This window comes from Lemur catta, chromosome 19, assembly GCF_020740605.2.
Source record: "Lemur catta isolate mLemCat1 chromosome 19, mLemCat1.pri, whole genome shotgun sequence".
Taxonomy (NCBI): domain Eukaryota; kingdom Metazoa; phylum Chordata; class Mammalia; order Primates; family Lemuridae; genus Lemur; species Lemur catta.
Window position 1 is genome coordinate 25,432,451 of NC_059146.1, and position 136,852 is coordinate 25,569,302.

Genomic DNA, 136,852 nt, shown 5'->3' on the forward strand with positions numbered 1-136,852 from the left:
CATCTCCCCAAAAGGCCAGTTTCAATTTTCAATCCACAGGATGTTGAAGTTCCCTCTGCTTTAATCTTTACACAAAGAGTTAATCTGAAGTAGCCTGATGTTAGTTCAGGTTCCTGTCCATCTATAATACCAACTCCCTCTGCTCAACTCATTGGAACACTTATTCTATTTTATGGAATGAAGTGCCACTCGATTCTAGAATTGCAAATAAAGCAAATTAAGATCTTAAAAATTTTGTCTTTTGACAGCACCTAGCAGGGAATGAATTCTACAATCCTAATACAATAACTGCGTGTAATTGAAAAATGTCAGGCTCTGACCTGGAAACATTTATTTTGGAAATTATAAATATCATTAAATAAATAACTCCATCTCATTTGAGGGATGACCTTTTATCATCTACATTTTACATTGGAGAAGCTGAAGTTTTGAGAGGCGACAAAAGACAGAACTCAGGGCTGAGGAGTGCGAAGCTGAAGTTGATTTGCAAATGAACCACCTGAGGATCACCTGCGCTTTCTGGCTACCCTAAGGCCAGGGAACCGCTGTGGCCTAACGGATCCAACCCAAAGCCCAATTCCTTTGCGGGGGGGAGAAAGGACGCTCTCAACGCCCCGCCCCATTCCCTGGGGCCCCGCCCCTGAGTCCACGCAGTGGAATTCGGCCTTCTATGGGTGGCCCCGCCCCGCTCGGTCTCAGCCCCGCCCCTCGCTCGCAGGCCTCCCAACGCACCGCAGCCAATCGGCGTCCGCGGATCGGTCCCCGCCTTCTCAAGCTCCGCCCTCCGTCTTTAATCCTGGCGCCTTCTGCCAAGCAGGCTCACAGCCTCGCGGCGCGCCCCAGGGAGGTCCTATTTCAGGTAGTAACTGCTACCTCTCGGCATCCAGTCCCACCGCCTTCCGTACCCAGGGGACTGGATTCCTGTCCCACCCCTCCATTCCCAGGGCCTGGACACCCCGAGTCACGCCTCCCGGATCCAGGCGTCCTGGACCTGCACCACCAGGACCTCCCGCAAACCTCCGCCACCTGGGCACACTCGACCCCCCCGGAGCCCAGCCTCGCGTCCCAGCTGAGAAACACCTGTATTCCTAACTCCTGGGGCCCCCGGCTCCTAGCTTTCAGGCATCTGGCATAACCGGGAAGAGCAGAGCAGCCGCCGCGCTCCGCCTGGGGAAATTAGACACTCCGGCTTCCAAGAGCCAAGGATCCTCGCGCTGTGAACTCAAAACTCGAAGGGGCCCTTCAAAGTTCCAGCTTCCGGGCGCTGTTACTGGACTCTCGGTCCTAAGGAACGCGGGCGTCCAGCTAAGGAGCCCAAGCGCTCCCAGCTTCCAGGGGCTAAAGAACCCCAGTGCGTCCCAGTATGGTGGCCGATCCTCCTCGTGGGGACTCTAAGGGGTTCGCCGCGATGGAGGCCACCGCGAACGATGGCCAGATGCCGATCCCTATGGGGGACCAAGGCGCGGCAGCCGGCGGCTGCTGCCGTTCTCGGGACAAGGTGCTCGGCTGCCTTCGAGCCAACCTGCTGGTGCTGCTGACGGTGGTGGCGGTGGTGGCCGGCGTGGTGCTGGGGCTGGCGGTGTCGGGGACCGGCGGCGCGCAAGCCCTGGGCCAGGAGCGCCTGAACGCCTTCGCCTTCCCGGGCGAGCTGCTGCTGCGCCTGCTGAAGATGATCATCTTGCCGCTCGTGGTGTGCAGCCTGATCGGCGGCGCCGCCAGCCTGGACCCCAGCGCGCTCGGCCGCCTGGGCGCCTGGGCGCTGCTCTTCTTCCTGGTCACCACTCTGCTGGCCTCGGCGCTCGGGGTAGGCTTGGCGCTGGTTCTGAAGCCCGGCGCCGCCTTCTCCGCCATCAACGCCTCGGTGGGGGCCGCGGGCGCTGCCGAACAGCCCCCCAGCAAGGAAGTGCTCGATTCGTTCTTGGATCTTGTGAGGTGAGAGCCCGCCCGCCCTGGAGGTGGGGAAGGGGGTGCGGGTTAGGGATGGCGGGAGTGGCCACGTGGACAGGACGGGGCTTTGGGTCCCCTAGAGCCCAGACATCGCCTCTAGAGGCTTGGGAAAACATAGCGGGATAGTGGGAACTCCAGCCTCTTGGGAATGTGAGGACGGACTTCTGGGGAAGGGGGTCTCTAAATTTGGGGGCCTGGGTACCTAAGCGTGACCCACGGGCAATAGACAAAGAGGTCTTTTAAAGGGAGAGGGAAGTGTAATGCTTGGGGTTTGGGGATACATGAGGGGTCTGCCCAGGGGAGGAGGACCCTGTGAGGGGAGGGGACCCCAAGGGGAACTTTTTGGGGAGGGAATCTTTGGGTGGCCCAGGGTCCCAAGATGGGGCTTCTGGATATAGCTTTGGGGCTAGGGTCAGAGGGTTTGGGGTCCCAGGGTAAGGAGCCCCTGGGGGACCTGCGGAGATCTGAGTAACCCCTACCAGGCTCTCTTCCTGCCCCTGGGTCCCCACACCACGTGTCACCTGGACATAGCCAGGTTCCTTTCTTGGCCTCCCTTCCCCGCACAGTTCAGCTGGGGCCTGGCCACTTCCCCTTATCACTTCCAAGTCAGCCCCCGCCTTTCCATGTCATCTCCCGCTCTGTCCGGGCTGCCCAGAAGGAGGCCAGTTAGAAAGGGAAGCACATTCTTTTTCTTCTGGCCTCTGCTCCTTGCCCCCCCCCCCCCCCACCAAACCCCACTACCCTCACGCCCCTGTTGAGAAGGGCAGACTGCTGGGTCCACGTGGCCTTGCCTTTAGGGCCTGCTGATTCAGTGTCTCCAGGTTGGGGACTTTCAGGAAGTGGGGAGAAGGAAACGATGCGTCAGGGAACAGGGTTTCCCCAGCCTCAGAGGCATCCGTTCCGGGCTGAGATGAGAGACTGGGGGTGGCTTGGTGTCAGAACTGCAGCGGGTGGGCACCTCCTGGCTGGGAAAGATTAGCTGGGTCCTGGCCCAGCCCTGGCCTGGGTGCGTACGGGCTGCCCTGCAGGCACACGCACGCTAAGGCTGTTTATGAGCACGGCCTTCCCCTGTGTGCCAAAACAGCTGTAACTCACACTTGGCCAGCCACGCAGCCTTATAATCAAGGGACACAGCTGGACACAGGCACACAGAAATACTTCAGCCACAGCCGTAACATCTCACACAAACACGTGGCCATACACCCACTGTCATACACACATACCCACTGTGTCAGTACAGCCACTCCAGAGATGCCACCAGCCACAGCAACACACACATACTTTTCTTTCTATTTTTCTTTTCTTTTTTGTTCACATATAATTATACTCCACCATGAAGTGTGCCGTCCATCCGCTGACACTGTCCCATTCATCTGAACACTAACCCGCACCCCTAGTGGGATACCAACATTTGACAAACTGTACCCAGACCCACAGCAACAGCTGTTCACCCACATCATTGTGAGAGGAAAGATGCAGAGTGGTTGGGACAGAGCCAGCTGCCGGGCTTCAAATCCCAGCTCTGCCACTTCCTAGCTGGGCACATTTCTTCACCCTTCTGGGCCTCAGTTTCCTTTTCTGTAAAATGGGGTAATAGTGCTTCTCCCCAGGGTTGTTGTGAGGATTAAATGAGTTGATTTGTGCAAAGCACTTATTGCAGTGCCTGGCACACAGTAGGTGCTGTAGTTGGGTGAGCTGAATGGACACAGTCACACAAGAGTGGCTCTGTAAACACAGACGGACGGGTATTCATGAGACACACAGCCAACCCTTGTCACCCTCTCTTGGCCTCTTACCACCACCTCCCAACACACCCTCAGACCCACTGGCCAGCCCCCTAGGGGACCAGCCCTTTTCTCAGCCCTTCATGAGGAAGTGGCTGATGCAAGCCGTCCAAGGTATTAAGTTTGCTGCATGGGGTGGAGCTGAGGCCTGGGACGACCTGCCTTGGCCTGATTTGGGAGGCCAGCATTCCTCACTCCCAAGCCACACGTCCCTTGGGTCTAGCACACCAGTCTCCTGGGGCTGGACGAGGCCCGCTCAGACTCCCCACACCCCAGAAAGGTATGCAAGCTGGCTGAGGCATGGGTGGGGGCTGCATTTGGGTACAAATCAGGCTTTGAAGCTTCCTCCTATCCCCCCTAAAGAGGCCAACCCAGTCCCCCAGACAACCTTGCCCTCCCTCTACGGTGTCTAATAACCCCTTGTATGTCTATCTCTGCAGAAATATCTTCCCTTCCAACCTGGTGTCTGCAGCCTTCCGCTCAGTGAGTCCTCAGGGGTGTCCCGAGGGGTGGAGGGTGTACAGGGAGGGAGACAGCCAGTCACAGCCCTTGTCACCTGATTTTGGAACATGTGCCCACGTGTTCCAGGCATTATTGGGGGATTGTAGGGTAGCCTTTGAAACCCATCCTTGCCACCCTCCCTTCAAGAAATAAGAATACAGGTTCCAAGCCTCCTGTGGGTTTTAACTCTAGCTGTGTGACCTTGAGCAAGTGCATTTACCTCTCTGAGCCCCGGTTTTCACCTCTGGAAAATGGGGATATTAATTGTTCTGCCCCTGTAGGGATACCAGCAGGTGAAATGAGATCAGGTTTAAGGGATGCTTAGGGTAGGCTTTCAGTGTTTTTAGCGCCAGGATGTGGAGGAGGGGATTGATGACACTTGACACTGACTCTTCCTGACCCCCTTTGCAGTATGCCACCTCCTACAGAACGTCGCAGACAAATGGAACCACGGTGAAGGTGAGAGCAGGGAAAGGGGGGCTGTACCCCTTGGCCCATTGCTGTCGTTTTCCAGTTTTGTTCCTGCTCCTGTCTTTATCTGGTGTGGAATTTGATTTAAACTCTCTGCAGAGCTCCCCCAGTTTCTGTCTCTTCTGCCTTCTAGATACATCTTCACTTTGTCCCCTCTCTGTTCCTACCCACAGCCCCACCCTGCTCCAGGCTCCTCCCTCCCCCCAGCCCCTCCCATGCTGCCTCCCTCCTGCCCCCTCTCTCAACCAGAGGGGTCTTTCCATAGCACAGATCTGACCCTACCTCTACACTGCCCAGAGCCCTGCCGCGTCCCCCAGTGCCCTCAGGAGGAAGTCCAGGCTCCTTGCCCCCATCCGTGACCAAGGGGTCTCTCTGAGGTCAGACCCCTGCCTGTCTGCCGAGCCTCATCTTGGGACTTTTCTCTGCCCAGTTCATTCGACTCTAGCCACAGTGACTTCCTTCTGCTTCTTGAATGCCCAAGTTTCACTTGCTTCCAGGCTATTCCACATTCTGCTTCCTCTCTCTAAAACCTCCTACTGCCCCTCATTACCTGATTCACCTCTCCTGTTCTCCCAGTCTCAGCTCAGATGCCCCTTCCTCCAGGAAGCTCTCCCTGACTCCCCCCCCCCCGCAAGCTGTCACCTCCTGTTGGTGTCCACACTCTCCTGGGCTCTCCCAATCTGGCCCTGCCCACTCTGGGTCATCCCTGGGGACAGGTGTATTTCCACTGGACTTGGACTGTGTGCCGTGGGAGGAAGGGCCCTGAGGGCTGTCTTGTCTCTGTCTTGTCCCAGTGAGTGTGCAGGTTGACTGAGTGTCCCTCCCACCCCTATGTGTCCCTTGCCCAAAGGTGCCCATCGGGGCTGAGGTGGAAGGCATGAACATCCTGGGCTTGGTGGTGTTTGCCATCATCTTTGGTGTGGCCCTGCGGAAGCTGGGGCCCGACGGGGAGCTGCTCATCCGCTTCTTCAACTCCTTCAATGACGCCACCATGGTGCTGGTCTCCTGGATCATGTGGTAGGTGGTGGGAGAGGGCTGGGGAGGTGCGGTCGGAGGGTCAGCCAGAGACAGCCTGGGTATGTCTGTGTGGGGTGGCGGGAACCCTCCATCCATTCTCTGGAGCCAGATGGCCTCCATTTAAATCCAGCATTGACCATTCCCTGGCTGTGTGACTCTGGGCAAGTGACTTACCATCTCTGTGCCTCAGTTTCCTCATCTATAAAATGGGGACACTGCTGTATTCTGTGAGTGCTAAGACTGATGCGGGCACCTTCTTGATCTTACTGGAAGGTGACAAGACAATCAAGCTGTGGTCACTGCCTGGCTAATGTGCTTCAATTTCAGAGATTTAAATGTAACCAAATGTTCACCTTTAATTGATCTAAAACAGTGCCTGCTTCATAGGGTTATGATGAAGATTAAATGAGCGACTAAGGGACAGTTAAGGCACTTAGAAAGTGCTTAAGTGCCTGGTGCCTAGTGAGCATTCACATAATGTTAACTATGATTATTAGCATTGTGAGTTTTGTTTAATGACTCTAGTTAATGAGAAAACATTGTACAGAGGCTTCTGGCTTCCCCTCCTCCAGCCTCATCTCCATGGTCTCGCCCTGACTCTCAGGACCTACCCTGGATCTAGAGGGTCAGAAGAGTCAGGAGAGGGGCCGGGGTTGCTGTTGTTTAACAAACGGCCCAGGTTCCAGTGCAACTAACATCTAGGAATCTGCTCTGCCTGGTGAGTGCTCACAGAGTGAAAGCACTTTGCAGGAGAGGCCCTCTTGTGCCTCAGTTTCCCCCACCTGGAAAACGGGGTTAACAACACCAACCTCGAAGAGTGATAGTTAGGCACAAATGAGTTTAATATGTGTAGAGGTCTTGGGGACAGTGCTTGGCTTATAGCATGTCTACAGTAGTAAATAATAGTTGCTAGGCCGGGCGCGGTGGCTCACGCCTGTAATCCTAGCTCTGGGAGGCCGAGGCGGGTGGATCGCTCGAGGTCAGGAGTTCGAGACCAGCCTGAGCAAGAGTGAGACCCCGTCTCTACCAAAAATAGAAAGAAATTATCTGGCCAACTAAAAATATATATACAAAAAAATTAGCCGGGCATGGTGGCTCATGCCTGTAGTCCCAGCTACTCGGGAGGCTGAGGCAGTAGGATCGCTTAAGCCCAGGAGTCTGAGGTTGCTGTGAGCTAGGCTGATGCCACGGCACTCACTCTAGCCCGGGCAACAAAGTGAGACTCTGTCTCAAAAGAAAAAAAAAAATAATAGTTGCTAACATTTGTTGAGTGCTTTGCTTGTGTAACTTCTGGGCACATCCTGCTTGCCTGAACTTGGGCATCTGGCCACACCTGGCAGCACAGGTGGCTGAGAAATGGTGCCTTTCTTTTGTGACTAATGAAAAGGGTTTGGGAGACAACAGCAATCAGGCAGTCAGGGAGGCCTCCTGACAGGGAGGCACGGGCACCCCTGGGCTCGTCACTGCAGGAGAGGGTGATAATCCACCTGGAGTTTATAGATCACTTATTGTGTACAAAAAGCTTTCAGCTCATTTCAGCTGGCATGACATCTCATCCTCCAAACATTCCTGTGAGGTTAGCAGCGTTATTGTCCCTGCTTTATAGACCAAGTAGATGATGTTTAATCTGAATGACTCAGGAGCTCCCTCGTGGGGTTGCTGGGAGGATTCGGTCACAATCAAGGGCTTAGCACGTGGAAAATGCTTCCCACCTGGGAGTTGTTATTAAGACCTGAGCCACCGCCTTTTCACTTTTCATGATGTGCTGAGAGTGTTAGTTCCAATTGAATTAGCTGCTGTAACAAACAAACCCAGAAAATGTAAATGACTCATATGTGATGGATGCTTCTTTTTCACTCATGTGTAAAGTCCCAATCTGGTGACTGTGTTCCGCATCCTGGCGGAAGTACTGAGGGTTCCTGTATCTCCTGCCTTCAAGGGGAAACAGCCTAGGGCCGGCCCGGGGGCTTCACAGGCTGGGACTGGGAGAGGTGCCCACACTGAAGCACTCATCGCTGGGGCTCCTTCTGACCGCAGGGAGGCTGGCAGATGTGGTCAGGGTTGGGGGACACCGTGCCTGGCCTCTGAGCATGTGGTCAGAGGCAGCAGACTGTCTTCTGTGTGATTAGGTATGCCCCCGTGGGCATCATGTTCCTGGTGGCCGGCAAGATCGTGGAGATGGATGACGTGGGGTTGCTCTTCGCCAGCCTGGGCAAGTACATCCTGTGCTGCCTGCTGGGCCACGCCATCCACGGGCTCCTGGTGCTGCCCCTCATCTACTTCATCTTCACCCGCAAAAACCCCTACCGCTTCCTGTGGGGCATCGTGACACCACTGGCCACCGCCTTTGGGACCTCCTCCAGGTGCGGCCTTGGGACAGACCAGGGCAGGATTTTTAAGCTAAGGGGCATGGAGTGGGCATCAGGTGTCTGAAGACCCCTGAAATTTTGTGTCTGGGGACATTAGATCTGGGTACAAGGGTCATACTTTCATGAGTGTCTCATAAGGTCCTGGATTCCAAACCCCCCCCTAAAAAAAAAATTAGGAAACCACTGCCTTAGAGATTTCTTCCCTCTTTACAATGCTCTCCCAGTACCCCCCATCACCTCCTTCCCGCCAAGGCCTGGCCCTGCGGGGATCCAACCTCAGAGCCCCTTCCACCGGCTCTCCGGGGTGTTTCATCCCTCGCCACCGGCCCTGCCCCCTGAGAACCGGACCCTCCACGAGCACAGTAATTCTTAGCCTATCATTAGTGGATATGGCGAAGGGGTGTGGGGGCCAGTGAGCACTCGGACACGGTAGAATTTAGGTGTGAATTTTTGTGGGTATTTTGAGGGGTAGCAGTCTGCACTCTGCAGGGGTTCTGGGATTCATAGATTTTGGAATCCTGGCACTTTGCGAGAGATCCCTCGCGCTGCCTGGCTGTGGGACCAGAAAGGGCATAGAGGGGCCAGAGCTGTGGACGGAGCCAGGACCCCGTGGGAGGGGGGGGGGGTGGGGGGATGAGGGGGGAGGGGCGGGGTCTGGCTGGAGGGGCGGGGCTAGACCAGGATGCCCTGGGGTGGGCGGGGCCTCGGCTGGGCGGGTTCTGAGCACGTGGGCGGGGCCCAGGCCGGGACCTGCGGGAAGAGCTGGCTGAGATCCGGGTCCTTGCAGCTCCGCCACGCTGCCGCTGATGATGAAGTGCGTGGAGGAGAATAACGGCGTGGCCAAGCACATCAGCCGCTTCATCCTGCCCATCGGCGCCACCGTAAACATGGACGGCGCGGCGCTGTTCCAGTGTGTGGCCGCGGTGTTCATTGCCCAGCTCAACCGGCAGCCCCTGGACTTCGTGAAGATTATCACCATCCTGTGAGTGCCAGGTGGCTGTGGGCGGGACGCCCGGGCCCCGCCGGCCCCCGTCTGTTCTCACTTCGGTGTTGTGGATCTGACCTCCCCCCTCCTCCTCCTCCTCCAGGGTCACTGCCACGGCATCCAGCGTGGGGGCAGCGGGCATCCCCGCCGGAGGTGTCCTCACCCTGGCCATCATCCTTGAAGCAGTCAGCCTCCCTGTGGTGGATATCTCCCTGATCTTGGCAGTGGACTGGCTAGTGTGAGTGTGGGCGTGGGGCTTCGGGGGGCCCCGGGGTTCCCCTGGGAAAGGGGTTAATTGACAGTCGCTGAGAGCCTCTGGGCAGGAGAGGAAGGAAGGAGTTCTAGGGGAAAGGCGGTGGGACCTTGGGTGTTCCAGAGGTCAAAGGATGGCATCTTTGGGGTTCTAACAGGAACCCCAGGAAGGTAGTAGATCTGAGTGGTTAATAGAGCCAACTCTTAGGCCAGTCTGCTTGGGTTCAAATCCCAGCACCACCACTTGTTAGCTGTTATGACCTTGGGAAGTACTCAATCTCCCTGCATCTCAGTTTCTCCATCTGTAAAGTGGGAGAATAGTCTCCATTTAAGGATTATGGCCGGGCGCGGTAGTTTATGTCTGTAATCCCAGCACTTTGGGAGGCCGAGACAGGAGGATCTCTTGAGGCCAGGAGTTTGATATCAACCTGGGTAACATAGCGAGACAACGTCTCCACAAAAAATTTTAAACAATTAGCTGGGTGTGGTGGCACTTGCCTGTAGTCCCAGCTACTTGGGAGGATGAGGCAGAAAGATCACTTGAGCTCAGGAGTTTGAGGCTGCAGTGAGCTATAATGATGCCACTGCACTCTAGCCTGGGCAACAGAGGCTAGAGTGCAAAAAAGGAATAGATGACTAATACAATATACACAACTCCCTTAGAACAGCCCCATAAGTAGTAAATGCTACATAATAGCAAACAATTATGTAAGCTATTAAGAGTATAAAGATAAGGAAGGAGTTTGGCTTCAAAAGTTAAATATAAGTTACCATATGTTTCCACAATACCACTCCTAGGTTCACCCAAGAGAATTGAAAACATAGGTTCACCCAAAAACTTGTACATGAATGCTCATAGCAGCATTATTCACAATAGCAAATGGGTAGAACAACCCAAAAGCCTATCAACTGATGAGTGATAAAATGTCATATTGCCATACAGTGGAGTATTATCCAGCAATAAAAGCAAATGAAGCACTGATGTGAACATACACGCTACGACATGGATACCCCTTGAAAACGTTCTGCTAAGTGAGGGAAGCCAGTCACCAAGGACCACATATCCTATGACTCCATTTACATGAAATGTCCAGAATAGGCAAATCCATCAAGATAGAAAATAGGCCAGGCATGGTGGCTCACGCCTGTAATCCTAGCACTCTGGGAGGCCAAGGTGGGAGGATTGCTTGAGCTCAGGAGTTCGAGACCAGCCTGAGCAAGAGCGAGACCCCGTCTCTACTATAAATAGAAAGAAATTAGCTAGACAATTAAAAATAGAAAAAATTAGCCGGGCATGGTGGCGCGTGCCTGTAGTCCCAGCTACCCAGGAGGCTGAGGCAGAAGAATCGCTTGAGCCCAGGAGTTTGAGGTTGCTGTGAGCTAGGCTGACACCACAGCACTCTAGCCTGGGCAACAGAGTGAGACTGTCTCAAAAAAAAAAAAAAAAAAAGAACTGTGGGTAGGGAGGAATTGGGGATGACTGCTTAATGGGTACAGGGGTTTCTTTTGGGGGTGATGAAAATATTCTGAAATTAAATAGTGGTGATGGTTACACAACTCTAAATACATTAAAAACCACTCAATTGTATACTTCAAGGGTGAATTTTATGGTATGTGAATTATACCTTCATTTTTTTTTTTCAATTAATTTTTTTCTGAGATAGGGTCTCTGCCCTCCACTGCTGGAGGGCAGTGGCATCATCATAGCTCACTGCGGCCTCCAACTCCTGGGCTCCAGTGATCCTCCCGTCTCAGCCTCCCAAAGTGCTGGGACTATAGGCATAAGCCACTGCACCCAGACTCTGTCTTAATTTTGTAAATGGCACATACACACAAAGAAATATAAAGAGGAAGGAAAAGGAGATCTTTAGCATTTTAGGGAGGAGAAAGGGCGGAGGGAGAACTTCAATATTGTATGAGGGAAGGGGGTGGGGAGGGGGTCTTTGGGGGCCCTAGTTGAAGGGAGGGTGAAGGAAGAATCTAGTGTATTGTATTTGGGGTCCAGAGAGGATGGAGGGGGGAAATCTTTGGGGTTGGAGGCAGAGAAAATGTGAAGGGACACATGGGGATTCCTGGGGAAAAGGGAGGTGGGGCCTTCTGCGGTTGTAGATGAGAGGCCTGTGAGGTTCTACAAAGGGATATTTGGGATCCTGGGAGGAGGAAGGGATGAGCTTTTGGGTCTGGGAGGAGTAGGATAGGGTTCCATGAAAGAGCATGGCATGAGGGAGCTTTAAGATTGCAGGGGGGAGAAGCACGGGCTTAGACCTTGGCCCTTTCCTCCTCTCCCCTCCCATTCACTTCCCTGTCATTTCTACCCCTTTAGGGACCGGTCCTGCACTGTCCTCAATGTGGAAGGTGACGCTTTGGGAGCAGGACTCCTCCAAAGTTATGTGGATCGTACGGAGTCTAGGAGCCCGGTGCCCGAGTTGGTCCCGGTGAAGAGTGAGTTGCCCCTGAGTCCGCTGCCGGTCCCCACTGAGGAAGGGAACCCCCTCCTCACACACTATCAGCCTATTGGGGATGCTGCTGCCTCCGAAAAGGAATCAGTCATGTGAACCCCGGGAGGGACCTTCCCTGCCCTGATGGAGCGACATCATGAGGAATGGCTAACTGGACAGACTAGGGCTCTGGGGGCTGCTACACACTCCGGACAGCCAGAGGCCCCAGTCCCCTCCCGGCCTCGATGCCGGGGGGTACATGTGTTTGTATGTGTGTGTCTCCCCAAACCGCTCCAGTTCTTAGCTTGTGTCCTTGACTCAAGGCTAGGAAACAGCAAGATGAAGAAATAACATCCACCACCCCCCAGCCCCAGGACTGCCTGGTCTTCCCTGTCCCAGGGCACAGTTCATGGCCTGCCATGTGCATTTCTACCCCTGTTGAGCAGATGGATGCTCCAGCGTGATGCTGGGTATTTTGGTGGCTGTAGCTGTGATGGGGGTGTGTGTGTGTTTTCTGTGACCACCTGGTCTCTCCATGGTACGGCCTACCCTGTCCCCAGGCCCTCTCTTCCCTGACAGTAACAAATACTCCAAGAATTCTCCGAGGAGGCCGAGGACAACGCTGCAGTCACTCCAGGGGAATTTTTCTAGCAATAAAATTAAGTGTCAAGTATTTCATCAGGTATTTTTAAGAATTTAACTAAAAGCACTAACCGTGAGAATGATAGTATCTGTTCATCAAGAACCACCACTGGAAACCACACTGAGACACCACCATACACTATTAGAGTGACTAATAACAAACAGAAACAATACCAAGCATTGGTGAGGACGAGGAGCCACCGGACTCTCTACAGTGCAGGTGGGAACGCAAAATGGTCCCATTGCTTTAGAAAACAACCGGACAGTTTCGTTTTTTCTTTTTTTCCTTTTTTTTTTTTTTAATTTCAGCTTATTATGGGGGTATAAAAGTTCAGGTTATATATATTGCCCATGCCCCCTCATCCCCCCCCACCCCGGACAGTTTCTTATAAAGTTAAAATATACACTTACTATGCCCTTTAGGAGTCAGACTCCTGGAATTTACCCAAGAGAAATGAAAACTTTTGTTCAGGTAAAAACCTGCACACACGTTTATAAGTGCTGTATTCATTGTTGCCAAACTTTAGGAACAAATCAATGGGATAAATTGGTAACTTCATACCATGGAAGATGATTCAGCACTAAATAGAAACAGTACTGATTTATCCTACAACGTGGATGGATCTCTCAGATAATTTGTTGAAAGAAACCAGAAACAGTACATGATATATGGGTACATTTGTAGGAAGATCTAGAACATGCTAAACTGGTCTGTGGTGAGAGAAATCAGAGCAATGGTGACATGAGAATGCACATTGACTGGGCACAAGCAGTCTTCTGTGATAAAGCAAATATCTTTGTGTGGGCGATGGTTACATTTGGAATTTTTTTTTTTTTGAGACATGGTCTCGTACCATTGTGCGGGCTGGAGTGCAGTGGTGTCATAGCTCACAGCAACCGCAAACTCCTGGGTTCAAGTGATCCTCCTGCCTCAGCCTCCCAGTAGCTGTGATTATAGGTACACCACCACAACCAGCTAATTTTTCTATTTTTGTAGAGATGGGGTCTCACTCTTGCTCAGGCTGGTCTCAAACTCCTGTCCTCAAGGGATCTTGGCTTCCCAGAGTGCTAGGATTACAGGTGTGACATTTTTTTTTCAGACATTAAAAATAATTTTTAAAATTTATTAAATTATGTTCACACATAGTCTAAAAAAAGCATTTCAAAATCCACTGTGCCTTATTTTAACATGCAATTGGTAAAACAATTCTAAAATTCAACATGTTTCTGTTACTAATATAAGGCAGAATAACATTCCTCTGAACACCTACCTCATGCATCACAACAATGTTAAAAGTCAACCACAAAGAGACTCTACACTTAAGATTTTCCTGTGTCTTACATTTCAGTCTCTTTCGTATTCCATTAGAAAGTATGCAAATTATGTCTGCATTTGGAAAGATTAATGAACTTGTGCACTTAATATTTTTAGGCAGATGTGGGCAAATGCAGAATTGTGTGTATTTTTGCCTATGTATATTCCAGTTAAGATTTTTGTACAACTCTTGGTATTCTAGAAATTTATTCTCCATTGTAATCACCTGGATAAGATTGCAGGTGTCCCTTTATATCTGAACCCTCACTATCCACATTGTCCCAATAATGACTTATTCTTTTTTTGAGACCCCAGATTTGCTATTTGAATAAAAAAACGTGCTGTGCAAGTGTTTTAAGTCCTGTGTGCGTACAGAGTATGGACTATGCTGCCATTATATCTCAGCTGTCCTAACAGGATCTTGTGTGTTACTGAAGTGTGTTAGACATTGTTGAAATTTTCTTCTCCTTCTGAAGAGGTCCCCATGTTAATTTCTGCCAGGTGCCTGGAGGCACCACCAGCCTGGGTCCAATTGCAGATGGTAGCTTGAGTATCTCCAGTATCTTTTTTTGGTCTAGTTACATCCCAAGGCTCATTGCAGTGTGAAAGGGAAATATAATTCATATCTGATTCTATGCAGAATAGTTGGGTATTGCACACAAACATGGTCACTAATTAGTTTAAGTGTTGAATAATTAGGTAATTGGTGTTTTAAGTGCTTGCTATTATGTCATATTCCTTCGTGGGTTGTTTATATGGGTGTTTAAGAATGTTTAATGATATTTTGGGAAATTGGTTGGGATTTTTGGATGGAGCTGGAAGTGCATTATTTTCCCTATTTTAAATAGTGGCTTATCAAAACAAATTTTTTTCCATTTAACACTTTTAAAAAATGGATTAGGTGTAGATTCTGAGGGATGCCTCTTTATAGAGATATATACACATTGCATATATGATCTATGTGTACAATATGTTTACATACAAAAATATGTAACTGAAACAAGCTTTGCCAAATGGTACTTACTCTTTTCTATTCCATTTTTGTTATATATATATATATATTTTTTTTTTTTTTTTTTTTTTTTGAGACAGAGTCTTGCTCTGTCCCCCAGGCTAGAGTGCAGTGGCCGGATCATAGCTCACAGCAACCTCAAACTCCTGAGCTCAAGCGATCCTCTTGACTTAGCCTCCCAAGTAGCTGGGACTACAGGTGTGTGCCACCACGCCCAGCTAATTTAAAATACTTTTTGGAGAGACAAGTTCTCACTATGTTGCCCAGGCTGGTCTCAAACTCCTGGGTTCAAGTGATCCTCCCACCTTGGCCTCCCAAAGTGCTAGGATTACAGATGCGAACAGCTGGCTCTCTAGTCCTTTTTTTTTTGAGACACAGTCTCGCTCTGTTGCCCAGGCTAGAGTGCCGTGGCGTCAGCCTAGCTCACAGCAACCTCAAACCCCTGGGCTCAAGCGATCCATGTGCCACCATGCCCGGCTAATTTTTTCTATATATATTTTTAGTTTTCCATATAATTTCTTTCTATTTTTAGTAGAGATGGGGTCTCGCTCTTGCTGAGGCTGGTCTTGAACTCCTGAGCTCAAATGATCCACCCACGTTGGCCTCCCAGAGTGCTAGGATTACAAGTGTGAGCCACTGCGCCTGGCCTTCTCTAGTCCATTTTTAAAATTTGTTAGGCACACATCACTATTTTTGCTTAAAATGCTGATTTAGGCCATGTAGAAAAACTAGAATCATCTAGAACCTTCTCAGTTTGGAAAGAAGCTTAAGTAGCCTCCAGATCTGTCCCTTAAGCTCTGTTAATATTCGGTCAATACTTACTGAATGATTATTCTTATTGTTATGAAGATTTTGCACATATATATTTATTTTTCTAAACAGCCCTCTGAGGTGGTTCCAATTATATTGTTCTCCATTTGAAAGAGGAGGAAAGAAGGCACAGAGAAGGAGGTTCCTATCCTAGGGTCACCCAGCCAGGAAGTAGCAGAGCTGGGATTTAGATTCCTCCAGCCCACACCTAAACACCATGTTACCCTGCTTCTCGAGAAATAATTATAAATAAAACACCTGCCCTTTATAGAGCAATGTCTATGTGCCTGAGTCTGTGCTAGTAGCTTTCCATGCAGGATCCCTCTGAATTGTTACAGCAACTCTGTGAAGTGGGCACTATAATTGTTCCCATTTTACAGTCTGGGAAACTGAGGCTTGCTGAAAAGCTTTTCCAAGGCCACAGCAGAGCAGAGATGCAGACTCAGTGCAGGGACTGTCTAGCCCATGTTCTTACCTGCCACCATGCCCACCTGTGCCCTTCATCGCACCTTGGGAGTTACAGAATATTCCAATGTTAGGGCTGGAAGACAATTTTAAATCAATGTCAAACTTTTAAAACCAGTGAACAGTCTTGGAATGAGGTCTGTGCAAGTCCCAGGTGAAAGATGAAAATGGCAGCTTTGATTGAAAGGGGTGGGGTGTGCCTCCCCCAGCCCCCCGCTTCTCCAAATACTGGGACTCAGAATCAGGAGCCCATCGATGTGGTCCCCTGCACTTTGCAGGCAGGGAAAGCCACACAGCCTGGCCTGTGGTGACACACACTGAGGGGAGAACCACGGTCTCTGGAGAGCCTGGGGACTTCTGGCTCCCCCAGGGTTGGCTGCGGCCTGGTGTTGGGGGGCCCAGGGGCTGCCGAGGGGTGCAGGAGCTAGGGCTGGTACAAGGGGCCGGCCCCAGGCAGGTATAGCACAGGCCAATTCCCTCCCCTCCCCTGCTATGCCCTCCTTTTGCTCTTTACGCTCCCCATTCAAGCTATTGGCAATCTTATTTTCTCTGTCCTCAAAAGAAACCCCAAATCTTGCCCCTTCCACTACTCCCACGCTGGGTACCACCCTGGTCTGGTTGCCAGCACCTCCCACCCGAGCTTCCAGCTTCCCACCGACTCCCTCTCTCAGCCCTCGCCTCTTCCGTCTGTTCCTCACATGGCCGCTAGAGGGCAGCGCTCCCCACTGACGGCAGCTCAAGTCCCTCTGTTCCTGCCTCACGCAAGGAAAAAGCTGAAGTGCTCACCATGCCCCACAAGGCCCCTGCAGGATCCCTCTCGCTCACTGACGTCGCCTCTTCCCACTCTCCCCCTCGCCCACTCACTCCAGCCACACTGGCCTCTTGGCTATTCCTTGAACATACCAGGCCTGCCCCTGCCTCAGGGCCTTTGCACTGGCTCTTCCTCTGCCTGGACACGCTTCCCGGGATCTCCATCTTCCATACCTCCTCGTCTTTGCTCACATGTCCCCCCAGTGAGGCCTTTTCTGACCACCTTATTTAATCCTACAACCCCCTTCCCCTGTTCCCCACTCGCACCCACTCACTCAATCCTTACCCTATCCTACATTTTTTTTTTTTTTTAAAGAGATAGTGGCTTGCTCTGTCACCCAGGCTGGAGTGCAGTAGCACAATCATAGCTCACTGCAGCCTCCAACACCTGGGCTCAAGTGATCCTCCCACCTCAGCCACCCGAGTATGTGGGACTATAAATAGGCAGGCACTACCATACCTGGCAATTGACAAAAAAATTTTTTTTTTTTTGGAGATAGGGTTTTGCTATGGTGCCCAGGCTGGTCTCCAATTCCTGGCCTCAAGTGATCCTCCTGCCTCAGCCTCCCAAAGTGCTGGGATTACAGGTGTGAGCCACCTCGCCCAGCCTGTTCTACTTTAATAGCCATTATCAACTCCTAACATACTTCCATACACATATAACGCCGCTTGTTTATTACGTTTGTTGTTTACTGCCTGTCCTCACTGGGAAGTGCACCCCTGGGGGAGCTCTCTCTGTCTTGTCTACTGCTTTATGCTCCGAGCCCAGCACAGGGCCTGCCACACATGCAGAGCAGGGTTCAGTGACTACTCACGGGATGGATGAATGGGTTGGGCTCCAGCCACAGAGCTGCCTGGCTGTGAGAGGCTGGTTCAGTCCTGCTATGTGACCTTGGATGAGCACTGCGGGGCCTCACCGACTGGTGACAATGGCTCTGTTATGCCTTGCCCAAAGCCTGCTGATGAAGGTTACATAAGAGCAGAAGAAACACACCTGGATGGCCACTCCCTGGGGGGACCCAGCTCCTGGCTCCCTCTCTCTGTCTCTATTCCCCCATCCACCCCTCTTGCCTCTTCTTGGGAGCCTGGCTTGGGAGGGAGGGCCCTGGCTGATCCTGCATTGGGCTTGGACCCGGGTTCTAGGCTTGGAGTGGCAGTATCGGGGCGGGGGAGGCAGGGGACAGGCAGAGGGTGAAGGTTTGGCTTTGTCTCTCCCAGCGACAGGCCAATGTTTCTAGGCCTGTTGGACTCCCTCCCCATCTCCTTTTTTTGAGGTCAGCCTATTGACGTTATTACACACAATAAATTGCAGCCATTAAAGTCGCCAATTGGATGAATTTTGACAGATGCGTACGCCGTAAATAAACACCCCCACAATCAAGAGACGTGATATTCCCATCACCCCCAAATTTCCTTGTGCCTCTTTGCAGTCTGCCCCTGCCTCTACCCCCAGGCCTAGGCAACCACTGATCTGTTTCTGGTCACCATGAATTAGTTTGTTCTCTTCTAGAATATTACATCGGTGGAATCACAGACCAAGTAACTTTTTGCATCCGGCTGCTTTTACGTAACATAATACCTTGGGGATTTATTCACATTTTTGCACGTATCAGTGGTTTACTCCTTTTTTTCCTTTAACCACTGAGGAGTGTTCCATTGTGTGGATGTACCAGTTTGTTTATCTACTCAGTTGTTGACGGGGTGGTTTCCAGGTTGGAGCTATTGTGCATAAAGGTGCATTTGTGGACAGGTCTTAATGCACCACTCGCTTTTCAGGGCAAATATTTTGTAACATCCAGGGGTGACACGCAAAATATTTACTGCTTGGCAAAGGCAGTGGCCCATCAGACAACATCCGGGACAGGGATGTCCCTTCCCTCCCACTGTGCCAAGTGTTAACCCCTTGGCTGCTGGGTCAGAGGGAGGCCCAGGGGCTCCCCGGGAGTAGACTAGGGGTCTGGGGGCTCATGGAATGACCACTTACCAAATGGTAAATAATCCATAATATGTTTTTGTGTTTTAACCACCAGCACGGCCATCCCAGGGCATGTGCTGGCTTGAATGTCAGCTCTGGGAAAGTTTTCTCTGCTCTCCTGACATTTATAGATAATATTAATATAATTCACTTGCATATGATTTTAAAAACAATCCTTTATTGCCCTAAGTATAATGAAAAGGAGGAATAAGAGGACAGTAATCGATGAATGCATTTTAATATGCAAATGTGTGGGGCCACCTCCCTAGAATCCAAGGAGGCAGCCTGACTGTTTACACCTCCCAATTCACCGGGAACACAAAGGATTGGTGTCTATTTCCCAAGAGCCAGGAGCAATGTGATTTTCTGACACGGTGGGTGATCGCTGGCCAAGTTTCTAACAAAACACAATACAAACTTCTCTCATTTTACATGGTAGTTGCACTTCCTGGAAGATTCAGAGGCTATTACAAATAAAAAGGACTTTGTGTCTACAAGAGAGTGTTGGCTCTGGGCTCAGATAATTACTACCAGGGCTTTCACCTCCAACTAAGGCTAAATTTTAGTGGGTCTGCACCAGCATGGATATACTAGTTAAAATACTGAAATATTTCTATTCTGGGTGGTTAATAGTACAAGAGTAGTTCAGAAAGCAGTAAAATTCAATACATATTCTAATATGAACTTGTTAGTTCAAGTTAATTATTGTGACAGGTTTCTTGTCATATAACTTAGTTGATAACAAAGATATTGACTATATAAAACCATCAGACAGTATTATAGGAGCTAGAAAAGTTTTTTTGTTTTTTTTTTTCTGAGACAGAGTTTTACTCTGTTGCCTTGGGTAGAGTGCTGTGGTGTTAGCCTAGCTCACAGCAACCTCAAACTCCTGGGTTCAAGTGATCCTCCTGCCTCAACCTCCCGAGTAGCTGGGAGTACAGGTACACACTACCACTCCGAGCTAATTTTTCTATTTTTAGTAGAGATGGGGTCTTGCTCTTGCTCAGGCTGGTCTCGAACTCCTGACCTCAAGCGATCCTCCCACCTTGGCCTCCCAGAGTGCTAGGATTATAGGCGTGAGCCACTGTGCCCAGCCAGTAGAAAAGTTTTTAATGTGTTTGCTGTTAACTCAGAACAGTGAGGAGAGGAGAAAACCCCAAAACTCTATGGTTAAACCTAAGAGAATTTCTCCCATCCAAGTAACTAACCAGGCCCAACCCTGCTTAGCTTCACACGATCAGGTGGGTGCAGGGTGGTATGGCTGTAGAGGAGAATTTCATAATCTAGTGAGACTTCAAGTCACCTGATTCTCAATTTAGTGGGAAGCTGCTGGAACCATTTGACATGATTCCCTGTATCAAAACATAGCGAAGGCAGGATCATTGTTACTATAGACAGCGACCATCCATCAAGAAATCACATCAGGCAGAGCCTGGAAGGGAGGTGAAGAATAAAAATTTACCTATTGGGTACGCTGAACACTGGCCTGGTGGCCAGCACACTGAAAGCCCTGACTTCAGCATCATACAGTGTATCCAGATAACAAAAACATTTGTACCCCCTTAATATTTTGAAATAATTATCAAAAAAAAGAAAGAAATCACATCAACAATTTCTAAACAATGGCCAGGTGCAGTGGTTCACACCTGTAATCCCAAGCACTTTGGGAGGCCGAGGCAAGAAGATTCCTTGAGGCCCACTGGGCCTCAAAACCAGCCTGGGCAACATAGTGAGACTCTGCTTCTGCAAAAAATAAAAGAATTAGCTGGGCATGGTGGCCCCCGCCTGTAGTCCCAGCTACTCAGGAGGCTGAGGCAGGAGGACCTCTTGCCCAGGTGTTTGAGGCTGCAGGCATCTATGAGCACACCACTGCTGCACTCTAGTCGGGATGACTGAACAAGACCTTGTCTAAAAAAACAAAACAATTTCTAAATAAAACAAAATCATTACAATTTGAGGATGAATTGAGTTCCAACTTATATTCTTGGCAAACAATCTAAAGAAATATGTATGTAAAGGTAAGATCGCTTGGATTAGAGAAAAAGAATATTTTAAAATTTGATACATATATTGACAGATATTAGTTTATATTATCATACCGGTTGGAAAATATTTTGAATATCATCTTTCCTCCATGAATGTCTAATAGGACATTTGGAAACAGTATGGGACAAGGGAGTGACTTTATTGTGTGGGGGCGCATGCCTGCATGTTAGGCATCCACATCCCTGGGCCACGGCTTCCAAGAGCCAAGAGCACAGTCCTCTCATGCTGATAACCCAAAGTGTCCCCATACACTTCCAGAATGTTCCCTGGGGACCCGACAGTCTCTTTGTGAACCATTTGCAGGCTCAGTGGTTAAAAGCAGAGGTTGGGTTATAAGAAATCAGTCTTTGGACGCCTGAGCCTCAGCAGATAAGTTTGTCTTGCTGGCCTATGAAGCCTCCTCCTCCAAGAAGTGTACAATTCTGCAATATTGCCAATCCCCCAGTTTAGGGGTTCAGAGAGGCAGCAACTTGCCTAAGACCGCAAAGAAAATAAAGGGCTAAGCCAGGATTCACACCCAGCCTGACTCTCAACTCCTTTGCCCCAAACCCACTCCTGTGGGGTAAACGATCTCACTGCCCCCATTTCCCAGATGCAAAGCAGAGATGCAGAGACACTGTTACTGGAGGCCCAAGTTCAGACTGGGAGGAAGTGGCAGTGCTGCAGTTTGAACCCCGTCCTCTCTCACCCCAGAGCCTGTGCTTTTTTTTTAACCCGTGGTCTCTAAAAACAGATGCACGAGTGTGCAAAAAGTCACTGGGATGAGGTGAGAAAACATAAAAACTTCTATTCATATTTGCTATTTAAAATGGAATAATTTAAGTGTTATTACTGACATACAGACGGATAGTAGTACCCGTGCACAATTTATAAATAAATATATACATATTGGGAGCACATACCCAAATACTCTTTACTCAGGTGCATGACCAAGAAAGGCAGCCTGCCAATGCTTCTACCCGCTAAGTGGCACGGCCTCCCCGGACCCCTCCTGGGTACCATCATTAGAGGGGGCACAGTGGGTAAGTCCAGTGCGGGCTCCGGAGCCTGACCACCTGGGTTCAAGTCCCCAGTTTGCCACTCCCTAAGCTGTCTGACCTTGGGCAAGTGATTTTACCATTCTGGCTCCAGTTTCCTCATCTGTAAAATGGAAATGATAGCAGCTGTCACTTCGGAGGGTTGAGGTGAGGGATAAATCAGTTAACCCACGTGAACTGCGGAGACGGACGCCTGGTACCCAGTAAGCGCTCAGTAAACATGAACTATGGTTACCGTTTACCCTGCCGTGCAAGCCGGGAAACAGGTGCGGAGCTGAAATAATGAGGTAATAACAAGGGGTGGAGCCCAGATCCACGACCCGTTTGTGACCACATCGCACGTCAGAGTTGAGCCGGTTTTCCCCTCTGCAAGATGAGTTAAGAGCAGCACGCACCTCACAGAGCCCTCCCAGGAGAGAAGGAGGTCGCCTTCCGGAAGAAGAGGAGATAGTCATCGCTGTCCCGCCCCCCACGGGGGCTTGGAGAGAAGTCCAAAGGCTCAAGAGATGGGATGGCACTGGGCTTACCGTCACCCTGGCATAAACAGCACGCCATCAGGAGCGGGGCAGACGCGCCCTCTAGTGGCGTAAGCGACCCCAGCAGCCAAAGGTCCTGGGGGCTCATTCGGTGCTAGACGCCAAGGGCACTCGCAGAATCCTGGAGGCAACCAAGCAAGGTGCACAGAACTGCGACACCGCCCCAGGCCCACCTAACCCGTAAGGGGTAGAGCCGGGATTTCAAGCTCGCCAGTCTGGCCCCAGAGCCTACACTCCTCTTGCTTTCCAAAACTCTGTCCTAGCTCCGGAGCGCAGGGCTCTTGGAATCTTGGGCAGGGCCCTTCTTTGTGGCCTGGGACTATGCTGGGCCTTGCAGGACGGCCTGGCACCTCTGGCTCCGTCCGCCAAACGCTAGCGGGTCCTTCAATTACCAGGACGCGCGCACACATCCAACCCTCACGGCGGGCAGGGCTGGAGAACCTCGGTGCTGCTTCCCACCGTCTTTGGCCAGGTTCTCCCCTGCCAAAGCCAGGCTTCCGTCGTGCGCCCCCTCTAATTTCTTTCTTTCTCCATGAGTTTCCCCATCCCTCTACACCACACCCCCCTCACCCCCAATCGACCACACAAAGCTGCTCCACATCCAGACTCCCCCCAAACACAGGAATGTCCCCTGGACCCCAGGACTTCAGCCGCTTCCCGTCAAACTCAGGAGTGCTGGGTTGGGGTACTCGGGGTTCTCGATGACCCCAGGGCCGAACTTGAGCTCCAGGAAGCGACGGTAGTTGTTAGGCGCCTGCGCCACGAAGCCAGCGAAGGGCAGAGGCACCAGGGGCTGCAGGAAGTGCTCCGGGAACTCGACGTCTTGCCGGTGGTCTAGCCACGTGTCCTTGGTCATGACCCCGTTGCGGGGGTAGAAGGGCCACAGGTCCACGTGTAGGTGGTTGCTCTCGCTGTACTGCACGCGGAAAAAGTCCCCCTCCACGGCCTTCTCCCACACGAAGCCGCGCTCATCCACCACCGAGCCGGCCTCTGCTCCCCGCAGCTGCTCGCAGTTGCCCACGTCCTCCAAGTAGATGCCCAGGTCCACGTCGTAGTCCCATGGGATGATGTCCCCGTGGCGGGCCGCCCCCAGCAGCGAACCGCCCTCCAGCCAGTAGCGCACGCCAGCCGCTTCCAGCACCCCCACCACGTAGCGGGCGGTCTCCCGCAGCGCCCGCAGGCAGCAGGGGGGCGTCCAGCGCTCTTCGTAGAGGTAGGCCGGTGTGTCGCCCACCACCGTCCCGAAGCAGCGCGTGGTCTCCTTGCTGCAGCCGAACCACTCGAGCCGCCCGCCCTCCCAGCTCACCAGGCGGATGCCCAGCGCGTGGAGCAGCGCCGCCCGCCGCGTGCGCCCCTCGCGCTCCGCCTTCCAGCGCGCGTGGGCCGTGGCCAGCGGGGACTGGCGCGCCGCGGCGAAGGGCAAGTCCAGCAGCTGCACCGCCCAGCCTCGAAGGGCGGTCTGCAGGAACAGGCTAGTGCCCACCGGCCGGGCCAGCGGCGCCGAGAGGTTGAAGAGGTCGCGTGCGCGCAGGAGCACCACCGCGTCCCCGTCCAGGGCGTCGCAGCGGGACACAGTGGGTGCCTGACCATAGCGGGCGGTCCACTCTCGCACGCTGACGTTCAGGGCCAGGCACCTAGCAGGGTTGGCTGTGGCCACGGGGGCGGCCACCAGGCGTGCGCTTCCCGCTCGCAGCGCCTCCACCATGCGCTCCAGCTGGCCGGGTGCCTCGGCCCGCGCCCCATCAGGCACCAGGGCCACGAACTCGGTGGCCACGTAGGTCTCCGGGCGCGAGGCTGCAGCGGGCCGGTCCAGTGCGGGCTGGAGCAGCGCCAGGCGAACATTGGGGATGCGGGGCAGGGCCAGGGGCGGGTAGGGGAGTGTGTCGGCCACCACCACCACAGGCTGGGCTGGGTCCTGCTGCAGGAAGGAGTCCACTAGTTCAGGCACCGCGTTGTCAAATGCCTCGAACTCCCGCACTAGGATGGTGACACGGGGCCCAGCGGCAGATGAACGGCGAGGGGCCCGGGCCCGGGAGTGCCGGGGCTGGTGCTGCAGCCACGAGACATAGAAGAGGACCAGCAGGTTGAGTGTGATGGCGGCTGCCAGGGCAGCCTGGCAGCGGGTGAGCCGCATGGGGCCCGGGTCAGGCCCTAGCTGGGCCTCAGAGGCATCCTGGGGAAGAGGGATGAGAGCAGAGCTGGAGCTGGTTGTCAGAACCGCCTCCCTCCACCCACCCAGCCTTGCCCTGCTCCCCCACTTCCTTCTCAGCTCCCCTTCTTTTCCCTATTTGGTGTCAGCTCCAATTTCCCCTCCTCCAGGAAGCCTTCCCTGACCTCCCAGGCTGGGTCATTCATCCCATCTGGGCTTCCTCAGCTCCCTGGTTCCCCCGACAGCAGCCTGACCACTCTAAGTCATCACTGAGTGTGAGACCCATGAGGGCAGGACCTGAGCCAGTCTCGGTCCCTTGCTGACTCCTCAATGCCCACGAAGCACAGAGCCAGATATGCATTAGGTGCTCAGTAAGGTTTTTTCAATTGAATCACCTTCCCTTCCACGTTGTCGCACCCTTCTCTGTCAACTTGCCATTCAGATGCCAGCTCAGTTATAAATACCCTAACCCCATGCCCAAGCCCAACTTGCAACTTCCTGTCTACCCTTCTCTCCTCCAGGAAGCCCCCCTTAACTCTGTCTCCCTCCCTTCGCTCCCTTGCCCTGGCCCTGGCTCTAGGGTGAGGTTGATGCTACAGCCCCCAAGCATTACCCCCAAGCCTCTCCCCTGCTGCCTCCTTCCGACTTCCTCAAGCCCTGTGTCATCTCATCATCTCCCTGACCCGGGCTGGAGTGTAGTGGCATCATCATAGCTCACTGCAGCCTCCAACTCCTGGGCTCAAGTGATCCTCCTGCCTCAGCCTCCCAAGTAGCTGGGACTACGGGGGCACACCACCATGCCTGGCTCATTTTTAAATTTTTTTGTAGAGATGGGGTCTTACTATTGCCCAGGCTGACCAATTTTTAAATGTTGGCCACTAATTCAATTTTTTTTAAAAAATGGAGTGGGTCAAACTCATAGCAACAGCAAGCAGAGTGGTGGGTGCCAGGGGCTGTGGGGAGGGGGTGTGTTTGATGGGTACAGAAGATCAGTTTTGCAAGATGAAAAACTTCTGGAGTTTTGTTTGCACAACAATGTGAATGCACCTAATACTACTGAACTGTGTACTTAAAAATAGTTAAGATGGTACATTTTATGTAATATGTATTTTGTTACAATCAAAAAAAAATTTTTTTTAAGTGGAATGGGTCGCTTCTAGATACTATCAGCTTTAGGGCACCCCGCTCCCTGTCCATTCATTGGCTACACTCCCAAGCAAGCCCCAGATGGCGCTGTCTCCCTGTCCCCATCACGGGCTTTGAAGACTTGGCTGGTATCCAGAACAGGTGGTTCCCAGCACGTACTCAAACTTTCCCCATTAAGGATTTTCTAGGTCTCTGCCCTTCTCAAAGAGGACATGCAGCTAATCTTTCTCCCTCCTAAGTACTTCTGACCCCCCCTCCCCATTTCCAAAGCTCCCCCTTGAACCCAGGTCCACCCCGGTTCCTGCCCAACCTCCCCCTTGCCTCCAGCCTGAGTACCCTCATCATGGTAGCCAGAGGGGACTTCCTAAAGCACAAATATGACCTCTCCCTTCCTTGCTCAGATCTTGCCATGGCTCCCCAGTGCCTGGGGAAAAGTTTAAGTTTCTTACAACATTCCACTTGCCTGCCCACTGTTCGAGCCCATCTTTTGTCACGCCTGCCTCAAACTCTATGCCTAAGTCACTCTGAACTTTCTCTCAGACAGGTCACTTATTTCTAAGTGATTGCACATTCTGTTCCTTCTGTCTAGGAGAGTCTCCTCTTAAGGACGCCCTTTCCCCATACCTCTTCTGCTGGAGAACACCTACTTATGCGTGAGGCCTCAGCTCAGACACCCCCTCCAGGAAGCCCTCCCTGAACCCCCCTGGGCTCCACCAGCCCTGCCCATTTTGGTTCATCAGATGGGGATGGATGTGTCCACCCACTAGGCTGTGAGCCCTGGGAAGGCAGACCCAGGGCTGTCTCGATCACCGCTATGCCCCCAGCACTGAGAATACATTTGGCCAAAAAAAAAAAAAAAAAAAAAGGGCAGATGGATCAGAGTTTGTCAGAGTTTAAAGCCCCCTCAGGTCCTTGGAGCCAAACTTTGCTGCTCTTTCCTGCTGTAGCGTGCGTGGGGCCCTGTGCTGGTCTTCCTGGTGCACACTTGCATTCTTTCTCTCTCTCCTACCAGGAAAGAGGAATGCCCTCCCACCCCTATACCCACCGCAGTCCTGCGTGCTGTGTCTTGACCCAACTTGAATAGCACTTGAGAATCTGAGTTCACTCAAGATTTAGAAACTTGTCACTGCCTTCTGCACCTCAGGTGGACCCTTCCCTCTTCAATCCTTCGACGTCTGTTCGTTAAACTCCTACAACACACCAGGCACTGTTCTAGGACTGGGGACATGGCAGCGGACACACAGAGCCAGGGCAACATGCCTGCCTTCATGGAGCTCACATAATTGCAGGGGCAGGAACCTTTGGAACCAGAGAATCTCCAGGGTCTTAAAAATCTTAGGGTCTTACAGTTTAGGTACATAGGAGCTCAGAGGCGACCCTTGGATAGTTTTACAATCTTCACATCCTTGGAGGTCAGAGCAAGAGACCATCTTCCTGCCTCAGTCTTGTCCCCTCTGGGACTGTTCCCTACTCAATGCCTAGAGGGATCCTGTTAAAATGAATTCAGTCCTGTTCTGCCTCTACTCAAACCCTTTCGTGGCTTGAACCTTGCTCACAGAACAGCCAGTCTCCTCACCCACAAGGCCTCTGGCGGTCTCCGGTCCTTTCCCACTCGCCCCCTCAGTTCCAGCCTCACCGGCACCAACCCCATTCTTGAAACACACATCGAATGTTCTAGCTGTCAAAGGTTCCAGCCGCAGAACTGCCTGTTTCCTGTCTGGATGCTGTTCCCCCAGCTATCCATCCGACTGGGTCCTCCCCCATGTCCTGCAGGTCTTTGCTCAAATGTCACCTTCCAGTGAGCCCTTCCTTTGGCCATCCTATTTAAAACTGCATCTCCCTGTCACCCCCATACTTCCTGTTCCCCCCATCCCTGCGTTATTTTTCTCCCCTAGTAGTTATCATGTGGGTTTTACTTGTCTTGCTTATTATCAGAGTCCCCATGGAAGGTGGGGATCTGTTTTGTCTGTTCTGTTTCCTGCTGTATTGGCAGAGCACAGCCCAGCACCTGGCACATAGCAGGTGCTTAATAAACACGTGTTGAATGAATGAGGGACTTGGACTGTTAATATGAGGAACCTGGGCTCAGAGATGGGAAGGACGCAGGGACCAGAACCCAGGTCTCCACTTCCAAGGCCCTGGCTCTCGCCATACTGTATGGGTGATTCTGGGCCAGAGGGTGCCCACAAAGGCAGAGGACAGAAACCAGGCCCTCAGATGCCAGGGCTTTAATGGCCAGACAAAGAGATGCCGCCTGCTGATGAGGGTGTGAGGGAAACTTAGAAGGAGAAAGGAATTATCTAGTACCCTGACAAGGTTAGTCCTGGCTTCACCAACCATAAGCTAGGAACTGGAAGGACTGCAAACTCCTTCACTGGGGCAAGGTGGACGAAATAATGATTTTGAAGGTCTGAATGTGGTACACTTTTCTGAATCGGGAGGAAAATAATACCAACAATTCTATTGGCTCCCCACGGGCCAGGTCCTGTTCTAAGCACTTTGTACACATTCACTCATTTAATCCTCATGTTATGATCACAATTAAAGATGAGGAAATGGAGGCACAGAGAAGTGAAGTCACTTGCTCAAGGTCACATGCTGGGAAGTGGTGGACCCAGGATTTGATCTAAGAAGCTGGCTCCGGAGTTGTGCTTTAAACCAATACACTCTGCTGTCTCTCTTGGGTCCACGCACAAGGCCCAACTCTCAGACCGTCTTTGGGGACCCTTCCCCAGCCTGAACCTGGCAGGTGCTTTCAAAGCTAAACACAGCACGTTAGTTAATTAATTCAACAGACATATTTACGGAGTGTTCTCTGTGGCAGACCCCGTGTTCTGAGGACACAGGATGAACAAGGCAGTCATCAGGTTGGCCATCCAGAAGACAAAATCCAAACACACAACCTACAGATATGGCAGGAAGCCAGCACGGGCATGAGAGAAAAACAGGGAACTCAGCTAAGCTGAGACCTTATTGTCTCGTTCCCCACAAAACAATGTAAGTGACCACACTCTCTTCAGGCCTGAGCCTTGGCCCCTGCGTCTGGAGAATGGGAATGTGACTGGTAGAAAAAAATGGGAGATTTGTGGGAAAGTCTTTGGGAATAAGGAAAGGGCGGTTTCTGTGTGAGTGTTGGTGACACCAAGGGACTTCTTACCTCCTAGGTTGCAGGCTGAGGGAGTTCCAGGAGGGCAGTTCCAGCCCAGCTCAGCTGCACTGCTGAGGAAAGAACCAGAAGGCCCCGAATCAGCCAATTCTGCATAATAGAGCACAATTTCATCTTACCCACAAAAGTGGCTACCAGAAGGTCAGGGAATCCTTCATTTGAAGTCTCATAAGCTTGAGCACCACCTTCGGCATCTCAGGAGTGGGGCGGGGTGGGGGGATGTCAGTTATCATAGCAACCTATAACCATCCCTCTCTCATGAATATGTTCAGAAAAGGTAGAGCTAGAAGTGACAGAAGCTGTTACTATGACAACCCCTCCCTAGATACGCTCCACCCTGAGAGACAACCTTAAAATGTCCCGTACTTTGGTGGGCCTGGTTCCTAGGGTCACTGGAAAAGGGGGGTGGGTGGGTGGCTGCCTTGTTACCATAGTAACCAGAGCTTGGCCTTGCCTGTTTCTCACTTCCCTGGGGATGGTCCAGGCCCTGTAACCATAGTAACTGTGCCTCAGCAGAGCAACTCCTCCTCTAAATAAAAACACCTGGTGGATTTGGTCCATAGAAGATGGTTACCATGGTAATGTCAGCTGGGTGGCTACAAGGGAGGGGTTGGGGAAGAGGTATTCTCTTGGAGATCAGTGTCCTTGGGGCTGGGGTCCTTTCTACCTGAGTGCAAGGTGGGGAAGGGTTGCCATAGTACTGATGAGGGCAGGAGCAGAAGGACCACCAGGGACTTAGGTTACCTTAGCAACCTTCTCCTGGTGTGGAGTCCAGAGAGGTTTGGGGCTCCATAACCACAAAGGTGGAAGGGCGGGGAAACGGGGGGGAGGGAGGGGGGGGGTCCAGGCTGGGGAAGGGTTACCATGACAATCGACCTGGCCAGGAATCAGAGAGGATGGGGCCACTGTTGAGACTACCCCTGGTGGTCGCCGTTTATCTCAAACAGGGAGTGTCCAGGAGAGTGGTATTTGGGTCTGGAAGGGGTAAGACTCTTTCTTTGGGACGAAGTGGGAGGAGGGGGGCTGAAAGCAGCCCCTTCCTAAGTCTCGCTTTTGCCAGGGTGACCGTCGCCCGGGGCCTGGGTCTCTTTTGTCCACTTCGGGGCGTGCGGCCCCGCCCCCGCCTCTGTTCCCCGCTCCCCCCGCAGGCACGCTTGTATTCGGGGTCGACCCGGGTGGGCAAGGCTCGCGCCCGGCCTCGTGCTCGCCGCCGCCACCCCCCTCCCAGTCCCCAGCCGGGCGCGCGCGCGGAGGGGGGGGGGCGGTGGCGCGGCCGCGCAGGCGCGCGAGGCACAGTGGGCGCGCGGGCCGGCCCGGGGCCTCCATGATGGAGGAGCGAGCGGCCGCCGCGGTCGCCGCCGCCGCCTCCTCCTGCCGCCCGCTCGGCTCCGGCGCTGGCCCCGGCCCGACTGCGGCCGCCCCAGTCTCTGCCCCCGCCTCCGGGCCCGGCCCGGCGGGTAAGGGAGGCGGCGGCGGAGGCAGCCCCGGGCCCACGGCGGGCCCGGAGCCCCTGAGCCTGCCGGGGATCCTGCACTTTATCCAGCACGAGTGGGCGCGCTTTGAAGCCGAGAAGGCCCGCTGGGAGGCCGAGCGCGCTGAGTTGCAGGTGAGCGCCGCCCCGGGACCCCCGACCCCCACCCGGCCCGGCCCGGCCTCACCCGCCGCCGCCGCCGCCGCCATCTTGGAGCAATGGCCGCCGGGACGGCCGGGGGGGCGGGAGGGGACCGCGACGGTCCCCGAGAGCGAGTGAGGGGTCGTCCGAGGGGGCTCCTGAGGGGCCCCGGGGGCGGGAGGGGACCCGGACGGCTCGAGGAGGGAGTGTAGGGACCCGGGAGTGGGAGGGATCGACCGGGACCGGCCGAGAGAAAGGTTCAGAGGGGTCAGAACCGGCTGGGAGGGGGAGTGGGACTGAGCGCGCCGGCAGAGAGGCTCCTGAGAGAGGCGACTCGGGACCCGGAGGGAAGCCTAGGAGAACCCGGGAAAGGGTGTGGAGAGGAGTTGGAGGGATCTGGGAAGGACCTGAGTGGTCTCGCATGGGAATGAGCAAAAGCTCGCAGGGTGCAGAGGGTCTCCCACCCCCGCCCCTGCCGCCGGGTGCGTGTTGGAGGTGGGATAGGGGGAGCGTCTCGGGGGCACTTGGGGTCTGGGCGAGAGCGGGTCCTGGCGGGGAGCCGGGAGGAGTAGGGAGAGGAAGTCGGGAGCCTGGAATGGGGTGTGTTTCGGGGCGTTTGAATGGGGGGGGGTGCTGAAAGATGGCTGTGTAAGGAGTCTGGGGATGAGAGGAGGGTTTCGAAGGGTCCCAGGATGAAAGTGTGTGCCCTCCCCTCTGAGGAAGAAACTTTGGGGAGCTCGGACATGTGTGGCTGGCTACGAAGTGCAGAGAGGGGGTCCTTCGGGTGGAAGCGTGGGCCGGGCAGAGGACATACCCTGGGTGCGTCTGGCTGGGAGAGCTTAAGAGTGGAAGCGCCAATCTGGGAGTGCGGAGGAGTAGCTGCGATGGCTCTGAGATGGAGGTGTGTGTAGGATGTCGGATATAGAGCCCTGAATTGGAGGAGGGGGGTGGGTCCAGCACGTCCAATGTGGAGATGAAGGGTCCTGGGATGGGGCCCATGAGGAGGGATGGGGTACCCTGGGGCGATGCATTAGGGGGTGCATTTTGTAGAGCAGGAAGGCAGCGCGAGGAGACATCTCAGAGGGACCCCGGGAGAAGATGTGTTTGTGGAAGTTTCTAGGAAGGGACCCTATGGTTTGCGAAGTAGCTTAGGAGCAGGATGTGCCCTGGGATGATGTACAGAAGAGGAGTGGGCTGGGCTTTCTGACTTCTAGGAGTGTCGGGTCCATTTGCAGTGAGTGTCTCGTGGAGCCTGGGAATCAGAGATGTGAGGATTTGAAAGGATCCAGGGATGGCTACCAGGAATCTGAGGGTTCCTGGGCTGGGGTGTCATTAGCAGGATTTGTCAGTACTTGCTCTAGGAGCCCATCTTTCCCCTTCTGATTTGCTGTTTCCTGTCTAGTTGAAGCAGGTACCCAAATACATCACTGATTAGCATTTTGTCAGTGAGATGAATAAAGAAAGCCTCCAGCGTTCTCCCGCCCCCACGGGGACCTTAGCTTGCTGTAGCTCAGGCTGGGGCTGAGGTGGGAGCGGGGTCTTTATGTCCGTGCTTCTCGCTTTCTTGTCCTGATCTTGGGGCTCTTCCCCAGCATACATCTCATTAGATCTTCTCAAGGCCCCATTATATAGGCAGAGCCAATGTCGTAGCTCACTCAGCAATAATGACAGCAGCTATTTATTGAGCACGTACTGTGTCTGGGGCACTGTATTAAGCACTTTAGATATATGCATGCTATCATTTAATTCTTGCAACATTGTGGGAGGGGGAATGATATTTTCTCCCCCTCCTCCCTTTATAAAAACTATTCAGAAGAGGAAATGGAGGCGTTGAGAGGGTGAATGATTTATCTGGGATCCCAGCAGGTGAGTGGCAGGGCTGGTCTGTGGCCTTTAAAGCCCATGCTCTGTACCTCTCTGCCACCCAGTACAAATGAAAACCCTGGTTCAGGGAAGCGAAGTGGCCTCCCCAGGGTCACCCAAGCAATCACAGCAGAGCTGTGGGCCTGTGAGATTTCACACCATGTGCCCTACACCACCCACCATACCACCTTTCATCTTGGAGATGCGAGAGGAAAGATGTGTTTATGCCCTCACTTAATAACCCTTCTTGGAGTTTGTGGGGAACTCCCAGTTAATCTCTCTCTCATCTAGGCTTTAGCATCATCACTTACATCTTTTGTTCTTCTATGTTAGTAAAAATTCAAACATCTCAGAGGAGGGTGTGTGTATGTACACATACATGTGGGTGAATAAGGAAAGTCCCCCCCCTTGTCCCTTTCCTGCTCCTCTCCAGCTCTCCTCCCCAACTGTTACTGTTATAAAAGTAGTTTGGTTGTGTGTGTATGATATATGAGATCATCCTGTATGTGTCATTTGGTGTCTTTTTTTCACATAATGTGTTTTGGTGTTCCTTTCACTCAGTACAGAGAGCTCTCGCTCTCTTTTTTTTTTTTTTTTTTTGAGGTGGGGTCCTGCTCTTGCTCAGGCTGGTCTCGAACTCCTGGCCTCAAGCAATCCTCCTGCCTCAGCCTCCCAAAGTGCTGGGATTACAGGTGTGAGCCACTGCGCCTGGCGTATTTCTCATTATTTTTGATAACTACATAGCATTCCATTGGATGTTGGTTCCATAGCTTGCTTATTTTGGCCCGTCTTGATGGACTTTTAGACTCTTTCTAGTTTCTCTCCATCAGGTCTGGCTGCAGTGAATGTCCTTTATGCCCAGGTGAGGATAAAGCAGAGCAGATGGGTGGGATAGCAGAGTAGGTGTGTTTATCAAATGGTGATTGGCTCTGCCACATTGGCCCACCAGTTTACACCCCATCTGGGGCACTTCTTTGTACACACCTTTACTTGAGCACTCACTGCTTACAGAAAGTGTGACCTCCGCTGTGAGATCCTTTAAGATCCAGACCATGTCAGATTGTTTTGATGAACTCTGAATAACTTTTCTCCGAAGAGCTGACTACAGCTGCTCCTAGCGGAAGACCTGCCGGAGATATTAATAAGTGCTCGGTACCTGTGTGTACATGGCAGAGAAGGCAGCCCCTTATAAGGTCCTGCCAAGAGGCACCCAAAGTGTGGAGCAGGAAGGTGGCATAGCTGCAGTCTGGTCATGAGCAGGAATTTGCTAGGTGGGGGGATTCCCAGAAGTAGGTGATGTGGTTTCTGCCCTTCTGAAACTTCCAGGCTGGCAGAGGAAGCTGGCTTGTGCAGGAAGCTGCAGAGAGCTATCCACATTCATGCAGTTGAGTTCTCGATTGTGTGGCTCTGCACATGTTCTGGGGAACCTCTGAAAAGGGAAGCTCTTTGAGGACAGGAAGAACCTTTTGGGAAGGGATCTGAACTTGACGTTTATGTAGGAGCAGCGACAGGGAGCCATGATAAGTGCGGTGCTAGTGGAGAAGGTATGGAGTTATCCCCTCCCCTCTTCCAGCATCCTAGGGGATTCTGAGTGATCCACCGGGAACTCATCTCTCCAGGAGCCACTGAAGCTTGGGAAGGAGGCATTTAGGAGATGCAGAGCTAGGTGGCTAGATGGCACTGAACGAGAAACCCCTCTCAGGGGGCTGGGACATAAAGCTGCCAATTCAGAGAGGCCTCAGCTCCTGCGAAAACTGAGATTCAGGGACTCCTTGGGAAGCCTTTAGATGTTACCTTGCTGGAGAGAGGGAACAGCAGAGAGGAGGAGAGGCAGCGCAAGAGCCAGGTATCAGAAAGATTTGGGGGCATCTGCTCTGCTAGTCTGGACAGAGGGAGCGGCAGTGGGTGGATGTGGAGAGCAGGGGACTTCTAGATCCCAGACCTGCCTGCCCACTGTGGCCCTTGCAGATCAGGCGGGGGTGTGTCGGGGAGTGTCCTGGCGTTTGCAGCAGGGGAGAGACTGACTGGCCACTGACACTTCCCTTTTCTGGTGGGATTCCACCAACCTCAGACGCTTCAACCACATCTTTCTGGTTTTCTTTCCTCCCTCCTCTGCCAGAGGTACTGGGAAGAGGACAACAAAGTCTGAGATCCTGGCGTTGTAACTGGGGAAGGGAGATCGGGGCTGGAGGAGGTGGTGGGGGGTGCGAAGGGTGGCTGAGCAAGTGGGAGGCAGGTGGGGTACTGGACTCCCCCATCCTCCCCCACAGACATAGTCACCGTATCCATTGCTGCGTCCTAGTGCAGGCCACTGTCATTTCTCCCTGGATTTCTGTGGCTGCCCCCTTCTTTGATATCTGCCTTTAGCTTTGCTGCCCTTTTCCTACCCTCCCCCCTTCCCATCAGTTCTCCATGTTCCAGCTGGGATTACTTTGTAACATGCAAATCTGGGTACTTCTCTTCTGTGCTCACAACCCTTCCATAGCTTCCCTGTGCTCTTGGGATAAATTTCACACTTGTTAGTGTGGTCCTCCGTCTTTCGTCTTCCGTGGGGCCTCCATACTTCTCGAACTTTCCTCACTAAGCCTTTACACATTCTCAAGCAGCCACACCGGCCTCTTTGGAGTTCCTTAAGCTCACCATGCAACTCTTGTCTCTGCCCTCTGCCAGCAGCCCCTTTCTCTACCCTGGCTAACTTCTAGTCAGCCTCAGGTCTTAGCTGAACTGTCACTTCTTTGTCCCTCTTCCCATAGCATGCCTTGCTCCCTCATCATGGGCTGAGTCATGTGCTGTATATGAGTTGTTGCTGCTCTTGCCTGTCACTCGTTCCTGGCAGGACCCACATGGCTTCTCTGATACTCCCCAGTGCCTTGCATAGCACCTGATGCGTGGTGGGCAGTCACCAAGTAGTGGTGGGCTTGGACAAGTGTAGGCTCTCAACAGGCTGTCCTGGCACCAGGAAGGAGAAGGATCCATAGTGGAAGCCCAGAAGGGCAGGGAGGACCGCGATGAAGAAACTCGGGGCTTGTGTTTGATAATCAACTTTTTCTTCTCCACCTCTGTTCCCACCTTCTAAAATGATTTATAGAGTAGATTTGGAGGACAGAGAAGATACACAAAGGAGGCCAGGTGCAGTGGCTCATGCTTGTAATCCTAGCACTTTGGGAAGCCGAGGCAGGAGGATCACTTGAAGTCAGGAGTTTGAGACCAGCCTGAGCAAGAGCGAGACCCCATCTCTACTAAAAATAGAAAAATTAGCCAGCGTGTTGGTGCCTTTCTGTAGTCCCAGCTACTCAGGAGGCTGAGGCAGGAGGATTGTTTAAGCCCAGAGTTTGAGGTTGCAATGAGCTATGATGATGCCACTATACTGTAGCCCGGGTGACAGAATGAGACCTTATCTCAGAAAAAGAAAAAAAAAAAGATACAGAAAGGACAGAAACTCACACTTCAGCAATGTTGATCACATGTGGGTAGTCTGCCCACCTGGCCTCAGATATTTGTGTACATATGTGTTGATAAAAGTGTTAAGGGAAAAAAAGATCCCATTGTTTTAGTGGACAGATGAGGTTTCTTTTCTGTTACATACTTGATGACATATATTTATGTGTTGATTGTCCTACACTCCCCCCACTAGAATATAAGCCCCCATCCTGTTCAGTGATGTATTTTCAGTATTTACAACAGTACCTGATATATATTGTTAGGACTTAATAAATATTTGTGGAAAAAATGAATGAATCAATGATCCTTTGTCATACATTAATGCATGTATATCTCTTTTTATTTATTACCAAAGAAGCCTACCATTGCAAATATGCCTGCAGGATAAATTCCTGGAAGTAGAACCAAAAGGAATGTACATTTAACATTTTTGTAGATGCTGCTAGATTGCCCTCCAGGAAGGGTACGTCAGCTCCTGAACCCACCAGTGGTGTATGAGGATGCATGTGCGTGTGCTCGTTGCCCCGGGCTCTGGCCAGCGCTAGGTGTTACTTAGCGTGTCCTCAGTTCTCTGCTAACCTGAGAGTGGCACCTCGTCTCTGGGGCAGGACGGAGGTGCCAGCAGGCCTGAGGGTACTGTGCATGGGGCAGCAGGTCAGGGCCCAGTGAGCCCCAAGGGGAGGGAGAGCAGCGGGCGGCAGCATCTGGGAGGCTACCCAGAGCAGACAGCCGGGGGTGGGGCTTTGAGACCGAGAACGGCCTGGAGGAGGTGTCAGGGGTCAGGCTGGAGCCTTCTGGTGGCATCTCTGAAGCTCTTCAACAGGCACACGACATGCAGGGAGCTGGGCACCAAGAAGGTGCGGCTGGCGGCGAGGGCAGGAGGCCTGCAAGCCCCAGACGTTCCTATCTGGTTGGTCTCCAGTCTCAGAGGGATCGGAGCTCCCCTGAAGAACTGGGCCCATTTGGGAGTTGTGGAAGAATGGACAGGGAGAATGAAAATGCCAAGAGAGGTAGAAGCTGGCATTTATTAGTCTGTATTCTGTGCTAGAGTGTGGACTGAGAAGAACTTGACACGTGCGGGGAGGGCACTCTCATGAGCCCCATTTTCTAGAGGGGCACCTGGAGGCTTAGAGAAGGTTGGTGACCTGGCTCAGATCGTGCAGCGAATACACGTCTGAGCTGGGCTGGCGCTCAGCCTGTCTGGGGCTGGAACGGTGGAGCACTTGGGGAGAAGCCAGGGAAGAGCCCTGGTCTCCAGGCTTTGGCAGAAGGGCTTCTGGAACATGGTCAGGGGCCAGGATCCTGCCTCGAAGGCCGTTGGCCCAGTGTCTCCAAACGACCTGTTGACAGACTGGGCAGCCCAACCCAGCATACGGTGTGAAGAGCTTGGCAGGAGCCCCGGGTCATGTCTGGGTCGCATCTCCTGCACCCGGGGCAGAATTCAGTGGGACAGCGGGGGTCGGGTAGTAAAGCTTCTGTATTCTGTATTGGAGCGGGAGCGGGAGCCGAGCCACCCACTCTTGTCCCTAAGCTCCAGAAGTAGCTTCCTACGCCTCCCCGAGACAGATGCTCTGGTAAGAATAGTGGGACACCACCTCCACCAGCATCCTCAGGGATGGCACCTGCCAGGGGGTGTGGGGGAGTCCAGGCTGTTAATGCCTACCCCCCTCTCTGCTTTCATCCCTGACCTCACTTCTCCCCAAAAAGCAGCCACCAAGTTTGGCCCGAGCTGGCTCTGTTTTAATTTCAGGGGCTAAGGACTCGAGCTCTTTCACTGCGAGTGACATGGCAGCGTTCGTCCTCTCTGTGTTCCATCGAACCCTGGCTCAGAGTCTTTCGCATGTCACTGCGGGGGCAGGGGCTGGGGCTGCACCTGAGTGAGTGAGGGACCCACCACCAGTGGGCCTGAGCCCTGCCGTCTTCCTTTGCTCTCCGTCTCCCCCCCACCCCAGGCTCAGGTGGCCTTCCTCCAGGGAGAGAGGAAAGGGCAAGAGAACCTAAAGACAGACCTGGTGCGGCGGATCAAGATGTTAGAGTATGCGCTGAAGCAGGAAAGGTGAGCCCTCCTGCCCTTCCCTGGTCCTGCCTCTGAGAGTCGGTCTCCAGCACCCGGTCCAGAGGCCACTGGCTGTGCTCACACCCAGCTAAGGGAGATCTGGGGTCAGGAGTTCTATTCCTGCCATGCTAGGACCATAGGGTTCTTGGGGGGGGCGTGGGTGAAATAAGACCTAGTAGGTAAGATTCAAGATAGAGCCAGTGACAAGAGTCTTGACTGAGGTACAGTCATGACGGTGGTGGCCCACTGTGTGCCAAATACCGTGTATTCCTCATCCTGTTTATCCCTTCCAGTAGCCTAATGAGTATCAGTAGCCCTGTTTCTGGTAAGGAACTGAGGTTTCAAGAGGGTAAGTGACTAACTGAAGAGCTCCCAGGGCTGGGATAGCAAGCTAGTCTAGCTGGCTCCAAGGAAGGGCTGCTTTGCCACCATGCGATCTATGGCGCCGCCTCTGTTAGGCCGTGGGGGGTGGGGGGCAGTTCAGCTTCAGAGGTAGGAGAGTGGATTAGGGGGAGGCCCTGGGATTTGAGGTTCCTGAGGTGACTGCTGACCCTGTCTGCTCTCTTGCATCTCTTACTCGTTAATCATTTGCTCTTTTAGGGCCAAATATCATAAACTGAAGTTTGGGACAGACCTGAACCAGGGGGAGAAGAAACCAGATGTGTCAGAACAAGGTACCCACCCTCTGACCCTCCCCTGCAGTTGAGTGAGATGGAGAAGCCTGAAGAAGCAGAGCTGGCCCCAGGGGCTGGGGAGTGGTGGAGTCTCACTCCCAGGGCCCCTCCCCTGTAGGCTGCTCTGTGCCAGGTACCATGCTGGGCCCTGGGGGCCAGTCCTGCCTGCATCCCTCTGTGAAATAGAGACAGACTCACAACCACCGAGGGATCCCTCTGCGAGGGGTCAGCGCTGGGGAAAGTGTAGGAAAGCTGGTGAAGCCCTCACCAAAGAGGTGGCGTTTGAACAGGGTTCCCATTCAGTCATTCAGCCAAAAAAAAAGAAAAGAGAAGAAAATTTGTTTATTTCTGGGGTGCTGGCTTTGTGTCACAAATCAGGGACATAGCAGAGAGCAAGATAAACATGGTCCCTGCCCTCTGGTCCCTTAAAGTCTATGCTCCTTGAAAGAAGACTCAGTTCCCCGGGAGGGGAGTGAGGGAAGAGTGTGCACAGACGCACAGAGATGCACAATGCATAGCGCAGTGCATTAGTGGACCGGGAGTCATTGTGACTGGGCAAACAGGGAGGGAGGACATGGCAGGGTGGGCCAGGTAACGGCGGGAGCTTGGCCAAGGTGAACTGCAAAGACCTTACCTGCGGCTGACGGTGACTATCACTATCTGATGTCAGCCTCCTCCAAATAGAATGTGAGTTCCACAAGGCCGGGGGTCTTTGTTTCCTGATGGAGCCAGGGCCCCTGGGTAGGCACAATGTAGATGCCCAATGACTATTTGACGAATAAAGTACTAAACAAATTATCTAACTTAATCCTCACAACAGTCCCAAGAGGCAGATACTGTTATTATCAGCCTCATTTCTCAGTGGAGAAAACTGAGACCCAGGTGACACTGACCTGCCTAAGGTCACAGCTGGGGGGCGGCAGAGCGGACTTGCACCCAGTCCACCCACTCTCTTAGAACCAGGCCAGCTTTCTGTGTAGGAAAATAACAACATGCCCGGAGCTTTAAGATAAACCTTTCTTGTGGGGACTAGTCTGGGGAACAAGCAGCCAGGAAACGAGAGCTGAGCAGTGCCACAAGGAGGAGGAATCTCTGGGAGCAGAGGGGTTTCAAACACTCAGGAAGTGATGCCACAGGCCCCGTGACAGTGACCGATTTGGGTTTGAGGAGTGAGGAAGATGGAGGAGGTGACGGGTAGGAGGCAGTGCCCGACTAAGACAGCCTCCTCCTTTCTCTCCAGTCTCCAATGGCCCCGCGGAGTCGGTCACCCTGGAGAACAGCCCACTGGTGTGGAAGGAGGGGCGGCAGCTTCTCCGACAGTGAGTGTACAGGGGCGGGGGGCTGGGGACAGAAGGCATGTTTGGCTTGAGAGATAATCCTGGGACTCCACAGTCCTTCCTGTCCCCACCGGGACACTTGAAATAATCAGGATCCCAGCCGGCCACAGTTGGAATGGCCTGTCACCCTGTGGTGGAGCCTTGCCTGGGGAGAGGGAGGGAAGACTTGCTACAGTAGGTCTGTGTGGGGACCCCCACTCTTGGAATGTGACCCTGAATGCCTCTGTGGCATTTCTTAAAAGGGTAATGGTAAATTATTATTTTTTTATTCCTGAAGAGATCTGTGCATTTTGGAAAACTTAGAAAAAAGAGGGGAGCACAAAGAAACACATCACTCATAATTCTACCACCCAGGGAATTTCATACCCTGTAAACATTTTAGCATATATACTGTCAGTCTCTTCCGTGGCTGTGTATTTGTGTGTGTGCATGTGTATTTTGTAAAAACTGAGGTTTCCCATTTCCTATATGATTGTTTTCTTATGCATTATTTTTGCTAAGAGCCGTGAACATCTTTCCATATAAATTAGTTATGTTGTTTTTTTTTTCTTTCTTTGAGCTAGTGTCTTGCTCTGTCACCTAGCATGGAGTACAGTGGCGTGATCATAACTCACTGTAACCTCTAACTCCTGGGCTCAAGCAATCTCCTGTCTCAGCCTCCTGAGTAGCAGGGACTACAGGTGCGAACCACCATGCCCAGCTAATTTTTCATTTTTTGTAGAGACAGGGTTTCACTATGTTGCCCAGGCTGGTCTTGAACTCCTCCTGGCCTCAAGCAATCCTCCCGCCTCAGCCTCCTAAAGTGCTGGAATTACAGAACTGTATAATTGTCTGTCATATGGATAACCATAAGTATATGTATTTTGTTGAGGCTGTTTTTAATTTTTTAGTACTATAGACAGTGTGACAAACATCAAGAAGATATTTGTGCACGTCCTCAATTTTTGTCAGGCTAACTATCTGGAAGTGCAATTGCTGCCTTAAAGTGTGCACAAACAACAACCCCAAAATGATAATAGTAATACTAACAGGGCCACACTTACCAAGTACCTACTCTGTGCCTGGCACTTGGCTAAACATTTTGCTCACGTTGATTCCTCACATAAGTCCCTGTGTGGTGTAGCTACCCGTGTTCCCCTCATTTTCACAGATGGGAAGACTGAGATGCAGAGAGGTGATCTGTTTGCACACGGTCGTGTGGTTGTTGGGGTGGGGTCTCAGGCAGTCCGCCCCCAGAGCCCAACTGCTAACCCGCCTTGCCCCTGCCTCTGCTGGTGGGGACACACGAGCCTCCGAGACAACGGGCACTTAAGAAATGACATACATGAAGAACAGGGTCAAGGCTTCAAAGGGACAGGGGAACAGAAAAGGCTTCCTGGCCAAGCAGCCTCTTGAGGACTAGCAAGGGACCTTATCTCCTATCTTTTGAAGCCACAGACCCCCATAATTGACTTTTGTTCTTTTTGTCTTCCTTTTTAAATTGTGGAAGTAATAAATGCTCATGTGTAGAAGTAGAGTAAGTTGCAAATGTTCCTCTTACATTCCTCATCCCATTCTCTGGAGGTCACTGCTGTGAAGTTTCATGTGTATCTTTCTAGGCCTCTGGTGGGGTGTAATACAAACATGTGTTTCTGTGTGATGTAAACTCACACACATATTAATGCTTTTTTTTCTTTATACAAACACTGGCCTCGTAAGGAACATGTGACTTACTGTTTTCACTGTGCTGTTTATCGTGGCCAGTTTTCCTCGACACCCTGCTGTGTTTATTTTCTGCCTAGCATTCCTATCAGTAATCTGCTGACACATTCCTTGTAGTGGATGCTGAGGTTGGTCCCTGCACTTCCGACTCCCCCATATGATATTGCAGGGACCATCCATCCTTGTGCGATCACATTGTGCATGGGTGTAAGGGCTTCCATCGGAAGGAGTCTCGACAGTGAAACTGCTGCATCGGGGGTGTGCTTATATGAAATTTTGGTGTATACTCTTGAGTATACCCTTAAAGTTGCCCTGCGCCAGGGTGTCACGGTTTGCGTTGGCCCCTGAAGTATATGAAGAAGCCCAGGGGACATCTGACCCGCATTGGCTCTGTACTCCTGCAGGTACCTGGAAGAGGTAGGCTACACAGACACCATCCTTGACATGCGGTCCAAGCGCGTCCGTTCCCTGTTGGGCCGCTCACTGGAGCTCAATGGGGCTGCAGAGCCTAGCGAAGGGGGCCCCAGGGCCACACCGAGCCCTGGGGGGCTCAGTGGCGGTGAGTCACTGCTGGTGAAGCAGATCGAGGAGCAGATAAAGAGGTGAGCCCTTGGGCCTGGCAGTTGTATCCCTCCGTTCCTCCCTCCTGATGCGGGCCAGTGTCAGAACGACAGCCGGTGCTCCTGCGTGCTCCGGCTGCCCCTTCTCCTTCTGGAATATATCGTGAGCTCGATTGTTCCAGAACCCTCTGCCCCTTCGTTGCTGGGATCCCCTGGATTCTGTTCCCCTCTACACACTCTCCACAGCCTCGTCTCTAGGCTGCGCCGCCCGTGAGTCTCATGCCTGCGCACTCCTTAGCAACATCCAGCACCCTGCGTGACGGGCTAGCGGGAAGCAGAACACGTGGTTGCTGCCCTAGGGAGCACTTATTTGTTCATTCTCTAATCTCATTAATCATGAATTCATCGGAATCAATAAGGTCATGTAGGTGTTGCTAAGTGCTATGGAGAATGTGAAAGGTAATAAGATCGAAGGGAGAAATCACGCTACTTTGGATGGGCGGGCAGGGAGGACCTCTGGACATTTGGGTATCTCTGTCCTGTTACATTTGGGCAGAAAATTGCATGAAATAGAGGGTAAGACACACGAGGGGCTGGGAGGAAAATGTTCTAGGCAGAGGGAAGGGCAAATGCAAAGGGCCCCGAGGCGGGAAGGTTCCAGCCCTCATGGCTACGGGGAGTGAGCTCAGGGCTGTGGCTGTGGAGAGGCTGCAGTCCCAGGAGGCGCAGCACATAGGCCGGCTGGGGACTGAGGGAGTGAGTGTAGACTGTGCAGGGATGAGATCCAAGGCCCTAGCCCTGGGGGCTCGCCTAGCTCAGAGGCTGGAGAGAAGAGCCGGAGAGGAAGCCAGGAGGAGGCTGAGCTGGCAGCCAGTCTGGACGAAGGCCTTGGGGACAATGAGAGTGGTGTCCTGGCTGAAGTGAGTTCTAGGCGTGGCTGCCTGGAGGCAAGTGAGGGGAAATCTGCAGTGATCTCTCTACCAAGTGGTAGCTGTATACCTGGGCAGTTACCAGGAACTCTCTAGAGCGTCAACCTGAAGGCAAAAAGGAAGGTGTTTGCATTTATCCGAACTTTGAATTCCACCCTGCCTTTACGGTGGAGTCAGGTTTGGTAAACACCTCCCCTGCTAAAACTTGTTATCATGTTGGAGGCCAGGAGGTAGAAGTAGGAGTGCCATCTGTCGCTGGGCATGGTTCAGGCTCCTCGGGAGCAGGGAGCGCTGGTGCCCCTGCCGTCCATGGCCGAGCTGGCTGTGGGTGTTGGAGCATTTGCAGAATGGCTGGTTCCTCTTTCCTGCTGGGCGCGTCTGCCCCTTGCCTGACCTGCCCTTATGGTCTGCTGGGCATGGGAACGGGGGCTGCCAAGTGAGCGCCACTCTCTGCAGCGTCCCTCTGACTCAGCACACGCGGGAGCTGTTTGGTCAGGGTTGGGGGGTCGGTGCTCAGCGAGGAGTTGGGGTGGGTCTGGGTGGAATGAGGTTCAGGTTGGCATGAGCATGCGTGGGGCAGAGGCTGGAGTCGGGGCCCTGTGTGTGATTACAGTCAAGGCTGCTCGGGGCTTAGGGGCTTAGCTGGGTCCAGGCTCTGGCCACCACACCTGGGCAGGCGCCTTCCCTTCTGAGCCTTGACACCTGGCAGGACTGAAAGCCCCTCTGCCCCCTTGTCGTGGGCAGGAACGCAGCAGGCAAAGACGGCAAAGAGCGCCTGGGTGGCTCGGTGCTGGAGCAGATCCCCTTCCTGCAAAACTGCGAGGACGAAGACAGCGACGAGGACGACGAGCTGGACAGCATGCAGCACAAGAAGCAGCGCGTGAAGGTGAGTGCCTCCCTGCCACGCCCTGCGTCCTGGTCTGGGTACGGCCCCATCGCAGCCCTTCCCCGAGTCCCAGCTCCTTTTCCGGCAGGGCTGTGCCTCAGTGCCCTGCACGGGTGCCTTGGTGTTTGTCATCAGGGCCTTCGCCCGCGCTCCCGTTTTCCGCTTGCACCGCCATAACTCCCTGTCCTCTGCTGCTTCATCCCAGATGTCCCTCAGAGGCCTGCCTGAGCCCCTCGGGCCAGGTCAGCGCTCTTGGCGCTCCCCCTCGGGCGGCCCCACCAGTTCCAATCCCACGTGTTCGGTGTGACCGTTGCCCTCTGTGTCCTGCAGTAGACTGTGAGCTCCACCAGGCAGGGATTTTGTGGGTCTTTTTGCTGCTCCATCCCTGGGCCCTGAAAAGGGTCTAGAACACAGGCTCTCAGTAAATATTTGAGAATCGGACGAGTGTGGCTGGGCCCGGGGTTCTGCCTGGGTGGAGGCTCCTCTCTGCTTCTCCCATCAGAAATTATCCCTGACTTTTTATACTCCTGTGGCCTTCACATCTGTCACCACAGTTGTTCCACCACTGGGCTGGCGTGTTGTGCAGGGCTCTCTGTCTCCACACAGCAGACCTTCAGGGAGGCTTAGCTGGAAGCCTCGCTATGACCCAGAAGCCCTGCTGTGACTCCCAGATTGACCACTGGCCTGGCTGTGTGACCTTGGGCATGTGCTTCTCTTTGTCTTAGCTTCAGTTTCCAAACCCATAAAATAGGGCTAAGAGTCCCGGTCTCTGGTTGTTGAGGATTTAATTCAAATGCGCTGACGCACAGAAAGCCCTCAGCTCCACGGTGGCCGGCTGCACTGCGTGCTCAGTGGCTGTAGTTAATGGCTGGTAGTATTGGTGGGACTGAGCGGTGGTGTCGCTCTCATGGGCCTGGGCACCATTGGAAGAGTGTGGTTGACAGGGCCCCTTTCTCGTGCATCCTTCAGAGTGCTTGCGAGGGTTCCAGGCTTCTGTATAGAGTCCAGACCCCGGCTGCTGCCTCTGCTGCCTCTCTGGGCCTGCTGTCCAAACCTCGACCCTAGGTCTCCGCGTTCCATCCCTCTGCTTCCCCCACGAAGGCCAGAGTCTGGCTCCTCGTGCGTGCCCGACCCAGCGCCATAGAGGGCCAGCCGCACCCTGGCAGAGTTCACAGTTGGCTGAGGCTGCCCAGGGCATGGCCAGAGGTTGGACTTGGTGACCTGGGGCAAGCAGCTTCGCTCTGCTCAGCCTCAGTTTCCTTGCCCGTGATATGGGAAGAATAATTACAACAATCACGGTTCACAAGGTTGGGGGGTTAGTTGAAGCCATGCTTCAGAGCTTATTCAGTGCCTGTTCAGGGCGTGTGACTCGTTCTCGTGTGCGCTTAGCAGCCGGGGCGATGTTTGGTGAGTGTTTACTTATCATTCCTGCTGTACTCGTGGTTAAAGCGCTGGGGCCATTCGTCCTTCCCGTAACCGTGCACCTCGTTCACTCGCATGCAGACACGGGTACGTGCCGCTCACCCGGCAAGCCTGTTGTCCTGTTCCTGGCTTCTCTTCCCGAGAGGCGCTGCGCTGTGCGACAGGGCTGCCCCAGCATAGGCCAGGAGGAGGGGCCGTGTGAGTGTGAGGGGCCGGGACAGGTAGCGGCTGAAGGCCTGGGCAGGAGGAGCACACAGCTCCCAGCGCAGGCAGCAGCTGGCGGCTGAGCCGGTCCCTTCTGAAGGGACAGGCAGAAGGCTGGGAACCCTGGCTCATCTGTTCTTGGTCACCGGGGGAGGTTAGTCTCTGGACAAGAGCGCACTGACCGGTCTGCTTCTCCATGCCCCAGCTCCCCTCCAAGGCCCTGGTGCCCGAAATGGAAGATGAGGATGAGGAAGATGACTCCGAGGATGCCATCAATGAGTTTGATTTCCTGGGCTCAGGAGAGGACGGGGAGGGGTCTCCAGACCCTCGGCGTTGTACTGCAGACGGGAGTCCCCACGAGCTGGGTGAGTCGGGGATCCTCTGGCCATGACGATGGTGGGGCCAGACCCTGGTTCCTGCCCCTTCCACACACAGCCGCCTGCAGCTGCTTCCTGCCCCAGGGTCGCCACCGGACGGATACGCTTCCTGAGAGGAGAGTGGCCAAGGAGAGCAGGCAGAGGCCCGAGCCATGGCAGCCAGGCCCCCCACCCCTTCCCTGGAAAATCCCCATGGGGACACAGACAGGCCCGCATCCAATTCTGGCTGACCTCAAGGAGGGAACAGGATGAGGACCCGGTGGGGGAGAGGCAGGTGGGGCAGGGCTGCGTCTTCCTCCCTGTCCTGTGACTCCTGGCTAGGAGGGCCTGGCGGAGGGGTGTCACTCGGGGTGCATGGCTGCGGACAGAGGCCCAGGCAAAGGCAGTGACCTGCCCACCGCCCCACAGAGGGTCCTGGTCAGCCTTGGTCTCCTCTGCCAGTCTGCCACCTGGGCCCCGAGCATCATAGCCGCCCCAGTCGTAGGAAGGCCCCCAGCGGTAGGGAAGGCATCCCCTGCCCGAGGCTGGGTTGGGACTGGTGGGCGACTCCTGCCCGTGCCTCGTCCCTGCAGAAAGCCGGCGGGTCAAGCTCCAGGGCATCTTGGCCGACCTTCGGGATGTGGACGGGCTGCCCCCCAAAGTGACCGGCCCGCCTCCTGGAACCCCCCAGCCCCGGCCACACGAAGGTAAGAGACCCACTGCGCCCCCAGCCCGGTCCTGTGGGCCCACAGCAGAGGGAGGCTGCAGAGCTGAGCCAAGGGCTTCTGTGTCCTCAGGGCCGAGGCCCAGCCTCCAGCCTGCAGCCTCCCTGTCCCAAAAGTTTGTCTGTCTGTCTCTGTCTCCCTCTCTTTTTGTCTGTCCTGCCCTGTCTGCCTGTCTCTCTCTGTCCCCTCCTTTTCAGCTGTGATTCTTGGTCTCGTCCTCTGCCTGTCTCTCCTGTTCCTTATCTCTCTCTGCCTCTCTCTCTCATCCTCTCTTTCCCCTGCCCTCTCTGCCCCTCCTTCCCCTCCCCCTACCAGGTTCCTTTGGCTTCTCCTCAGACGTTTTCATCATGGACACTATCGGGGGCGGGGAGGTGAGCCTGGGGGACTTGGCAGATCTCACCGTCACCAACGACAACGACCTCAGCTGTGATGTAAGTTTTCCAGGTGCCCCCGCCCAGCCCACAGCGGCCGTCATGCCCAGGGCCAGCCTCTGCCGAGCCCTGACCGGGCACCGTGCTCAGGCCCTTCCATGGGAGGACCACGTGAGGTCATCCACAGCCCTAGGAGGTGGCTTCTCCTTCTCACCCTGCTTCACAGACGGATGTGGGTGCAGGCAGGTGGGGGGACTTGACTGTGGTCGCTGAGGAACAGGGCCTGGAAGACCCTGGAACGTGGATCTTGACCACGGTGCCAGGCTCCTTCACTCAGTGCTCCCTCCTGCCCCTGGCGTTTTGGGATACAGGAAGATGGCCTCAGCAAAGCCCCCCCAAAATAAGACCAATCTGGTGTGAATGGGGCCAGTGGGCTGGAGCGAAATGTTCCCAGCCTGAGACCCAGACGGGCCTCTGGCCATCTGGGCACCTCTGGCCTGGATGCGTGCGTTTCCTGTGGCAGGGCAGGACTTGGGGATTGGTGATCCCAGTGAGGTGGGGGCACTGCTGTGGGACGCGGAAGGGAGCCTTGGAGTGTGCCTCGGGGCTCTTCAGCTTGCCGCAGGATGTCGCCCAGGCTAGGGAAGGGACAGTGTTCTGAACTCTGCCAGGGGAGGGGGCAGAGGAACTACATGACAGCAGATACTCTGGCTCTAAAGAACGGTGGCAGGCCGGGCATGGTGGCTCACGGCTGTAATCCTAGCACTCTGGGAGGCCGAGGCGGGTGGAGCACTCGAGGTCAGGAGTTCGAGACCAGCCTGAACAAGAGTGAGACCCCGACTCTACTAAAAATAGAAAGAAATTATCTGGCCAACTAAAATATATATATAAAAAAAAATTAGCCAGACTTGGTGACGCATGCCTGTAATCCCAGCTACTTGGGAGGCTGAGGCAGTAGGATCGCTTAAGCCCAGGAGTTTGAGGTTGCTGTGAGCTAGGCTGATGCCACGGCACTCATCCTAGCCCAGGCAACAAAGCGAGACTCTGTCTCAAAAAAAAAAAAAAAAAAAGGAACGGTGGCAGAAGTGACGGCTGGGGTGGGGACCTTGGGGATGGACTGAGCCCAGGCAGAGGGCTCTTCAGATGTGAAACCCATCTTGGAGCAGGGTCCAGAGGCTCTCCCGGCAATCTCCTTGTCAGCTTTCCCAAGCCCGGCCTTCCCGAGTCCCCCACTGGGCAGGTCTTTCTATCAGGGCATGTGCAGCGTCCCTAACAGGCCTGTTGATTCTGCTCTCAACGCCTCCCTATTCACGTTCTTGCCTCCGCCTCCACGGTCAAGTGTCAAGAGAGATGAGTGCCCTCAACTCTCCCTGGGACTCCATGACCTATTAACCTCTCTCTCTTCAGCTGCTCTTACCTGTCCCTAACCCAAGCCTCCCATGGGGTGGCCAGAGGAAGCCATGTCATTCCCCTGCTCTACATCCTTCCCTGGCTCCCCAGTTCTCTCTGGCTTTTTCCAAGAATGAAATGCAGATTCTGATGGGGTTCCTCACTCTGGCTCCTGCCGCCCTCCTGGCCTCATCTACCGCTTTCCTTGCCTTCTGCACTCTAGCTGCGCAGGCCTCTCAGGCCTGGGCCCTGCCTCAGGGCCTTTGCACATGCAGTTTCCCCTCTCCGTCCCACTTCCCTTGTCTGGTCAAGTCCCGCTCACTTGCCTCTTCCTCAGGAAGGCCTTACCAACCCCACAGAGGAGGCCAGGCTGTCTGGTATCCCTTCCTCGTGCATTGTTTTTTTTTTTTTTTTTTTTTTTGAGACAGAGTCTCACTCTGTTGCCCAGGCTAGAGTGCTGTGGCATCAGCCTAGCTCACAGCAACCTCCAGCTCCTGGGCTCAAGCAATACTTCTGCCTCAGCCTCCTGAGTAGCTGGGACTACAGGCATGTGCCACCATGCCCGGCTAATTTTTTCTATATATATTTTTAGTTTTCCAGATAATTTACTTCTATTTTTAGTAGAGACGGGGTCTCGCTCTTGCTCCGGCTGGTCTCGAACTCCTGACCTCGAGCGATCCTCCTGCCTCGGCCTCCCAGAGTACTAGGATTACAGGCGTGAGCCACCGCGCCCGGCCCTGGTGCATTTTTAATTCATTGCACTGGCCGTAGCTCATAGTTCTGTGCACTTGTGGGATGGTCTGATTGTCTGCCTCGGTCCCCATCCTTCTGAGCTGGAAGGCTCCAAGGGCCTGTCACACTGCAGGAACTTGCTGAGTGAGGGGACTGTGCCTGGCAGAGAGGAAGGGGCGAGCACCGTGGGCTGCTAGGGCATTGGGACTCAGTTAGGAGAGAAGGCTCAGCCTCCTGCCGCGGCTGGCAGGCCCTCACTCGCTCCTCCTGCTGGGGGATCTGCGTGGGGAAGGGAGGGGTCCTGAAGTTCTGTTAGAGGTGGCAGTGTCTGCATGACTGCTGGGATGGATGAGGGGACACTGAGGCAGCTCCCCACCCCCTCAGCTGTCTGACAGCAAAGATGCCTTCAAGAAGACCTGGAACCCTAAGTTCACCCTGCGCTCACACTACGACGGCATCCGCTCCCTGGCCTTCCACCGCAGCCAGGCGGCGCTGCTCACCGCCTCCGAGGACGGCACGCTCAAGCTCTGGAACCTGCAGAAGGCGGTCACGGCCAAGAAGTGAGGGCAGCAACCCCAGAGTGGGGGCGTGGGGGCACCCGGGCCCAGGGCATAGGATGACAGGGGTCTCGGTGACATTGGGCTCCTCTGTCTCCCCACAGGAATGCTGCACTAGATGTGGAACCTATCCACGCCTTCCGGGCGCACAGGTAGGGGGGTGGCCCTGAGCCTGCTAGAACCCTAGCTGTCTGATCCCTGACCTGCACACTGTCACCGCGGCAGGACAATGGCAGGAGGCAGGGCGGTAGGAAGGCTGAGTCCCGACGCCTCTCCTGTCCTGCACAGTGCAACCCTCAGCCCATACATGCCCTGGCTCGGGCTCTGTGCCAACTTTCATGTGCCCCTCATGGCTGGTCCTCAGAGGAGGACACGGGGGTGGGGGCTGGGAGAATGTTGGGCGCAGGCAACTTGCTTAGGTGGCACGGCCAGAGCCCCAGTGGCTGAATTCTTTCTGGCCATGCTTGAAAGATGCTAGCAGGGAACTTGAAGGTCCTGTGGCCAAGGAAGGTTTTGAGCTTCTTGTTTCATCTGCCTTCACCCATCTTTGTACCCTCCAGGGGCCCTGTGTTGGCGGTTGCCATGGGCAGCAACAGCGAATACTGTTACAGTGGTGGGGCGGATGCCTGCATCCACAGCTGGAAGATTCCAGACCTCAACATGGACCCCTATGATGGCTACGGTGAGGGTAGCTCCCTGCCTTCCTTTCCTCACCCGCCGCCCACTGGGGCCTGGTCATTCCTTGCGCACACGCTCAGCGTCCCCTCTTGCCAGGGTCCCTTGCGTGGCCGAGCGGAGGGAGTGTGTGAGGAGAGAGTGGAAAAGGTGGAATTAGCTGGGCCAGGTTGTAGGGAGCTGGGACTTTATCCTGAGGCACTTACAAGTTAAGTGGAGACGTGACCAGACTGTCAACTTCTGTTCAGTGTCTGTCCCCCTGCTCTCTGACACCTTTTTTGATCTTTCACACAACTCTGTGCTAGTCCTGTCATGACAGAGTTCAGAGGTCTGTGTCTCTCCTCAAGGAACGTACACCATTTTCCAGAGAGCAGTCTCACCTACGAGAGGTCAAGGGCCAGCCCGGCCATTTTAGCTGCCACACTTTGGGTGTCAGTAGGGCTTAGGCCAGAGTCACCTGTGTGGATTCCAGTGACCAGGAGGCTATGGTGGGAGCTTTGAACGACAGAGGGCTTTGGAGAGACTGGGCAAAGGGGGCACAGGCAGAAAAGACTCAGGCCTAGGATGGGCCCCTCGAGGTGGGCAGAGGCTGTGTGCCAACCCTCGGGGCCTGCAGAACCTCCACTGTTCCTTCTTTCCTCAACTGAGTCCTAAAAATTACGTATTGAGCACTGGTTTCTGGGCCCTGGGGAGACAGCCATGAACAGAGGGAAATCCCTGCCCTCTGGAGCCCTGGAATCTTCCCCAGAGTTAGCAGTCACTGTGCAGTCGCTGGTCTGTCCCAGTGCTGGGCAGCTCCAAGGGAGCCAGGGCTCTGGGGATGAAGCCGGATGAACGGACGGCTCCAGCCCAGCTGCCCAGGGCCTGGCGGAGCTGGAGCTCTGGACTGTCTGGGCTGGAGCTGGCAGGCCTGATGCGGCCCATTTCCTCCCAGACCCAAGCGTGCTGAGCCACGTCCTGGAGGGCCACGGGGACGCAGTGTGGGGCCTGGCCTTCAGCCCCACCTCCCAGCGCCTGGCCTCCTGCTCCGCTGATGGCACTGTCCGCATCTGGGACCCCAGCAGCAGCAGCCCGACCTGCCTCTGTACCTTTTCCACAACCAGTGGTGAGTGGGGGACCCTGGTGCCTCACACGGGAGCTGTGCGGAGCTGGAGGCCATCAGGGTGGCTCCTGACGAGGGCTCAGGCCTCCCGCCCCGCAGCCCCCGACCCCAGGGCGGGACCGGGCATCAGGCAGCCTTCTGTCCCCTGTGCCCTCAGAACACGGGATCCCCACCTCAGTGGCCTTCACCAGCACCGAGCCTGCCCACATCGTGGCCTCCTTCCGCTCTGGCGACACTGTCCTGTACGACCTGGAGGCTGGCAGTGCCCTCCTCACACTGGAGTCCCGGGGGAGCAGCGGTAAGGGAGGCCCAGGGCCCGGGGCTGGGCCAGGCTGGGGGACTGGGGTCTGCATGCCTCCCAGGCCCCAGTTCCTCTTGCGGCTTTGGTGACCTGCTTGCTAGTCAGCTTGAGATGACTGCCCTGCGCCCTCAGGGGCCCTGAGCAGGAAGGAAATAAGGTCCGGTGGAGGGTGCAGCCCTGCCACACTCACAGCCAGGGGCTCCCGGGGATGGGCGGGGGGGAGTTCGTCATGGACACCCCGCTGGCCCTCTTGGTAGAGCAGATGCAGGTTTTCACGGCCCTTATGCCTCCTCCCCGACCCCCAAAACAGGGCCCGGGGCTCATTTTGCAGAAGCAACATTGAGGCCAGCAGAGGAGTGGCCTGTGGGTCCCCAACTTTGACACTTGGGCAGGATTTGGGGTCAGCGGGGCTCCTGTCTTGCCTCTGTCCTGGCTCCCTGATTGTTCCCTTGATGTCCTTCCCTCTCCCTTTCTTCCTTCCAGGCCCGACCCAGATCAACCAAGTAGTGAGTCATCCAAACCAGCCCCTCACCATCACCGCCCACGACGACAGGGGCATCCGCTTCCTGGACAATCGGACAGGTGAGGCCCAGCCTGTAGCTGGCCCCACTCCTGCAGATGTGGTGTGGGGTGGCCCAGACACAGACGGCAGAAGTCCTCATGTCCCCATCGGAGGCTCTCAGGGCATCCCCTCCAGCCCCCTCACCTCCAGGGGAGGCCCAGAGTGGGAGAGGAACCTACCACCCACCCGTCTCCCTTCAGGTAAATCCGTGCACTCCATGGTTGCTCACCTGGACGCAGTCACCTGCCTAGCCGTGGACCCCAATGGCGTATTCCTGATGTCAGGAAGTAAGTTGGGACCCTCTTATGTCTCCCTTCCGCAGCAGGGGTACAGCTTGCTGGAGCCCCCAGGGTTGGGGATAAGAAGAGGAGAGACCTGGGCACTGGCCTCAGGCGAGTGCGCAGGGACTCCTGGGGCTGGGGGCTGGGGGGAAGTTGGTCTGGGCAGGAGTGACCGTGGTCATGGTGACATAATAGGACGTGGCAGTGAAGCACAGGGTCAGAGCCCACTGGCAGCACTGGTGCCGGCAGCATCTCATTTAATCCTCTAAGCAACCCTGTGTGCTAGGTACTTTAGCCCCATTTTACAGATGTGGGCTCTGACACTCAGAGCTGTCTTGCGACTTGGTCACAGCCCAGTGGGCTGTGGGAATGGAAGGCCAGGTCTATCTAACGGAACCCCCACGGGGACTCTGAGCATTTGGTCCCACCCTGCTCTCTCTGCATGAGGGCACTGAGGCCGTGACCGTGGGGCTGTGCCCAGAGGGGATGGGCTGGACCGTGGGTGGATGAAGGCCTGCCTGCATCAGACCCCCGAGAGACCCCACGCCAGCAGCCGTGAGCACGGGCGTGTGGAGCGCACAGGGGCGTGAGCAGTGGTGGTAGAGGGCGTGGATGGGCACGGAGTGGTCATGGCTGGGCTCTGCCTTCATGGCAGTGTGGGTGGGCGGCTCGGCCCCAGGCCTCGTTCTCCACCTGCCCCTTGACGGCCGCAGCTGTCGGGTGAGGGGTCAGTGAGATCCTGCCAGGTACAGATTTAGTACAGAGCCCGCGTCCCCTCAGAAAGGGCTCCATCCTGGGAACTGTCAAGGCTGTGGGGAGTAGGGAGCCTTCACAAGGCCTGATCCTCCCTGCCACCCTCCTCCCCTCCCTTCCTCCCTCCTGTCCCCACCCCTGCTCAAGCTCTTGCAGCCACAGGGGCCTGCTCTCATTCCTCAGACCAGCAGGTGTTCCTGCCTCAGGACCCTCTGGCTGTCCCCCTGCCTGGAAGCCTCCTCCCCCACTTCCTCCCCAGGCCATTCTGCCCTCACTCTGGCCACAGGCTGCCTTCTAGCGCCAGAGGGCAGGGGGAGCTGCCTGTGTGCTCCCTGCACCCCCAGCTCCTGTACACAGAGGGTGCTCAGGAACTAGGTGACTAGATGAATGGTTGACAGGGTGGAACAAAAGGGTTCTCCTTTGGGCTGGTGTCAGGGGTGACTGTGCACAGGGATGGCAGGGAAGAGGGTTGAGTCGCACTTGACCCCGAGGCCTTTGGACAAGGCCAGGTATCTGTGTGAGGAGCTTGGTGACAGCCCTGTCTCCCCACATCTGTGCAGGCCACGACTGCTCCCTGCGTCTGTGGAGCCTGGACAACAAAACCTGCGTGCAGGAGATCACGGCCCACCGCAAGAAGCACGAGGAGGCCATCCACGCCGTCGCCTGCCACCCCAGCAAGGCGCTCATCGCCAGCGCTGGTGCCGATGCCCTGGCCAAGGTCTTCGTATGATGCCCACCTGGCCCCGCCCTGGCCGCACGCGGGCTGGAGAGCGGGGCCGGGCGGGTGGGGCTGAGGTGAGGGCCTGGGCCCGTTGGTATTCTGGGCAGGAGGGCGGGAACCGCCTGTGTCCTCAGCCCTACTGGGCCCTTACACACCCCCTTGCCTGGCACTTCAGGGTGGGACAAGTCCCACAGTCCAGTCGGGGCCACCCTGTGAGAATGGCTGAAGCAGCCCCTGGGTATGGAGGGGAGGGTGTTGAAGGAGCTGTGCCCCAGAGGCCATGGTCTAGTCTCCCCTCCCTCCTGTCTCCCGCAGGTGACACTCAGCTTCACCCCAGAGGCACAGAGGCCTGGCCTCTTCCCAGCTGCAGTGGAGCCCGGTGGTGCTAGCGGCCCTTTCCCCAGGAATCCCTCCCCCACGGCTCCTTTCCCCGGGCATCTGGCTTGGGGACACACCCCTTTCAGGAATCACCCCTCGAGGACGGTCTCTGGGGGTTTCTCCCTGGGCCCTGACACCCGCTCCTGGTATCAGAGCTGCCTTCTGGAGGCAGCACCGCCAGGGCTGGGTGTTTTTGAGGATGTTCTTCCAAGATGCCAGAAGGTGCCAGGTTCTCCCCTTGAGCTCCTGCCCCCTTCCTCTCCATCTCCCAGACCTGGTGGGGGCTGCGCTGGGAGGAATCCCCATCGGATGCCCCTCCTGGGTGGGCCGAGCTGCAGAGTTGAGCCCTGGGCCCGGCCCCTCCCTCGTCCCCTCTCCACTGCTTTCCAGACACTAACCAAGGCCTCCAGGCCAGACACTGCCCACCACTCCTCCCAGGGCAGCCGTCCCAGCCAGCTCGGGGTCGCCCATAGGGAGCGATGGCCTTCTCGTGCCCCTCCCCGGGGCGTGGAGGGTGGAGTAGGGTGCCCTGGGCCCCCTTAACTCCCTGTATATCTGTATAAATAACAGGATTTTAATGGCGCCCCCCCTGCCCCGCGTTATCACTGTGTGATAGTCTTGGTCAGTCTCCATCCTGGCCCTCCACTCTTTCCCTCTATTTATTTCAGTCTCTTTGGTTCCACCCTGTGCCCTCGGTCCCCCTCCCGGGTTCCTGTTTATAAGCCCCATCCCCTCTGCCCCTATCTTGTATGTGAAAACTTGTCTCAATAAACCCTTTGGAGTAAGATGGGTGACAGTGCCATCTGTGGAGGGGCCTGGGGACTTTGGGGGAGGAGTGGCTGGCTCTGCCTGGGTTGGGTGGAGTTAGGAGGGAGGGGATGTGATGGTTGGGGTTTGTGGTAGGGCAGGGGGGGCTGGGGAGGGGCCCGGAGCTTGGGCGGGTGTGGGTAGAGGGCGGAAATGGGGGCACTGGACCGGATCTCCTTGTGCCCCTTCTTTCTGTGCCTAAGCACTCCCTCCCCAGGGGCAGAGCCCGACAAGCAGAGGCTGTGAGGTGGCAGTTCAGCTGAAGACTGCCCCCACACCTATTTGTGTGATGGGTGGTGAGGGAAGGGCTGGTGCCCAGAGGATTCAGACTTCCCTGCCCTCCCTGCCCTGTGCCTGGGCCCACATGCAGCAGGCAGGGAAGTCGGGGCCTGCCAGTGTCGCCGCCTGCAGGCTCTGCCATGCTGGGGACCCCCTTGATGGTCCCTCCTTTCCCTTCTCAGTGGCCTGATGTTTGCTGTGCTGAGCCCTCTGCATGTCATTTCACTGGGTCCTCACAGCCTTGACAGGAGGGACCATTACCGGCCACATGGTACAGAACATGGGACAGGGGTTGCTCTAGGTCTCTGGCAGGTCGTCTCCAGCAGGTCGTCAAGATTTTTCATCCAATCCCACCTCCCTTTGCTATGAGGCCTTCACCGCCTACCGGCTGGTGTCCTCGGGCAAGTCCCAGCACCTCCAGAACAGGACACTCGACACTCGTGCCCACCTCCTGGGTTGAGGCCTGTGAAGCGCAGGCTCGGGACATTTAGCATTTCACTGTGATAGTCATCTGCCCCTCTGGAAAACGGGTGCAGAGGTCTGCTCCACGTGGCCTTGTTCCCCTGTCATCCTGGGCTCTGTGCAGTTCCCCAGGTGGTTTGGTTTTCCTTCCAGCCTCAGACTTCCTTCCCCAGCCCTAGCCCCCGGATGTGGTGACAGAGCCATACTGTATGGACCTCAGCCACCCTCCTTGGCCCTGTACCAGGAAGGGGGGGCTCTGCCGGCAGCTCCCACCCCCAGCCAGTCCTGGTGGCCCATCTCGAGGATGTCTTTGGGGCTCAAACCTAGGCTGTGACCTGTCGGTGAAGGAGGTGGGTGGGGCAACTTCACTTGGTGATCTTGGACAAGTCACTTTGCTCCTCTGAGGCTTCAGCGTCCTATGTGTGTACTAAACGGTGGCCACCATTTGATTATTAGCCAGGGAGGAGAAATCAAGTCTGATTGCCCCCAAAGGGGCAACAGTGGGTTTCGACAGATATTTTCTGGGTGACTGACTGAATGGACATGCCCACCCATGAATGCCCGAGTGCTTGAGGTCCCCCCACCTTTATCTCTGCAAGTTGTTAGCGACAGCCACCATTGACTGAATTTTTGCTGTGCCCGAGGCACCTGCATACCACCTCCATCCCACAGTCCCCTCTGGACTCAGTCCTATTACAGTCCCATCTAACAGATGGAGAGACTGAGGCTCACAGAGGGGAAGTCACTCACCTGAAGTCGCACAGAAAGACACACGCACATGTCCCCAGGAGCTTATCAGTTCATCAGTTGTGAAGTGGTGTGGGTGTGTTGTCCTCCCTCCCAGGCACCATCCTGAGGGCAGGGGGCACTGACCCTTCGCACCTGCCCTCCAGTTAGCCCCACGCACCTTGCCCCAGGTCCCTGGAGACAGACCTGATGCGAGGCGCCCCTGCCCATCTGGAGCCCTGGTCTTCCCACCTGTCGACTGAGCTGCGGGTGAGCGTGCGGGGGTGAGTGTGCGGGCGCGTTTGGGGTTACAGGCGACGCTTTGAGAAGAGAGAGGCCGAGCTCAGAGAGCGGTACCTGGCCGAGACCCGACACCCTATTTCCCATCCTTTCCCCGCGGGGGGCGCCGGATGCCGGCCAGCCTAGAAGGCTCCCCTCCTTAAAGGGCCAGTCGCCTCCTAGCCGGGTCCCCGCGACCTGGGGTGGGGGGGTGAGGGTGGCTCGCCCCTCCCGGCTCAGCTCAGAGCAAAGTTAACTTCCCAGACTCGCGTGTGTTGAGGGGGGGGAACCAGTCCTGCCCGCCAGCCCTCCAACTCCCACCCCATTCCGGGCCCCGGCGTCGGGCAGAGGGGCTCCAGCCCCCAACTGGAGGCGCCGGGCCCGCCCTCCCCTTCCGCCCCCCCCTTCCGCCCCCGGCCCCCAGGCAGGCCCCGCCCCTCTCTGACGTCACCGAGGCCCGCGCCGATTGGCCGACTGCGCCGTCGCTCCGGACACTTCCTCCTGCGCTGCCGCCGCGGACTTAAACTTTGGAGGGGGAAAAAGGGCCACCGGCGCCCGGCGACCCTCCCTTGCCCCCATCCCCTACCCCGCCGCCGGTAACGCCGTCTTCCCCGCGGCTCCCGACCGAACTTTTCTCCAACTTCCGCGACCCGTGAGATTCCCTCCTTCCCACCCCGGCCCTCCGGACCCCTCTGCCCATCCCCGCGCCGGTCGGATCCCTGGGGTCCGCTCGCCCCCTGACCCCGAGACTCCTGGTTTCCACTCCCCAGGTCTGGGACTCCCTCGGGCCGCCTTCTTAGTGGAACCCTCTTCTTAGAGCCACGGATCCGCGGATCCCCCCTGCTCCCTTCTCAACCCCCCTCTCTGCAAAGGTCCTTTTGGATCGCAGGCTCTCCTGATCCCTGGACCCCGACCTACTAGATTTTCCTCTCTGGTTTCTTAGAATCTCTTAATCGCTGGGTCCCCCGAACCACTCCTTTGTTCCTTTTTTATCTTCTGTGATCCCTGGATTCCAGGCGTCCTTTTCTCTAATTTCCCGGGACCCTGCCATCCTCAGGTCCCCTCAACCTAACAGATTTCCCGTCTCTGGGCCCCGCGCTCTTAGCACCAGCTCACAAGATCCCTCGGATCTAGGACCCGGGTTCCCCCAGCCGGATCCCGGGTGGGCGCCGGGCGGCCGGTCCGGGGCCTCCCCCCATGGCCGCCGCCCCCTCCTATCCCGCGGGGCTCCCCGGATCTCCCGGGCTGGGGTCTCCTCCGCCCCCCGGCGGCTTGGAGCTGCAGTCGCCACCACCGCTGCTGCCCCAGATCCCGGCCCCGGGCACCGGGGTCTCCTTCCACATCCAGATCGGGCTTACCCGAGAGTTCGTGCTGTTGCCCGCCGCCTCGGAGCTGGCCCATGTGAAGCAGCTGGCGTGTTCCATCGTGGACCAGAAGGTGAGGGCGCGAGGCTCCCCCATCCAGCTCGTGCAGCGGTCTGAGGAGGAGGTCGCTGGCAGAGGCCTGGCGTGGGGGAAAGGGAGGGAGGGGATATGAGCATTAGGTGACTGACAGATGGGGGCACTGGCCCCCAATTGCCGCCTCACCCCACGACCCATTTAAAGAAGACTGGGCAGGGGTGGGGTGCCCCAGAGGCCTCCCCAAATTGCCTGTCCCTGCATGTTGTTTTCTGCAGCTGGCAGGGAGGAAGGGAGGGGCGGGCCAGGTGTAGAGCAGGGAGGAAGGGGCAGGTGGGGGCAGATGTGGGGGCATCTCCTCATTCATGCCCATCGGGGCCTCCCATTTGGTGGAAACAGTAGAAACTGAACCCAGGCTGGCCATGGCGATCTGGTGACACGTGTCGGTATAGGTACCAGGGGCAAGTGAGGTTTCAGAGTGCTGCCCTCCCTCCGGCCTGAGAGGTGTGTGGAGGGGTGGGCAGGTACCCTTTCTGCACCTCCAGAGGCCCTGGGGACTCTGTTCCCTCTCCTAATCACAGTGCCCCCACCCTAGCCTTAGTTTTGGACACCAGGGTCCCCTGGGTGGAGTCTGCGAGTCATGACAAGAGGGAACAGGTAGAACTTGATGCCTGAATCCCAGAATGCTAAAAGTTAGAATAGTGGGGCTTCCATGTTGTTGGGGTACCAGACTGTAAAACTGTTAGAATACCAGAATCATAAATAGTTGGAATATACATCTCAGGTCACTGAATTCCCCTGATATTAAAGTGTTCAAATATTAGATTCCTAGGTTGTCGAAATACTAAAACGTTAAAATGTTGGAATATTAGATACCTAGGTTGTTGGAATCCTAGAATGTTAAAATGTTTGAATTTTGGAATGCTGGGTTGTTGAAATCCTTTAATGCTAAGACATTCAAATATCAGAATCGTAGTTTGTCAGACTCCTATAACATTAAAATATTAGATTATTGCTAATCTAGGTTATCAAAATCCTAAAATATAAAATGGTAATATGTGGGAACCTGGAATGTATAATTCTATAATGCGAGCATGTTGGAATCGAAAAATAGCCAAATTCCAGTATCTTCTCAGAATGCTGGAAATGAATCCTTTGGGCTTCAGAGAAACATGGGGCCAACTCCCCGATTTTACAGACAAGGAAACTGAAGCTTAGAGAAAGATGTCCCAGGTGGTCAGGGCCAAGGCAGTCCTGGTCTCCTGTGGACCCTGTGTCAGCCGCGGAAACAGAGCTTTGCCCATGAACGCCCAAATCTAGCAGGCCGAGCTCCCACCCCCATCTCAGTCTGCTCCATGGGAGGCTGGGGGTGGGGTTGCAGATAGTCCACTGGGTGAAATTTTTTGTCCAATGCTCAAATCTCTAGCTTGGCCCCCTCAGGCCTCACCCGTTTTATTTTTCTGTCCTCCTGGTCCAGGTGTGTTAGGGCCCCTTTCCTTCCTTCCGAGGCCCCACCTGGGCAGTTTCACTTTCTGTTCTACCAGGTTTCATTTCCTGCCCCCCCATCCCAAGCTGGCGACCTGGACACCTGGGTTCTTTGAGCTTTGGGTGGGGGGCACCCTCCCTATTTCCAGCCATCTTGCTCTAGCTCCCCCCACCCCCGTTCCCAGGAGTCCCCAAATCCCCTCCTTTCAGCTCGCCCCGCCCCAGTGCTGGGCCTCCTGCCAGGTAACTGTGACAACAATAGATCCAGGAAGGAAGCTGGGGCAGAAGCAGGGTGGTGGCTGATAGGGGAGGGGGTGTTCACTCAGCATCCTCCCACCCCCAGACTCCGGAAAAATAGAGGGGTCCACGTTCCCGGAGCCGCACTCCCTCCCACCCCAGCTCGCCAGTCCAGCCACCAAACTCGCGCTGGCGCTCCCTCCCTGCACACCTGGGGCCCTGGCATCCTGTCCAGCTCGAGCTGGGGTCGGGAGGGGTCAGACAGGAAGCGAGGGGCTGCGGGGTCTCTGCGTTTCCGGGGGAAACAGCCGGCCCTGTCCTGGGAGGGTGCCAGTCCGCTGCTGAAGGCAGCTCTGAGCTTTTCCGTCGCCACCTCCCTCTCCCACCCCCTAGTTCCCTGAGTGTGGCTTCTACGGCCTTTACGACAAGATCCTCCTCTTCAAACATGACCCCACATCGGCCAACCTCCTGCAGCTGGTGCGCTCGGCCGGAGATATCCAGGAGGGCGACCTGGTGGAGGTGGTGCTGTCGGGTGAGAGATGGCGGCTGGCTTAGGGGCGGAGCCTTGGACGGGGGCTGGGCATCTGGAGGAGGGGAGTGGAGGGGAAATTGGGCTCAGAACTGTCCTTTGTTTTTCTTTTTTTTCTTTTTTGAGACCAGGTCTCAGTCTGTTGCCCAGGCTGGAGTACAGTGGTGTCATAGCTCGCTGCAGCCTCCAACTCCCAGGCTTGAGCGATCTTCCCGCCTCAGCCTCCTGAGTAGCTGTGACTACAGGCGCTCACCACGCCGCCCCGCTAATTTTTTAAATTTTTTGTAGACAGGGTCTCACTAGTGCCCAGGTTGGTCTCCAACTCCTGGCCTCCAGCGATCCTCCCGCCTGGTCTCCCAAAGTGCTAGGATTACCGGCGTGAACCACCATGCCCGGCCAGAACCCTCTTTCTTAAAGCCCAAGGCCGGTGGTTCTTGTCCTGAGCTGCAAATTAGAATCGGGAGCTTCTGCCACCTACCGCTCCAGAATGGATAAATGTATTGTGCTGCCTTCACGTTGTGGAATTCACACAACACTGAGCATGAACCACACGCAGCAATATGGGTGCGTCTCACAGACGTAACACTGAGAGAGAAGCTAGACACCACCAGACCACATGCTGTCTGTTTCCACTTATAAAGCACAAAGATAGATCAATTACCCTAAGGCGTTACAGGTCAGGAGAGTGGGTGCCTTCGGGGAAGATGGAGGCTGAGTGAGGCCACAGGGGCCTTTTTTGGTACTGGTTTAACTTTCACGCTAGTGACAGTTTGCACACTTTGAAAATTCACTGAGCTGTGCACTCTTATGCCCTTTTCTGGACACATGTTATACTTTAATATAAAGTCAAAAATGTTCTGATGCCTCCTCCCACTGAAATGCCAAATAAAATCAGAATCTCAAAAGGTGAGATGAGACCTGGGCATCAGTATTTTTACAAGTGATTATCCTACGTACAGCCAGAATCTAGCCCACCCACTTGCCCTTCCCATTTTAGAAATAGGTAAGCTGTGAGCACCTGGGTTCCTCCTGAGGGTGGGGCATTTGCCCTGTTCATGGTGTTCATGGCCGTACCCCTGCCTCTCTTGCATACGCTGCAGTGCTCAGTAAAATTTGTTGAATGACTGAATGACAGCTAGAGGCTTGGTTTTACACCTTTGGTGACCTCATTCAGGCTTTAAATATGCTCTTACAAGCTGCCCCTCTTGAATTTTTGTCTTCATTCCCATCTCTCCCCTAAACCTGAGTCTTGTTTATGTCACTGTCTTCCAGACAGTTTTATTTGACATCTAACAGGCATCTCAGATATGGCCTGTCCAAAACAGAACTCTTGATTTCCTGCTTGTAAACCTGCTCTTCCTGCAGTCTTCATGTTGGTGAAGGGGCATCCTCGACTCTTTTTTCTCTCGCCCACTCACTTGATCCATCAGCAAACCAACTGGCCCTATGTTTAACATACGTCTTGAATCTACTTCTTTTTTTTTTTTTTTGAGACAGAGTCTCGCTTTGTTGCCCGGGCTAGAGTGAGTGCCGTGGTATCAGCTTAGCTCACAGCAACCTGGGCTTAAGTGATCCTTCTGCCTCAGCCTCCTGAGTAGCTGGAATTACAGGCATGCACCACCATGCCCAGCTAATTTTTTCTATATATATTTTTAGTTGGCCAGATAATTTCTTTCTATTTTTAGTAGAGACGGGGTCTCACTCTTGCTCAGGCTGGCCTCGAACTCCTGACCTTGAGCAATCCACCTGCCTCGGCATCCCAGAGTGCTAGGATTACAGGTGTGAGCCACCGCACCCAGCCTTGAATCTACTTCTTATCACCCACACTGATCCAAGGCCCCACCACATCCTGCCTTGACTATTTCAGTAGCATATAAGTCAGATCATGACACTCTACTGCTCAGAATCCTCCCATGGCTCCCCAGTACACTTGAAATGAACTGCAAACTCCTCAGCCTGGCCTCAAGGCCATCTGTGACCCGGCCTCTCGTAGTTCCATGAATTTATCTCAGTACCTGATTCCACCCATGCATGCCTGCCCTCTGGCCCTTGAACACACCAAGCTCCTTCCCACTTGGGCTCAAGGTCATGTGTGATTTGGCCTCTGCTGGTTCCTGGAATTTATCTCAACAGTGTCCTTACTTTCTGTGCCAGCCATGCATATCTGCCCTCTGTCCCTTGAACACACCAAGCGCCTTCCCACTTCAAGGCCTTTGCACTACTGTTCAAACTCCTGGGCTTAAGCAATCCTTCTGCTTCAGCCTCCCAAGTAGCTGGGACTACAGGCATGTGCCACCATGCCCAGCTAATTTTTTCTATATATATTTTTAGTTGTCCATATAATTTCTTTCTATTTTTAGTAGAGACGGGGTCTTGCTCTTGCTCAGGCTGGTCTCGAACTCCTGACCTCGAGCGATCCTCCTGACTCGGCCTCCCAGGGTGCTGGGATTACAGGCGTGAGCCACCGAGTCCGGCCTGCACTACTGTTCTCTCTGCCTGGAAAGCTAACCCGCCCACACCCCTATTTATTGTCTTCAGAGCATTTAACATTGTCTGAAATTTCCTTAGTTATTGACATGTTTATCTTTCTTGTCTCCCCAAAAGAATGTCAGCTCCCTGAGAGCAGAGTGTAAATCTTTCTTGTTCACAGCTTCATCCTGAGTGCATAAATAGTGCCTGGCACATAGAACAGTGTCCCCTTTCTGTTGCATAATATTAAGAAAAATAGCTTAATGTTAGACTGAAAATTTGGGGGGAAGAATTAATGAGACTTAGTCCAAACATGAAACTGTTTTAAAATAATAGCTGACATTTATTGAGCACTTTCTATGTGCTGGGCACCGTTGTAAGAGGTTTCCATAAATTCATTCATTTAACACTTAAAAGAGAATCTATAAGGGCTGGGCATGGTGGCTCAACACCTGTAATCCCAGTACTTTGGGAGATTGAGGTGGGAGGATCGCTTGAGGCCAGGAGTTTGAGACCAGCCTGGGCAACACAGTGAGACCCAATTTCTACAAAAAATTTTTAAGACTTCCTGGGTGGTGCATGCCTGTAGTCCCAGCTACTCAAGAGGCTGAGGCAGGAGGATCGCTTGAGCCCAGGAGTTTGAGGTTGCTGTGAGCTAGGCTGACGCCACGGCACTCACTCTAGCCCGGGCAACAGAGTGAGACTCTGTCTCAAAAAAAAAAACCCTGAAGCATTAAACACTCCCTATTTTCCACTCCACGCCACCCCCCTGGCACAAGCATATAGGTGTTTTGTCCAGAGGCGGACCTGGGTTTTGAACCCAGGCAAAGTAGTATGTCAGTGAATGAATGAAGAAAGGAAAGATCAAACCTTGCTGCTGGGAGGACTATGAGAAACCTGGGAACATAGGGGGCTGGAAGGGCTTCGACCCACCCCTGCTCAAGCGTCTGCTTTTCCCTGCTGCCTGCAGCCTCGGCCACATTCGAGGACTTCCAGATCCGCCCGCACTCCCTCACGGTGCACTCCTATCGAGCGCCTGCTTTCTGCGACCACTGCGGGGAGATGCTCTTTGGCCTCGTGCGCCAAGGGCTCAAATGCGATGGTGAGAGCCAATGGGGCTGGGGGCGGGGCCTGGGCCGGGCTCAGCTCTGGGGCGGAGCCTAGGGTGGAGGGACGGAGTTTGGGGAGACGGGGCGGGGCTCAGAGTTGGGGGCGAGGCCTAGGAAGTAATGCCGGGAGGGAGGGGTAAGGGTCCAGAGGCTGAGGTGGGGAGAGAAGGGGTGGGGCTGAGATCTGGGGGCGGAGCCTAGGTGGTGGGCTGGGAGGGAGAAGTAGGGGCCCAGGGACAGAGCTTGGGGGATAGGACACGTGGCTGGAGAAGAGGGCGGGGCCGGTATCAGTCAGAGATCAAGCAGAGAAAACAGTAGGAGGCATACATTAAGATACTTCTAGGCCGGGCGCGGTGGCTCACGCCTGTAATCCTAGCACTCTGGGAGGCCGAGGCGGGAGGATCACTTGAGCTCAGGAGTTTGAGACCAGCCTGAGCAAGAGTGAGACCCTGTCTCTACTAAAGATAGAAACAATTAGCTGGGCGGCTAAAAATAGAAAAAGTTAGCCTGGCGTGGTAGTGTGTGCCTATAGTCCCAGCTACTCGGGAGGCTGAGGCAGGAGGATTGCTGGAGCCCAGGAGTTGGAGGTTGCTGTGAGCTAAGCTGATGCCACGGCACTCTAGCCTGGGCAACAGAGAGAGACTTTGTCTCAATAAAAAAAAAAAAGAGAGAGAGAGAGAGAGAGAGATTTCTTGCAAGGAATTGGCCTACAGGATTGTGGGGCTTGGCTAGACAACTCCAGAATCCTCAGGGCTCGAACTCTCAGGCACAAGCTGGAGCGGCTATCCACGGGTGAAATTTCTTCATCTGCAAAGTTCCCGTTCTGCTCTTTAAACCTTTCAACTGATTGAACTAGGCCCATCCAGATAAACCAGGATAATCTCCCTCACTTATAGTCAGTTGATTGTGTCCTTTAAGCACATCTAAGATACCTTCACAGCGACACCTTGATTCGTGTTTGCATAACTGTGGACGCTAGCCTAGCCGAGTGGACACATAACCTAGCACCTGTCTTAGTTTGTCAGGGTTGCCATAACGGAATACCACAGGCTGGGTGGCTTAAACCAAAGTTTAAATCAAAGTTCCAGCTGGGTTTGGAACTTTCTGATGAGGCCTGTCTTCTTGGCTTGCAGAGGGCCACCATCTCAGTGTTTGCTCACATGGCACACGGAGAGACAGTGATCTCTGCTGTCCCTTCCTTTTATAGAAGGAATGAGTGATACTCACTCTCCTTTGATATCCTGTAACTTAAATACCACCATTATATAAAGTTAACTATTATTAATATATCTTGTGTTAGATGATTAGAGGATAAAAGAAGGAAGAAAAACATATTTTGTATAACGCACATATTCATAACAAAATAAGAAAGAAATACAGCTATTACAGCCCTCATTTCTGCAACTGGTGGGGTGACCTAGTCTTTCATTCCCAAAGGGTTGGGCCATTAGCAGTTCTGCCTGAACTGGGTTTTTGCAGTTTTCCACTGACTTTAATCACACTACTGAGAGGCGCCCTAAGGGATCTCCTACATTCCAGATCTACAGAAAAGAGAAAGGGGGGCCGGATGGGGGAGTGAACAGACCTGGAGGAGGTGATGGTGAATTTTGGGGGGGTTGCTGGGGAGAGGGGGGCTTCTCTCCGGAAGTTGGGGCTATGGGGGGAGGGGTTACTGAGGGGGCCTCAGAAAAGGGAGGGGCAGGGCTAGAAGCAGACAGTAGTCTGGGAGAAGATTCTAGGGAGGTGCTGACCTTAGAGGCGTGGGGCTGGAGTGGAGCCTTGGGGGTGCCCTTTGAGGTGTCCCTTGTTGGAGTGGGCCGACCTGGGGTGGAGGCGGGGCTACAAGCTGGAACTAGGGGTGGAGCTCTAGGCAGGGGCGGAGCCTGGGGTTGGTGCTTTTAAGGGGAGTAGTGCCTTTTGGAGGGGATTGGGTTAGGGGGCTAAGGGGACAGGGCTGAGTGGGAGGTTAGGTGGAGAGGTTAGAGATTCTCAAGAAGGGGTGACAAGCCAAGAAGGGGTGACAAGCCTAGTAGGGGCGGAGGCTTTGTCTCTGACTCTCTGGTGCCCCCCGCAGGCTGCGGGCTGAACTACCACAAGCGCTGCGCCTTCAGCATCCCCAACAACTGCAGTGGGGCCCGAAAGCGGCGCCTGTCATCCACGTCTCTGGCCAGCGGCCATTCGGTGCGCCTTGGCACCTCCGAGTCCCTGCCCTGTACGGCTGACGAGCTGGTGAGGGGCTGGCGAGTGGGGCGGGTTGGTGGCTGGGGGGTGACAGGGCCCAGGCATGGGGACAACGTACTGATGTTTCCCTCCCGCTGTCGCTTTCAGAGCCGTAGCACCACCGAACTCCTGCCTCGCCGCCCCCCGTCGTCCTCCTCCTCCTCTTCTGTCTCATCCTACACAGGCCGCCCCATAGAGCTGGACAAGATGCTGCTCTCCAAGGTCAAGGTGCCCCACACCTTCCTCATCCACAGCTACACACGGCCCACCGTTTGCCAGGCTTGCAAGAAACTCCTCAAGGGCCTCTTCCGGCAGGGCCTGCAGTGCAAAGGTTCGTGGGGCCCCGACTGGGAGGACACACGGGGTCAGAACCTCTCCCTCCCCCTAATCTGGCCTTGTGGTGGGACACAGGAATCTCAGCACAGGTGTTCTGATCCTTAGGAGCACAGGGCCACAGAAGGGGAGTTTCCTGAATCCTGGCACTCTGGAAACTTTGGAATTCTGAAATCTTAGAACTTCAGTCTTTAGAACCTTGGAATCCTACTACCTTAGAAATCTAGGTTCATAAGGCACTTAACATTGAGTTCTAAAACTGTAGAGCCTGAGAATTCTAGAATCAGAGAACCATAGAAACAGGATTCAAGAATTCTGGAATCGATGGGGAGATGGGGTGGAAAAAAGAAGTTTGAAAAAAAAAAAGAATTCTGGAATCATATTAACCTGAAGCAGCCGGTGGGGGGGGGGGGGATTCTGGAATCATAGAGTTCAGCTAAAATAACCAAGGAACTTTAGGTCATAATCTTAATAATCTTAGAACTACCAAACATTTGAATTTTGGAACCATAGGATTTGAGAATACCAGAAGTCTAAAAGCATCAAATTTGAGAGTCTTAGTAGTCTAGAATGATGTAATCTTAGAACTATCGAGTCCTAGAATCTTGTAAATCTAGACTCTCAGAACTTTGAACAATCAAATTCTAGAATTTTAGAATCTAGAGCTAAAGAACCATAGAGATATCAAATCCTATGATCTTAGATATATAGGATCGTAGAACCTTGGAAGGTCATCAGATTCCAGAGGCATAGAAGTCTAGAATTGTCAATTTTTTGAGTTTAGACATATGAAATCCTAAAACCTTGGACATTAAAGAGTCTTAGAAGTCTAGAATCATAGACCTGTAGAATCACTGATGTATAGAGTTCTAGAAATTTGAACATCAAACTCTGGAGCCTTAGAAATCTAGAATCATGGAATCTTGAAAAAATAGATTTTCAGCAAACTCTAGAATTTTTGATATCTAGTGTCCTAGAACCTTGAAGTCATCAAACTCTAGAGCAACGGTTCTCAACCAGGGGCAGTTTTGCCCCATGGGATGTTTGACAATGGTTGGAGACACTTTTTTTTTTATTTGTCACATTGGATGGGTGCTACTGGCATCTAGTGGGTGGAGGTCAGGGATGCTGCTAAACATCCTACAATGCACAGAACAGTCCCCTACAACAAGGAATTATCCAGCCCAAAATGTTAATAGTGCCAAAGGCTAAGGACTCCAGCCCTAGAGTCTAGAGTCTAGAGTCACAGAATGCTAGAACCCATTACATTCTAGATTTTGGAGTCTACGTTAATGGAAACTTACAGTGTTAGAACCTTAAAGTCATAGGTATCTTGAATGTAGCCCAAAGTATTCCTATTTAATCTCGTGTCCCCATAGATGAGGAAACCATGGCTCAAAGGGGAAAAATGACCAGGGAAGGGGCAGCCTAATTTTCTGACCCAGACAGCAAAAGCAGACTCTTTTGAGCCTGAGGGTTAGGGGTCAAGGTTCAACCCTTACAGGTAACCTCCTTTCCCCCTCGTTCCCTGTCCTCCTACCAGACTGCAAGTTTAACTGTCACAAACGCTGCGCCACCCGAGTCCCTAACGACTGCCTGGGGGAGGCTCTCATCAATGGAGGTAAGGGGGGGGACCTCAGAGGAAAGGGGCAGGGCAGGACTGCGTAGAGGCCCCTCTGATGCCCCTGTCCCTGCAGATGTGCCAATGGAGGAGGCCACCGATTTCAGCGAGGCTGACAAGAGTGCCCTCATGGATGAGTCAGATGACTCCGGTGTCATCCCAGGCTCCCACTCAGAGAATGTCCTCCATGCCAGTGAGGAGGAGGAAGGTGAAGGAGGCAAGGCCCAAAGGTACCCATGAGATACTCCCAGAGGGCCCAGAGAAGCCCCTTTCCCTGCAGCAAACCTCAACTTCCTCATCTCTACAATGGGCTGACAGCACCTTATATTTGCAAATTTTCCCAGTTCCTGAGGCAAACCTTTTAAAGCGCCAAAACTTGAACTTTTTTCCTGATGTATTTTTTTTAAGTTTTAATAGAAGTATATTTTAACTTGTATTTCTGGGGGGCTGGTAATACAGTGATTCAAAAGATGCTTAGTGAAATGAAACCCTTCCTGTTTCCCAGCTGCCCCACTCTTCCCCCTGGAGGAAGCCACTGGGATCAGTTTCTTATGGGTCCTTCCAGAAAGTCTCTGTTGCAGCCTGTCAGTATAAGGAGTAAGAGCATGGACTCTGGAACCAGGGTGCTGCCTTAGTCAAGAGACTAACCTCTCTGGGACTCAGTTTCCACATCAGTAAAATGGGGATAAAGTAGCGCCTGCTTTATAGGGTTGTTGTGAAGATTATATGAATTAATACAGTACCTAAAACACTGCCAGGTACACAAGTGTTAAATAAGTGTTATATTTTATCACTACTTATCAAAAATAATAATAATAATAATAAAAATTAGCCAGGCATGGTGGTGTACGCCTGTAGTCCCAGCTATTCAGGAGGCTGAGTGGGGAGGATCACTGGAGCCCAGGAGTTGGAGGTTACAGTGAGCTATGATCTCACCCCTGCACTCCAGCCTGGGTAACAGAGTAAGACCCTGTCTCCAAGAAAAAAAAAAAAAAAAAAAAAGAGTCCCTTGTCCCCTTCCTCACTGTGGGAAGTCGGGGGGAGGTGGGGGGGAAGTGGCAAAAAAACTCAACAAAACAACCCAACTCCCTGGCTGCCCAGAGATGCCCCCTGCGGCCCCAGGCAGTACGGTCATTTTCTGCTTGTGACTTCTTACCCCTTCCTCTAACCCCCCCTCCCCGTCCCCCGCAGCTCCCTGGGGTACATCCCCCTAATGAGGGTGGTGCAGTCAGTGCGTCACACGACACGGAAATCCAGCACTACCCTGCGCGAGGGTTGGGTGGTTCATTACAGCAATAAGGACACGCTGGTGAGTGGGCCAGGGCGAGGGCCGGGGCGGGGCCGGGGGCAGCGCAGCTAGAGCTAGTTAGAAGAGGGAGGGGGATATTTTGAGTAGGAGGGGACTGGGGGGGCGGGGCTGGAGTTGGGGTGGGCGGGGCCATGCTGGAGGCAGAGGTCAAATTAGAGGTGTTGGGTTATAAGGGTGGGAGGAGGGGCGGGGCAGGAGTTAGAGAAGAGGCGGGGCTAAGAGCAAGGTCAGGGGCGGGGTGGGGTCACGCGGGGGCGGTGCTAGAATTAGGTTGGGGGCGGGGCTGGTGTTAGAAAAGAGGCGGGGCTAAAGGCAAGGTCAGGGGCGGGGTGGGGCCACGCAGGGGCGGTGCTAGAGTTAGGTTGGGGGCGGAGCTTGGCTGGGAGAAACGGGCCCTGAACAGGGCGCTCCAGGCACCAGGAGCCCCGTGGAGCGCCAGGACAGCATAGCCCGGGGGTCAGCCTCACCCTCTCAAACATCTCTCCAGAGGAAGCGGCACTATTGGCGCCTGGACTGCAAGTGCATCACACTCTTCCAGAACAACACGACCAACAGATATTACAAGGTGGGCCTTCCCCCTCCAGCGCCCCCGGCCTTCTCTCTTTGCCCACATCCTTACCCACTCGTCCTCCTACCCCCACTTACTCCAGCCAAATCCTGCAATTCACACTCTCTCCCCACCCGCAGTTTCTCTGCTTCCAACCCGTGGATAAATGCCACGCATTTGATTTCTGGCCCCCACCGCTTTCCAGCTGGGGGACCCAGGGTCAGTTCCTGCCCCTCTCTGTGCCTTGCCTCTCTTACCTGCAAAATGCCTTGGATAATAGTGCTCGCCTCAGGGCTGTTGTGAGAATTCAGAGCTAATCCACTAAAGCAGTTAGCTTGAGGCATGGCACGTGTTAAGCTCCCAGTAATTATAAGCCTGTTATCACTATTCCTTTATAATTAATTTGTTGAATTATGTGTGTATATTCATCACCCACCCCCTATCCTGGCACTGTGTTCCAGCCACTGTCCCCTACCTAGATGGTTGCAGCAATCTCATTGCTGGGTCCCTGCCTCTGCCCTTGCAACCACAGTTTTTTTTCCCACATAGCAGCCAGGGAAGTCTTTATTAAAACCATCAAAACCCTCCAATGGCTCCCATGGCTCTTAGGATAAAATCCAGACTCCCTCCTGTCACCTGCCCTGGAGTGTCTTCCTTGGATTTTCCCGTGGCTGAGTCCTTCTCAACTTTTTGCCTTGCCCAGGCCATGCTGTCTAAAATGCCATCCCTACCTCCTGTGTCTGTCTCATCGCCTGGTTTTAGTGGCTACCTAAGTCAGTCTTTCTTTCCTCCCTCCTTCCCATCCTTCGTCTTTTTTTTTGGGACAGAGTTTCGCTCTGTTGCTCAGGCTAGAGTGCTGTGGCATTAGCCTAGCCCACAGCAACCTCAAATTCCTGGGCTCAAGCGATCCTACTGCCTCAGCCTCCCGAGTAGCTGGGACTACAGGCATGCACCACCATGCCCGGCTAATTTTTCTATTTTTAGTAGAGACAAGGTCTTGCTCTTGCTCAGGCTGGTCTCAAACTCCTGAGCTTAAGCAATCCTCCTGCCTCAGCCTCCCAGAGTGCTAGGATGACAGGCGTGAGCCACTGCGCCCAGCCACTTCCTCTGTCTTTCAGCACATTTCCCACCCCATGTTCCCTGTGCCTTCTCTCCTGCCCGGGTCCCCTCAGCCTCCTTCCTGGTCCCCATCTCGATCTCATCCTATTCTATCTGCCCTCTGTGCACAGCCAGAGAACACTCCCTCCAGCCTTGCCCAGCTCAGAACTCTTCAGTGGCTCCCTAGGGCCCTTGGACAAAGCCCAGGCTCCTCCTTGTGGCCTGTGAGGCCCTGTGTGGACTCATTTCCTTCATTTACTCATCAGACATTTATTAGGCACCTACTGTGTGCCAGGCACCATCCCATGTGATGGGGATGTGGCATGTCCTTAGAGCACAAGCCTTTCCTCAGGGCCTTCGTGCATGCCGTTCCCTGCACTCCCAGCCTCTTCTGACCTTTCCATCTCTGCTTCAACATCACTTCTGCCAGGAGGCCTTCCCTGCCCACTCCATGCAAACCAGGCCCGTCCCCATTGGCACTGGATCCTGTATGCCCCTCTGAGTAAGCCGGGGAGCCCCAGGGTCTGCCTGGCGTCCCCACCCTCACTGGTTCCCTATTCTGCCAGGAAATTCCGCTGTCAGAAATCCTCACTGTGGAGTCCGCCCAGAACTTCAGCCTTGTGCCGCCAGGCACCAACCCACACTGCTTTGAGATTGTCACTGCCAATGCCACCTACTTCGTAGGAGAGACACCTGGTGGGGCCCCAGGTGGGCCGAGTGGGCAGGGGGCTGAGGCCGCCCGGGGCTGGGAGACAGCCATCCGCCAGGCCCTGATGCCCGTCATCCTCCAGGATGCACCCAGCGCCCCAGGCCATGCGCCACACAGTAAGTCCCCTACCGCCGGTCCATAAGAGGGTGGCTCTAGAAGGGCCTGGGCAGGATCTGGGGAAAGGGAGGAGCCAGGAGGAAGGTAGGCAATGGTGGAGTTGAGAATGTGGCTTCTGAACTCATCAGACACGGGTTCAAATTTCTGTTAAGCCCCTGGCCTGCTGTGTGGCCTTGGGCATGGCATATCCCCTCTCTGAGCCTTGTCCCAGGTGGCTCCTCATCCATTTACTGAGTGCCTCCTCTGTGCCTGGCCTGTGCTGGACAGTGCTAGGGATGCAGTAGTGACCAACACAGCCCGGGACCTGCCCTCATGGGGCCCACAGTGCAGTGGGGCACAATACCCATCCCTGGACAGTGACAACCCAGGGTGGGCAGGGTTGGGACAGGGCAGCCAGGGAGCTAGAGGAGCCCAGGGGGGGTGCCTGACCCAATCTGAGTGTCCAGGAGGGCTTTCTGTAGGAGGTGACATCTGAACTGAGACCTGGAGGCTGGGGAGGGGTAAGATGAGGAAACCAAATGAGAAATCATTTCAAGCAGATGGAATGGCAGGTCCCCGTGCTCTGGAGCTCATAATCCAGGGTAGGTGACAGAAATGTCAACCTGCACAAACATGTGCTGCAGTGACATGACATAGTGCCAGGAGTGACGTTTGAGCTGAGACTGAAGCATGAGGATTTAGCTAAAACTAGAATGAGCGAGAGGGTATTCCTGGCAGAGGGAACAGCATGTGCAAAAGGTGGGGAGATAGGAGACAGCTGGCTGTATTGAGGGCCCTGCAAGGAGGCCAGTGTCGGGAATAGCATGGTAGGGGTCGAAGTCAGAGGTAGATGAGGGTCCAGATCGTGCCTTTTAGGCCATTTAAGGGGCTTAGGCGTCCTCTTCAGGGAACTGGGGAGCCATGGCAGGGTTGTGAGCAGGAGAGGGACAGGGTCAGGTTTGTGCTTCGGAAAGATCCCTGTGGCTTCCCTATGGAGGGTGAATATGAGGGGGCAGGATTGGGGCAAGGAGACCTGGGAGAGGCTGGGGAGTGAGAACCCAGAGGGGAAGGGCACGCAGGGGCCTAGATGGGGCTGTGGGGAGGTGGAGGAGAGATGAACATTCAAATGGCAGAAGGATCAGGACTTCAGAAAGGTCTGGCTCTGGTTGGGGGACAAGATTGGGGAAGATGCAGGAGACGGTTTGGACTTCCGCTCCAAGACTCCGTTTCCTTCTCTCTAAAATGGGATCAGCGTTGCCTCCCTTGGTGCTGAGATTGTGGGGTAAAATACTCAGCAAAATTCATTTGTGACGTCACTCTTTGAGCCCCCCCAAGGCATCTCATTTTCTCCTCCCAGCGGCCCTATGAGGGAGGTCCTTTTATTCCCATTTTCTGGGTAAGAAAACCAAGGTTCATGGTGGACAAATCACTACCCTGAAGTTACACATTGTATCAAATAATGGATTTGAGCCTGGGTTGCCTGGCGCCCGAGGCCACCTTTGGAGGCGTGGGCAGAGATGATCCGGAGCCTGGGGACCCCTCACCTCTGTCTCTCCCTTCTCCCCAGGACAAGCTTCTCTGAGCATCTCTGTGTCCAACAGTCAGATCCAGGAGAATGTGGTGAGCCTCCTACCCACACCTGCTGCCCCCCACACACAACGGCCCCAGCCCTCTTGCCTCCTGGCCCCTCACCTCTGCTTGCACCCCTGACCCTTCCTCCCTCCACCCTGCAGGACATCGCCACTGTCTACCAGATCTTTCCAGATGAAGTGCTGGGGTCGGGGCAGTTTGGAGTGGTCTATGGAGGTAAGGAGGTGTCAGAGCTAGGCCGGAGAGGGCCCTGGGGCTGGGTGAAGCCCCTCTGGCTCCAAGCCTTCCTTTCTGATTGGCTGCATGCTTACTTCCTGTTTTGATTGGCTTAAAAAGCTAGATCTTGGGTGCAGGTGGTTGCAGATTTTCCTTTTCTCACTGGGAAAAACCAATGGACTCCTCTTGTTATTAATAGGGAGGATAAATTCTGCACTCCGATTGGCTGCAGGGCTAGATCCTAGGTTCTGATTGGATAGAGAGGGTAAATTCTGCACTCTGGCCACAGTACTAGATCCTAGATTCTGATTGGTTATAAATCTATTAGTTTCCCATGTTATTGATTCCCCTCATTTGAAATCTTGTTAAACCAGGGTGTTCCTCTTACCCCACCCCACCGCTTCTCACATATCTCCTGGGAACCCCTCAGAGCCACCTTGGTGGCCTTCCATCACCTTTGTCCAATTCTGACTGTGTCTCATGGTAGAAGTGGGGCAGCAGAGGTGGGGCCCCTCTTGCCAGGACCAGGAGGTCTCACCCATGACCTCTCCAACCCCCTGCCCAGGAAAGCACCGGAAGACAGGCCGAGACGTGGCAGTAAAGGTCATTGACAAACTGCGCTTTCCCACCAAGCAGGAGAGCCAGCTCCGGAACGAAGTGGCCATTCTGCAGGTGACCACCAGAGTCTGTGGCCCAGCTCTGCCACGGCCCAGGAAGGGCCTTCCCTGCCTGCTTCTTCTTTTCAGGGGACAGCTGACCCAGTCTGGGGGTGGTCAGGGAAGGCTTCCTGGAGGAGGGCACATGCTTGTTGACACAGAAAGAGGGGAGAAGGTGTTCTGAGCAGAGGAAGCAACTTGTGCAAAGACCTGGAAATGAGAGAGGGAGCATGGGGTCTTCTAGGAAGAGGCAGTAGGCGGGGAGACCAGGGGGAGGATGGAGCCAGACTCTGTGTACTTTCTCCTGGGGGAACTGGGGGGTCTTAGAAGGATCTTGAGCAAGGGAGGGATGAGATCAGGTGTGGAGCTATTCCTATTTCTCCAAGCTTCCTTCCCTCCCTCATCCAACCCTGGGCCTTCACCTGAATTTCATGATGTCATGCTCTTTCTGGGCACCTGTGGGTGGGGTGGGGGTGGGGTTGTTGGTTGTTCTGTCTTGGCCTGTGGGGCTCTCCCTTCCCTGCCCCAGTGTCACCCCAGGGACATAATCACCTGCTCCCATGGCTGACACTCTGGGATCTGAGTTTGTGGGTGACCTGGGCCCTGACCCATCTTCCCCACCACCCCCAGAGTCTGCAGCACCCCGGGATCGTGAACCTGGAGTGCATGTTCGAGACCCCTGAGAAGGTGTTCGTGGTGATGGAGAAGCTGCACGGGGACATGTTGGAGATGATCCTCTCCAGTGAGAAGGGCCGGCTGCCCGAGCGCCTCACCAAGTTCCTCATCACCCAGGTGCGCCCGTGTCCCTCCCTCCCCGGCCTCCCTCCGGCATCTGCACGGGGCCCTGCGTGCCTGCGAGGCCAGGCGCATGCTGGCGGGAGCCGTGACAGCAGATGACAGAAAACACAGAGAAGTCATACTAACTGTGATGTTAATAGAAAAAAGCAAGAGTGACAATAATTACAAAAATAATAAGAATAGTAATAATAATGATAAAAAAGATAATAATGATAATAGAAAAATAATAGAGTAGTAGTAATAATGATAGCCATTATTGCTGTAGAAAAATAGTAATGATGAGTCAGGCTTCCTGGGCCAGACTTTACTCATCTAGAAGAAAGGCGGAAGTGGCTCTCTCTCTCTCTTTCTGTTTCATTCATTCATCTGTTCATTAAAATTGTTCAACAGACACTCCCTGAGCCCCTGCTCTGTGCTCAGTCCCATGCCAGGCAGTGTTGGGGACACAGTGGTGAGCAAGATAGCCCCAGCCCTAGCCAGTGATCACCCAGGTGGGCAGGGCTGGGACAGGGGAAACCAATAAGGATAAATAACGTGGTCACTACCATTTATTGAGGAATTCTTTTAACTCATTTAAACTTCATAGTAACCTTTGCGATAGGTGCTGTCATCATTCCACTTTTATAGTTAAAGAAACTGACGCTCAGAGATGTCAAGTCACTTGTCCAGGGTCACACAGCTCGTGGGATTTGAACGTAAAATGTGTGCTTTTAACTAGTGATGTCAAACGACTAATCATTTGTGTTATAGTCAGATTTTTGGTGTGTGTGTGTGTGCATGCGTGCACGTTTGAATTGGTTTCACATCACATATATGCTGCATGTTCTGCCCCTGAAACATTTTCATGGTAACAGTAGTTGAATTGTGTCACATGATGCATATCACCAAATTCCCCAGTCACTGAACATGTAGGCGGTTTTAACTTTTCCACCATGATAAACACCATCCTGTGATCACCTGTCTGTAAACATACTTGGGCTCTGCTGGGAGAATCTCAGTAGAACATGTTTCAAATAGCAGACTCCCACGTCCAGGGAAATGTGCTTTAAATTTTTAAAAAGATGCTGTCCAGTTATTTTCTAAAATCCCTTTCAATCTTTACTCTCGCCAACAGAGTATGAGGGTTCCTATTTTCTCTCTCCTTATCAACACTGGACAAAAACACTTGCCCATCTTATAGGTAGAAAAATTATACCTACTGTGGCTTTGTCAGTTTAAAAATTATGGGTGAGGGTGAGCACATTTCCACATTTATTGGACTGTGCTTTATGTATCTTTTGCCCATTTTTTGGTTGGATTATTCAGTCTTTTTCTTATTGAATAGTAAGAACTCTTTGCATATGAAGGGCATAAGATCCTCCACCATTACGTTGTTCATTTCTTTCACCCCAGTATTTGTTTGCCTCTTCATTTTGTTTTTGGCTTTTATTTGCCACAGAGTTTTAACTTTTACAATGTTAAATGTTCTTTTTTGTGGTTTCCGGGTTTCACATCCTTCCTAGAAAGGACTGATTCGAGGACATCTCTGTTGGTTGCAAAGTCCCCTGTGCTGTGTTTCCTTTATCCCAGGCCAGCGCTGTCTGTCTCTCAAGCCATGTGCCTGTGTTTGGCAGGCTGGCTTGTGGGGTGGGGACAGAAACCCACTGAGGCAGCCTCCTCCAGACTTTAGACAGGGAAGGGAACTGACTGCTTTCAGCAACCAAGGCAGTTTCTCTTTCTGATCTTCCATCTCTTCCTTTCTTTTCACCTGCTCTGTCTTCTTTCTGTCTCTCTCTCCCCCTGCAGATTTCTGCTTTCTGGGCTCTTGCCTGCCCCACCCCAAGTCCTGTGCTAAGCCCTTTCCCTCATGAACTTATTTAGGCCTCACCACCACCCTTTAAGGTAGGTATCATTATAACGCCCCAGTGTATAGATGAGGAAACCGAGGGTCACGGAGGTACAGTGTTTCACCCAAGGTCACATGGCTGAGTAGCTGTCTGGCCAAGATTGGAACCTGGATTGATCTAGCGTCCAATCTCCCCTCTTTGTTCACCCCATGAACTGGGAGAAAAACAAACCAATTAACAGGAAATCTGGAGATGACATATACAAATGCATCTTTCTATCTCGGCGCCCCAGTCTGTAGAAAGAGGAGGTTGCACTGTAGCAGCGGCTTTTCAATAGTATTTCCTCACTAGGGAGTCACCCACCTGGTGAAAACAGGTATTTAAACAGATATTTAAATTCTGAGACATAGATTATGATTACAGTCTGACATTAATGACTCTGTTTCCTGTGTGTTTGCTACTTTGGGTCACACAGAATCAAGTTTCTTTTTAAAGGATGGTAAAAAACATTGTTTTCATTGAATCACACAGTAGAACCCTATTTTTTTTTTTTTTTTGAGACAGAGTCTTACTTTGTTGCCCAGGCTAGAATGAGTGCCGTGGCGTCAGCCTAGCTCACAGCAACCTCCAACTCCTAGACTCAAGCAATCCTCCTGCCTCAGCCTCCCGAGTAGCTGGGACTACAGGCATGCACCACCATGCCCAGCTAATTTTTTCTGTATATATTTTTAGTTGGCCAGATAATTTCTATTTTTTTTAGTAGAGACGGGGGTCTCACTCTTGCTCAGGCTGGTCTCGAACTCCTGACTTCGAGCGATCCTCCCGCCTCGGCCTCCCAGAGTGCTAGGATTACAGGCGTGAGCCACCGCGCCCAGTCAGTAGAAACTTCTGGAAAGCACCTGTTCTATTTATAGCATTCAGGAGTTCACCATGTGCAGCCGGTCTTAGGATCTTCCTGATCCCTCTGGTCTAGCCCAGCCTTTCTAGAATTCTTCATCCAGCTCTTATCTGTCAGGTGTAAACGGATCTGGGGTACTGGCATACCTCCCCTGACCCTGAGGGGGCACCTTGAGGGGTGCAGAGAAAGAAGTGGGTGGGTTTCGGGGGTGGCTGCTGAGCGTGGAGTCTGGGCAATGCCTGTCTGCCTTTCTCACGGGCCCCCTCTCCTTCCCTCAGATCCTGGTGGCTTTGAGGCACCTTCACTTCAAGAACATCGTCCACTGTGACCTGAAACCAGAAAACGTGTTGCTGGCATCGGCCGACCCGTTTCCTCAGGTCAATTATGTCCCCTTTTGATTTTGGGAAGTCCGATGGTTCAAATAAGTAGGGGCCCAGCAACACCCCAGAGGGACAGCAGGAAACTTGGTCCCCAACACCTCTGAGCTGCTTTTGCAGTTAAACCATTGTCATCTTGGCTGTCAGCAGCTGAGCCTATATGTTTTTCGTTTTCTTTTCCGAGACAGAGTCTCACTCTGTTGCCCGGGCTAGAGTGCCGCGGCGTCAGCCTAGCTCACAGCAACCTCAAACTCCTGGGCTCAAGCAATCCTCCTGCCTCAGCCTCCCGAGTAGCTGGGACTACAGGTGTGCACCTCCACACCTGGGTAATTTTTCTGTTTTTGGTAGAAACGGGGTCTCGCTCTTGCTCAGGCTGGCCTCAAACTCCTGAGCTCAAGCGATCCTCCAGCCTCAGCCTCCCAGAGTGCTAGGATTACAGGTGTGAGCCACCGCGCCCGGCCGACCTTAGACGTTATTAATATTAACAAGGAGGGAGAGGGAGGTGCATACGTTATTGTCTGCCGGATGCCGTGGGCAGCACTTCACCCCCAGGCCCATTTAATCCCCAGAAAAGCTTGAGAGGAGGCTCCTGTTAACATCCCGGTATAGATGACAAAACCGAGGCCAGGAGAAGTTAGGTCCCTGGCCTGAGACCACCGAGGCCCATTCTGTGCTGGACGCTGCTCTTAACCCACTTTGAGATAGGTGCTATTACGCTCCTCCTCCTCGTATAGATGAGGAAACTGAGGCACAGAGAAGGGAAGTCTCTGAGCTAATGAGCCCAGGAACCTGGATTGGAAACAACATTCAGTTTTCTCTGGAGCACCAGGGGCGGGCAGTAGGGAGATGGGGTGCGAGGGGCGGCTTCATCAGGCGCTGAGACCCTCCGCCCTCCCCACCCCCACTGCAGGTGAAGCTGTGTGACTTCGGCTTCGCGCGCATCATCGGCGAGAAGTCGTTCCGCCGCTCGGTGGTGGGCACGCCGGCCTACCTGGCGCCCGAGGTGCTGCTCAACCAGGGCTACAACCGCTCGCTGGACATGTGGTCCGTGGGCGTGATCATGTATGTCAGCCTCAGCGGCACGTTCCCCTTCAACGAGGACGAGGACATCAACGACCAGATCCAGAACGCTGCCTTCATGTACCCTGCCAGTCCCTGGAGCCAAATCTCCACTGGAGGTGCGTGGGGCTCGCTGACCTGTAGGTGGGTGGCCAGGGGCGGGGCCGAAAAGGGGTGGGCCCTGAGCCTGGCACCTGGGGCAGAGGCCAGCGATTGGGCAGGGCTGCAGGAGGGGCGGTCCTATAAACAGTGGACTGGGACTCAGGGACTCAGGGCTGGAAACAAAGCGCCAAGACAGACACTTGGAGCCTCAGGGGCTGAGTGAGACCCGGAAAGGGACTGGACCTGAGGACGCCAAAGGGCTGGGGTGGCCAGGAGAAGAGGCACATCCTCTCAAGGCGTTGGTTGAGATCTAGGGCTTTTGGGGTTATGTCCCTGAAAGGGTTAACCCTGCAAAAGTGGAGGTGCCAGGGGGCAGGGCTCAGGAACAGGGGCTTGGTTACTCTGCTGGGTGTGACTAAGGTGGAGATGGGCCTGGAGCCTGGGAGCGGGTCCAGTGGCGGAGGGGACCAGTCTAGGAGGGGACCAGTCTAGGGACATTGCTGTTAAGGGTTTCTGAAGAGGTCCAGGAAAAGGGCAGACCCTGAGGCCTGGAAACAGAGCAGATGGCGGGTAGGAGAAGGGGAAGGGAGGAGTCAGGACTGAAGCAGAGGTTGGGATGTCTGAAGCCAGGGGCTGCGGCCTCGTGGCTTGGGAGTGGCACTGGGCCTGGTGACTTGAACCTGCGGCCTTGGGGATTGGCCTGCGAAAGTTAAGTCCAGAGGCCTGCAGCTTTGAGGCCGGGGGAGGGGGACGTTTAGAGGGCAAAGGCCAGAGGCAGGTGCTGGAGCCAGCGAGCTCAGGAAGACAGGGTGTGGGAGGGAGGTTAAGGAGGTAATCATTGATTTCTAACCGCTTATTCAGCACGTGCGTGTTGGGTGCCAGCTGTGTGCCTGGCACTGACCGTCCTAGGCTGTGGGAACACGGTGATGAGTTGGGCAGGGATTGTGTGGGGAGGAGCCCCTTGAGTTGTCTGTGCAGAATCGGGGAGGGTGCTCTCTGGGGGGTGTGGCCTCACGGAGTTGGCATTGTGGAGAGTGACGCCAAAAAGGTCTTGGTGCTGGGCCTGAGAGAGAGGAGCACTAAGTGGCGAGGATGTGGGGTGACTTGAGTCCTGCAGTCATATCTCGGATCCCCAGGATTGCCTTTGGGGACCCACTGAGAAGTCCCTCGGTACAGGTGCACTGAGTGTGCAAGAGTGAATTTTGAGTGTGGCGGGACCTGTGTGAGGAGCCTGTGAGTGTTGACTGGGGCAGGGTGTCTGTGTGCACATGGCCTGTCCTTGTCCTCGGGGGGTGCTGGCTTGCCTTAAAGCTTGGCGCTTGCTCCTGTCGTCTTAGCAAAGAAGGGTTCTGCCGGCAGCAGTGACTGGCTACCATCTGATAACATTGTTTTACAGACGCTCCTTGACCTTGATTTAATGGTGGGGTTAGGTCCTGATAAATCGTCATAAGTTAAAAATATTGTAGGTTGAAGGCCAGGCGTGGTGGCTCACGCCTGTAATCCTAGCACTCTGGGAGGTCGAGGCGGGTGGATTGCTCGAGGTCAGGAGTTCAAGACCAGCCTGAGCGAGACCCCGTCTCTACTAAAAATAGAAAGAAATTATATGGCCAACTAAAAATCTATATAGAAAAAAAATTAACCGGGCATAGTGGCACATGCCTGTAGTCCCAGCTACTCGGGAGGCTGAGGCAGGAGGATCGCTTAAGCTGAGGAGTCTGAGGTTGCTGTGAGCTAGGCTGACGCCACGGCACTCATTCTAGCCTGGGCAAAAAAGTGAGACTCTGTCTCAAAAAAAAAAAAAAAAAAAAAAATTGTAGGTTGAAAATGCATGTAATGCACCTAACCTGCCCGACATCCTAGTTTAGCCCAGCCTACCTGAAACATGCTCAGAACACTTCTGTTAGTCTACAGTTGATAAAAATCACCTAACACAAACCTTATTTTATAATAAAGTCTTGAATATCTCATTTAACTTATTGAATACTGTTCTGAAAGTGTAAACCAGAATGGTTGTGTGGGTACCTGAAATATGGTCTCTACTGAATGTGTGCTGCTTTTACACCCTCATGAAGCTGAAAAATCATTAAGTCAAACCCTCATAAGTCAGAGGTCATCTGTATTTTCATTTTCCTTTTGCGGATACTCCAAGTGATCGTAGGATTTCCATCGGCCAGAGTGATGTAAAGTTTCCATTTTAAATGCATGTATTTTCCCTTTAAAAAATAAGAATCAATAGATACATGTATTTTCACCTTAAAAAATGAATTGATAAATGAAATTTTATCTTTTTTTCCACATAAGTTAAATACTCACATGGTTCACATTTTTAAATATACAGAAGGGTCTACAAGTGAAAATTGTCTCATTCCTTGGCCCGCTGTTCTTCCCAAAGGTGATGACTAGTAATTACAAGTCTCCCTTCACCCTCAAGAGAGATTTTATACATATGCAAGAAATATGTGAACATATATTCTTTTATTTACCCTTTTGACACAGATAGCAGTATACTAGTCACGCTGTTCTTCGACTTGCGTTGTTCACTTAACAGATCTTGGATAAATGAATTGGTTTAAATAAAAATATTAAATGAAGAGGCTGGGCGTGGTGGCTCACGCCTGTAATCCTAGCACTCTGGGAGGCTGAGGCGGGTGGGTCGCTCGAGGTCAGGAGTTCGAGACCTGCCTGAGCAAGAGTGAGACCCCGTCTCTACTAAAAATAGAAAGAAATTATCTGGCCAACTAAAATATATATAGAAAAAAAAATTAGCCGAGCATGGTGGCACATACCCGTAGTCCCAGCTACTCGGGAGGCTGAGGCAGGAGGGTCGCTTGAGCCCAGGAGTTTGAGGTTGCTGTGAGCTAGGCTGATGCCACGGCACTCACTCTAGCCCGGGCAACAAAGTGAGACTCTGTCTCAAAATAAATAAATGAATATATATATATATATATATATATAAAATGAAGAATAGCACAAGTGTATCTTTATGTACCTGTGTATGGCAAAAATTATGAAGGTGACATAAGAACAGGGAAACTGGGGTCCAGAACTGGTGAGGAGGAGGAGCGAGTGTGCAAGCATGCAGGCAGGAGACAAATTTGTAATTTAATGAGGAAATGGGTGGGTGAGTGATTGGCGCAGGTGAAGCTTCTGACCCACCAGGGCTAGTGTAGATGGCAGGCAGGTGGGCTGAGGGGGCCTGTTGGAGGAGGAGCGACCCCTCATGCCCAGAGCTTGAACTGTCTTTTTCCTTCCTGCGCAGCCATCGACCTCATTAACAACCTGCTGCAGGTGAAGATGCGCAAACGCTACAGCGTGGACAAGTCTCTCAGCCACTCCTGGTTACAGGTGATGCAGGGGGCGGGGCTGACCCATTGGCTGGGGTGGAGGAAGGGGTGGAACTAGATCACTTATTGGCCAGGAAGATAATGAAGGATGTAGGTACCTACGTTTTCCTTGGATCTGGAATGCGGCTGGGCCTCCTATTGGCTGGGCAGGTGTGGCTTCACTGTCTTCGGTACCCGCCTCCCACTGGCAGGGCAGAGAGCATCCAAGCGCTGCTCTGTGCTAAAGCTAACCCCGGTTCTCCCGGCCCAGGAGTACCAAACCTGGCTGGACCTCCGAGAGCTGGAGGGGAAGATGGGCGAGCGGTACATCACGCACGAGAGTGACGACGCGCGCTGGGACCAGTTCGTGGCAGAGCAACCGCTACCCGGGTCCGCGCTGCCCGCAGACAGGGAGATCGGTGCGGCGTTCCCCACGCAGGACCACGACATGCAGGGGCTGGCCGAGCGCATCAGTGTCCTCTGAGGCCCTGTGTCCTCATCCGGCTGCCACCCTCGACTGCGGCTCTTCACACCATCCCGGCAATGAACTGTTAGGGGAAGCGGCTTCCTGCCCGAACTGGATGGGACACACACAGGGGGTAGGGGAACGGAGAGTTATTTCCAAAGGCCCCTCCCTATCTCCCCAACAATTAAAACAGACTCATCTCTGGCCTCGTGGCCTCGGTCTCTGACCACACCGCACTCTTGAATCATTATTCTGTGGTTCACCAAGGTGGAGTTCATCTGGAGGAGGACTGCCTGAAACGAAGGGAGGACGGAAGAGGTGGGACGAGGGGACTGAAGGGAGTGGAACTTTGGAAGGATGACTAGCTGGGGTAGAAAATAGAAAGGAGGACTGCCAGGAGAGAAGACCAGAAGGGGGAAAGGTATGGAGGTATCCTAGGGAGGAGAGAGAAGCGTAATGGAGGAAGAGTTGGAAACGGGGGAGAGACAGAAGGAACATGACTGGAGAGTGGAGGACTTGGAGAAAAGCATGTGATCTCATGGTTTGTGATGATGAATTCCTTATTTGGTGGTGTTACTAGTAATCACAACTGCTAATAATGCAGTTGGCATAAGCCTGGTCTACAGCAGAAAACTGATACATAATATTTAATTTTTTTTTAATATTGATGCGATCACTTCTCTATACACTGTGCTCATTCACTCATTCGTCTCACTGTGCTGGGTGATGCTGGGGACACAGTGGTGACCAAGAAAGCCCAGGATCCAGCCTCATGGGGTTCACCATCCAGTGGAGAGACACACCTGTTCCCGGATAGTGATGACCTAATGTGGCTGAGATCCGGGAGCCCAGGAGACAGGGGCAGCCTAGGGTGAGCTTGGGGGTCAGGGAGGGTGGGTGGTCTGGGCTGTTCTTTTAAGCTTCATCTTGGCCCATGAGAGATTGTAGGCAGGGGGAACAGACTGGAGGGAACAAGTATCCACAAAGGCTTACCTGAGTCCCATATAAACGGGGAAGAATTTAGCAGCCCATTTATGCTAGTACTGGGAGCTAATTCTCTGGGACATTCCTATTGCTATCAACTTGTCCATCTGCTGGTCGGTTCTGGAGCTGCAGCTCTTTGATTTGAAAAAGTTCAGTGCCTCAATAAATGAGCATTTCCAAATGAGCCAGGACACCTCTGAGGCGTAGAGCTAATACTATTGGGGAAAGTCTCTTAGACTCCACCCCCAATGCCTGTCCCTCCAGTTAGTCTAAGATCCAAGAGTGTAGACAGCAGAGGAATGAATCCGTCTCCAGTGACAGACCTAGGCTAGAAAATGTATAGAAAGAGACTAACTATTCAGACCTAATCTGTTTCCGCCTTGGCCACTAGTTGTTTTGTTAACATCCTGAGACCAGAGATCAGAGACATGATTCAAAAACAAGGTTCACTGGTGAAATGGCTCGATTCCAGAATTCCGGGAGGTAATCCAACATCTTGAGGATGCCATGAAAGATAAAATCAAATCCACCCAGTGCAAACAGGGTCCTACAACTTAAGCCATTCACAACAAGAAGTCCATCCTGTCAGGGCCACTGGAATCACAGAACCTAACCCTGACAGAGACATTTGTAGGTACCGTAAAGAAAAGGGACATTGGACTTGAGAGTGTCCAGCTTGAAAATGCAAAAAAGGAATTTGAGTCTAAGATTTAGTCACCCCAGTGACTCACTCCCAGCAAACTTTCTCCCCGGTGTCCACAAATACCCCTCAACTTGCAGGGGGACATAAACAACAACCCCTTCAAAGGCATCCTGCCAGGGTTTTTGTGGACCCAGGGGCATGCCCTGTGCTGTAAATATCTCACAGTCCCCCCAGCCCCCAGCTTCAGTACACAAGCATGGCAATGGGACCACAAGTTGCTGCATGGTTTATGCTTGTCTGAGCCACTCTTGGGTTCGCAGGACCGCCCTCCTACCCAGCAGTTTCTTACTCAAGCTAGTCCAATAAATAAATCTTTTAGAAAGGGCTAGCCTATCAGTCTGCAACAGGCACATTCCATGTTCACCAGTGGGCTCTCCCAGCCCTAGCCCAGCCGCATGCTTCTCAGTCCACTAAACTTCCTCACCACCCCAACCACCCCCTCTGGAAGCATCCACCTCTCCCTCGCACCCACAGATTCAAGATCTGCTGACTTGCATTCCTGATTCTCTTTGGGCTTCCAACTCAACAAACATACGGAGCATCTGGGAGGCCGAACCGTTTAAGGTAGAAAGAGATGCTTTCGTGGCCCTCCTGAAACTGCTTTAATAGACTCTGACACCAGAGGCCCCCCAGGGCCTCCAACCATCATTCAGAGCCTCCTAATATCCACTTCCAGCCCTTACAATACTCCCATCCCATCCTCAAGAACCTCAATGATAAAGGCTAGGGGTGGTCCCAGACCTCCAGACTGTAAATAAATTGTCACAGCCGGGTTCCCGCTAGTTCCCAGTCCAAACACCATCCTGGCCTCCACCCTAGACTGTCCAACAATACCTGCCTTCTGTATTAGCGTCTCCACGCTTGCTCTCACATACCGCTACTTCCTGACAATCCACAGCCCCTTTGCGCTTTCCCCAGGAAAGTCAGCAATAAACATGGACGGCTGTGCCTCAGTGGTTCACTGAAACCCTTACTTTTCTCAGACTCTGAATGCTGTTTTAGGAGCTTTGCAACTTGAGAAGTGGCAGCCCTTAAGATTGAGGCATGTGCCAGTAGCCAGATCCCGGAAGCTACAGGGAATTATTCCCTAGCTGCCCGACACACGAACATGCTACCTGCCACAGTCCCATCCTCTCACCCTACTTTACTTCCTCATTCCGCTCCATCTCCCACCTGACACTCTGCTCAAAGAACTCCAAGTCTCACGATTTAAGACAGCTGCGGGGTTTCCCTGCAGTCAATCACCTGAAATTCAGTTTATGGCCTTAACAAAGTCATGCATTGTTGAAGGCAAAAATTAAGGACCTCCTTCCTGAACCACAGTGGGGAGACTTCAACCCTTATCTTGAACAAGTGTTCTTGGGTGTCCCACCGACCCAAACCATGACCTTGTAACAGTGGGTTGAGGGAGGCAACAGGCCCTTTCTACACTGGCAACAATTACTTCATTCAGCTTCCAAAACCCCATGGGTAGGATTATGTCCTGACAATAATATGAATGTTTTCTAGACGATTAGAAGTTTCCCCATGGAAACAGTTTATGGCCAATGTTTTATTAGAATCTTCCCTACTTGGGCCATTCTCTGACCCTCTCTAGTGATAGAGGCTCTCATGTCACAGGCAGGGGAATTTAGGACAGCCAGCGGGCACTCTATTTCACAGAAATCACTTTGTTCTTGTCGCCCGTGATCATTAGGGAAAACAGAACAGGCCGATTCAGACTCATCAAACTCAAACTTGCCAAACTAATTGAACCATCAGACTTACCTTGGCCCAAGATTCTCCTCCTGGTTCCTGCATGACCACAAGTGTTACTTTTATATTGCTGCTTGTGAGGGGCTGCCTTGTGTGCCCTTCCAAAATTTATATGTTGAGGTGAACCCCAGTCTCTCAGAATGTGAGTGTATTTGGAGACAGAGGCTTGACAGAGGTAATTAAGTTAAAATGAGGCCACTGGAGTGGGTCTGAACCCAATCTGACTAGTGTCCTTAGAAGAAGAGGCAGTAAAGATAAAGACACAGGAAATGCACACACAAGATGAGAACCCATGCGGGGAGACAGAAGGTGGCCATCTGCACACCAAGGAGACCACAGAGGAAACCCAACCTGTACACACCTTGATCTCGGACTTCTGGCTTCCAGAACTGTGAGGAAATGAATTTCTGTTGTTTAAGCCATGCATTTTATTGTGACTGCCCTAGCAAACTAATACACTGCTGTGACAGATGATCACAAATGCAGTGGCTTAAAACAATACCAATGTATTACCTTAGAATTCTGGAGGTCAGAAGTCTGCAATGGGTCTTAATGAGCTAATACCGGTGTGGCCACGGCTGCATTGCTTTAGGAGCCTCCAGAAGAGAATCTCTTCCTTCTTCAAGCTTCTGAAGGCCACCTGTGTTCCTGGTTCGTGGCCCCCCTCCTCCATCTTCAAAACCCATCATGGGCCGGGCGCGGTGGCTCACGCCTGTAATCCTAGCACTCTGGGAGGCCAAGGCGGGTGGATCGCTCAAGGTCAGGAGTTCGAGACCAGCCTGAGCAAGAGTGAGACCCCGTCTCTACTAAAAAATAGAAAGAAATTATCTGGCCAACTAAAATATATATAGAAAAAATTAGCCGGGCATGGTGGCGCATGCCTGTAGTCCCAGCTACTCGGGAGGCTGAGGCAGTAGGATCGCTTAAGCCCAGGAGTTTGAGGTTGCTGTGAGCTAGGCTGACGCCACGGCACTCACTCTAGCCCGGGCAACAGAGCGAGACTCTGTCTCAAAACAAAACAAAACAAAACAAAAAAAACATCCTGACGACGCCTGCTTCCATCCTCACATCTCTTTCTCTAACACTCCTGCCTCCCTCTTATAAAGAGCCTTGTGATTGTATTGGATCCACTAGGACCATACAGGATGATCTCCCTCTCTCAAGATTCTTAATCACAAAAGGTCCTTTTTGCCATGTAGGGTACCACAGTCACAGGTTCCAGGGATTCCGATGTAGGCATCTTTGGGAGGCCCTTATTCTGCCTACCAGAGCACACATCAATAATCTCCTTATGAAATAATCGCTTGAAGGCCACGGGGATTCCATATTCCTATTAGGCCCTTGAGGATTCTACTCTTATTACAATTGGACATTCTCAGATCCTTTCAAGGACTAAGTATACTCAGGCTTGTCACCAGCAGCTGCAAGAGGCCTTCCTTCCAGACATTCCACCACAGCCTCTCTGTGATCTCCAAATAGGGAATTTAGTCCTCTGGAAAAGACATTATAGGAAGACTAACCTTGAACCCAGATGGAATGGACCCTACGCTGTCCTCTCTGCACTAACACTGCTGCAAACTGCAGGGTGTCCTGCCTTGAGTTCACATCTCACGGCTGTAGCGACAGAAGACCTGTGCTGAATGGAATCCACTTCCACCGGAGACCTCAAACGAAGGCTCTTTCAAGGGCCCTAGAAGCAGAGGAAGCCGAAAAGTAGACAGCTATCCCAGGAGCTTTGGGGCAAGTAGATAACATCACGAGGTAGTCAGCTTCCTTCTGGAATTAAGAACTGCCAGGATTTCCCCTTTTAATTAATTAATTAATTAATTTAGGGACAGAGTCTCACTCATCCGCCTGGCTAAAGTGCCTTGGTATCATCACAGCTCACTGCAACCTCAAACTCCTGGGCTCAAGCAATTCTTATGCATCAGCCTCCCGAGTAGCTGGGACTACAGGCATATGCCATCATGCCCGGCTAATTTTTTCTATTTTTGGTAGCAATAGGGTCTCAATCTTGCTCAGGCTGGTCTCCAACTCAACTAATCCTCCCTCCTTGGCCTCCCAGAGTGAGTGCTAGGATTACAGGCATGAGCCACCTCGCCCACCCTGATTTCCGTTTTTAATATCCACCCTGGCTGTCCTGTGCATGCTTCTCATCATGGGACTTAGGCTTTTCTGTCACATTCCTGGCAAGTGACCTCACAATTCTCCTGCTTTAACCTCTACTTCTTCCCAAATGACACATCTCCCCTCCCTAGTCTACCTTCCAGCCTGCAAACTAAACCTCTGGCTTACTTTTGCAGAGTGTTCACTGAGTCTTACAATTTCAATCATGATCGTTGGTTTCTTTCCCCCTTGCCGACACAAGTCACTTCCCTCAGTCCCCATCCCCTCCACCCACATCACCAAAGCCTCTGTGTATCGCTGGACCGCCTCCAAGACCCCTCCCAACTCACCGTTTGATTTTCCCAGGAAACTCTTCCCATCCCTATCATTAACAAATCAGAATTTCTGTGCTTTTTCTGCAACTTCATAACGGCCCCTTGAAGGGGACTCAGTCTCTGTAATCACAACTTTTATGTCGCAGATGACACTATAACAAACCCTAATGGGGAGAATCTCCTCCTCACTGAACTCACTTAGTTTCTCCAGCTGCCGAAATCTTTCCAATCCCGGGCCAACCGGTGCCGCTGAGCATTTCTTTCGGTATCAATGGTGTTGCTCCCCATGTGACCCCTCTCATTGTCACAGTCCTGTTCCTGCATCTTCTTCTCCTTGGTTTTCCATGTTTGAACATTTGTTTTCTGACCACTCAGAACAATTAGACAATTTTTTCCGTAAGTCTTAGATTGTCCCCAGTGATGTATGCTTTATTGGTGGAGATCTAGCCTGCTGGCACCTACTTACCAACCGGACGGGCTCCTGTGAACGTCCCAGGCACACTGGCACTTACCAGATTTCCAATTCCGCATCACTCTATCAATACTAAACTTCACTCTTCCTCCTTCCTTTTTTTTTTTTTTTTTTTGGAGACAGAGTCTTGTTCTGTTGCCCGGGCTAGAGTGCTGTGGCGTCCTCACTCACAGCAGCCTCAAACTCCTGGGCTCAAGCAATCCTCCCGCCTCAAGCTCCTGAGTAACTGGGACTATAGGCGCGCCCCACCACGCCTAACTAATTTTTTCTATTTTTAGTAGAGAAAGGGGTCTCGCTTTTGTTCAGGCTGGTTTTGAAGTCCTGACCTCAAGGGATCCCTGCCTCGGCCTCCCAGAGTGCTAGGATCACAGGTGTGAGCCACTGCGCCCAACCCACTCTTTCTCCTTTCAAACCCCCACCTCCTCACAGATGTAAGAGATCTGCCAAACCCTGTGTAGGTTACAACCATGGCACAGATATAAGATCCAGGATGACTCCACTCTTTCTTTTTCCTTAGCATACAGAGCAGCAGGCCTGAGAGTAAACTCTGATGAGCTAAGTATGGCCTCAGGCCATGTCTGGGTAACATTTGTATACAGGACACTGCTCTCTGGGCTACCCAAGGAATCTGCAGCAACATCCGCATCTTTCATGCTTCACTTCTCCAAGAGGTGACCAACACAGTCGACAGCCTCTCATAGGCCAGGGAACTTGGGGACACAACAAGCAATCTTTACAATCAGCTGGCATTGGGCCTGCAGCTTCCAGGTGAGGAAACCGAGTGCCATATTTGGAAGCAACTGTTGCGTGTCCATTCTCAGGAACTCTTTCAACATCATCGTCATCATCAAGAAGCCAAAAAGGAAGGAAATCTTCAGAATTGCCAAGGCTCTTCTGATTCCACCAATCAAGGATGTCTCTTTCCCTCCTTCTTGAAATCCTCCCATGTGGTCTCAAATCTTGGTTTTACTTCCTTACTCTTTTTATTTATCTTCCTCAGAATATCCATCTTCAAATGCCTGGTGACCAGAATTCTAAATCAACCCCAGATGCAACATTCTACTCAGCAAATGGCTCCACTGGTCGTGTGCAAACAGCAGGGATGAAAAACTAATCCTGGCCGGGCGCGGTGGCTCACGCCTGTAATCCTAGCACTCTGGGAGGCCGAGGGCAGGCGGATCATTTGAGCTCAGGAGTTCGAGACCAGCCTGAGCAAGAGCGAGACCCTGTCTCTACTAAAAAACAGAAAGAAATTAGATGGACAACTAAAAATATGTATAAAAAAATTAGCCGGGCATGGTGGCGCATGCCTGTAGTCCCAGCTACTCGGGAGGCTGAGGCAGTAGGATGGCTTGAGCCCAGGAATTTGAGGTTGCTGTGAGCTAGGCTGACACCACAGCACTCTAGCCCGGGCTACAGAGTGGGACTCAATCAATCAATCAATCAACCAATCCTGACTTCACCCCAGACACTGACTACTTAGAAAGCCTTGTAAGCTCTCCAGACCCTATCCTGAACCCATGATTCGCTCTCTGCTGTTAGAAACTCAAGGCCTATTGTGAATAAGACGAAAACTGAATAAGGTTTGTCTCTGCTGAAGTCCAACTCATTCTTCTCCTTGGGACTCACTAGATTACTTATTTTCTTATTTATCAAACCTCTCTGAGGCTTTTTATCCCTGGAAGACGCTGCTCCAAGTACTTGGCAAATTTCATTTAATCCTCAGAACAACTCTATGAGGTAGACAGTATTATGACCCCATTATACAGATGGAAAAACCGTAGCACAGAGAGGTTAAGTCGGTTTCCGAAGGTTACGCAGCTGGAAAGTGGCAAGAGTTGTTACTCACCCCTTAAGAAGTCTGGCTTCAGAAACTTTGCTCTCTACTACTGCCACTGCCTTTCCATCTCACCACCAGAAGGTCACTTAGTGCACAGGGAGTCATAAAAGAGGGACGTTCTAACATGATCTTCTGGGGCCTGGCTTTTAGACAGTCCAGGTCTGTCTGAGAAATGGGTATGAATGAGTATCAGAGCTAGCTCTTGAAGGTTGTAGGGAGGCACTCTCCACGTAGTGACACAGGCTGGCCGCCGGAGGGTGCGCCAGCCCTGCTCGCGGAGCCAGGGGAGAAAAGAGGAACCCTTGGAAACGAATGTCAGGCTCAGACTCCCAGGACCACAGAACGTTGAGAACAGAGCATCATAGAAGGCTGAGAACAAAGCCTCTTAGAACGTAGAACAAAGGCCCCTGGACTCGAAGAATGACGAGAACACAGCCTCACAGAACCTGGGAGACAAAGCCACTTCGAGTCTGTTCTGTTCAAATCACAGAATCTTCCACCCAGGCTTTTAAAGTTCCAGAATTTGGGATACAACCGATCTTAAACCCTTACAAGCAAGACCAGCTACATAATTTGACCGGCCCAGTGCGAAATGAAAAGGCGGCGTCCCTTGCTCAAAAAATAAGAATGTCAGGACAGCAGTAGCGGAACATTAAAGCAGGCATGAGGGCCTTTCTCAGCGGGTCCCAAGGCCGTGAAGCCAGCTCGGCTTGGGAGCATAATTTATCGGAGGATGTCGGTCTCATCCACAGCTTGCCGTCTGGGAAGGCTTCCCGAAGCGGAGGCTAAATCAGGGCTCGACCCTCTAACCCTTTTCTCCCCCTGCGCAGCCTCAGAAGCTAAAGGTTGGAGGGAGTTAGGAGGAAGTAGGAGCAGCTGCTAAACTGTCACGTGGATCCCTTCTCTATTTATAGATCACCCGCCCCCCTCCCGCCGGACAGTCCAATGGTAGCCAGAGCTCGCCCGCAAGGGGGCGGAACCCGCTGCAGGACCGGGGAGGTACAGACCAATAGCATTGAAGCAAGGGCGGACTTGTTTCATTGTGACGCGAAGGGGGCGTGGCCCGGGCCCAGAAGCACTTGCACGGGGGGCGGGGGGAGCGTGGCGAGCAGAGCGAGTAGGCAGCTGCGAGCATGCGTCGTGTTGGGCGGTGCTAGTGCACGGCCTAGCATCGTCGTAAGGGAGGATACCCGCCAATAGGCGGTGGTTGCTCTGTCGCCGGGGGCGTGGCCATGCAGATAAGGCGCGGGTGGGCGGCCCAATGGGCGGGCGCCTATGCAGATGAGACGGTGACAGCCCGGCCAGCGGGCGGGCGGGCAGGCAGGCTGGCTGCTGGGGCGGGGAGGTGGGACTGGGAGAGGGGTGGCCGCGGAGCCCGGCCGGGCTGGGGCGGGGGGCCGCAGCCATGATCCGGGCCTTCTCGTTCCCGGTAAGCCCCGAGCGGGGCCGGCTGCGGGGCTGGCTGGAGGGTAGCCTGGCCGGGCTCTGCGAGTTGCACTGGCTCCGGGAGAGGCAGGAGTACCGCGTGCAGCAGGCGCTGCGGCTGGCCCAGCCCGGAATGGGGGGCGCCGAGGCCGAGGACGAGGAGGACGCCGACGAGGATGAAGATGCGGCGGCGGCGCGCCGGGCCGCAGCGGCCCTGGAGGAGCAGCTGGTAAGGGGCCGCCTGTCCGTCCGTCCCTCCAACCCCCGCCTGTGTCTGTCTGTCTGTCTCGGTTGGATGCTCAGACACCCGTGGGGGGTGGGGCGGGTAGGCAGGGAGTGGGAAAGGACAGGGGGTGGGGCTGGAGACCCCGGAGTTCGGGCGGCGGGCGGGACCTGTCCTCCCCGCCCCCAAATCGGGGGAGTGGGGGACAGCATCGCTTCTGCTGGGGCCCAGTGAAAAGGATAGACCCCATCCCCTATACCTCTTCTCCAAATAAAATCCATCTGGGCGCCAAGTATGCGTCAAGCCCGGGTCCGGGTACTTTGCATGCGTTGCCTTCTTGCAGCTTGGGAGGTAGGGGGTGATAGTCCCCATTTTACAGAGAAAGAAATCGAGGCTCAGAGAGAGCAAGCGACTCACCCAAGGTCACACAGCCAGGATCCAAGCATGCCCTTCTCTGGGCCCCGCTAGCAGGGCTCCATCTTCCCTAAGTCCTGGTGTGCTTGGAGATCTCCGGAGGGGGCGGGGTGGGAAATGGGGATCTTAGGGCCTCCTGAGGGAGGGACCACTGCTGAGAGGAAGCTCACAGTCCCTTAAGACCCCCCGGGGATCTTGACCCTTCGATGACACTTCCCCTCTTTCCTACCTGGTCCCAGCCCTCCATAACCCAAGAGGAGGCAATTTGGGGCAGCACCGAGGTCTGGACTTCTGCACTCTGGGTTCTCGCTAATTGTGGAAGATGAGCAGAGGTCTCCAGAATGACTCAAAGAGACACTATCCCTCTTCCCCTTTCTGTGTCATTCCTTGAGTCTCCCAACCAGTCCTGGGTTTCCCTCACTCTCTCCCTACTGCCAGATCTCGGTGACTTTCTGTGTCTGCTTCTCTTTCTTAATCCTGTCTCTCTGTCGCCGTCTCTCTGTGTCCCTCTAGGTCCGTCTCCCTGGTCTTCCTTTCTTGCATTTCTGCCCCCACGTCCCAGTCTCTCTTCCCCTCCCCCCCAGCCCGCAGACCCCAGCTCCACTTGCAGTTCCCATCCCCAAGCCTGTGTGTGGTCAGAGCTTCCCGTTTGGGGAAACCTGAGCCGAGGTTGCGGTGGAGGGGGCTCTCCCGGCTGCTGACCTCGACTGCCCCTCCCTAGATGGGGAGTGGGGAGAGGACTGAAGCCAGACTCCGGGGCTGCACGCCCAGCCCCTCCCCCTCTCAGGAGTGGGACCCTGCACATTCTTCTCTGGAAACAGAAACAGCTGTGGGAGGCCCCACCCGCTCCCAAAGTTAGAGGCGGATTGTGGGGGCCCTCACCGGCTCCCCCCACCTCAAGCTGCTTGGGCTTTGACGGTGCCTCCCCTCCCGACGAGGAGAAGAAGGCGCGAGGACAGGCTAGCTGTGTCCTTCCCACTGGCCCTCGGTCTCCCCGCTCTCTGCCCTTCACCTTCCCCATCTCTGCCCCTCGGTCTCCCTCTTCTCTGCCCCTCTGTGCCCCCTCCCGCCAGCCCTCGGTCCTGCCGGCTCGAGGTGGTAGTGGAGAGGCCTCCTCCCACCCCCCAGTCTCTAGGCAAAGCTCGTCCCAGCACCAGGGAGGAGGCGGTGGCAGGCGGGGGGAGGGAGACAGCGGCACTCGGCACTGAGGGAGGAGTGGAGAAGCGCTAAATATAAACTCCTCTAGCGCTGGGGGTTCCTGGGTCCCTCTGAAGAGGGGGTGGGAGCCTCCTCTGATCCCTGTGCCCTAGCCTTATGACACTGACCCCCCCACCCCCACCCCCCACTCAAGAATATACTCCCTTTGAAGCAAGAAAGACTAAAGCTAGACTTGATTACTTTCTAATAGAGATGATGGAGCGGCCAGGTAAAGACTACGGGTGTCACAGAGAAGAGAGGCAAGAATCCTGGGTGGGGACAGGGGCTCCCTGGGTCCTGTTTGCTCCCAAGAAGGAATAAGGTTCCTTCCAGCAAGAAAGATTTAGGTTAGACTTGCAGAAGGACTTCCTAACAGAGATAAAAGGGCATTGGACACTCACTAGGGGCATACGAGGCAAAGAATAAGGTCGTAGAAGTTTGGGCAAAGGGGTCTCCAGGGGTCCTAACCACACTCTTGCTAAGTCTGCCTGAGCTGGCTGGCCCACTTGTGGAAGGGCTTGCAGAAAAAGGATGAGGGGCATTGCAAGGAGGCAGGGAGCCCGATTCAGGCCAAAGACCTTCTGATCTTTTAAAGATTCATCCTTTTGCAGCTGGAAGGAATGAGGTCAGATTCATATAGAGGTGTGTGGACTGGGAGGGATATCTGGGGAGGGGCTGGGCACTGGGGAGAAGGAGGCCTCTCCTGCCTGGCCCCCTCACTCCTGCTGCTCTTCTCAGTGGAAGAACTGAAATTAGATAGACCTGGAGAACTTACCAAAAAAATCCATCCTTTTATATTTATTTATTTATTACTTTTTTTTAGAGACAGGGTCTAGCTCTGTCACCCAGGCTGGTGTGCTGAGGTATGATCATAGCTCACTGTGACCTCAAATTCCTGGGCCCAAGCAATCCTGCTGCCTCAGCCTCCTCAGTAGGTGGGACTACAGGCACATGCCACCACACCTAATATTTTCATTCTTTGTAGAGACGGGCTCTTGCTATTGCCCAGGCTGGTCTCGAACTCCTGGCCTCAAGTGATCCTCCTGCCTCGGCCTCCCAGAGTGCTAGGATTACAGGCGTGAGCCACCGCACCCATCCCTTTTACATTTATTTTAAATTACGCAACTAAAACATGATTTTCTATTTTCCTTGTAAGAAATGCATAGCTTTCATGTGATAATACAAGCTAGCATTTATTAAGTGTTAAAATGAACTGCTGTTTTAGCTCATTTACTCCTCACAACAATCCCATAAGAGATGGAATCATAGGATGCCCATGTTACAAATGAGGAAACTGAGACCCGGAAAGGTGAAGTCACCCACCCAAGGTCACCCAGCTGGGAAGTGGCAGAGCTGAATTTGATGCCTGGGAATTTGGTCGCAAGTCTTGCCTTCATAAATACTTCACTCTACCATCCAGTCCTCCCATCCCTCCCTTGATCCCCTAAATCCAGCCTCTTCTCTGAAGTCACCATCATTGTCACCTTGGTGTGAGTCCTTCCAGACCTCTTCCATTGTATCTACTGCCAGAAACAGTTTACATACAAAAAAAAAAAAAAGTAGAGTTTTTGTTGTAAGAGCTGTGCTTTTTTACAAATTCTGGTTTCTTGAGTGAAGTCCCGAGACTGTGCCAGTGGTTCTCAAAGTGTGACCCCTGGAGCAGCAGCAGCATGTCACATGGAACTTGTTAAACATTCAAATTCTTTTTTTTTTTTTTTGAGACAGAGTCTCACTCTGTTGCCCAAGCTAGAATGCCGTGGTGTCAGCCTCGCTCACAGCAACCTCAAACTCCTGGGCTCAAGCGATCCTCCTGCCTCAGCCTCCCGAGTAGCTGGGACTACAGGCATGCGCCACCATGCCTGGCTAATTTTTTCTGTATATATTTTTAGTTGTCCATATAATTTCTTTCTATTTTTAGTAGAGACGGGGTCTCCTCTTGCTCAGGCTGGTCTCAAACTCCTGAGCTCAAATGATCCACCCGCCTTGGCCTCCCAGAGTGCTAGGATTACAGGCGTGAGCCACCGCGCCTGGCCTAAACATGCAAATTCTTGAGCTCAACTCCATACTGAAATCGAAAGCTCTGGAAGTGAGACTCAGTAGTTTGGTTTATAACAAGCCCTCCAGGTAATTCAGACTCATTCTTGCTCATGCCATGTACGTTGCACACTTTTCTCTTTCCGTTCAATGCTATACCTTGGTGATGGTTCTATATAGAAATTTACCTTGTTCCATTTTCACAGCCATGCAGTATTCCATTGTGTATATTCATTCCATCATCAAATATTTCCTGAGCACCTATTTTGTGCCAGGCATTGTCCTAGGTACTGTGGGGTATAGCTATGAACAAAAGAGACAGAAATCTCTGCCCTCCTAGGGCTGACGCTCTAGTGAAAGATTCAACAAACAAAGTGACACGTCGCACCAACATATAATTTTATTTATTTTTTTAAGAGAGTTTATTTAATTTTCAGTTTCCTTTTTTTTTTTCGTGGAGGTAAGAGTCTTGCTCTGTCACCCTGGGTAGAGTGCAGTGACATCATCGTAGCTCACTGCAACATCAAACTCCTGGGCTCAAGGAATCCTCCTGCCTCAGCCTCCCAAGTAGCTGGGACTACAGGTGTGTGCAACCATGGCTGGCTAATTTTTCTATTTTTAGTAGAAACAGGGTCTCGCTCTTGCTCGGCTGGTCTCAAACTCCTGAGCTCAAGTGATCCTCCCGCCTCGGCTTCCCAGAGTGCTAGGATTATAGGCGGTGAGCCACCCCACCCATCCTGATATATAATTTTAAATCAAGAGATTATTACTGATATATATAAAAAAAAAACCCAAAAGCAGGGCAACGGGGTGCAAAATGACAGGGGAACTATTTTGGAAAGGTGTCAGAGAAGAGATCACTTAACCAAAGACCTGAACGAAGCAAGGGAGTGAGGCAGTAGGACGTGAGAGGGAAACATTCTCCTAAGGCAGGACCATGCGTGGCATGTTTGAGGGACAGTGACAAGGCCAGCGTGGCTAGAGCTGAGTGAGCAAGCCAGAGATTTGTGGGGGACGTGACATGGAGCCTATGGGCGGTCTGTGATTTTTTTAGCCACTCCCTGATGCTGCACAATTCAGCTGCTTTGTAGAGTTCTGAGTCCACCATGAGCAAGTCTAAGTACCCAGGGCAGAAGCCCAAAACTGGAGTGATTTGTTGACCTTCCTCACATAAACATGCCCAGATGGGGGCTTCTGTTCTCGGGGAAGGGGGGTGGACAGCGGCAGGAGTCAGAAGCTGGGGGGGCAGGGGGATTGTGGCTGCAGGAGGGGGAGCCGGCCAGTCTTTCTGCCCTAAATAGGCAGGGCTGGGTGCCTGTCCTCCCAGCCCCTCCTCCCTCCTTCCCTTCCTCCTGCCAGCCAGACAAGCCGCTTTTGTCTGAGGGTCAACCGTCACCTCAGCCACTCAGACGCATTGGAGACTTTTCTTTTCTCTGGCTTTGGGCCTCAGTTTTCCAAAGTGGGGTGAAGTCCTAGTGTCTTGGAGACCCCATGTGTGCTGTTTCAGCCCCTACTCCACCCACTGTCATGGTCACTCCCCTAAGAGGTTTTCACCTTCATTTATTCACCTCTGATAAGAAACAATTTTTTTCTTGCAGCAAGAAGGATTCAAGGTAGACTCCGAAATCTCTTCTGGGGATGAGGAGTGGCAGAGAGACAGAGGGGCTTTTTGGTGGGAATGGAACAAGAGCAGGAGGAGAATGTAGTCCCTGGGGCAAAGGAACATGCTGGGGATGACTGCTGCAGTGCCAGTAAGGCTAGACTCACAGAAGGACTTTCCAGGAGGCACAGGGGTTCTTTCCGAGGGGAGGAGGAAAGAGACATATGCGTGGTGGTCAGCCTGTTATCCGTATGAGGGAAAGAGTCAGTGTGCAGCATGGGGGACTTAAGAACACTTGCAAAAGGACTTTCTGTTGTGATAAGGGGCAATGGTGGAAGACAGGGGCATCTGAAAAAGAAGAAAGACTGGGAGGAGGCACACCCAGGGCTCAGGGATCGGCTAGGTCCTGCACACCACCTTGTAGCAGTGAATTGTCCTTCCAGAAAGAAGACCTGAAGTTAGACTCAAAGTGGGACATTTTAATAGGGGTTAGGTGAGCACAGATGAGGGGACAGCGGATGGGGAGGGGGCAAGAGATGAGGCCTTCTGAGGCCTCATCACACATAAGGGAGATGAGAGTGCAGCATGCAGGACCAGAGTTAGACAGCCAGAAGGACTTTCTAATGGGGATGAAGAGACAGAGATCTTGAGGGCATGCTGGGACTCAGGTATTGCTTTTCTCCTTTTGAAGTCAGAACCTCATTGTCAAAGCAAAACTCTGCCCGTGAGTGAGCTCATGGACTAGAGGACCAGTCAGCAGGAGACTGGGGGCCTCTGACCATGCTGCTCTCCCCATGCCCTTAGGAGGCCCTGCCCGGGCTCATCTGGGACCTGGGCCAGCAGCTGGGAGACCTGAGCCTGGAGTCTGGGGGCCTGGAACAGGAGAGCGGGCGCAGCTCGGGTGAGCATGGGTGGAGGGGTAGGGTCTGCCTGGGACATCTCGCTGTTTCACACTGTCCCTCTCTCTTAGGCTCCCCTGTCTCTCCCCTCCTCCTTCTTTCCCCACCCCTGGTTTTCCCACCCAACCCCCCTGATTGTCTCTCTGCTTCTCCCGGGAATCCAGGCTTCTATGAAGACCCCAGCTCCACGGGAGGTCCAGATTCACCACCCTCGACCTTCTGTGGGGACAGTGGCTTCTCCGGATCTGGCTCCTATGGACGCCTGGGTCCCTCTGAGCCCCGGGGCATCTATGCCAGCGAGAGGCCCAAGTCCCTAGGTAAGGTGGATGGGGGTGGGGCCCCAAGGCCAGGGAAGGACAGTGACAGGATGGTTTTCAGCATAAACTCCTGAGTCAGACCTGGATTCCAATTCTGGCTGTGACATTCCCTTTTCCTGTGATTCTGAGCATGTCTCTTCTTTCTGGGCCTCTGTTTCTCTATCTGTTAAAATGGGATGATAACAGTGCCTGCTTCTTAGGGATGTTTTGAGTATTCAGTGAGTCTCTGCCCTAAGGCATTGGACTTGGCACATGGTAGTCACTCAGTAACCGGGAACTGCAGTTATTCACTTACACAAGTAAGTTTTGGGGCCCCTACTATGTGCTATCCTAGGACCATCCTAGGAATGAGGGATATAGCAATGAACAAAACAGACAAATCCCTGTCCTCATCCAAATGACATTCTAGTTGGAGGAATAGATAATATACAAGATAAATAAGTAAAATACCTCGGGAACTGGATACTGACATGTGCTCTGACAAGAAATAAACCCGGGAAAGGTACTAGGGAGTGTTCCTTTGAGTTTGGGGAGGGCCTCACTGAGACTGTGACATGTGAGTGGTGCCCTGAAGTGAAGGAGTGGGCCTAGCACATATCCGGGGAAAGAGGGTTTCCAGGAAGTGGGAGTGGCAAGCACAAAGGTCCCCAGGCCAGAGTGTGACTGGCCTGTGCTTCCAGGAGGCCACTGTGGCAGAGCCCTGAGGATATAGAGAGGGGTGAGAGATGAGAGTTGGAGAGAAAGAGGGGGGACAAGTCATGCAGGTCTCACAGGCCCCTGTGCAGATTTTGTTATGAACCTTACATGAGGGAAGGGGGGAAAACAGGGTTTTTGATAGGGAGGGGTGGGGAGGGAGGGGGGCAACCTGCCCCTTCTGGGCTAGAGGAGAAAGGACTTTGAGAGCTCCTCCACTGTCTCCCCCCACCCCGCTTTTTTTTTTTTTTTGCCTCCCTTCCTTAGGAGACGCCAGTCCCAGCGCTCCGGAGATGGTGGGCGCTCGGGCCGCGGTGCCGCGGTCCTTCTCAGCGCCCTACCCGACGGCAGCGGGCTCCGCGGGCCCGGAGGCCTGCTCCTCAGCGGAGCGGCGGGCCCGTGCCGGGCCGTTCCTGACGCCCAGCCCCCTGCACGCGGTGGCGCTGCGCAGCCCGCGGCCCTGCGGCCGTCCCCAGCCCGACTCGCCGGACGCCGGGGGCGCGGGGCGGCCCCTGGACGGCTACATCTCGGCGCTCCTGCGCAGGCGCCGCCGCCGGGGGGCGGGCCAGCCCCGGACCAGCCCCGGGGGCGCGGACGGCGGCCCTCGGCGCCAGAACAGCGTGCGCCAGCGGCCGCCCGACGCGTCCCCGTCCCCCGGAGGCGCGCGTCCCGCGCCGGAGCCGTCGGTGGAGCGCGTCGGGGGCCTTCCCACCAGCCCCGCCGCCCTGAGCCGCGCCTGGGCCTCGCCGTGGGAGTCGGAGGTGGCTCCCGAGCCGGCCGCGCCGCCCGCTGTCCCCTCGCCTCCCGACAGCCCGGCCGAGGGCCGCCTGGTGAAGGCGCAGTACATCCCAGGCGCGCAGGCCGCCACCCGCGGGCTCCCCGGCCGCGCGGCGCGCCGCAAACCGCCGCCACTGACCCGTGGCCGCAGCGTGGAGCAGTCACCACCCCGGGAGCGTCCCCGGGCCGCCGGCCGCCGCGGACGCATGACCGAGGCCTCTGGCCGCCGGGGCTCGCCCAGGGCTCGCAAGGCCGCGCGCTCCCAGTCGGAGACCAGCCTGCTGGGCCGCGCTGCCGCGGCTCCTCCCGGCCCCCCGAAGTACCCCACGGCCGAGCGGGAAGAGCCGCGGCCGCCACGGCCCCGCCGCGGTCCCGCGCCCACACTCGCGGCTCAGGCCGCGGGGTCCTGCCGCCGGTGGCGCTCCACGGCCGAGATCGACGCTGCCGATGGGCGCCGCGGTCGCCCCCGCGCCCCAGCTGCCCGAGGCCCAGGGCCTGGCCCGTCCCCATCAGCTCCCCAGCGCCGTCTGCTCTACGGCTGCGCCGGCAGCGACTCGGAGTGCTCGGCCGGGCGCCTGGGGCCCCTCGGACGCCGGGGGCCAACAGGCGGCGTTGGCGGGGGGTATGGAGAGAGTGAATCGAGCGCCAGCGAGGGCGAGTCACCGGCCTTCAGCTCTGCATCCAGCGACTCAGACGGCAGTGGTGGCCTCGTGTGGCCGCAGCAGCTAGTGGCGGCCACAGCGGCCTCCGGGCCAGGGGGTGGTGCAGGTGGAGGGACGCCCGCGGGCCCCGCCAAAGTCTTTGTGAAGATCAAGGCTTCCCACGCTCTCAAGAAAAAGATACTGCGTTTCCGTTCGGGTTCTCTCAAGGTCATGACTACAGTGTGAGTTCGGGGATTTGCTTGGGCTCCCCCTTCATGGCCTCTGCACCCCCACACTTCAATCACTGACCCACCCACACCTACCTTCCAAAGACCATCATTTTCTCTGCTTCCAAAGACCTTCCTCACTGTCCCCATTCATAGCAGTCTTGGTTGAAAAGGCTCCCCCCTCTGCCACAGGGAGGGACGGGAAGGAGCCCTGTTTGACCCAGTTCGGCTCCTGGCTTCCAGGCACTTGGGCAAGAAAGTTCCCCTTCTCTGGGGCTCACTTATCTCATCTTTCAATAAGTGTCCATGTATGCAAAGAGGGTAATTCGCTCCGAATGTCCCCATTTTAGTTTAGAAGCTTAGTCTGTTTGCACCCCTTCACTCCTCTCACTGAGCCCTCTCGTTGCTCCTGTCCTTGTCCAGATATGGCCCCCTCTCATTCACGAAGTGCCCCCTCCACGTCCCTGGCCCTTAAGATATCCCCTTGGCACCCTGGTCAGAGACTCTGACTTAGGTGGTTCCTGCAGAGTGCCTTGGGAAGGGAAGGAGCACCGATTTGGGGGTTTTGAGGGTCAAGTAGGAGTTGATAATACCTGGAAAGAAGGACTCTTTCACCTCTATCCCTGGACAATTATGGAGGATTGGGAGGTAGAAGAGGGGTAGGAAGATGGTTTCTATCTGGTGCCCCCCACTGTGACAAAATGGGGGAAGCTCAATGACCCTCAGCTATTCCAATCTAGTATTTTTTTTTCTTTTTTAAAATTACTGTATTTATTATGACGATGGTGACTCCCCGGTGCAAAGGGGGCCAGATTCTGTGTGTTTCTTTAACCTCTTTGTAAATAAATGCACAATGTTACATACGTGGTGGCCTCTCCTTCGATGGTGAAATGGGAGAAATGCTCCTTTTCCTGTGGACTGACATTTACAGAGCAACTTGTTTGCGTTGGATGTGGCAGTGACTGTAACCAGATGGCAGGTCCCAGCGTGGGTCTCAACATTATCTTCCTACCATTGGCTATTTTACTTCAATGAACCTGACCTTTGATTGGGTTATGTTTGATCATAAATATGGTTTCATAAAAATAGAAACAGTACAGGAAAGGGACAGCCCCTAAATTCCCTCTCTCAGCAGTCATCATGATCAAGTTGGATGTGCACCCTTCCATGTTTTTCTTTATGTGTTTGTATACATGTACGAATCTCAATAACTATATAAATATATAACTATGAATATACATATAGTATACATATAATATGTATGTGAAACTATATTTACATACATTGGACTATATGTATGCAGTGTTTATCACTTTGTGTGTGTGTCAAATCACCTGTCCCTGGCGATTTCTTTATGGGGAAGACTTAAATCAAGGATTGAATTTTTTGATAGTTACAGTACTATTTAGCTTTTCTATTTTTTCTTGTGTCAGTTTTGCTAAGCCATCTTCATCTAGGAATTTGTCCCTTTCACCTAAATTTAGATAACATTTTCCTACCACTATGTGATTGTTAATAGCTGCATATAAGATTTCCTTGTGGGGACTCCCATAATCTAACCCTACTGTCTGCTCTCCGATTATTTTGCTATTAATATTATGAATCTTGCTACAGTAATATCCTTTTATGTGCGTCTTTGTGCACATGTATATATTTTTGTACGGTTCATTCCTAGCAATAGAGTTGCTTGGTCATTACGGTGTGCTTATTTAAAAACTTTTAATTGACACTGCCCCCAGGTAACATTGCTTTTTTTTTTTTTTTTTGACACAAGGTCTTGCTCTGTTGCCTAGGATACAGTGCAGTGGCATCGTCATACCTCATTGCAACCTCTTATGTGAATTGCTCTTTCACTCCTTTTGCCCATTTTTCTATTGTGTAAGCCGGACAATTATACTCATTTCATGGATGGGTAAATGGAGGCTTAGAGAGGGGCTGGTACTTGTCCTGGTCACACAGCAGTGGGGAGCCAGGGCTAGGATCCAATGGCCACCTGATTCCACAGCCAGAAGAATGGGTATTTGCTGCTGCTTTGACCCTTGTATCTATATGGGTGTGTCCACCTCTGTCCCTTTGAACTCTGAAAGTGCAGGGACCAGGCCTGCTCTGTTCACTGCTATCTCCAGCACCCAGCCAGGCACTGGGGACATGGCAGGGAACAAAACAGAGAGAGTCTTGCCCTCTGAAGCTTCCTTGAGGGGTGGGTGGTGATAAATCTGTGTTCCTTTTAGTGTAGCAATGAATAAAAGTGATTTTTTTAAGTTCCCCCGGAAAAGCCACTGCTTATCAGGCCCTTGGGAATATTTGCTCCACCCACCTCCATTCCTTCAAAGGGCAACTGAAGCCAGAAAGGGGAAGGGACTTGACTAGGGCTACACAGGCCACTTAGCGGTCAAAGTCGTTGACGTAAAACATGGATGATCTTCCTTCCTTTAAGATTTCAGAGCTTACTTACAAGAAATAACAGCAAACACTTAATGAGGTCTTATTACATGCTAGACTTTACTCTCACTGCTTTATGTATACTGACATTTAATCCTCAGGACATCCTGAGATGCTAATATTATGCCCATTTTACAGATGGAGAAATGGAGGCTCGGAGAGGTTAAATAATTATCTGAAGCTCATGGGTGGCAAAAACCAGTATTTAAATCCAGGCAGTCTCTCTCCAGAGTTCATGCCCTTAGCCACTGCCCTACATAGCTTGTTTGCTTTATACATTATCTCTAAAAAGATAACACAAGTAACTAGTCACAGGGAGGGAAGATGGGGAGGCTGTTAACATAATAAGTAAATTCTATAATTTGTTAAAGTTGGTAAGGACTATGGGGAAAAACTGAGCAGAGGTAAGAGAGAATTGGGTGAGATGGGGAGAAAGGGAGTTTGCAATTTTAAGTAGAGTGATCAGGAATGGTCTCATTGAGAAGGTGACATTTGAACAGAGACATGCAGGAGGTGGGAGGGTGAGGCTGTGGATATCTTGGGGAAGATCATCCCAGGTAGAGGGAACAGCCAGTGCAAAGGCCCTGAGGCAGAACTGTGCCCCACCATGTTGGCAAAACAGGAAAGAGGCCAGTGTGGCTGGAGCGTTGGGAGTGAGGAGGTGAGATTGAGAGATGCTAGGGACCACCACATTGTGGGGGCCTCATGGGCCACGGTGAGGATTTTGGTTCTTAGACTTTACTCTGAGTGAGGTGGGAGTCATGGGAGAATTTTGAGCAGACGAGGGATTTAGGTTTTTTTTTTTTTTGACGGGGGGCGGGGAGGTTAACAGCCTATTGAAATATAATTCACATACCATAAAATTCACCCCTATAAAGTACACAGTTCAGTGGTTTTTAGCATATTCACAGAGTTGTGCAAATATCATCACGATCATCCCTCAATCTCCCCCAGCCCCTGCCAACCACAAATCTACTTTTGTCTTCTATAGATTTGCCAGTTGTGGACGTTTCATATAAATGGAATCACACAATACATGGCCTTTTGTGACTGGCTTCTGTCACTTAGCATACCATTTTCAGCGTTCATCCATGTTGTAGCATGTGTCATTACTTCATTTTTCATTGCCAAATAGTATTTCATTATCTGGACATACATTTAGTTTGTCCATTCATCAACTGATGAACACTTGTGTTGCTCCCACGTTTTTGGCTAATCAGACCTCAGTGTTGGATGCGTTGAGTTGAGACACCCACTTGGCAACCAGGTGGAGATATTCAGTGGGCGTTGGCTATTGGATCCTGCAATTCACCGTTGCCTTTCGTTGATCGTTTCTTGAGTAACAAACCCGGAGATGACTCTCAAGCCAGGGTCTCAGTTTCTTCCTCCAAAAATTGGGGACAATAATACCATCAAGCACTAGGTTGCCATGAGGCTGGGGCATAGGGCAGGAGCTAACGTTATCCGTAGGGTGGAAAGACGTGCAGCTCTGGAGAGGAGGGGAGGTTATTATGCTCGCTTCAGGCAGTGTCCGTCTGTCTGTTTCCCCCACCGCCCCAGCCTCCAGCCGCGGTCGAGGAGACGGGGAGGGAAGATTGGGTTGTCACCTTGTCTTCCCCCGCTCTAAGCTGGCTTTCCTCCCTGGGGGCTGCCCAGGCCAGAACTGCTGATGGAAACCAGCTGCGGGAGGCGCGGAGGCTCGGCGCGCTCCCAGGCCCCTCCTCGGCGCCGGCAGACCCCGATGGGAAGAGGGAGCGCCTTGGCTCCCCTCCCCCTACCGCAGCCCGGCCTGGGGCCCTGGCACGTCCGGCGCGCCTGATGCTTTCCAGATGTGGGCCCGGTTCCCCTCCCCCATTTGGCCCCGTTGCGCCCGCAGGGGAAGGGGGGAGGGGAGCCAGGGTCTGACACCCCCCTGTCAAATCGCTACCAGGGCCTCGGGCCGGTGTTCCCGCCCGCCTGTCTCGTTTTCCGGTCCAGGAGGTAAAAATCGAATCGGTGTGGGCTGACTGCGGTAGAGGCGCTCCTCCCCCCACCTCCATCTCTTCCCAAGACTCTCGCCTCGGCCCAGACGGGAAAGAGCCCCGAGACCTAAGACACGCCCCTCGGAGCACGCCCCCGTCAGGCCACGCCCCCAACTGCGCCCGGGACACGCCCCTAGAAGCCCCGCCCCGGCCCCGCCCCTCTGGCCTGCGCCGTCGGGTCCCCGGTGGAAGGCGCCGTCTGTGCGTCTTTTTGTCTCTCTGCCTGCCGCTGTCTCTGTCTCTGTGTCCGTGTTTCTCCGTCCTTGTGTCTGACTCTACATTTCGGTCTGTGTGTCTTGTCTGTCTCTCGTGTCCCTGTTTTTCTCTGCAATCCTCTCTCCATCTCTGTCTCTCTCAGTCCCCAGGTCTCTACCTCTCTAAATGTCCGTGTCCCTATCTCTCTCTCTGAGTCTCTGACTCTCCCTGCATCTCTTTCCCGCTCTCTAAATGTCTCTGTGTCCATTTTCCGTCCTCTCCCTCTGGCGCTGAGCTCCCTCTACCCGCATGTTTCCGTCTCCCGCCCGTGCCCTTCTCCGGTCCCGGATCTCCGTCTTCATCTCCCGCAGGGCCTGTGGGGGCGCCTCGCCTCTCTTCCTACCGCCTCCTGTGGCTTCGGCGCGGGCTGGGTGGGCGGCTCAGCGGGCCGCCGGCGCCCCCGTGTGGCCGCAGGGCTCGTCGGGAGAGGCCGGGGGGCTGAGTGAGAGCTGTGGTGTCTGTGCGTGACACCGGAAGATGGTGTGTGACACCGGGAGACCGTGTGAGTGTGCACTGCCCTGAGGTGGCGTGTGACTCCAAGAGATCTGAGAGTGTGTGCTGTCCTGAGATGGTGGGTGACACTGGGAGAGTAACGAGTGCGTGACTGCTGTGTGTGGCTGTGTGACATTGTGAGATTGTGACAAGGAGCGATTGAGTGGGACTGCATATGTGAGAAATGACATGTAGGTTACTGTGTGGGTGAGATTGTGGGTGACCCTGTGTGGCGGCGGGAGGGTAAGTGTTATTGGGTGTGAGAGAGACACTCTTTGGGGGACTGTACGTGACACTGAGAGATGACATGCGGGAGTGAGAGACCGTGTGTGATGGGGTATGTGAGAGAGGCAGCGTGTGTGACTGTGTGCGACATGGTGAGGATGTGAGCGCTGTGTGTGTCACACGAGCAGATTCTGTGTGAGAGAGGGCGAGACGATGACCGGGATCCACGGAGAGAGGGTGTGAGTGGCATCGTGAGAGGCGCATAGGGGCCTTGGGTGTCACTCTCAGAGTGAGACGGTACGCGTCGGCCACGCTGTGAGAAAGTGTGTGACTAAGTGTGACACTGAGCTTGTGTGTGATGTGTGATGCTGAGAGACTATCACAGTGTCGTGACTGTGTGTGCCTGAGTGTGCCACGTGCGAGGGAGACCTTGTGTGTGTAAGTGTGCGGAGCTGGGAGATTGCCGTGTGGGCGTGGATGAGACAGCATGTGATGGTGACAGCCTTGTGTTTACACACTGTGAGGCCCAGCAAGAGATTATGTGCACGATGGCGCATGTGTGTGAAACACTGTGAATGTGAGAGATCCTGTGACACACTGAGCCATCGTGTGTAACTCTAATACGTATGACACCAAGAGATGGAGTGTGTGCATGTGACCGGGACAGGCTCTGTGTGGCTACGTGCGGAGGGAATGTGTTAGATGTGTGTGACACTGGGAGATTGTGCTGGAACGTGTGTGACTGTACGTGGGTGTCACTGGATAGGTGACTGTGTTACTAGGAAATACTATAAAACAGGGTGTGATAGTACTTGGCAGGGAGGTTGCAGGGTATTTGCATGTCACCATGTGAGACACTGAGAAAGTGTATGAGGCTGCGATAGGGTGTGAGACTAAGAGAGTTTAAATTGCACATGAATGTGTGTGACTTTTGAGAGATTGTGTGTGACACTGCGACAAACTGCTGGTACATTTGACACTCTGAGATAGTTTATCTGACCAGGCAGTCATGGGAGCTGCTACTGGTGATGGTGTGCCACGTCGTGAGTGATTGTGTGTGGCATTTTGAACGACCATGTGACGATGTGAGCACAGCTGGCCCATGAGACCGTGTGGCACTATGTGACACAGTGAGATAGTGTGCATCTCTGTGTGAGGGACTGCCAGCGTGAATCTGTATGCTATTGGGAGGGGTCCCTCTCTGATGGGGTAACACTGAGGTGGCGAGTGTGCCCGCATGTGACAAGGCCAGAGAGCATGTGTCAGGGAGGGAGGGAGAGGCTGTGTGGGGCGCCCAGGAGGGGTTTGTGTGACTGGAATAAATGCAGCAGGGCATGGGGCGCTCCTAGAGAGACTGTCTTTTCCTGTGACTGTGAGAGAGACACAGAGAGGGAGAGAGAGACAAAGAGAGAGAGGACCCAGAGAGACAGCCCCAAGGTGGGGCGGAAGGTGGCAGCGGGAGGAGGCGGGTCCTCCGGGCCGCGCCCCAGGGGAGGGGGCGGGGCGGGCTGGGGGCGCCCAGACGCTGCCTCCCAGCCTCGGCCACCGCGCGCCATCCCAGCCCTGAGCAGCAACAGGTAGGAGGCTCTGGTCCTGGCCCCAGCAGCTAGTCGCTTTGCCCGCTCCGCGACCACCGTCTGTCGGCCTGGGAATGAATGAGTGAGTGAGTGAGTGAATGACCGTATTCTCCTGCGTCCCCATCGGCCTGTCTCTCCCTCTGTCCCTCCATTTCCCCCCTGCCCCTCCTTGTTCCTTCTCACCCCCAAACCCTCCCTCTCCGCCTGGTCCCTTCTTTCCTCTGTCCCTGTCTCCCCCACCTCCCTTTATGCTCTGGGAGCTTCTCTCCCCCTCTGTCACTCTGTCCCTTCCTCTGCCCCTCCATTGTCCCTCTATCTGCTTCCTCCTTCGCTTCACCCCCCATCTCTCCATTTCTCTCTCTGTCCCTCCTTAGTCTCTTCGTCTCCCCCATGCCTCAGTCTCTCCCTCTGTCACTTTGTCCCTCTCTCTGCCAGTCCATTTGTCCCTCTCTCCATCGCTCTGGCCCTCTCCCCGGCCTCTCCCCTGGCTGCTAATGAGCAGAGGAGCCTTTGAGGTGGCCAGGGCTTGGGGGAGCGCTCTCCGAGGGGGGCGGAGGGGGCAGCTGCTGCCAAGGCCCTAATGAGCCCCCTCTGCGCCCCTCCCGCCGCGATGTGAAATCCCAGTTCTCCCTAGAGCCACCGCTAATTGGCCTGGGGAGGGGCCCCCCTCCTAGCTCATGCTCCATCCCTGGGGGGTGAGGACACCTGGATCCTGATCCAGCACCTGTGGCCCTGTCCTTCTGTCTCTCCCTCCACCTGCCTCTCAGCCTCCCAGCTGTGCGTCCTGTCCCTCCTGCCTCCCCTCGCCCCTCTCTGCTCCTCTCCCCACCTGCCTCTAGGTGCCTCCATCTGTGCACCCCTGCACCCCTCTGGTTCCTCTCCCTGTCCTCTGTCCCTCCCTCCACCTGCCTCCGGGCACACCATTCGTGCGCCCTTCTACCCACGCCCGTTACCCGGGCCCACCTCCACCACCCCCACCTCGGGACCCAGACGTGTCCTAACCTACCCCCCCACCCGCACCCTCCACTCTCGCCGGCTTTTAACCCCTTCCCCGCTGCAGCCATGTCTAACAACATGGCCAAGATCGCCGAGGCCCGCAAGACGGTGGAACAGCTGAAGCTGGAGGTGAACATCGACCGCATGAAGGTGCCAGGTCTGGGCGGGAATAGGGTGGGGGTTTCGGGGCTGGGGTCTGCCCGGGGGTGTGTTGGGGGCCGGGCCCAGAGCCGCAGTGGGAGGATCCCCTTTGGAACCCGGCGGACACTGGGCGGGGCCCGACAAGTAGCAGGGCCGGACAAGGGGCGGGGCCTCGAGGGCAGGGGGGGCTAGGGGCAGCTTTGAGGGGCGGGGCCTCGAAGGCAGGGCGGGGCCTAGGGGCGGCTTGGAGGGGCGGAACCTCGAGGGCGGGGGGGGCTAGGGGCAGCTTTGAGGGGTGGGGCCTCGAGGGCAGGGCGGGGCCTAGGGGCGGCTTGGAGGGGCGGGGCCCCGAGGGCGGGGCGGGGGCGGAGACAACTCAATCTGAGCGCCCTCAGGTGTCGCAGGCAGCGGCGGAGCTCCTGGCTTTCTGCGAGATGCACGCCAAAGACGACCCACTAGTGACGCCGGTACCCGCTGCCGAGAACCCCTTCCGCGACAAGCGCCTCTTTTGTGTCCTGCTCTGAGCCCTCCCGACAGCTTACCCTCCCCTGCCAAAGTATGAATCCAATAAACTTGCTGATTGTGGCGGTGCCTGTGCTTTCTGGGAAACTGAGGCACACACGGAGTTTGGGGCCACGGTGCGGGGGGGGGGGAGGACCTGAGGCCCTTCCCATTCTTCTGAGTGTGTCTGGAGTGGGCGGGGGTGTGCGGACGCGGAGGAGCACAAGTCCGCTAAAGCCTCAGAGGAAATGAACGCTCTGGGCGCTGTCCTTGACTGAGTGCTCCACGATCCGATCCTGAACTTATTTAATTGTCCCAGCAGCCCCAGAAAGCAGCTGAGTACTACGTGCATGATACCCATTTCACAGATGAGGAAACTGAGCCAAAGGAAGTCCCTTGCTCAAAGTCACACAGCTAGGACCTAAAGGTGTGGATTTAGACTGTGGACTCCAGTGTTCCCTGAACCCCTCAGCTGCCTCTCTCCTCTCCTCTCTCCTGGGTTGGAGACTCTTAGGACCCCCGTGCCCATCCCCTGAGTGATTCCTTTTTTCGTATCCAGCTACCCCCTACCACAGGCCCACTTGTCCTCAAGCACTGAACTTTTCCTGTTCCTTCCTTCATCCTTCCACACACTCCCTGAGAACCTATTCTGTGACCAGCCCTGTGCTGGGCAATGCTGGGGGCATGGCTGCGTCTCAAAGTCCAGTGGGAGAGACAGATCTGTTCCCAAAGGGTGATGACCCAGAGTAGGCAGTGCTGGGGGTGGGTGGGGGGAGCTCAGAGGGAACGCCTGACTCAGCTTAAGGGTCAGGGAGGGCTTCCTGGGGGAGGGGACATCCGAGCTGGGACATGGTAGAAACGAAACTCGAGGCCATGGAGAAGACAGAAACGGGGCTAGAGGAAGGAAGAGGATACAAACTAATGAATACATTCCTACATTCAACTAAATATATATATATTTTGTTTTGGAGACACAGCCCTGGCTCCTGCCCTCTGTTCCCCAGTTCGCACACTGGAGGCCCACAGGACATTACAAAGCTTGCAGTATTTTATCGGCGCTCTACTTTTGACCTCTGTCATGTTTGAAGATGTTCTTGACCTTGGTTGCCAAATTGGAAAATAGAGACAGTTCACACGAAAGTGCATTATTTCCGGCTTCTCTGGAATTATAAGTTCTGGTGACCCAAAGGGTGACCACAGGCTGTGAGGCAGGGCCTGGGCTTTCCAGCTCACCAGAGTCCCCACTATACCCCATGGTCTCCTGGTTAAGGAAGCTAGAGGGCCAGTTGCCATTTATCACGGAGCCTGTGGTGGGGGCTTCTTATAGAGGAATAGAAAGAGCAATGTTCTGTCTCTGTTGAAAACGGGGGACATGCAGACTGGGTGAGCTGTGGGTTTGGACCGTTATTTTACCTGGCTGGCCTGAGGGCCCCTCCTCTCCTTCCTTCCCCTCCCCTCCCCTGAGCCTGATCCTCCTGAACCCTGGACCTGGCTGGAGGTGGCTTGCTGGGCCTCCCCTCCCCAGAGGGGCCGTGCAGGAGTCTGGCAAGTGCTCCATTATCCACATTGGATTAGGGTCCCCTGGGCCCCAACTCTGAGCTTCCTGTAGGATTGAGGCAGGACCAGCTGTAATTACATCTCCCTCCTGCCTCCCACCTCCCTGCTGTCTCCGGCCTGGTTGCATCATGTCTGTGGGAGCCCCGGGGGAACCGGGGGACAGGAGTGAGCCAAGGATGAACCGGGTGTGGAGGAGGAGGAGAGGGGAGAATGCTGTGAGGGAAGGAGCTAGGATTCCGGAATTCATGGACCCAGCATCCTTGCAGCTTAGAACCTGAGACGTGAAGGACTCTAGGATCTAGGACCTCTGAGGGCTGGAATTCCAGAGTCTTCCAACCCTGCAGAGGGGCCCGGCCCCTCTATGTGACTAGGATTCCAGAGCTCAGCACGGCAGGAGTATAAGGACTTCATGAGCCTGGGCTGTTGGGATTTAAACCCTTTCAGTCCTGGAGTCTTGGAGTTGTGGGGTGCAAACCCTTCCTCTTTCACATTGCTACCCTTGGGGGACAGAAACCGTGGAGGAGCAAGCGGGGCTGGCAGAATGGGACCTGGGTTGGGGGAAGGGAGGGCTGATGCAGAGGGGACCAGGAGGAGTTGTCTGCCTGGAGGAGGAGGGAGGGAGGGTGGGAAACTGAGGATGGGAGAGAGGAGAAGCCAGATGGGACAGGGCAGAGGGACAGGGCACGTCCCTGGGTGACCAGCCTCCAGGAGCACAGACCCAAGTAATCTTATTAGCCTTACAACTGTGCAGCAGCACCAGCTGCTGTTTCCTGCCACCCCCAGTGGTGAAGTCAAGTCTGGGGCCAGGCCCAGGCTGGGGTCAGAGCCAGGCCAAGAGGTGGAGAGGTGGCCGCAGGGGAAGTGTTTGCTCCCAGCCGTGCCTCTCTGCACCCACCCCCAGCCCGAGGGCTCCGGCTGCCCCATTCCAGGCTGCCTTCCTTCCGCACACCACACCCTGCACCCCAAGCCAGGGCTCAGAGCAGTGCCTGGCATGGCTGCCGGGGGATGGGACACCCAGAGCCAGGACAAGCCATGCTCTTGGCTGTCACTTACTAAAGGAACCTTTCACAAGCCCCATTTCACTTAATGCCCACAGTAGCCCCAACACGGCTCTGTGTATCCCCGCTTCACGCACAAAGAAAACAGGCATGGAGTGGTGGTCACCCCAGGAGTTGGGGCTTGAGGTGGGAGTGGGAGGAATCCATGGATGACTGTTGGGGAGAGGTTCGGGGGTAGCCAGGGGGCTGTGAGGGCTGGGAAGTGAAGGTACCCCCAGGAGAGGGGCACAGCCCAGGTAAAGGCGGGGCAGGCAGGAGGCTGGGTGGAGCCCCGGGAGCAGGGCAGGACGCAGTGACAGGTAGGGACGGAGGGCCCATTTCAGCAGGAGGGCAGTGGGCAGAGAAAAACGGCCTCTGGCTAGAGGTGCTGGGACCTGCCAGGGTGGACAGATCTGCACTGACAGCAGCTTCTCGCCGCAGCGACAGGGCACAGGCGGACTGCAGGTGGGAGCAGCTGGTGTCGCGTGTCTGGAACATGAGATGAGGCCAGGCTTCTCTCGGGGCCAGTGCCAGGAGGACGGAAACCAGGGAATCTGGACAGGGTCGGGCCCGGGGCAACCCAGGATCCCAGGTCTGCGGCACGTCCAGATGCAGGGCTGGGCAGCCGCTGCAGGCGCTGGCTGGCGGGTGGGGGAGAGGCCTCATTTCCTGGGCTGCCTGGCGTTGCCCTGTTGAGGACGCCCGCCAGATGGGAGTCCTGGCAGGGTGTGGAATGACTCGGCTCAGGGCCCGCCTGCCCAGGCTCTGCACGCTGGGTGGACGCAGCGGTTTGAGAACACTCCTCCACTGGTGGTGCCCTCTGTGCCCCTCTGTGTCCCCAGCCCTTGGCACACAGTAAACCACGGGTTGGGGTTTGTTGAATGAACAATAACACCAGCAGCTATCTGAGGGCTTCCCGGGAGGCAGGCAAGGTGAACTGTCTCTTATCTTCACACAACACCCCAACGACAAGGTCAAGGCGGCCATCTGATGAGGAAGCACATCAAAGCTTTGCTAGGGTAAGTCATTTTCCCAGGGTCACACGGTGAGCGATGGAGATAAGCGTCAAGGCCCATTCTTGGCCGGGCGCGGCGGCTCACTCCTGGAATCCCAGCACTCTGGGAGGCCGAGGCAAGACGATCACTTGAGGCCAGGAGTTCAAGACCAGCCTGGGCAAGAGCAAGACCCCATCTCTACAAAAAATTCAAAAATTAGCCAGGCATGGTGGCGTGCTCCTGTGGTCCCAACTGCTCAGGAGGCGGAGGTGGGAGATCACTTGAGCCCAGGAGTTTGAGGTTGCAGTGAGCTATGATCACACCACTGTATTCCAGCCTGGGCAACAGAGTCCCTGTCTCAAAACAAACAAACGAAACCCATTCTCTTTCCACTGCACCAGGCACCCACTCCACATACAAACACACAGCCACATCCATGCACAATGCACGGCAGCAGAGAACACACACACGAGCACAGCCGTGCCCGTGCACGCACACTGAGTCCCATGAGTCCCAATACCACGCTGATAAAAATGCTCACATAGACCCCACTAATCCCACACAGACTCACATACCGAGTTTACACACCCCCAGTCCCCAGCACATCACCTTCTCCTGGTCCCCATCTCTGTCCCCTCCTAGGTGCTGTGTGTCCTTGAGTCAGTCCCCATTCTCAGTGGTCTCTGGGCTGTCCTCCTTCTTCTGCCCACCACCCTGGGGTCCCTCCAGGGAGGCCCAAGTCCTGTTGCTAGCAGTGGCTGGCGAGAGGAGAGCTGCTGACTCACCCTCCCAGGGCAGTTCCTTCCATAGCTCTCCCCCCCCACCCCCCGGAAGCCACCCCTCCCACAGTGCAGCTGGGGTGAACCCGCACCCCAAGGCACCTGGACGGGAGGGGAACCTCCTGCGGCCCCTGCTGTGGGCTCGGCCCCTGGGCCCTGGCTGAGGCTGCAGCTGGGCAGGAGGCCTGATATCCCCAGAAGGTGAGCGAGGCATGTCCAGCACTGGCACAGACTTCGGGGACCCTCAGTCCCCTCATTAGCAGTCACTTCCACCTCTACCCGGTCGGGCTGCAGACGCACAGAATCGATGCTGGGGTTGCCAGGGCTCGCTGCCCCTAGAGATATAGGCAGGGAAACTGAGACCTGGAGGGGAGCAGGGGCCAGTCCAAGGTCCCACTGGGCATGGGAGTAGAGGGGACTTCCTGACTGCTAATGGTCCTGGTGGGACAGGAAGCCAGCGGAAGGGAGGCTCCGGGAACCATAGTATCCCCCCAGTGACTCCCCTGATGCCGAGACAGGACGCAAGACAGCCAGGCGTCATCGCTCATTAATATGATATAACATCCTGAGTTCCCTCTGGGCTGCCTGGGGACCGGACAGCACAAGGTGGGACCACGTGGCAGGGAGGCCTGGGACCTGCACACAAGGCACCCCCAGAGCGGAGCTGTGTGGCCCCTCAGGGAGCCCTTGGGGCTGGAACTGGGGCACCCATCCTGCCGGAAGCTGGGTGCCAGCTGGGCAGGGGTGATAAGGAGATGGGGGAAGGGGATTGTGGTCACAGTGGGGGGCACAGATGGCAAGATGGCAGCTGCCCACAGTCTGGTCCTGGGGTCAGAAGCAGCCCTGCTGGCCCTGGGCATGAGACATCTGTAGGCTCTCTCCTTCTTACAGAGGGCGCTCTGGGACGCGCTGCAGCCCAAGGCTGGCCCCAGGCCTGTGTGGCATGTGTTACCCCACTGTGCAGATGAGGAGACTGAGGTACACCAGCTTCCTGTCCTTGCCTGGGACCGTCACACAACAAGAAAAAAGGTGGTTGGATCGGGACATGGATCCCGGGTCGAATGGATGCGAGCCCCTGCCTCCCTGAAAAACAAGGGCTGTCTGAGAGGACGCCCTGGTCCTTGTGGTCCGGGAGGCTGCCTGGGAAGCCGTGGACTCCGTGGGAAGGGGGCCCACGACCGCTGTGCTGGCAGCTGGGACACACGGGCTGGCCCCACAGGCATGAGGCTGCGGGGGCGGCTGGGTGTGTGTGGGGAGGGTGGGAGAGATTTGGCAGCGATGTTGGAGCCCTGGACAGCGTTCTGTGGCTTAAATATTATTCCTGGAGGTCAAGGTCATCAGAGCTTGGCCTGGGGCCTGGGAGTTCTGTGTTGAGAAGCAAGAGGGTGGCGGGTGTGTCCCTGCGATAATGGGCCATGGAGTCCCCCAGGCCTGTCCCGTTCAAGTGGACACCAAATATGCTCCTCCATGCTCCCTTCTCAGGGCTCTGCCTGGGGAGCTGGGAACCCGGGGAAGGGCTCGAGAGATGGCATTTTTTTTCTCTGGATAGGCCACCTCCTTCCTCAGCCTTCTGGAAGGAGTGAATTGTGTCCAGGGAGCAGAAATCTCAGCAGTGTCTGGAAAACACTGCATCAGGGAGGAATTTCCTGGTCATTTCTCAATCCCTGGGCAACGTCCTGAGCCTGGGGCCTGGAGCCCAGAATAGACACCAGAGGCCACCCTGAGACAGCCCAGGCCATGGCCACCCCCTCAGAAACTGGTCACTTGTGCCCCTCAGGTCCTTCTTGGCCCCCCTGGTGGGCTCCAAACCTGAGTGATGGAGACTCAGGGATCTCCACCTGGGCCAGAGAAAGGAAGAGACCTATGTATGGGGAGGTGGCAGGTGGCTCGGGATGGAGACTGAGCGAGGACAGGGGGAGGGGAGGGAGGGGAGGAGGGGGTGGGAAGAGGAGAGGGGCAGAGGTGGTGATGGATGTACTACTTGGGGGTGGGTACAGGGAGTAGCCAGGGAAGGCGGCAGGGAGCCCAGGGGACCTCTGGAGATTGCTGGGGGAGGGAGGGCGGGGCAGAGAGAGGAAATGAAAAAGCGGGGTGAGCCGGCAAGATGAGTAGGGAGAGAGGGAGGGAGGGAAGGAGGGCGGGAAGGAGAAGCTGACACAGGAGACTGACACACAGCGAAAGACACAAGACACGGAGCAAGGCAGCCCGGGGGTGAGAGGAGCAGGGGACGGGGCGGCAGACTGAGAGCCTGCAGGTTCGTGGTGAGGAGGGCCTGGGAAAGAGGGGTGCAGGGAAGGAGGGGACAGAGGGCTGGGGTTGGGGAGAAAGGAGGGCAAGGGAAGGGACAGAGACAGGGAGACAGAAAGAGACAGAGAGAGAAAGCACAAACTAGGGACGCCCGGAGAGAGAAGGACAGAGACAGACAGAAAGAAATAAGTGGGGAGAAGGAGGGAGAGAGTCAGAGAGGGACAGAGGGACAGAGAGGGACTGGAGGAGACAGACGGAGAGAAACGCAGGCACACAGGAGGCGACAAGGAGAACCGGGGTTGGCCGGGTCACCCCAGCTGCCACAGGGACGGTGGCCCCGGAGCCTCTGAGCTGGCCACAGGGGACGCCCGGCTGGTGGTGACTCCCGCCTCCTGCCCTTGGGGACCCTCCAGCCCAGGCCGGGGATGGCGGATTCGTGCCGGAACCTCACCTACGTGCGGGGCTCGGTGGGGCCGGCCACCAGCACCCTGATGTTCGTGGCGGGCGTGGCGGGCAACGGGCTGGCGCTGGGCATCCTGGGCGCGTGGCGGCGGCGGGCCCGCCCGTCGGCCTTCGCCGTGCTGGTCACCGGGCTGGCGGCGACAGACCTGCTGGGCACGTGCTTCCTGAGCCCGGCGGTGTTCGTGGCCTACGCCCGCAACAGCTCGCTGCTGGGCCTGGCGCGGGGCGGGCACGCGCTGTGCGACGCCTTCGCCTTCGCCATGACCTTCTTCGGCCTGGCCTCCACGCTCATCCTCTTCGCCATGGCCGTGGAGCGCTGCCTGGCGCTCAGCCACCCCTACCGCTACGCGCGGCTGGACGCGGCGCGGGCCGCCCGCCTGGCGCTGCCCGCCATCTACGCCTTCTGCGCGCTCTTCTGCGCGCTGCCGCTGGCGGGCCTGGGCCAGCACCAGCAGTACTGCCCGGGCAGCTGGTGCTTCGTCCGCCTGCGCTCGGCCGAGCCCCGCGGCTGCGCCTTCTCGCTGGCCTACGCCAGCCTCGTGGCCCTGCTGGTGGCCGCCATCTTCCTCTGCAACGGCTCCGTCACCCTCAGCCTGTGCCGCATGTACCGCCAGCAGAGGCGCCACTCGGGCTCCGTGGTGCCCGGCCCCCGGGCGGGCGAGGACGAGGTTGACTACCTGATTCTGCTGGCCCTCATGACGGGCATCATGGCCGTGTGCTCCCTGCCTCTCACGGTGAGTCCTCCCCCCTGAAGCTGGCCGGAGGGGAGGGGAGGAGGGTTGTGCCCGTTTCACAGATGGGCAAGCTGAGACTCAAAGGAGGTCAGGCAGAGGCTTTGTCCACAGTCAAAACCGCCTGACTTTCTCAAGTCTCTCCCCATTTGCTTCTGCCCCATCGACTCCTCCTGACTCCTAGACTCCCCCCTGACCGTCCCCAGCCCCTACTACTCAAGCGCACCCCTTCCTTCCCCTGCCCCTGTAATGAAAACAAGGCCCACCGTTCTCTGAGCACTTGCTGTATGCCAGCTGGTGCCTAGTGGCTTACAAATACTTTCTCAGATCATCTTCAAAATGACCATGTGCACCCATGCCACAAGCATTTAGCAGGACAGGCACAAAAAGCCAGGTCTCCAACCTGGGTCTCCTGATTCCAGAGCCTGGCCTCCCACCCACTGGGCTCTCCACTTCCCCAGCCTGGGCCTCACCCTCACATCCTTGCCTCGATTTCCTGCCAGGGCTCCGGCCCTGCCCTTCCTCCACCAGCGCAGCACAGACCTGGGTTCCCACCCAGTGTCTGTGACACCCGGTCGTGCCACCTTTATTCTGGGCCTCGGTTTCTCTTTCTGTAAAATGCAAGGGGCTGGGCTGCATGTGGGTGTCCTTGAACCTTTCCAGGGGTTATGATGGCTTGGAGACTGGAAGCTGTGGACAAATATGCACGGGCACAACCACAGCTCTGCCTGCAGTGTCAGGGGGCCCGGAGGCATCAGACTCAGAAATCTGTGGAGCCCGAGGGTCCTCCCGGCTGCAAAGGGCAGGGGGGCCCACATGCCCAACCCCCATCTCTCTTCCTCTAGGCCTCTGCCGGGGCTTTCCTTCCCTCTGCTCCCCGGATGCATTCGCTGCTTCATTTTCATCTTATCTTATTTCCTCCCTCTCTGACATCCACCCCTTCCTCATCCCCGCTGGTGAGCAAGTGGGAGCCAGGGTGGGGGTGGGGGTAGGGCGGAGGACTCGTGGGTGCTCCCTGACACCCCCGCCCCGCCCTCAGATCCGCGGCTTCACCCAGGCCATCAGCCCCGACAGCAGCGAGATGGGGGACCTCCTTGCCTTCCGCTTCAATGCCTTCAACCCCATCCTGGACCCCTGGGTCTTCATCCTTTTCCGCAAGGCCGTCTTCCGGCAACTCAAGCTCTGGTTCTGCTGCCTGTGTCCTGGGCCCGCCCGAGGCGACACGCAGACTTCCCTCTCCCAGCCCATCTCCGGGAGGAGGGACCCAAGGGACCCCTCTGCCCATGAGGGGAAGGAAGGGAGCTGGGTGCCTTTGTCAGCCTGGGGCGAGGGGCAGGCGGCACCCTTGCCTCCCGCACAGCGGTCCGGCAGCAGCACCGTGGGAACGCCATCCAAAGCAGAGGCCACTGTCGCCTGCTCCCTCTGCTGACATCCTAAGCTGACCCTGTGATCTCCAGCCCTGTCTTCGGGAAACAGGAGCCAGAAAATCAGGGACACGGCTGATGGGTGCAGATGCCAGAAACTTGGCCCCGAACTCTGGGGACCGTCAGCTGCTATCGCTCCTGCATGCGGGCTCGGGGTGGAGAGTGAGGGACAGAGGGAACATTTATCCTGGAGCACAGAAAGAATAGCTTTCTCAAAATAACCAAGGGCCTGGCCGGCCTGCTTTGGTCCAGGAGTCTCCATCCATCTCACTGTCTAAATATTTAGAAGGCAGAAAAGTTCCCAGCGGCTTCTATGTACTCAGGTCTCCTCCAGTTGGGGTATTGGCTCCTTTCCTCATCCATTAAGGGGGCCCAGCTGGCCACCCCAAATTCCCAGGGACAGCCCTGCCCTCTCCCAAGCCAGTCCAAGAGCCGAGCCCTCTCTGCCCCATGAGAGCCAGGGATTCTTGGAAAAGTTCCCTGCCTCCCCTCGCTGCCCAGCCCTGTCACACTTGGGAGCCCTGGCACCCCGAGGGGAGGCGGGAGGAAGCAGAAGCTGCTGTGTTGTGCGTGACAATGCAGGACACGTGCCTGGTACGAAAGGGGCCTGAGACACTCCGCCTAGCTTTGTGGGCCTGAGACATGAACTGTGGGAGCGGGTGGTGGGGAGATAGATGGAGAAGCTGGTGGATGAAGGGGTGGGGTGTGCAGAGCCCAGGGACTGCCCCAGAATGCAGACCCAAGTCCTATACCTGTCCCCAGGCTCCTGAATAAATAACCGTCTCCTTACAGAGCCTGACCTTACCTCATGTGTCCTTGGAGCCCTCACAAAGATTTCATTCATTCATTCATTCATTCAGCAAATACTCAGTGGGGGCTGGTGAGCTGACGAGCATAATGGAAGTGAGTTGGCATCTGGTGGGGGAGGGTGAATGGGAAACCCCCGGTCCCCTGCACTGCCAGCCTCAGTTCCCCTTTCTCACTCCCCCTGTCCCCAGCCCTGGGTTAAAACAATAAATCCACACCTGGGGATGACTGGGGGGGGGCAAGGCCTGAGCCTCCCATAAAGACAACAGCAGCTCACATGCCTCTCCCTCCATCCACACAACAGCCTATTATTTTTTATTTAAAGATAGGGGCCTTGCTATGTTGTCCAGGCTGTCCTTGAACTCCTGGGCTCAAGTGATCCTCCTGCCTCAGCCTTCCAAGTAGCTGGGCCACCATGCCTGGCATCAGCCTGTCACTAGAGCCTTTCTCTTGAGGCTGGGATCAAGGTCCAGAGGGGGCAATCACTTGGGCTGCGACACACAGTGAGAGGAGGCCACAGCAGAAGGAGCAGGCCTAGCTGTCCATCTTCAGGGGACCTTGGTTTCCTTGTGATCATAATCTAGTACTTAGTTTACAGGGTTGCTTTCAGGATTAAGTGAGTTGCTCTAAAAAGCAATTTAGCACAGAGCCTGGAGTAAAGCCCACAAGAAATGTTACCATTATTGCCGTTGTTGTTGTTGTTGCTATTGTTATCTGCGCAAACAAGATTTAAAAACAAAGCAATGCTTTGCTTCATTGTTTGGACTATTTTTTCTCAGTCACTATGTTTCAAATCACAATAAAGAAGAACAAGAGGTGTCTGGGAGAGTTAAAAACAGGTCAAGGAGACCGATTCATGGGTTTGGAGTTTCGTTTTGGGATGAGGAATGCTCTGGAACTAGAGAGTGGTGATGGCTGCACAACAGTGCGAATGCACCAACTGCCAGGGGATTGTACCTTTAAAATGGTTAAAATGAAAACTTTCATGTTATGGATTATCTTACCACAATTAAAAAAATAGAGTACTGAAAAAAAGTTGCACGAAAATATTTAGAAACAGCAGTCTTGACAGAGTAATACTATATTGGTTGAATTTAATAAAAAAGTCCACTCGTATGAAAAACAAGAAACCAGGTCAGGAAACATCAGATTGGGTCCTGGCTTTGTCACCAAACCTGGCCCGGCCTCTCAGCAGGAACGGACTCAAGGACCCCCGGAGAGGATGCTGAAGGAGGGATGCGCGGGGTGGTGGTGGGGGGGAGGGGTGCTGGGGAAGGGAATCGGGGGGTGCTCGTTTCCTGTCTGTGTGAGCCCTGAGGGTGGGTTGGTTCTGTCCCTTTGACCTCCTAGGGCTCGCCGTGCCAGGGCGCGCTGGGCACTGAACCACAGCCTCCTCACCTGAGGAGGGTGTTGTCATCGGTCCCGTTTCAGGTGGGCATGGAGGTGAAGAGAGGACGCAGAGGAGGCTGGTTTTCTGCCGGCTCTTACCCACTGTTCACCGTAGCCCCCCATCTCTGTCCACCAGGCCAGGGGTTTGCAGACCACACCCACTCCGTCCACCCACAGCCCCTTGGGGATGACTTGGAAACTTCCAGCAGGGATCCTGACCTCTGACCTCCAAAGTTCATCCTCTCTGCCAGCTGCCACAGACCTGTCCGGAAAGTGCTGTCCGGCAGTCACTGCCCAGCTTGCAGAGCTCCAAGGGCTCCCCCGCCTGGAGGCTGAGGGCCGTCCCCAAGCTCCACTCCCCTGCAGGCAGTGGCCTTATCACACCTCTGCGGTTTCCTCAAAGAGGCTTCATACCTTCTGGGCACCCACATCTGTGCTTATTTTGCTCACTCTTCCTGGAACAATTTTTTCCTTTCTTCGTCAGTCAAAAGCACCCCTGCCCTCCAACATCCTCCTTAAACTGTCCCACATCCTAGAAGACTTAGCCACTCCTCCCAGGGTGAGCTCTCAGCACTTTTGCCGCCCTGGGATAGCACTGGCTGGACCTTGTCACGGCGCAGATGTGTCTGCTCACCCATCCCGCAGGGTCTTGCTGAGGGCTTTCTGTATGTCAGGGCTTGTCCCTGTGATGCTGGGGACATGGCAGTGACAGAGACGGCCCTGGCCCTGGCCCCCCTGGGACTCACAGTCCATGGGGTTGGGGAGACAGTCCTGTTCCCCAAATGGGCAGGGTTGGGAGGAGGGTTTCCGGGCGGACGGAATGGCTGAGCGGGACCTGAGGTTTCTGTCGTGCCAACAGTTTCAACCCTGGCGTCTAACACCTCCCTTCTCTGGCCTCCTGTATGTTCATTCACTAATGCAACACACTTTCCCTGGAGCCTCTCTGGGCTGAGGCTGCTCTGTGCCCCTGGGGGCATGGCAGTGACTGACACAGCATTGGCCCTACCTTGCTCACGATCCAGTGGGGCGACAATTGAATAATCACATAAATATGTGTTATAATAAGCAGCTAAGATACAAAATTACAAGCTGTGCTATATAGTAAGCGGCGCAGTGCAAAGATCTGTGAGAACGTACACAATTGTCCTTCGGTATTGGTTCCAGGATTCCCCTCAGATACTAAAATCTGCAAATGCTCGCGTCCCTTACATAAAATGTCTAAGTATTTGCATATAACCTATTCACATCATCCTGTATACTTTATTTTTTGAGAGAGGGTCTCTCTTTGTTGCCTGAGTTAGAGTGCAGTGGCGTCATCACGGCTCCCTGGAACCTCAAACTCCTGGGCTCAAGCCATCCTTCTGCCTCGGCCTCCCAAGCAGCTGGGACTACAGGCAGGAGCCCCCATGCTTGGCTAATTTTTCTAGTTTTTATAGAGACGGGGTCTCACTCTTGCTCAGTCTAGTCTCGAACTCCTGGCCTCATGTGATCCTCCTGCCTCAGCCTTCCAAAGTGCTAGAATTACAGGCATGAGCCAGTGCGCCCAGCCTGTTGTATTATTTTTGTATTTACTTATTTAGAATATTTTCTATCTGAGGTTGGTTCGAACCCACGGATACAAGGGGCCAACCGTACTAGACCTAGGCACCTGCCCTAGTCTCAGGCGGGGCTCAGGAAATCACATACTGGGGATGGGTCTGTCTCCCTCAAGGAGACTTTACTCATTTTAAAATTCATTTCTTTATTCATTTCCATTTCCCCAGCGCTAGGCCTGACCCACAATGAAACACCCACACACCATGGGCTGGTCCCCGAGTTGCAGCTCTCTGAGGCCTTCTGTGGTCATTGCCCCACCTGCTGGTCACACTGGGAGTGACACTTAGAAGTGGCCCAGAGCCACAAATGAAGAGGACCTGGTGAGCCCTCATGAGGGCTCTGGCAGGGCACCCTCAGTGTATCCCCTGTCTATCACTTCCCCAGGACAGGTTTTGAGCTGGTCTGGCAGACTTGTGACCCTGAGCTGGAAATGATTCCCGATCCAGGCAGTTCTCTGCTTTGGGCTGGAGCCGGCTGCCCTCAGTGCTTGCCCAGGGGCATTAGCAGCTCAATGCCATCTATGTCTTTGATTAATAAAGAATGCGAGAGGGAAGTGATGATTATTTAATAATGTAGCCTGTCTGAGAGTAAAAGTCTTTTAAACCATAGGGCCCAAGGGGGACACTAATGCTAGGCTGCTGAGAGCAGGCGACGGGATGCCGTGGGTGGAAGCGTGGGCGTTTGGGATCTCAGCCACTTCCAAGAAGTGTGGGGGGCTGCAAGCAGCTCCACCTGCCCGGCTTCCACTCCTTTCCTGTGGGATCTCTACTAACTTCTCCCCCGCCCAGGGCAGAGGATGCACACCCTAAGTAGGGACTGAATTTTAGCATGACTCCATCCAGCCTGAGTGCGAATTAAATGAGATGATGTCTATAAAGAGCTTGGCATAACCCACCGAGGTGCATATTTTTTGGATCTTCCTTTTACAGATGACACACTCAGGGGTGGCCCCTGAGGCTTAGCAGAGCGCAAAGGCTCACTCCAGTGAGTACTCAAACTGGGATTTGAGCCCAAAGCCTGTCACAGAGATGCTAGACCAGAATTTTCCACAGATACCTTGGCTGCTAAGTGGGTAGTTCCCATCTCAGACCCCACCACCAGCCTCAGCCTAGCCTCCCCACTGGCTGTCTCTGGCCTGCCTGAAGTGTTTTCTTAAAACTACCACTGAACTCTAAAGCCCAGCAGTTGGAAGCTTAGACTCCTTAGGGTCAGATCTGGTTCAGACTGCAGCTCTGCCACTCATTTCTTACTTTATAACTTTGGAGTGGTGACTTCACTCCTCTGGGCCTTCGTTTCCTAGTCAGCAAGTTGAGGAGTAACAGGACCCAGTCCCAAGGGCTGCTTTCAGGCTCTGGTGAGACGCAGGGTGCAGAGCTCAGAAGACAGCCTTTGAAGTAGGAAGCACCCAACGAACAATGGCTGATGCTTGCTGAGCACTTAGTACATCAGGCCTCGTTCCTGCCGTCTCATACCCAATCCTCAGCCCAGGGGGTAGGTACTGTTATATCCCATTTCATAGACAGGGTCACTGAGGTCCAGAGACGGTAAGGTGTCTGCCCAAGGCTGTGAGGCAGCAAGTGCAGAAGCCAGGCAGGTCGTTGGGCCCAGGCCCTGAATTCTCATACACTATACTCTGCCATCTTTATTGCACCACCAAATGTCAAACCACACTGGTGGCAGGAAAAGTGGGCACAGAAGCTGGGGCTCTGGAAGAATGGCTTGCTGCTCCCAACCTCTCCCCCCGCAGTGCTGGGCTCCAGTGGCTGGCACACACCAGCCAGACCCAGTGGAGGCCCTGAGCATCTGCCCTGCCAGGCTTCTCCAACCTTCCAAGGCCAGGTGAAGATGAGTGCGAGGACTTCTTTTTATTCTACTGACTTCTGTCCCTGGTCCACTCCTGCCTAGCTCCTATGGTTGTGTGAGCAGCTCAGAAGTTAAAGACAATGTTCATTAACCTTCCGCTCTCCATTCCCCTGAGGGAGAAGGCTGTGGGATTTCTAGCGTTGGCGGTGGGAGGGAACACATGTATTTTGGGAAAAGCCCCTGAGAACTCTGGTACATCCCTCTACTATAGCCCACAGCAATCGGAGCCCTCTCTTCTTCATTTCCCTCACCACAAGGAAGTTAATGAGCTTTCTGTAGTTTGCAGTTGTTCTGGGCTTTTTGTGTCAAACTGACCCTGAGTCCCATGCCCTGTGGGCTCAGGACCGTGCCTATTTCCTCACCATTGCATATCCACACTTGGCAAATGCCACCCCCTTCCCCAAGGCACCCTGCTGAGCTCACTGCAGGTGTGCCCCACCTTCCTCTCATGTGGCCCCATGCCACTCCAGGTGCTCACCAGTTTCATAGTTCCTCCTGCCTCAGGGCTTCTACATATGCTGTTCCCTCTGACTGGAACACCCTTCCCTCCCTTCCAGCTAGGCGACTGCCCATCTTTCAGGTCTCAGCTCAATCCTGCCACCTGACTGGGCTGAGCTGGACTGGACTCTTCTCTTTGTGCTCTTGGGGTGTGACGGGTCTGCCTCTCAGTTCTCGCCTTGCAGTCTGCAGTCTGTTTGTGACTGACGTACCCAGGACAGTATCCTGCCCCTGACGACCCTGCAGTCTAGCTGGGATCAGAACTTGGACTCAGAGGTGCCCACTCTGCTGCACTGACTGGACACATCTTTAGAGCCAGCATGGAGGAAGGGCATGGCAGGCCCAGAAACTGAGATTAAGAGGGGAGGAGCCAATCAGGTAGTCACTGTATTTTATTGGAAAACATTGATATATATTTTTCTTCACAGCTTGAACTGAACACAATATTGCCCGGTTTAAAAAAAAAACAAAACCAAAACATTCCGAAAATGTCCACAGCCTCACGCCTACCTGCCCTTACCCTCAGCTCTCGGCTGGGTCTCCCATTATGCCCCGTCCCTCCCTCCCTCGGAGGCTGGGTGCCAGAGGGTGGATGAGAAGAGATTCTCAAAACTGGGCAGGTCCCAGGAAAAGCCACTTGATCGACCTGGGCAGTGTGGGGTGGGAGTCGGGGGGACCAGATGAAATGATCAGAAAAGGGAAAATGACCCAGAACGACTGAACTGCCCACATTGACTTACTTGTCCCAGAGGCGAAAGTCAGAAGCAAGGGCACGGATCATGCTCTCCGCTGGGGAATGTGGGGGCAGGCAGGCGGGCACGGGGAGAGGCGGGCACAGAGCACGGATGTGAGGAAGCGGCGCCAAGTCACCACGGAGAAGCGGGAGGTGCCGGCTGACCAGGAAGCAGAGGCTGCCCTCAGCTGCCGCCCTCTAGGCGGCTGGCCCACGAGATCGTTTTATTGCAGGTATGTTCTCTTGAGAGCATGGTGGGGCCCATCTTCCCTCTCCCCACCCTTCAGCCAGCCCAGCATGGTTTAGAACAAAATCAAAATTTTAAGGGCCATAAGGGGAAAAAAGGGTAACCAGCACATTACAGAGCGACCATCCCCACATCCATTCCTAGGACGGGCCCTCAGGCGGTGGGGCAGGGTGGGTGGGTGCATCAGGAGGGGGGAGCGGCATGGGATGTTAGCACCAGGTATTTACAGAACAGCTTGAGATTGCTTTAGGAACGTGGGCAAGTACAATTTGCGGAGTGGCCAAATGGGCAGTCCCCCACCCAGCCACACCTCAGAAAGCCAATCCGATGGTTCCAGAACAGCAGCCAGCGGGATCTGAGTGTTGCCCACTCTGTCAGTCCCCTTCTGTGAGTCGGCCCCCTCGAGTAGTAAAAGAATGCCAGCTTCCAGGACCCCCTTGCCCCCTGACCCCCTCCTGGGCCACATCTCGTCAATGCCACAATGCCTCAATGCCCCTTCAGTCCTTCTGGAATGCCTCTCTTGGCACCCCTGCCCCAAAAGGCTGCTGGGATCTGCACACAGAATCACAGGGCTGGTTGCATGCAACAGCAAAGGGCATGCTCTTCTGCCTGGGCGAGGGCCTCAGTTCCCTCCCCAGCAGGTCCCAGGACAGGGCTGGCAGCCACCCCAGCACCCAAAATAAGATGACAAACAAAAGGGAACAAACCGAAACGGAGGAGAGCCACCCGGGCTAGAGGAGGGCAGAGGCTCCCCTAAGGGAACTGGGGAGGGATTCGTCTTATGAATGCATCAGGCCTTGAAAGATGTGAGTGGAAGGGGGGTGGCGAAAGGAGGAGATGAGGGGCGTGGAGGGAGACTCGGGAAGAAGGAGAAAGAGCAATCATGCAGCTTGGGACAAATCTTTTGTTGCTTTATCAGATTCTCAGTCAATCAATTGGTGTTTGCTAGAACCGGGGTACGCAAGGGAGTGTTGAAGAGAGAGTGCGCGCGCGAGAAGAGAGATCAAGAGAACGGGCATCACCAGCTGCCCAGGGGCCTTCACTTTGCAGTCATCATCTGTACAAACTCTGTGAAGTGAAACAGAGAGAGACGACGTCAGGCGAGCAGGCTGAGCGGCCAGCAGCACTCTGACACAGGGGACCCGGGGACTTGTTGCCGAAGCCGCGACTCTCTGCTTGCCCCAGAGACAGCCTGGCACTGACTCACCCTCATAATTGACCTGGCCGTCTCCATCAATGTCAGCCTCTCTGATCATCTCATCCACCTCCTCGTCGGTCAGCTTCTCCCCCAGGTTCGTCATTACATGACGCAGCTCTGCAGCGCTGATATAGCCATTCCCATCCTGGGGGGTGGGGACAAAGGCTTTCACTAGGCACTTCTCCGGGTGGGAGAGAGGCAGCAAGAGCGACCGTCATCACCCTCGCTTGGCAGCCAGCAGAGTGAAGGGGGCTGTGTGAGGTGGCAGAGGAGGTTAGCAGTGGGGCTAGCACTGGGACCCAGGCCTCCCTGGAGTGGTGGCTCAGTGGCTCCAGTTCTAGTCTGTCTGCCCAAAGGCTGGCATCGGTGTCAGAGCTGTCCCTGGAAAGGACGGCTTACCTTGTCAAAGACACGGAACGCCTCTCGGATCTCCTCCTCACTGTCTGTGTCCTTCATCTTTCTGGCCATCATGGTCAGGAACTCCGGGAAGTCAATGGTCCCGTTCCCTGGCAAGTGGGGAAAGGAGGGGGGAATGCTCTAGACTCGGGCCCTGGGAGATGACCCAGGGCCCCAGCAGAGGAAACACTGGCTTATCCATCACCCTGAGGGAGGCTCCCTGTGGTCATCTGGGGTGACCAAGAGTAGGGCTGCCCACAAACTCCCTGGGGACTCACCATCTGCATCCACCTCATTTATCATGTCCTGCAGCTCTGCTTCAGTGGGGTTCTGTCCCAGGGATCTCATCACTGTCCCCAACTCCTTGGTAGTGATAGTGCCATCTCCATCCTTGTCGAAGAGGGAGAAGGCCTCCTTGAACTCTGGGGGAAGAAGGGGACTGAGTCAGGGGTCAAGAGGCCCATGGGAAAATCCTTCCCTCCGGATGCTGGACTCCTCCTTGGAGGAAGGCCAATGGAGTCAGTCCCACCTAAAGAAACTGGGACAGACTTTAAGTCCTGCCCAACCCTCTCTCTTCAGCGCTCAGGGCAGAACCCTTCCTCCTTTCACTCAACAGCTGGTGAACATCTGCGCTGTGCCAGGCAAAGCTCTCCCTTCAGCCGTCCCAGCTCAGTGGAGACCATGGGGAAGATGGGCGATAGCTGTCACTAGATAATTCTACATTTCTTTTTGGTCCCTGGCTTTGGCTTCTCCCTCAAATAAGGAAATGGACCAAAGTTACGGAGTGGATGAGAGCTACGAGAATTCTTCATTTGAAGTATGCTAGCTAGCCAAGGTCAACTGGCTGGGGAGGGAAGGGTGGGGGAGAAAAGGGAGGGGAGGCTGTGGAATGCCGCTGGCTGGGCTAAAGAGGAAACGTGGGCATCAAGTCCCTTCTGACTGGGACTGCCAACCCTGTCCCCTGCTGTGGGTGCTGCCCACTTCCAGAGGAGCTGAGCCACTGTGTGTGGTGAAGCCTGGGGGTGGTCGGCAGAGCACGGCTGACGGACGGTGCGTGGGGTGGCTGGGGGGATGGGAGGCGAGGGGCCGGCTGCCAAGCCAGGAGGATGAGGAGCTAGTGGTGCTGAGTGGGAAGGCCACAGCTGGGGACGCATCAGGAGCGGGGAGATGCTGTTTGCTGAGCGGGGAGGGAAGCACGTGGCTCCTGCCCTCCCACTGGACCCATTTTGGCACCTGGTGCTCCCTACCCCCAACCCTCAAAGAACAGATGCCTGGCAGCCTATTCCCAGAGGGTGTGGGCTGGGGTGAGGTGGTGGACACTTTGCTAATGGGGACAAGGTGAAAAGCAGAGTGTTTGTGTTACACAAGGGCAGAGAGTTGGGGTATGGGTGGCAGGTGGGGTGGGATACACACAGCTGGGTTGCTGTGACCCTGAACCTCCAGGCCCTGGGAAAATGTAAGAGTCTCCTTGGGGATGTTGGGACTTCCCTGTGCTGAGGACCTGTTGTTCTTGGGGAGGGCAGGGGAGTGGGTCAGGTGGGCACTCTGAGCTCCCTGGACACTAACTAAGGCAGTCCTCTCCCTTTCATCAGCGGGTCGCCAGAGCTGCCAGGGGCCAAAATTTTGAAGCTGCAGGTGTGACTCTGTGTGTTAGGGGGTGGGGGCAGAAATAAAAGAAGGGAAGTCCATTCCTGCCTCCTCCCAGTTCAGAAGCTGGGCATTTAGTACTTGTCACATAGCTGGTTGAACCCGAGAGCAAAGCTGGGGTTCAGGTAGCTGGTGGGGCCGGGGGCCCATTCTTGGCATCTTCCCCCTTATTTACTTTGTGCTGGCAGCAGCTAAGGAGATAAACCAAGAGCTGGTCCCTGCCTTCAGGCAGCTCAGTTTGGAGAAGAGGGGAACATGGGAACAATCACACAATAGTCTCTGCACCTGATCTTTCTGGAGGTTGAGGGAGCTACAAAATGAATTACATGGGATCCAGGGATTTCTTTTCAGCTTGTTGAGAGATACGTGATTGTTTATTCATTTGTTTAGCCAGTAAAAATTTACGGAGCACCTACTATGTTCTAGGTACTGAGGATACAGCAGAGAACAACAAAATCAAGTTCCAAACGCATGAAACTTACACCTAGTGACACGAAATATAACAGGTAAAGACATAAAAAAAAAATTTCAGACAGTAAGAAAGGCATGAAGGAAATAAGGAGCAGTGATATGCTAGACAGTAAAGGAAGGTTGTCTGCTTGAGAGGTGGGGTTAGGGAAGGCTTTTCCAAGGTGACATTTGAGCTGAGACCTGAAGGGTGAGAAGGAGCTGCCCATGCAGGGAGCTAGGAGAGAAGCATTGCTGGCAGGGGAAAGGCAAGCGCAGGCACGTGCAGAAGGAAGTGCAAAGCGCAGGCGAGTGCAGAGGTGGGCGTGACGAGCCATCTCCTGGGCGGCTCCTAAAGTGGGACAGGAGCTCTGCAGCCCCACAGAGAGGCAGAGGGTGCATCTTCTAAGCCTATCTGGCTTGAGCTGGGAGAAAGAGCTGGGGTCCTCCTACAGCCACTGGTATCAAAGCCCCTAGATGACCCAGGGCCAGAAGAGGAACACAGCCTTTGTCTTGCCGTCTGGCAAAGACACATCTCGGGACCACAGGGCTTGGTGTCACTGAGGCACATGTGTTCATCCTTCAGATGTTACTCCTGGGTGGATAAGGTTTGGCTGGGGATACAGAGCTTTCCTGAGGCAAGATGAGGGGACGACGGTAAAACTCACCTGCGATCTGCTCCTCAGTCAGCTGGTCAGCCTGGAAAAGCAGGAAGGAGAAAGTTAGTCACCAGGCCAGGCAGCTAGCACAGATGCACCTTCCTTACTCAGCCCGGCACCCCCTGGCGAGGCCAGTTCCACACAGCATTCCCTCTGGGCAAGGGATGTGCACACCAGAGTCAGGGTCTGAGGCAGAATCAGGGCCCGTGATAAAGCAGGCTGGGACTGGGGTGGGCTGGACACCCAGGCCTACCGGGTGCAGGGCCTGATCAAGCTGCCCAGACCCGTGGGCTTCCAATCCCGACCCAGTGTGCCGGAGCCACAGGGGTGGGGAAAAATTGCCGGCCCCAGCCCCAAACCAGCTGCACCGGCATGGCACAGCACAGTTCGTGCCTTGCTGCCGGGAGCCTCAGAGCCTGCGTGAAGGAAGCAGTTGCCCTGGAGGCTTAATCAAGCAGCTCTAGAAGGCTCCAAACTGAAACAGGCCAGTCCTTGGGTAGGGCAGAGGAACGATGGCTGGGGCTATCTTTGCTAGTTTCTGTGTCACCTATTTGGAGGCACTAGGCCCAGGCAGAGTGGACCCAAGTGGCAAAAATTCTCCTGACTGGTAGTTCTGAGTTGCTGTGAATGCCTGAAAGAACTCTGGTGAGGCTGGAGGCAGCTGCTTTACCCCCTTGAACACAGGGCACCATTCTGTTCTGTTTCTTTGGGCAGGAGGGACAAATGTCAGGGAGAAGACTGCAGCATGCAACAGCAGCGGTGGCAAAGGACTGATGTCTGTTTGCGCTGCAGTTTTTAACCCCTTCCAGCCTGGCCACTCTGGGGACTGGCCAGTTGGTGGCAGGCAGCCCTTGCTGCATGCGGGGTTGGGGGGTGGGGAGAGGAAATGCAGGGGCTGGCTTCTCCCGCACTGGTGTGCTGGGAAGCAGCCAGATAGAGAGATCCCACGGGGCAGGAGCTAGATGGGGGCCTGAATCCCAACGTTTAGCTTTAAGGAGCCAAAAGACAAATTTTCCTTGGTTTTTGTGAATGCTGCCAAGAAGGTGCCACCATCCTTGGACCACTTGGGTCCAGATGACTGTTCCCCTTCCTTTACTTCCTTTCACAATTAGGGGAAAGGGGCTCCAAGTCCACAGCAGGGTTCTAGTCTTGAGTTTGAGAGCCACAGAAACTGATGCAAACTATTGTGCATATTTGCATTATTCTGCATACAGGTTCTAGAAGCTAGGAACCAACCACTGCCTGCTTCCCCCACCCCCAACCCCGTCCCAAATATTAGGAACTGCTGATCTAAAAAAAAATTTTTTTTAAATCTAAGGGAAGAGGAACTTGAGGCCAAGCCCCAAATAGACAGAATAGGAGGGGAAATCAAAGTGATGATGACAGAAGGGAGATGGCTGAGGGAGGGAGGAAAAGGAAGGTAGAGAAGGAAAAATGCCACACATGCATATTCTGGAAAAGTCCAAAGTCTAAAGGGACAGTCAGGAGACCAAACGAAGACTCTTCTGCATTACCTTCAAAAAAGATCGGGTTGTTGGGCTCCTAAACGCCAACCTGGCACCCCCAGGCCCACAAGCCCCTTGCCCCATCTGTCCCCCTTGGTTCCTACAGGCAAAGAAGCCTGGGGCCATCGCCTAGATCCTGACACCTGAGGAAGCCACTTGGGGAAAGTGAGAAGAGAGGATGGGCTTCTGGTTACCAAAGGCAGGCAATGCCGGGGGAGGGGAAGAGGAAGAACAGAGGACAGGAGCAGCCTGGAGAGGAGGCCTGCCATTCCATCTGCTTTTCATTCTCTTCCCCTGGCCTAGAATGGAAAAGCGAGCCCAATCAGGGAATTCCCACCCCACCACACTGCTCTACAGGAAGCCCAGTTCTCCCTGACCTTTGGGCAGCATGGTGAGGGGCTGGGGGCAAGGAGGCTGGGGCAGGTTGCAGAATGCCCACGAGTGGCTCTGGAGGCTGGTGTTTGCCATTCCCCACCAAAAAGCTGGAAGACACAGATGAGGTACTGCCACATTTGCTTGTCACAGGGTTGCTGCAAATAGGCGTGGCTCTGCATAAAGGGCCTGTCAGACACTCTCCTTCCCATTTAGGAGACCCATTCCCCTGCTTGGTCAAGGAAATGTCCCATTTCTGAGCTATAGATCTCAAAGCATGGTTGCTGCCCAGAAAACATCACCTGAGAAGTGATTACTGATTGCTGGGACCCCTTCTCAGGGCTTCTTTCCTTCCCAGATTGTAAGCTTTCACCAAAAACTGTCTCCAAAATAACCCGGCTGGTCTCCTGCTTTCTTATCCCTCATCTTAGCCTCTAGCAAGGGGCTGGACAAGAAAAAAAAGCTTGGGGTGGGGGAGGGTAAGAGGGTATTATTTCTCTGCCTTGCCCCAGCCCCCAGCCAATGCCAGAGCGCAGTGTTAGATGAGATCAGAAACCAAGGCCAGGGCCCCTCACCCGGGCCAAGGAGGAGCCACAGAGCTCAGGCCAAAGTCCAAGGCCAGTTAACAGTGACTTGTCCCACCGATACCTTACTGATTACAAATGGAGAGAGAAACTAGTTAGGGCAAAGCTGGGGTCCAATTCTGGAGGTGAGGGGAACTGCTGGCACCTGCTAGTGCTTCAGGGCCCCTCTAGCAAGCTTCTGCTGGGGGAAAATGGGGTAGCGGCAAGAGGAGCCATCAGGTCTGTGTCAGCAAGTATGAGATCTGATACACAGCAGCGGCTGCCTGTTCTCCCCAGCCTTGCCAGGGAGGATGGCGGCGCTCAGTTCCCAGGCTCAGCCTGGGGGGGCTGTGGGTGTTGTGGGTGGCAGGGAATAGGAAAGAACTAGTCTGCTGGTTTTCTCTCAAAGCCCTAGCTGTGTGAATTAACAGAAGCACTCAGTGAGGGCCCTGAATGGGACAAGTGGCCCTCAGGCTGATGAAGGGGTCCCCCCAAAGGCCCTCTCTGATCAAGCTCTGCAGCCCCCACCCCCAAGGCAAGGGAATAGGCATCCGATTGTCACTGACGCCACACTGTACTGCACTGTCATTTGGCACAAGTGAGGAGATGCAGAATGGTGCATGGAGCTGGAGATCATGAGCAAACCAGCACCCCTGTTTGGAAAAGGCAGCTCTCCTGGCCTGAAAGCGGCAGTGAGGGGGTGAGGCTTCTAGGCTTAAAAGAGCTGGCTCATCTGATGCGCCCCAAACTTTGATCCCCCACCCCCATTTCATGCAGCTTCAGTGCGCAATAGGGGCCTGAACAACTCCGCCCACCTGCTCCCACTGCCCTGGTGCCCAACCCCATTATTCCTGGGAAGGGGGACTGTCTAACCATTCCCTCTGGCCTCTGCAGTCCACTCCCAATCCAGACTGAGCAGTCTTTGTCCTCGCCTTTCCCTGGAGACTGCCACAGAGCTCCCCACATCCACCTCCAAACCCAGGCCCACCTTGGCTGCCATTCATTTTCTCCTTCAACCTCACCTCCCACCACCCAAACCAAAGTCCTTTCCCATCCCTCACCTTGAAACCCATCTTCCCCCGGACCCAAACACAACATTCCTCCCCAATCTCCCCCCCCCATCAAAAAAATTCTCTCTTCCTAGTTCAAGTATTAACCCATTAGTGACCTCAGAACCTTTTACAGCTACCCCTCAAATTAATCACAAGGCCCCCTGTTCCCCCACTACTGACAAGCACCAGTCTTGCTAACCCCCTTTTAACCACCTCCACGACCCCAATCCTTCTCAGTCCTGAGAGGTTAGAAGGCTTCTAGAGCATCTTCTCTGCTGCCACCCACCCCTAAGCCTGCACCTCACCCTCCTTCTCCTCTGCAATGCTGGTCTTTGTAGACCAGCCCCCAAAGGGTCTAAGCTGCAGAAGTCACTGCCCATCCCTGACCCTCTCCTCTGCCCCCGGGCCCAGCTACCCACCGCCACCCTTGCAGGAGCTGCCCAGCCTCCTCCGTTCCCCCTTCCCCGCATCCTCCCAGGACCCAAAGCCTCCATCAGGGCCCAAATAGTTCCCCTCCCCGGCCCATTTTTCTTATTTCATCTCTCTAGGGTTCAAACACTCCAATTCTGAGACCAAACTCCCCATCCTGGGTAAAAAAAAAATCCTTTTCTGAGGTCCAAAAGTCTTTTTTGGGAATCCAGACGCTTCCATCCCGGGTTCAAATGCCCCCTTTGGGGGCTCAGCTAGCCATTGGGGAATATAAACACCCCATTCGGTGCTAAAGTCGCTTTCGGAAGCCTTTTGGGCTCCAGACGCTCCGCTCTGGGATCAAACGCTCCTGGCAGAGGTGCACGGAGGGTCCCGAGGCTCCCGCTGGGGCCCGGACGCCCCCACTCCGGGTCCGCTCGCCCTCTTAGGGGTCCTGCCCGCCACGCCCGCCTCAGAGCCCCCACGTCAGCCCCCTCAACCTCACTCACCATGGCGAGGCCCGGGGTGTCCGGAGCACGGGGATCAAGGTTTCTCCGGCGGCGGCAGCAGCTGCAGCAGCTCGAGCTCCGCCGCGCGTCCGCGCCTCCACACTCACTGCCCGCAGCGCGCGCCGCCGCCGCCGCCCGCCCCAACGGTCCCTCAACGGCCGCCGCGCGCGCCCCGCCTCGCCCGGCCCGCGCGCCGCCGCACTGCGGCTCCCACGGATCCCTCCGCGCCCCTTTCCGCAGCCACGGGCCCGCGGATCTCTTGTCCCCACCCCGCGCAGGACCGGGATTTGCCGCCGGGCGCGCGCTCGAGCGCGCCTTCTCGCCGTGGGACTACTTTCTGTGGCCGCGCGCCCCGCCCCCTGTGCCCACTCCACTTTCCTCCCCGGCGGAGGGGCACCACTCGGCGGCGCGTGACGCGTCTCCCTGTGAGCCGCGCCGCTATTGGGCCCGGCCCGTGGCAGAAATGAGAGCGTGGCGCTGATTGGTCCGGCCTTCCCTGCAATGCGTCAAACTGGGGCGAGCCACTGCGAGGTGATGGTGGGGAAGCCTCAAATGTGTGGTTGCGTGGAGCTCTGAGGCTTAAGAAGGCGAAGGGAGAAATGTGTGGCTATTAAAGAAGGAAATACATTGTCTTGGTGGCTGGGGAGTGGTAAAAGGCCTGGGGAAAGAGGCAGAGGGACTTTCTCAGCTCTCCCTTTTAACAGATGGGAGATGGTTCGATCCAAAATGCTGGGGTCTAGAAGCCCCGCCCCCAACTGGGCCCTTGGGGATGGCGGGGTCTTCAAGGTTCTGCCCGATGCTTAAAGGTTCCGGCCTCCCGGACTATGTGTCTGCGTCCTAAGACGCGTTCTACCAGTGTGCGGGACCCCTATACCCGCTTCATTCTTGATCTACTAAGGGTCTGTGAAATTGGGGCCCATCCAGGACAGCTTCTGGGAACACTGTTAATTCAGTC

General features: G+C 54.5%; 8 protein-coding genes across 16 annotated transcripts; 6 read left to right on the forward strand and 2 right to left on the reverse strand.

The window, feature by feature from the left end:
- The first annotated feature begins 809 nt into the window (after nt 1-809).
- SLC1A5 (solute carrier family 1 member 5) lies at nt 810-12,437 on the forward strand. Of its 2 annotated transcripts, none has more exons than XM_045531338.1 (8): nt 810-1,932; nt 4,172-4,214; nt 4,644-4,691; nt 5,554-5,720; nt 7,850-8,083; nt 8,877-9,071; nt 9,178-9,312; nt 11,650-12,437. In XM_045531338.1, the coding sequence occupies exons 1-8, from the start codon at nt 1,364-1,366 to the stop codon at nt 11,879-11,881; spliced, it is 1,623 nt and encodes a 540-aa protein (XP_045387294.1). In that variant the 5' UTR covers nt 810-1,363; the 3' UTR covers nt 11,882-12,437. The 2 variants fall into 2 exon arrangements, with proteins under 2 accessions (XP_045387294.1, XP_045387295.1); XM_045531339.1 differs by lacking the exon at nt 810-1,932 and adding an exon at nt 3,574-4,011.
- An 8,525-nt stretch (nt 12,438-20,962) lies between these two features.
- Nucleotides 20,963-29,643, reverse strand: LOC123623913 (fukutin related protein). 3 transcript variants are annotated; one of them, XM_045531341.1, is made up of 3 exons: nt 28,865-29,643; nt 28,513-28,610; nt 20,963-24,585 (listed from the first exon to the last, which is right to left on the reverse strand). In XM_045531341.1, exon 3 carries the CDS (start codon nt 24,544-24,546, stop codon nt 23,059-23,061), a length of 1,488 nt encoding a protein of 495 aa, XP_045387297.1. In that variant the 5' UTR covers nt 24,547-24,585; nt 28,513-28,610; nt 28,865-29,643; the 3' UTR covers nt 20,963-23,058. The 3 variants fall into 3 exon arrangements, with proteins under 3 accessions (XP_045387297.1, XP_045387296.1, XP_045387298.1); XM_045531340.1 differs by lacking the exon at nt 28,513-28,610; XM_045531342.1 differs by lacking the exons at nt 28,513-28,610; nt 28,865-29,643 and adding an exon at nt 26,753-26,768.
- A 511-nt stretch (nt 29,644-30,154) lies between these two features.
- On the forward strand, nt 30,155-55,246 carry STRN4 (striatin 4). 6 transcript variants are annotated; one of them, XM_045531348.1, is made up of 18 exons: nt 30,195-30,479; nt 37,742-37,845; nt 38,446-38,519; nt 39,760-39,838; nt 41,962-42,159; nt 43,791-43,932; nt 45,764-45,923; nt 46,508-46,621; nt 46,955-47,070; nt 49,516-49,691; nt 49,793-49,840; nt 50,249-50,370; nt 51,298-51,468; nt 51,623-51,763; nt 52,250-52,348; nt 52,529-52,615; nt 53,923-54,157; nt 54,399-55,246. In XM_045531348.1, the coding sequence occupies exons 1-17, from the start codon at nt 30,198-30,200 to the stop codon at nt 54,090-54,092; spliced, it is 2,283 nt and encodes a 760-aa protein (XP_045387304.1). In that variant the 5' UTR covers nt 30,195-30,197; the 3' UTR covers nt 54,093-54,157; nt 54,399-55,246. The 6 variants fall into 6 exon arrangements, with proteins under 6 accessions (XP_045387300.1, XP_045387304.1, XP_045387305.1 ...); XM_045531349.1 differs by having other exon boundaries at nt 46,976-47,070; XM_045531344.1 differs by having other exon boundaries at nt 30,155-30,479; nt 52,250-52,615.
- Nucleotides 55,247-57,499: 2,253 nt separating this feature from the next.
- Nucleotides 57,500-83,720, forward strand: PRKD2 (protein kinase D2). Its single transcript, XM_045531343.1, has 18 exons — nt 57,500-58,451; nt 60,527-60,665; nt 64,102-64,233; nt 66,315-66,469; nt 66,569-66,791; nt 68,337-68,414; nt 68,491-68,644; nt 69,606-69,723; nt 70,211-70,288; nt 71,935-72,193; nt 73,741-73,793; nt 73,907-73,979; nt 74,545-74,651; nt 75,266-75,427; nt 78,436-78,534; nt 79,445-79,712; nt 82,955-83,040; nt 83,290-83,720. Exons 1-18 carry the CDS (start codon nt 58,212-58,214, stop codon nt 83,500-83,502), a joined length of 2,637 nt encoding a protein of 878 aa, XP_045387299.1. The 5' UTR covers nt 57,500-58,211; the 3' UTR covers nt 83,503-83,720.
- Nucleotides 83,721-92,958: 9,238 nt separating this feature from the next.
- On the forward strand, nt 92,959-102,989 carry DACT3 (dishevelled binding antagonist of beta catenin 3). Its single transcript, XM_045531351.1, has 4 exons — nt 92,959-93,333; nt 99,377-99,473; nt 99,636-99,788; nt 100,749-102,989. Exons 1-4 carry the CDS (start codon nt 93,085-93,087, stop codon nt 102,143-102,145), a joined length of 1,896 nt encoding a protein of 631 aa, XP_045387307.1. The 5' UTR covers nt 92,959-93,084; the 3' UTR covers nt 102,146-102,989.
- Nucleotides 102,990-106,778: 3,789 nt separating this feature from the next.
- Nucleotides 106,779-110,860, forward strand: GNG8 (G protein subunit gamma 8). Its single transcript, XM_045531352.1, has 2 exons — nt 106,779-110,284; nt 110,671-110,860. Exons 1-2 carry the CDS (start codon nt 110,201-110,203, stop codon nt 110,797-110,799), a joined length of 213 nt encoding a protein of 70 aa, XP_045387308.1. The 5' UTR covers nt 106,779-110,200; the 3' UTR covers nt 110,800-110,860.
- Nucleotides 110,861-117,599: 6,739 nt separating this feature from the next.
- Nucleotides 117,600-121,555, forward strand: PTGIR (prostaglandin I2 receptor). The gene is made up of 2 exons (XM_045531354.1): nt 117,600-118,587; nt 119,624-121,555. The coding sequence occupies exons 1-2, from the start codon at nt 117,817-117,819 to the stop codon at nt 120,011-120,013; spliced, it is 1,161 nt and encodes a 386-aa protein (XP_045387310.1). The 5' UTR covers nt 117,600-117,816; the 3' UTR covers nt 120,014-121,555.
- A 4,980-nt stretch (nt 121,556-126,535) lies between these two features.
- On the reverse strand, nt 126,536-136,224 carry CALM3 (calmodulin 3). The gene is made up of 6 exons (XM_045531355.1): nt 135,898-136,224; nt 131,498-131,528; nt 129,014-129,157; nt 128,739-128,845; nt 128,349-128,484; nt 126,536-128,209 (listed from the first exon to the last, which is right to left on the reverse strand). The coding sequence occupies exons 1-6, from the start codon at nt 135,898-135,900 to the stop codon at nt 128,181-128,183; spliced, it is 450 nt and encodes a 149-aa protein (XP_045387311.1). The 5' UTR covers nt 135,901-136,224; the 3' UTR covers nt 126,536-128,180.
- Nucleotides 136,225-136,852: the final 628 nt, after the last annotated feature.

What these genes read in the sequence shown, in the direction of transcription:
- SLC1A5 (XM_045531338.1), top strand. Translation starts at nt 1,364, where the DNA reads ATGGTGGCCGATCCTCCTCGTGGGGACTCTAAGGGGTTCGCCGCGATG. An exon ending in CAAATGGAACCACGGTGAAG is followed by an intron (nt 4,692 to 5,553) that starts GTGAGAGCAGGG and finishes CCTTGCCCAAAG; the next exon opens with GTGCCCATCGGGGCTGAGGT. An exon ending in TTGGCAGTGGACTGGCTAGT is followed by an intron (nt 9,313 to 11,649) that starts GTGAGTGTGGGC and finishes CTACCCCTTTAG; the next exon opens with GGACCGGTCCTGCACTGTCC.
- LOC123623913 (XM_045531340.1), bottom strand. Translation starts at nt 24,546, where the DNA reads ATGCGGCTCACCCGCTGCCAGGCTGCCCTGGCAGCCGCCATCACACTC.
- STRN4 (XM_045531344.1), top strand. Translation starts at nt 30,198, where the DNA reads ATGATGGAGGAGCGAGCGGCCGCCGCGGTCGCCGCCGCCGCCTCCTCC. An exon ending in ACCAGATGTGTCAGAACAAG is followed by an intron (nt 38,520 to 39,759) that starts GTACCCACCCTC and finishes CTTTCTCTCCAG; the next exon opens with TCTCCAATGGCCCCGCGGAG. An exon ending in CCAGCCCCGGCCACACGAAG is followed by an intron (nt 46,622 to 46,954) that starts GTAAGAGACCCA and finishes TCCCCCTACCAG; the next exon opens with GTTCCTTTGGCTTCTCCTCA.
- PRKD2 (XM_045531343.1), top strand. Translation starts at nt 58,212, where the DNA reads ATGGCCGCCGCCCCCTCCTATCCCGCGGGGCTCCCCGGATCTCCCGGG. An exon ending in GTTCCATCGTGGACCAGAAG is followed by an intron (nt 58,452 to 60,526) that starts GTGAGGGCGCGA and finishes CCCACCCCCTAG; the next exon opens with TTCCCTGAGTGTGGCTTCTA. An exon ending in GAAGGAGGCAAGGCCCAAAG is followed by an intron (nt 68,645 to 69,605) that starts GTACCCATGAGA and finishes CGTCCCCCGCAG; the next exon opens with CTCCCTGGGGTACATCCCCC.
- DACT3 (XM_045531351.1), top strand. Translation starts at nt 93,085, where the DNA reads ATGATCCGGGCCTTCTCGTTCCCGGTAAGCCCCGAGCGGGGCCGGCTG. An exon ending in GGAGAGCGGGCGCAGCTCGG is followed by an intron (nt 99,474 to 99,635) that starts GTGAGCATGGGT and finishes CCGGGAATCCAG; the next exon opens with GCTTCTATGAAGACCCCAGC. An exon ending in CGAGAGGCCCAAGTCCCTAG is followed by an intron (nt 99,789 to 100,748) that starts GTAAGGTGGATG and finishes TCCCTTCCTTAG; the next exon opens with GAGACGCCAGTCCCAGCGCT.
- GNG8 (XM_045531352.1), top strand. Translation starts at nt 110,201, where the DNA reads ATGTCTAACAACATGGCCAAGATCGCCGAGGCCCGCAAGACGGTGGAA. An exon ending in TGAACATCGACCGCATGAAG is followed by an intron (nt 110,285 to 110,670) that starts GTGCCAGGTCTG and finishes GAGCGCCCTCAG; the next exon opens with GTGTCGCAGGCAGCGGCGGA.
- PTGIR (XM_045531354.1), top strand. Translation starts at nt 117,817, where the DNA reads ATGGCGGATTCGTGCCGGAACCTCACCTACGTGCGGGGCTCGGTGGGG. An exon ending in TGTGCTCCCTGCCTCTCACG is followed by an intron (nt 118,588 to 119,623) that starts GTGAGTCCTCCC and finishes CCCCGCCCTCAG; the next exon opens with ATCCGCGGCTTCACCCAGGC.
- CALM3 (XM_045531355.1), bottom strand. An exon ending in GACTGAGGAGCAGATCGCAG is followed by an intron (nt 129,158 to 131,497) that starts GTGAGTTTTACC and finishes TTCTTCCCCCAG; the next exon opens with AGTTCAAGGAGGCCTTCTCC. An exon ending in CGTTCCGTGTCTTTGACAAG is followed by an intron (nt 128,485 to 128,738) that starts GTAAGCCGTCCT and finishes CCCACCCCCCAG; the next exon opens with GATGGGAATGGCTATATCAG.